The following is a 144,179-nucleotide window of genomic DNA, read 5'->3' as shown; positions in this document are numbered from 1 at the left end:
TTTGTGGTGACCTTTCTGTTCTCCCTGACAGTTGGAACCTTTCTTCATGATGATCTTCCATAGCCGGATATAAACGTTGATGACAATCTTGCCACTCAGTGAGAGGAATTAGCGGAATGTTCAAAGTAGAGCAGAAGTCCGTCAAGTCCAGCGGGTTCTTAAGAACTGCTGATTTCCCATCATGTGTGACCTGTAGCTGCAACGGGAAAACCCAGCGATATTTAATGGATCTCTTTCGAAGTTCCTCCGTAAGTGGCCTTAACATTCTCTGAAATTGTAATGTGTGCCATGAGAGGTCCTGGAACATGTGAATTTCTTGACCATTAAACTCCAGACCTTGAAGTCCCCTCAGTTTGCATACTATCTCCTCTTTCTGAGTAAAATAATGAAGGCTACAAATGACGTCTCTTGGCCGTGCCGATGGAGCTCCCTTGGGGCGAAAAGCCCTATGGAGCCCTATCAAATACAATTACGTTATCTGGTGTTAGTTCCAGGACATCATTGAACACTTTTGTCAGAGCGTCTATCAGACCCTTAGCAGGTACATCCTCTGGTAGGCCTCAAATTCATAAGTTATTCCGACGTCCCCGGTTGTCCAATTCATCCACCTTTTGCTGGAACCATTGTAGTGCCTTAGCCTGTTCAGCCACCATATTATCTAGGGCCATAAAGCGATCATCACCTTTTTCCTTATGTTCCTCAAGAGTTACCAAGCGATGACCAAGATGAGCAATATCAGCTTGCAATGAAGCTACTTCTTGGTGAACAATTTTTTTAGCTTAGCTTCTAGCGCCTCAAAATCCTTTCTGGAGGGTAGCTCTTGTTTGATTGGCAGGGATTTGAGCATTTGCAAAACTTTTGATAGGTCGAGCTGTTCGCTTGCCACAGATCCCTCCCGGCGCCGTCTGCCCTCATGATGTGAGTCAGGGGACGATGAGGTGGAAGCGGCCGGGGATGATGCCATGTATTAAAGTAATTCTATCGTTTTTCATTAAGCATTGTCTAAGCGATTTCTTGTGGTTCCAACGCACAAACAATTTATTTAGCAAAAGTTTTAGTAGTTCAATACATAATTATAATACAGTACAGCCGATACCAAATACATACATACCGCCGCGCTCGCTGCGCTCTGCTGGTACCAGCTACAGTACTTCAGCCCAGAAGACTGTGATCAGAGATGACTGAAGCTGGTCCCAGCAAAGCTGTATTATATACACTCAGTGTTACAGAGAAAACAATACAGATGATGTGGCTTGCTTCTATAGGTCCAGGCTTCTGGAGGGTCCAGTGTAATGCAGGTCAAAAGCCAGTTCAAACAACCCCCTTCAAGTGTGGGGGTCAACATTCCAGATGATTCTCCCGCCCAGAAACCAGTTTAAGCTAGTCTATTTACAATACACAGTCAGTAACATTTTAAACATTTATTCCCTAACATTGCTAACTAAAGTATGCAATGTGCGATCCCTTCGGTGAAGGAACCGGACAACTGCGGACACATAGGGGATTAAAATGATACTAAACATTACATGTTTCCTGTAACCTGAACCTTAAATATCACTAAAGTGTACATATAACCTTAATATTGTCACGGGCACTAGGAGTCTTTACCCAGGGATCACCAGGTGGTAAGCTTACCAGAGCAATGTAGATGGTAATAGTGTGCTCTGGTAGCAGGGTGATCACGGAACAGGCAATAGTAGATGATGAGATGCTCAGGAAAGTCTATGACTAGCCGCACTGGTAATATGGAGGTAATAATACACGAGGAACTGTATGGACAAGGGCAAGTGGAGGTAGTCAGTGGTCTGCGATAGCAAGTTGTACCACTGCTATAGTGAGGAGGAATGTCCAACAGAAACGAGGAAGTGATGAGAGTCAGCGGTCTGCGGATAGCAAGTGGTACCGCTGTCTGAGTGAAGGAATGGAATCCAAGTGGAGGTATCCGGGAAGTCAGTGGTCTGCGGTAGCAAGTTGTACCACTGCTATGTGAGAGGAATGGAACAGGTGATACCGGAACAGGAATCAGTGGTCTGCCTTCAGCAAGTTGTACCACTGAATATATATGTGAGGAGGTGTACGGGGAGAGACTGCAACACAGGATGTACACGGGCACATTAAACACGATCCACAGTAATATGCACAATATATATAAATGACTGAACAGGTCTGCAAATGTAGGAAGTCTCTGAAGTAATCCAGCACAAGGTAACACAGTCGATGATGGCAAAAGACTCAGCGGATTGCAGACTCCAGAGGAGAACCAACACAGTCCAGCAAGATATGCAATACACCAGCACAGTCAATGAGAAGTATGCATACCGTGGTTCAGAAGGCAGTCAGATAGGAGTGCAGTGATACCTGGGCGGCAGGAGGCCGACAGGATGAGAAGTCCCTGGATGTAAGAGGCAGGGGTCTAGTAGGTGCAGCGCACAGGTAAGTAGACCAACAGGGACACGAATCCACAGGAATCAGTAAAACATGGAACTGGACTCATGGAGGACCCAGGAGAATGGAGATGATCTAGCAGAGGAGTAGCTGATGAGATACGAATCCAATGCTGACAGGAGGGTAGAGACCAGCGGGAAACAGGAAGGCGTGGAGAGCGGATCAGCAGTAGATGGACGATAGCGCTGGCAGCGGCAGCAGGACTCTGCGGACCCACGGGAGAGATGAGATGAGGCTGACGTGCACAGGAGCAGCGGATAGGAATCAGCTAGCAGTCACGATGATGAACACAGGCGAGTTGCCAGCTGGAGGCTGTAGTGCACGGAGGCAGCGGATAGGAATCAGCTCACAGTCACGATGATGAACACAGGCGAGTTGCCAGCTGGAGGCTGTAGTGCACGGAGGCAGCGGATAGGAATCAGCTCACAGTCACGATGATGAACACAGGCGAGTTGCCAGCTGGAGGCTGTAGTGCACGGAGGCAGCGGATAGGAATCAGCTCACAGTCACGATGATGAACACAGGCGAGTTGCAAGCTGGAGACTGTAGTGCACGGAGGCAGCGGCTAGGAATCAGCTCACAGACTTGATGATGAACAGGTGAGTGGATAAGGAGAGAAGGCTGTAGTGCACGGAGGCAGCGGATAGGAATCAGCAAACAGTCACTATGAAATATAATAGCGTTGAAGTGGTATAGGAGACTGTAGTGCACGGAGGCAGCGGATAGGAATCAGCAAACAGTCACAATGGAATATAATAGCGTTGAAGTGGTATAGAAGACTGTAGTGCACGGAGGCAGCGGATAGGAATCAGCTCACAGTCACGATGATACAGTTGATGGTAGAAGTGGTATGGGAACCACAGTAGTAGAAGTGGTTTGGAAACCACAGAGGTAGAAGTGGTATGGGAACCACAGTAGTAGAAGTGGTTTGGACACCACAGGAATCAGCAGCGCTGAATGCACGAGGAAACACAGGAACACCTTCAGAGACTCATGGGGAATGAGACTCCAAGATCAGGCAACGTGGTGTTGACCACAGGTGCTTAATATAGGGAGTGTTGCCTGATCTGCCAATTGAGTTAAAGGGACATACACTGAAGTATAGGAAAGGGCTGCGCATGCGCAGACCCTCAGGATGGAGGACGGCCACGGTTCCTAAATGTCCGGGAAGAGGCACTCACGGTCCGGTGAGTGACAGTACCCCCCCTTTTAAAGGTGGGCACAGAACGCCTGGAACCGGGCTTGTCCGGATTTTTGGAATAAAACTTCTTCAAAAGGGCAGGAGCATTAAGATCTTCAGCTTTGATCCAAGAGCGCTCCTCAGGACCAAAGCCCTTCCAATGAACGAGGAAACGGAGTACTCCTCGCGAAATTTTTGCGTCTAGTACCTCAGTAATTTCGAAATCCTCCTCCTGATGAACTTGAACTGGCTGCGGAGCTGAGGGAGGTTTTGAAAAACGGTTGATAATAAGAGGCTTGAGTATGGACACATGGAAGGCATTAGAAATCCGAAGATTCTTAGGAAGAAGAAGTTTCACACATACTGGATTGATTACTTGAATGATCCTATATGGACCAATAAAACGAGGGGCGAATTTCATAGATGGGACCTTCAAACGAATGTTTTTAGTAGATAACCAGACACGATCTCCAATTTTTAGTGGTGGAATAGCCCGCCTCTTCTTATCTGCGAAAGATTTATATTTGATAGATGTTTTCTTCAAACAGGTTTTGACCTGAGACCAGATATTTTTAAAGGTCTGACAGGCAGTCTCCACCGCTGGAACTTGGGTGGGCGGGAGGGCAGGAAATTCCGGAAAAGACGGATGGTGACCGTAGACCACAAAAAATGGAGTTTTGGATGATGACTCATGGTACATGTTGTTATGGGCGAATTCGGCCCAAGGAAGCAACTCTACCCAGTTGTCTTGATTGGCTGAAGAGAACATCCTTATAAAAGTCTCAAGATCTTGATTGACACGCTCAGTCTGTCCGTTAGATTGCGGATGGTAAGAAGATGAGAGTGCTAATCGTATGCCCAAGCTTTTACAAAGGGCTCGCCAGAATCTGGAAACGAATTGTACTCCTCTATCTGACACAATCTCAGACGGACATCCATGGATGCGGAAGATCTCTTTAATGAAATGTTCAGCCAGGATAGACGAGGAAGGCAAACCAGACAGAGGGACGAAATGAGCCATCTTCGAAAATCTGTCCACCACCACCCAAATAGTGTTATGATTCTTACTAGGTGGTAAGTCAGTAACGAAATCCATACTAATATGGGTCCACGGCTTGGACGGAATGGGTAGTGGTCGCAGCAACCCTGCTGGAGTTCTGCGGGAAGATTTGAATTGGGAACATAATTCACAGGAAGCAATGAACTCTTTGACGTCTCTCCTCATTGAAGGCCACCAGTAATTTCGAGAGAGCATCTCAAAGGTCTTGTGTTCACCGGCGTGTCCAGAAAAACGAGAGGCATGGAACCACGAAAGGATTTTCCTCCTTAGAGTAGGAGGCACGAGAGTCTTCCCAAATGGTAGCGTTTTGGTGGATGAAGCAGCCAGTGAGATACATTTGGGGTCTAGAATGGTATGGTTGGAAACCTCTTCTATATCAGAGGACGTCACAAAAGCTCTAGATAAAGCGTCAGCTTTTTTGTTCTTGGCAGCTTGTTTGAAGGTTATTATTAATTCGAAACGGGAAAAGAAAAGAGACCATCTTGCTTGGCGAGGGTTCAAGCATTGAGCAGACTGAAGATATGACAAGTTCTTATGATCCGTGAAGATCGTCACTGGATGGCGAGCTCCTTCCAATAGGTATCTCCACTCCTCTAATGCAGCTTTGATAGCCAGTAACTCCTTGTCCCCGATAGTATAATTCTTCTCTGCGGGCAGAAGACCCCGAGAATAGAAGGCACAAGGATGGAATTTTTGCTGTTCAGAGCGTTGGGAGAGAATAGCTCCCAAGCCCACATTAGAGGCATCTACTTCTAGAAAGAAGGGGAGTGTCACATCAGGCTGTCGAAGGATTGGAGCCGAAGAGAAGGACTCTTTGAGTGTTTGAAAGGCTTGAAGAGCCTCAGGCGACCATTGCTTAGGATTAGCCCCTTTTCGAGTCAGGGCCACAATAGGAGATGCAATGGAAGAAAAGTCTTGAATGAAGCGTCTATAGTAATTGGCAAAACCTAAAAAACGCTGAATAGCACGAAGAGTAGTTGGCTGGGGCCAATGTAGTACAGCATTCACCTTGTCTGGATCCATCTTCAGGCCAACTCCGGAAACTATATACCCCAAGAATGGAATCTGGGGCAATTCGAATGAACATTTTTCTAATTTACAGAACAATGAATTTTTTCGTAGCCTGGAGAGGACTTCTGCCACGTGTTGGTGGTGAGAAGGCAGGTCCTGGGAAAAGATCAATATGTCGTCCAGGTAGACGACGACACATTCATATAATAAGTCCCGAAAGATCTCATTGATGAAGCCTTGAAAAACAGCGGGGGCATTACACAGCCCGAAAGGCATTACCAGATATTCGTAATGCCCGTCTCTGGTGTTAAACGCTGTCTTCCATTCGTCACCGGAACGGATTCTGATTAAATTGTAGGCACCACGAAGATCCAACTTAGTAAAAATACGGGCTCCCTTGATGCGATCGAATAGCTCAGTGATCAGCGGAATAGGATACCGATTCTTGATAGTAATGGCATTGAGTCCACGAAAATCTATACAAGGGCGTAATGATCCATCCTTCTTTTTGACGAAGAAGAACCCAGCTCCAGCGGGAGAGGTGGAAGGTCGAATAAACCCACGCTGGAGGTTCTCCTGTATATACTCAGATGTAGCTTGAGTCTCAGGTAACGAGAGTGGATAGACCCGGCCCCTGGGGGGAGTCTTGCCAGGTAGAAGGTCGATCGGACAATCCCAAGAACGATGAGGAGGAAGACGTTCAGACTGAGCTTTATCAAACACATCGGTAAATGAAGCATATTGAGGAGGGAGTCCCGGTGAGGTAGATGAGATGGAAGATTGCTGTACTTTGAGAGGAATAACTTGGGAAAGGCAACGATGGTGACATTCAGGCCCCCAAGACGTGACTTGAGGGGTGCGCCAGTCAATCTGGGGAGAGTGACACTGAAGCCATGGAAGGCCTAAGACAATCGGACTTGTCGTAACAGGAAGGATTAAAAACGATATTACTTCATGATGCAGGGCACCAATCTGAAGTGTTACTGGAGACGTACTCTGAGTGATGAGACCGTTGATGAGACGTGATCCATCTATAGCCGTCACAGTAATGGGTGTTTTTAAGGTAATCACTGGTAGAAACCATTGATTTACTAATGATTTGGAAATAAAATTTCCTGCTGCTCCGGAATCAATTAATGCCTGTGACTCAAAGGTTTTGGTAGCAGAGGAAATCGTAACATCAAAAGCGCAGACTTTAGATTTCATGGAAGATGGAGAGGACTCCAGGGACCCTAACTTCACCTCTCCGGAACTAGTTAGGGCCTGGCATTTCCCGATCTCTTAGGGCAGGAGCTGAGAATATGAGTGGAATCAGCACAATAGATACAGAGTCTATTCTTTACTCTTCGTTTTCTCTCCTCGGAAGATAATTTGGAACGTCCTATCTCCATGGGAATCACAGAGGGTGAAACTGGACGAAATTGAGGGTTAGAACGAAGAGGTGCTTTAGCAGAAGTTGTTTTCTCAGCCTCCCTTTCACGAAATCTCATATCAACACGATGGCATAGAGAGATCAAATCTTCAAGTGATGAAGGAAGCTCTTGAGTAGTCAGTGCATCTTTAATTTTATCGGAGAGCCCCTGCCAGAAGGTGGCAACTAGGGCTTCAGTGTTCCACTGAAGTTCAGAGGCTAAGATCCTAAATTGAATGACGTACTGGCCTACTGTATGAGGTCCTTGTCGTAGGCGGAGGATGCTGGAAGCAGCGGAGGTCACACGACCTGGTTCATCGAACACACTTCGAAATGTAGAAATGAATTTGACACTATCTTGCAATATAGGATCATTTCTCTCCCACAGAGGGGAGGCCCAAGCCAGGGCTTGTCCTGAAAACAAAGAGATAAGATAGGCCACTCTGGAACGATGGGTAGAAAAATTTTGAGGTTGGAGCTCAAAATGGACTGAACATTGGTTAAGGAAACCCCTACAAGTTTTGGGGTCTCCATCGTACTTTGACGGAGTAGGCAGGTGAAGCGTGGAAGCTGTAGACACCTGGGATGGCACTGGGGAAACGGAGGAAAGCACAGAAGCCTCAGGAGTAGCTGTCACAGTCTGTCCAGATGTTCCTTGGGAGGTTAATGACTGATAACACTGAAGTAACAGCTGTTGGCGGGCATCCTGTTGCTCCACACGGCTGACCAGATGCTACAGCATCTCTTTGGCGGTAGGTTCCGTATCTGGGTCTGTCATGGCCTGATCTTACTGTCACGGGCACTAGGAGTCTTTACCCAGGGATCACCAGGTGGTAAGCTTACCAGAGCAATGTAGATGGTAATAGTGTGCTCTGGTAGCAGGGTGATCACGGAACAGGCAATAGTAGATGATGAGATGCTCAGGAAAGTCTATGACTAGCAGCACTGGTAATATGGAGGTAATAATACACGAGGAACTGTATGGACAAGGGCAAGTGGAGGTAGTCAGTGGTCTGCGATAGCAAGTTGTACCACTGCTATAGTGAGGAGGAATGTCCAACAGAAACGAGGAAGTGATGAGAGTCAGCGGTCTGCGGATAGCAAGTGGTACCGCTGTCTGAGTGAAGGAATGGAATCCAAGTGGAGGTATCCGGGAAGTCAGTGGTCTGCGGTAGCAAGTTGTACCACTGCTATGTGAGAGGAATGGAACAGGTGATACCGGAACAGGAATCAGTGGTCTGCCTTCAGCAAGTTGTACCACTGAATATATATGTGAGGAGGTGTACGGGGAGAGACTGCAACACAGGATGTACATGGGCACATTAAACACGATCCACAGTAATATGCACAATATATATAAATGACTGAACAGGTCTGCAAATGTAGGAAGTCTCTGAAGTAATCCAGCACAAGGTAACACAGTCAATGATGGCAAAAGACTCAGCGGATTGCAGACTCCAGAGGAGAACCAACACAGTCCAGCAAGATATGCAATACACCAGCACAGTCAATGAGAAGTATGCATACCGTGGTTCAGAAGGCAGTCAGATAGGAGTGCAGTGATACCTGGGCGGCAGGAGGCCGACAGGATGAGAAGTCCCTGGATGTAAGAGGCAGGGGTCTAGTAGGTGCAGCGCACAGGTAAGTAGACCAACAGGGACACGAATCCACAGGAATCAGTAAAACATGGAACTGGACTCATGGAGGACCCAGGAGAATGGAGATGATCTAGCAGAGGAGTAGCTGATGAGATACGAATCCAATGCTGACAGGAGGGTAGAGACCAGCGGGAAACAGGAAGGCGTGGAGAGCGGATCAGCAGTAGATGGACGATAGCGCTGGCAGCGGCAGCAGGACTCTGCGGACCCACGGGAGAGATGAGATGAGGCTGACGTGCACAGGAGCAGCGGATAGGAATCAGCTAGCAGTCACGATGATGAACACAGGCGAGTTGCCAGCTGGAGGCTGTAGTGCACGGAGGCAGCGGATAGGAATCAGCTCACAGTCACGATGATGAACACAGGCGAGTTGCAAGCTGGAGACTGTAGTGCACGGAGGCAGCGGCTAGGAATCAGCTCACAGACTTGATGATGAACAGGTGAGTGGATAAGGAGAGAAGGCTGTAGTGCACGGAGGCAGCGGATAGGAATCAGCAAACAGTCACTATGAAATATAATAGCGTTGAAGTGGTATAGGAGACTGTAGTGCACGGAGGCAGCGGATAGGAATCAGCAAACAGTCACAATGGAATATAATAGCGTTGAAGTGGTATAGAAGACTGTAGTGCACGGAGGCAGCGGATAGGAATCAGCTCACAGTCACGATGATACAGTTGATGGTAGAAGTGGTATGGGAACCACAGTAGTAGAAGTGGTTTGGAAACCACAGAGGTAGAAGTGGTATGGGAACCACAGTAGTAGAAGTGGTTTGGACACCACAGGAATCAGCAGCGCTGAATGCACGAGGAAACACAGGAACACCTTCAGAGACTCATGGGGAATGAGACTCCAAGATCAGGCAACGTGGTGTTGACCACAGGTGCTTAATATAGGGAGTGTTGCCTGATCTGCCAATTGAGTTAAAGGGACATACACTGAAGTATAGGAAAGGGCTGCGCATGCGCAGACCCTCAGGATGGAGGACGGCCACGGTTCCTAAATGTCCGGGAAGAGGCACTCACGGTCCGGTGAGTGACAAATATATATATAACTATAAACTAAATACCATCTGCTCATAAATCACTGTGGAATGGAACCATTATCAATATGAAATATATAAATATATGAATGCAAAAGCGCGAGTGTATGTGTGCATATTTTATCGTGCAATCGCGCAGTGTCACATGTTACGTGGCATACTGATTGCAATCGCACAGTAAAACAATATTAACCAATATACTTTCGTCCATCCAACTATACGACCTCAACAGTTTCACCCTTTGATAGTACAATAAACTATCACCTCAAAGATTTTATATGCAGGATCTCAGTATCACGTTTCATTGCTCTGTAATGTAAGTCCCCCTTGGTGTATGACCACACTGTCTGTAGATCCCAGACAGGTTACTATAAAAGAGTGTCACAATCCCAGAAACAATTTTACTTTTACTATAGACCGTATACCTCTGGAGCTCGGAGACAACCCCCTGTATGCCCCTCAAGGGTGCAATAAAACATGTAATGCATTATTTGGAAGGGTACAGGGTACGATAGAACATGTATCAACAATACAGAATATTCTACTACAGTTCTTCATGTCTTTAAGCTCAGACAACATTTAAACACTGCATGTTCACCAATAACATCATCAACTTAAGTTAAAATATACATTCCAATAATATCAACATTTCCATTCTTCAACACTTGTGGAGCAGGCTATTTTCTGTTCGTTCTTCCCAATCTCCCAATACTCAAGTTTCTTTGTACGTGAAACAGGGATCGGCTTCCCAAATATTGGGAGACTCCAAACTAAGGGACCTAGCTCTCTTACCTTTCCCTTAGTGACCTCCCACCCCATAATTCGGGTACCTCAGGAATATTTAGTGGAAAGAGAACTAGGGCTGCTTGGTATAATCTCTGAGGCACTTGAGAGTATACCCAGCACTGTTTGATCTACAACCTTACCCACCCAAGAATGATAATCATTCTCAAGGATACCTGCTCAAGTCCGAATATTACTGGACTGGCATTGCTGGATGTACCTCTCTTCAACTAAGTCAACATACTTATGGACGTAATACTCCTCAAACAATAGCCCCTCGTACTTTCTCCAAGCTCCAAGGTTTCCAAATTTTCCTTTACCCCTGAATTGAATAGAGTAATTGGCTGGACCGATAGTGCTTCCAACTTCTCCTCCATCCCCAACTCTTCAATATCACTACCTGAACCAGCCTCTGTCACCTGTCTACTTTTGAAAGAATTGACTGTCCTGAAAAGAGAATGAGATGAGAGAAATACAGAACAGGAAAAACTACCACTTCATGCTGAACAACTGTTTTACAAGGTCCTTGGCTCAGGTGTTACTAACTGCAATCGGGGCCTCCCAAAACAGATTCACGAGTCTAATTGGAACCTTCTCTGGGTGTTGGCTCCTCTGCAGTGGATGTAATATGTACTAGTGTCTCGCTACTACCCCTAAAGACGTGATGCTGGTCGTCAACACTTGGTACCTGCCTGTCAAACAACCTGAGCATAGGAAATTACAGTTCCACAATTTACTCTCCCTGTCCAACATCCTGACAGTTAGTGTAACACCTCAGGAGACAGTGTTTTGAACGTTCTCAGTTGCTGTCTCACTATTTACTTTTCCTCTCGAGGTCTAGAACAGTCTTTCAGTTACAAACTCATCACAAGAAAAGTCAAAAACATTTCAAAAGACAACAGGTTAAGAGGCAGTTCAGGTGTAATCTTGATAGTTGGGAGGACTAGTGGCCAAAGCTACCAGCCACTTCAATCAAGTTTTCAACCCTCATTCTATTCAATTTGTTCTAGCTAGTACCGTTGCTTTATTTTCACACTGGTTTGTGGCTAATCAAAAAGTATGTAATTTGTTATCACTGCTCATACATTATACATTTATTATCAATACCATGAATACCCCTATCACCTTTTATAACTCTAGGGCTATCACATTGAATAACAAAAGCCCTGAGTATGACACAGTAATACATTAGAAACATTTCAATACACCTTTACCCAGATATATTTCATTGGTACACCAGTGCATACTTGAGGATCCTGCAAGGTGGTAATTGGATGACATGCATTTGTTTCACTTGGAGAAATTCTTAAGGTAACAGAAATAATCATATATTAACTAACGTGTGTGCATGCGTGTGTGTGTGTGTGTGTGCACAGTTTAAACCAATACAATGAAAAACAAAACAGATTTGTCAGCTGTCACATAAAACCCTGCTGTCTATTTGACAGCCATGTCCGCCCTGGTGTGACAGCCATGTACAGTCGTGTGTGTAAGTGTGGACTTTACTAGCAGCTACTTCAGTTGGTAACTGTGCCACTGTCTCAAGTCTTTCATGTAATGTCTTACTCATGTACTGCCATTGCTATAAAAAGTTCTTCAGTCGCCTCAACGTCGCCCACTAGACTAGAAAAATGCTGAAGACCAATGTATATCAATTGATTTTCCCTCTGCCAACTCACATGCCATTTACAATCCCACACGTTCAGCTACTTGGCTAAGTGAGAAGGGCAAAGGGGTCTATCTTTATAACACTTTCTTCAAATATAACAGTATCCAGTACATGTCTGTCTAACAGTGAAAAATATAAAACATGAAAATTTTACATTTTCTAGGGTTTCACATTCATGTGTTGTGGCAAAAATCCTGCTCCAATGTTCTACACAGAGATGGATATCTGTATGTCTAACCTCCAGTGTCAATCCCCCTTTGTGCATATATATATAAAGGCACACTTTGCACAGGAGAGAAAAAGGCAGATATGCAATCTACATGAATCATATTTCCACAACAAAAACCTTTCTGCTTAAAATCAGCAGCTTCTATACACATAAAAACAAACCCCTAGCTGCTTCTGAGACTTATGTCAATCTAGTGTGTGTATCCCTGACTCCGTCTGATGTCACAAATGTCTTAGCCCCATAAATGAGACCATGTGTAAGTGTTTTCGTATCTCTATACAAGAAAATAGTGAGATACTAACAGAGATGTAAAGAATGAAGAATAGGAGAGCAACGAATAATAAGAATACAAGGATTTGAAAACAGAAAAGCAGAAAAGGAGATTTTACAGCAAACTTGATAGCTGGATTGGACACTATGGGAAAATGGCTTAACTTATTGCTCTACTCCCCTGAGCTATTTGCTAAACTATGACCCTTCCCCATACTTAACTAGGGGGTCTAACGTCAATCGTGCAATCCAGTGTCGTCCGTCGTTAGCTCATATGTAACTCAGTATCACCATAACTATACACCTTTGTGACAGACTTCCTGGCTTATAATAGAGAAGTACAAAATGAATCCTTAGTGACTCATACTTAGTATCTCACATATGTTTCTATCTGAAATACATAAAACGACAGAGCAAAGTATGTACATACTTCAGTTTGAATAATGACTCTCAGCTGTCACGAGCCGCGGCGGTACTCACAGCCGCCGCAGCTCGCTTCTGGTGCCCTCTGGCGTTCCGGCCGTCACCTTGATGACCGGGACGTCATTTCCGGTTCCTGCCCAACCGTTGCCAAGCCATGGCCGGACGCTTCTGTAGCGCTGCGTCCCGGCGGTGCTAGTAGCCAGGCGCATGCGTGCAAAATAATACAGCCTGTGGGCTGATTAACCTAATCATTACAGGGGGCAGAGTAGGATTCAGAGCTAGGCTCTGATTGGTGGCCTTTTGTATTTAAGGCAGTGAGGTCTGCAGCCTCACTGCCGGTTATAGCTCTCTGTTACCAGTTCTGCTGACCTACTCTGCTCCTTGTTCCTGTCCTTTGGATATTCTGTTGGATTGCCTGTGTATGACCCCTTGCCTGGATTTGGACCCTGCCTGTGTTTCTTGTGACCTCGATCTCTGGCGTGTTTACTGACTTTCCTGTTTGCTCGTGACCCTTGACCTCGGCTTGTTTATTGGATTCGCTGTCTGCTGCCGGCCCTCGACCCTTGCCTGGACTCCACTTTGCTTTCCTGGGTTCTCCCCAGCCGGTACACACTTCACGCCCCTCTGCTAGTCTGCGGCCAAGTCTGTCCCCACCACTAGGGGCTCCAGTGAACACCAGACTGGCAGAGCAGACTCCGGGTTGTGTTGTACCGGCTAGAGGGGTTCCTAACATCAGCCAAACAAATTATAATGAGCCACTGCAGCCTAAAACAAAGAGTGTTACAATGATCCATTGTTAATTTGTCATCCCACCCCCTTAATCACTAAGGGCCTGATTCATTAAGGATCTCAAATGAAGAGGATTCTTATTTCAGTCTCCTGGACAAAACCATGTTACATTGCAAGGGGTGTAAATGAGTGTTCTCTTTTGCACATAAGTTAAATACAGCCTGTTTTTTCATGTAGCACACACATATCAACTTTAAATTTCAGTGTACAAATAAGCTATCATGTATTTGTGTGCTACATGAAAACAGGCAGTATTTAACTTATGTGCAAAGCAGAACACTCATTTGCAACCCTTGCAATGTAACAAGAGACTGAAATAAGAATCCTCTTCATTTAAGATCCTTAATGAATAAGGCCCTAAGTCTATATTTCTTTTGTTTGTCCTTATCTATGAAAAGAGAAGATAATATAGTTATTTTTAAACAACAAAGAAAACAAACATTTTCATTACTTACCATCGGCCAGCGAACAGGAAAGCAAACACAAGACAACATAAAACAAACAAGCACTAACAATAAAATATACTTTTAAATCAGTTTCTTTCTAACCTGCACACTGATACTTACCACAGATTAACATTTACGCCGCCTGGTTGTTGGACTACAAGTATAACCTGACCTCTAGAGTTGGCTATAGTTCTCCCCCAAGGCATTTACTGCTATGAGGTGTGCAGGCAATTGTTGAGAAACCTCTGAGACTTGTGTGCACCTTCTCTGTGGGTGTCTATGTGATTCCCCCTTAGGTGGCCCAAGTCTCTTTGCTTCCGCTCTTGTCATTGTACAGTCCCTTGCTTGGTGTCCTGTTTTAATGCATCTAAAACACTTCCTCAACTCATGTTGCTTCTTTTCCTTAAACCAGGTGTTATTATACTGTGGTTGTGTGTGCAGTCCCTCTAGTGCTTGGATACTTACCATAATGAACCTATCACTTAGTGTCTCTTTCTGTTTATTTATATTTCTATCATGTTCTATATCTGACTCCCTGAGAGCATCTACAGTGATCCCTCTCCTGTTCGGTAATGAAGTTTGCACCCTGCTTTTCAAATTTTCCCTGAGGCCATCCATTAAGACTGAAACAGCTTCCTTCCTATAGTGTACATCATCCTTTATGTCTGATAACCCAGTGTATTTGGCCATCGCTATCAGAGCTCTAGAAAAATAGTCTGCTGCATTTTCAATATCCTGTTGTTTGATAGTGAAAATTTCACTCCAGTCCACTACCACAGGAAATTATATGGCCAACTGAGAGATTATGCGTTTAATATTTTTCTGATTATCATCATCTGTTAAGGGCTTCTCTTCCTCCAACATACAATCCTCAATAAACTTTTGTATAGTAGTACCGGGAGGAAGACATGCCCTAAACACCACTCGCCAATCTTTATTAGTTGGCTCATGTGCATAACCTAAATCTCTAACAAATTTCTGACACTTGGCTACATCTTTCCTAGGATCTGGGAAATCAGACATAATTGAACGCAGTTCAGATCTAGTCCATGGACAATGCATTTCTACATGTCTTATGGGAACTACGCCATCTCTACATTATTCTCACCAATTTCAGCCGCTGCCCCTGCTGGTGGAACCGTTCCTTTTCCTTGTCCGTGTAATGCTTCCTGCATATTACTGGCATGGGCAAAGGCTGAAATCACGGTGGGAACATTTTCTTCTCTTGATACATTATCCTTAACATCACTTATTATAGGATACAAGTTACTGGTTACATTTTTAACATTTTTGGTATCGGCTGTACTTATCACCCCAACCGCATTTGACTGCGAGGGCGCGTGTGAGCTCAGCTCTCCACATTTTTCAACTCTCACATCCGCTGTGTGCGCGCTTTGCGCCAGGAAGGAGCCTCTGCCCATGCCAGTAATATGCAGGAAGCATTACACGCCACGCCTACTTCCGCTGAGCACGCGCTCCCTTGCCACGTGTACCCTTCTTGTTGCCACAATTTTAAACAGTCATCATGTTCAATTCTCGTCTTTGTTGGTTTAATCAACCGTACTTTATCTGTAACATTATTTAACACCTCTGAATTGAAACTACCGATCTTTGGAAAAGGTCTCTCACAATCCTTGGTCATCTTGACCCATTTGTCGCAATACGCCGTTGCGTACGCACCATATTTCTTAAACATAAGGAATCGCGCCGAACCAATCGGCCCTTCCTTAACCTTATCAACCATTTCTAACATTTGTTTAAAAACCTGTTTTCATCGTATACCTTGTATACTACTTATTCAAATCATATATTTCTTCAATACACCGTATACTACTCACAATATCGTATACTACTGAAAAACCACACCGTATACTACTCAAAATACCGTATACTACTAATAACCACACCGTATACTACTCAAAATACTGTATACTACTAATAATCACACCGTATACTACTAATAATACCGTATACTACTTAAAACCACACCATATACTACTAATAATATTAATTAATACTAATACTAATTAATATTAATAATTTCTTTCTTGTCCCTAAATTCAAGTTAGAGCTTCTTTAGATTATGCAACAACGGACATTCGGTTTCACAACACTGAATGAACAACAGGTTTTGAACACATTGCGTTCTTTCCTGTATGTGACGCGTCTGCCACCCGTTGTTGAGGAACCGAAATCCATATCCAAATACATATGCGTTGCGTATCATCCAGTAGCGTAACCACCAACTACGAGCCCCCAAATTTTTAAAGTAATTCTATCGTTTTTTCAATAAGCATTGCCTAAGCGATTTCTTGTGGCTCCAACGCACAAACAATTTATTTAGCACAAGCAAAAGTTTTAGTAGTTCAATACATAATTATAATACAGTACAGCCGATACCAAATGCATACATACTGCCACGCTCTGCTGGTACCAGATACAGTACTTCAGCCCAGAAGACTGTGGTCAGAGATGACTGAAGCTGGTCCCAGCAAAGCTGTATTATATACACTCAGTGTTACAGAGAAAACAATACAGATGATGTAGCTTGCTTCTATAGGTCCAGGCTTCAGGAGGGTCCAGTGTAATGCAGGTCATAGGCCAGATCAAGCAACCCCCTCCAAAGGTAGGGGTCAACATTCCAGATGATTCTCCAGCCCAGAAACCAGTTTAAGCTAGTCTATTTACAATACACAGTCAGTAACATTTTAAACATTTATTCCCTAACATTGCTAACTAAAGTATGCAATATGCGATCCCTTCGGCGAATGAACCGGACAACTGCGGACACATAGGTGATTAAAATGTTACTAAACATGACATGTTTCCTGTAACTTGAACCTTAAATATCACTAAAGTGTACATATAACCTTAATATATATATAACTATAAACTAAATACCATCTGCTCATAAATCACTGTGGAATGGAACCATTATCAATATGAAATATATAAATAAATGAATGTGAAAGCGCGAGTGTATGTGTGCGTATTTTATCGTGTTACGTGGCGTACTGATTGCAATCGCACATTAAAACAATATTAACCAATATACTTTCGTCCATCCAACTATACGACCTCAACAGTTTCACCCTTTGATAGTACAATAAACTATCACCTCAAAGATTTTATATGCAGGATCTCAGTATCACGTTTCATTGCTCTGTAATGTAAGTCCCCCTTGGTGTATGACCACACTGTCTGTAGATCCCAGACAGGTTACTATAAAAGAGTGTCACAATCCCAGAAACAATTTTACTTTTACTATAGACCGTATACCTCTGGAGCTCGGAGACAACCCCCTGTATGCCCCTCAAGGGTGCAATAAAACATGTAATGCATTATTTGTAACCTGAACCTTACATATCACTAAAGTGTACATATAACCTTAATATATATATATATATATATATATATATTAAACTATAAACTAATTACCATCTGCTCATAAATCACTGTGGAATGGAACCATTATCAATATGAAATATATAAATAAATGAATGTGAAAGTGCGAGTGTATGTGTGCATATTTTATTGTGCGACAGTGCCGTGCCACGTGTTACGTGGCGTACTGATAGCAATCGCACGGTAAAACAATATTAACCAATATACTTTTGTTCATCTAACTATACGACTTCGACACATGTTAGATTCTTCTGTGGCCGGGGGAGGTTTTAGATTTGTGCGAAGATCAGAGTGTTGTGGAGTTTCCAGAGGTCTTTTAGAGTCTTTCTTAGCAGAGCTCTTCTGGTTCCTGCCCATCAGGGCGATTAAAAGTCGTGTTCAGCAAGTTGTTGAAGAAGTGGTAGTCAACATTAGTGTTACATAGTGCAGAGGAGGAGTTGTTGCTGCTCTTGTCCCCTCATATTTGGTCTAGGCAGCCATCTCAGCGAACATAGACCAGGATCTACATAAGAAACTGTTACAGTGTGTCCCGTATGCCCCTGACCATGGGAATGGTCAGATTCAGAAAGACTAACTTGGGTATTTGTGCAATTGGAATGATAGATGTAATATTGTTTAACTACCACTAGATGTCAGTGGCGCTGCACAGAGAAAGGAGAGATTACATATCACAGGCAGTGTCTTGGCCAAAAACACTCACTAGATGGCAGTAGCTCAACAGACAGGTTGGATATAAACATAGAAAAAGGGATGATAAGAGCGCAAAAACTGTAAACCAATAGTTAAAATAATAACCAATTCAATTTATTGTATAAAATCACATATATTCATATATATTTTAAATAAACGATTGCACATAGTCAATAAGACATTAGCCAGTATAAAGTGTGTCGAAAAGCTGGCATTAATTCAATCCAACACTCTTGATGAGCAAAGCACATGGAAAATTTTCCTAGATGGATTCACAACAGGTATAGTAATTAATTGGTAAATTGATTCACATAGAGGTAAGACCTATAAATAAGCACAGCTATGTGTGCAGAATGGTAATCATAGTGTAAGGCTCAGTTCTGGAAGATGAATGTGTCAGAGCACACAGATGAAGACACGTATCTTCAAACCGCAGATATTGGAATCCGTTAGTTTAATGAGATAGCCCACACATAAATCAGAATGTTCATATAAGCACAGCTTCGTGCACAGATCTTCCATTTGTTCACAAAAACGCCCTCTCAGTGAGAGAAAGACTATAGCCTTAAAAATGTTAGGTACTTAGCGTTAGTCTCGAATGGATGATCAGATGTCACGAAAGTCCCACCTCCAAGCGGTAGTGAATAGAGGTTTCCACCATTAGAATCATGGAGACTTTCTTCAACCCCGGGGTACAATAATCAATCTGCTCTAACAATCGCCAACTGGAATCCAGCATAAACCTGACACGTTTCTCGCGCTCTGGCCGTTTCATCAGAGGTACGATTATCAGGACAAAACAGCCCACTATACATAGTCTGTGCTTGCGGTCACGTGGAGATGGTAAACCAATCCCTTGTCGGTAATCACGTGATACAGATGATCCAGTAAGAAAAGGTTCCCATTCATAAAAATACAAACAGCTTTACTCATCACTAGTAAACAAACTGTAGTAATTGTAATTACAGCTGGTGACTCCGCTGTTAGAATTCCATCATATATTGCAGCAATTCGTATTGGTGTTTACCATCAATGCACCTACAATTGCCTTAGTCACACATGGATGAATATTAAAATCGACAGCTGTAAATACTAGGAAAACAAAAAAGCTAAAAATATACAACTAAAATATCAATACAAGTAAAACAATACTAATAATAATAATTGGCTCAGAACTCTCAACTAAAGTAATATAAACCACATATTAATATGGACTCCTTACTCAGCATATTGAAGATTAGGTATAACTGCAGTATACTAAAATCAGATTGAAATTGATTAATCTAAACTGGCAAGATTGATGTAACAAAATATTATATATATAACATAAAAACCTATATCACAAGGATGGATATTCAACAAATATTATTTAGCTCTATGGTATCATTCAAACCTTGGGGTATCAGTGTTTTCAACTTAAAAATCCAGTAAGCTTCCTGCTTATGCAACAAATGAAACCTGTCCCCCCTCTCAGAGTTTTTGTAACTTGCTCAATCGCCCTAAATTTAAGACCTGACAAACCTCCCTCTTGGCATTGTAGGACATGTTTAGAAAGACGATGTGTTCTGATGTTTTTCAATATATTGCAATGGTGTTCCTGGAACCGTACACCAACCGATCTTGTGGTACGTCCTACGTACTGAATACCGCACTCGCAGTTGATCATATAAATCACAAATGTGGATTGTAAATCCAAAGATTTCTTAATTAGGAACTTCTCACTCGATACAAAGGAAGAGAAATCTGTACATTGATGGTCAACATATGCATATGAACCACATTTAAGTCTGCCACATATATAAAAATCTTCTTTCCTACTCAACCATTTTCCTGACTCACAAAGTGATGTGAGGGGCAGGCCAGAAGGTTGGATATAAGCAGTAAACCTGCACTACAAAGTATTGGGAGACTGTGGTTAAGTGGTGAGTATAATACCAAACTGCAAATAAGGCACGCAATAAAGGACCTCCAGGGCAATGGGGGCTTTCTAGTAGCCCAAATGCAATGTCACTTCTTAATCCCCTCCCCGTAATGACAGGTCGGCAGACAGTATAGCACAGACCTCCTGCATACACTATGCGTGCAGAGATCTCAAGGCACTCACCCTCTCAGGGCTCCACTGGGCTACTTTTCTACTGTGCAGGGCTAATTTGTCCACCGAAAGTGCGGCGGTAATCGCGGGACCTCAGCTCCAGCTCTTTTTCAGCTTCTAGAATTGGCCCACAAGTCCCAATGCCAGCGTCAGCAGCACTGGCCAAAGATTCTTCACGCTGGCCAGTGGCACTACCCTGTAGGAGAGTGTTTGGTGCGGGTGTCAGTAGCTGCAGGTCTCAGAGAGGAGGCCGCAAAGCTGGTGAGCTGGATCTCGCAGCTCCGCCCTAGTCTTGCGCCCGCCGGTACCCCCGCTCAAGGGTTCCTCAGGATATGCTCCCAGATGTCACGGAGCCGTGTATGCGGGTCCCGGGGTATTCCTTTAGCTTCAATTTCTGATTTTGGGATATGAACCATCGAGGTGATCCTGGAATTCTCCTGTAACAAGTGCAGTTCGATGTTGAACAAAAACTAAAGACACAACAACTCTTATAGTTTATTTTCTAATGATAATATCTAACATCTATCCATGGGGAGTTCCGAAGTGAATCTTGGTCACTTCACCACTAATAACCCGTAAAACATACATGAAGCTTATCCTATATTTTTAGAATAGGTTATGTGAACTGAAAGGTGATTAAAAGAATTCTGTTGCACGCAATACTCTACGTATTATTGTTAATAGTTATTTATTAACAGTTAATAATAATACTTACAATATTGTGTGCAACATAGTTCTTTCAATTACCTTCTTAATATATAAAGTTATAGGTATATACTATACAGTCAAGAAACATGAACCTAAAACTTGTACATAAAAATGCAGAATTCTCAGTTACACACATTAGTTCCTTGCTGGATAATCCCACCCTTTCAAGCATCTGCTATGAACCTATAAATTGATTGAGCAACTTCCACTTTTGTAATGAACCTAAAACTTGTGGATAATCAATAAGTGGCAGAAAATGTACAAAACATCCTAGTAATACTTGATGGTGACATAATACAGCAGATGAATGCTATACCAATGTACTGATAACTCGCCTCACCAAAACGGGTATTACACATTTACATATGATCAGCGGTCAAAGGGGACTGGTATAAGATGGTAAACCATACCACCACTTCTGCTACTGCTTTGATTGTAAAACTATCAAATTCCATTCACTTACATTTTGCACACCGTCATTTCGACCACTGCATATGATTACACAGTAACTGTATTTATTTCAGGTGCCTCTAGAGTCCCAACGTTGTGTTTTTATACAGTTCATTCAAGAGATAATGGTTTGAGTGCTAATTTGTAATCATCAAAACCATCATGGAGGGTCAGAGAAAGAAAGTCTGATTTCAAAAGCATAAGTATTTGAACTCTCTCAATTCACCCTGTGAGCCTCACGTTTCTGGCTCAGTTTATGCAAAATGTGTGATTAAATTCAACTATTCCTACCGTATGCTTGTGATATTAGGATGATGGGTTTTTAATGAATACAAAGGCGCTTGATGGATTTTAACTATTACCATTGAGTACATGAACCATTATCTCCTGAAAGTAATTATATATAATGGTGTACAAAATGATTGCAAATGTAGGAGCAGGTGTCTTCCCCCTGAGAGGTTATGTGCAGGGGCTGGCAGGCAAATTTTAGCTCAGGGAGCAGGACTCGACTCAGTAGCCTATTAGGAACATTTTAAAGGAAAAATAATCTTCTGGTGTAAAGATAATTCGAAAATCATCTTTACACCAGTTCACATCAATTGATTAATAGCAGGATCAAATTTTTTAAATGTATATTTGAATTTATTTTATTACAATACATGAAATAAGTAATTAAACATTAAACAGCAAATGATTCCCCTACTCAACATTAATATTTATAGAATTAACCATGTCAGTCAAATTGAGGTCCAGTGATGCACAGTAAAGCCCCTCCTTTATCTCCGGGCCCCGTAGCAGGCACACCCCCTGCAGTGGCGGTTGTTACACCACTGTACAGTGCCTCATTTACAGTAGAATGTAATTCATGTATTTAAGAACACTTTTTAGAAGTGCAGAAAGAATTTTCTTTTGCATCAGTCCTTAGTCTGTAGACAGTTAAGTTTTTAATTAAAAAATTTTTTCTCCCAAAACAGATCATAGAAATATTAAATCTCCTGCTGTAAAATATAAATAAATTATTATATAATTGATGCTGAGTTTCTGTGACCATTTAATTACACAAGGCTATGTTACGAGCCACGGCGGCTGCAAGCAGCGCCGCGACTCACTCCCTCCTGTCTCCTGCATTCCTGCCGTCTCTTTGACAACCAGGATGTCACTTCCTGGCCGACCTTTGCTAGGGCAATGGCCAGACACTGATCAATACAGAGCAGCCGGACGTGTGCGCATTATCAATATAGCCTGCGGGCTAATTAGCTTTAATAAGTTTAATTAAACAGTACTTGGGTGGCTAATCATGTGACCCTACTCCCTGTCCCTGATTGGCTGTATTTAGTACTTAAGGCACGGAGGGCTTAGCCCCCCTACCGGTTATAGCATTTACTCTCTGTAGACAAGCTGACATGCTGCATACTGAGTTGCTGACTCCTGATTGAATACCTGTTTGGACCTTGGCTTTGTTTTGGACCCGCTTGAACTCTGATTGCCCTGACTGCTGCTTGTTATTTTAATATCCCAGCTTGCTGTCAGCCCTGACCTGTTGGCCTGTCCTTGACTTCTCTGTTTGCTTTGGACTCCTGATCTCGGCTTTCGTCTGACCATCTGTTATCATCTGTATTTCCTCCTCCAGTCTTGCCGCTGTGGTTTTGTTAATAAACTTGCACTACAATAGAGTTAAGATCTGGGGTTCCCGTAGAGCACATCAAGTTCTACGAGAAAGGCGGCGGCTATAGGCGAAGACCTCTACCACTAGGGGCCTGATTCATTAAGGATCTTAACTTGAGAAACTTCTTATTTCAGACTCCTGGACAAAACCATGTTACAATGCAAGGGGTGCAAATTAGTATTCTGTTTTGCACATAAGTTAAATACTGCCTGTTTTTTCATGTAGCACACAAATATCAACTTTCAATTTCAGTGTACAAATAAGCTATCAAGTGCTACATGAAAAAAACAGAATACTAATTTGCACCCCTTGCATTGTAACGTGGTTTTGTCCAGGAGACTGAAATAAGAAGTTTCTCAAGTTAAGATCCTTAATGAATCAGGCCCCTAGATCTGTAAGTTTATTACGAGACCGTTCAGCCTAACAGGCTGGAGTACAATTGCTGCTACAAATAGTATGGAATTCTGAGGTGACTTACTTTATTTTAGAGCAGATGGTAGCATATTGTATAAGTTTCAATTTTAAACAAAACTTAAATATAGCTTATATGAGGTGATTTTAATATTCAGAACAGTTCTACCTTGACTGAATATTTTGTGTTCAATCATGAAAAACATTTCAAAATGAGTCACATGACATAAGTGACATTGGCATTCTCCTGACATATGTGATTAACAGATATAAGAACAAAATGCATGAATGGTGTGCATATGTGTAAGATATCCTTACAGTCAGGAGCAGGCGGCGCCGGTCCCATAGTGGGCCACCTTGGGTTGGGTCACTGGGCCACCTGCATTTTTTTTCCTTTAAAATGTTCCTAATAGGCTGCTGAGGGGAGTCTTGCCCCCCAGGTTAAAATTTGCTAGCCCTCCCCTGCTTACAGTAGTGACTCCCCAATTTCTCTAGTCATCAAAGATAATAATATCTTTCACTATGGTTGACTAGAATTAAAAAAATAAATGTTTTCATGTTTAATAATAAGACTACTTGTCATATGTTATAAGGAAAAATGAACCCTCTACTCTGAAATGACTAACAGAAGTGACCTTGTGAATTTACGTGACCATGGAACTCTTCTGTGACATCTAATATCCTTATATTTCACAGCAGGGGTATATTATCCAATATGTATTTTACAAATGCTTTACATACAGTATATTCATGGCACCCGTGTATTACAGCATAATATAGCCTCAGTAACTCTGCTTCCCTTCCTAGTCCCTGACTGAAAATCTTGTTCTGTTCATGCATGTCTTGCTCATCGGTGACATCGGTGTCTAGAGCAGATCACAGGTATGAATTTATACAGCAAACTACAAGATGCAAATTATTATGAGACCACTGAGTTGGAGGCTATGAAACTTGCTTAAAGAAAGGACGTTTAATGCAATTTAATTACATGCAATGTGATTCCCATTTCTTTTAATCACATGTAACTGGTTATAGTGCAAATATAAAATTGACATACAGCAGAGTTCATTATTACAAAAATGAGTTCCAGATAAGAATTAATTGAGCAATCACACACAAATGAGAGCCTAAACATGGCTTGTTTAGCTTAGTCTTCAGTCACATTATTCCTGCTCTGATTACAGTTAGACTAATAATACATGCTTATTGTGGGGTTTCCTACCTCCCACTTCCACGCTAACCATTAATATTCGCCAAGTAAAAAGGGTTTAAACATCAGTCAACAAGTAATGAACACTATAATAGCAGGATTCAATAATTAAGCCCATGGCTATTATGCATTATTTTTGTTTTAACTGTGATTTTCCTATATATTTGTATTGTAGCACAGCATGAGTTTTTACATACAGCACAAGCATTACCTTTCAGAATGCAGTATAGTTAGTTATGTAGCCATGAGGCGATTAATGTCTCCTCACAAATTATACATAGTACGTATTAGAGATGAAAACCATATCCCTTGTTTTGGTTTTAGCTTTGGTTCTAAAAACATTCTAGTGTTTTAGTTTTGGCAAAATCTGTCTGGTGTTTTGGTTTTCACCAAAGAAATGTAATTGATTATCTATTATCATCTATTCAACTCTAATCAGTATCATCAATCACCAGTTCACATCAATTGTGATGGTAATTAAAGTAATTAGCTCTGTATTAGCTCCTCTCTCCACCTTTTCTCACACTGCCTCAAGTACTCATATATTAATGACATCAATTGTTCAATAATGTGCTTTTTAGCTATATAAATTATATATACAAATTTATGATGTCACAAGGAAATTATATTTTGCCTAGGTTACAGGTCTGAGGAGCATGGACAATTCCGATCCAATGCCTTGTAATGTGAGCTATATATGCCCCCATGGGCTTTCAGCTATAAAACTGCTATTAACACGCTACTCTCAGCACTATATAACCACATGATTCATTAAAGAGATGAGACCAGAGTTAGTTAGTGATACAGTGGTGGAATAATTATTGGTCAGAGAACTTGAAGCAAATAAGGATAACAGAAAGAGGAAGAAGTGTCATAGTTGCCAACCTTTAAAAGTTGGCCATCGCAGTAGAGGTGGGTGTGAGGGGGCGGGGCTCCGCGAATCGCATCATTTTGGATCCGCTCACTGTGACGCAATGACACAAACGCGTCAATTTAACACTGGGGGCTGGCCAAAATTATGCGATTCCCGGAGAATCGCATCATGGAGGCTTGAAATCTGCCCACTTTACTAGGAAATCGGCAGATGCAGGAGATTTGCCAGCACTCCCGGGAGACCTACCCGGAATTCGGTAGTCTCCCGGGTTTTCCGTGAGAGTTGGCAAATATGAGAACTGTGGAGGAGAAATATTCAGTGAATATTCTGTAGACTTTTAGTTCTTCAGTTTTGATTTGGTTTTAGTGGTGCTGGTACAAAAGCACCTGGGAAGCAGGGAAATTGAAAATATCCATGTTCCAAGACCCTCAGAATAAATAGAATGTTACTGGTAATGATGCCCTATTAGACACCGGAACCCAGTGTAACCAACCTTTGTGTAACAATTTCTTTATAACAAACAATGAAAATAATGAAATTAGACCCAAGACTTAGCATTCATTTCTTTTTCAGATAACTGAAGCTTAACTAACGTATACCCTGACAACCAACTCCCTTTGCTAACTGTCGAAGTTGAATAATTGGATAAAGTTATTCTAAATGAATAAATATTGATTGTAACAGTGTTCCAACTCACATCATTTTATTAGTAAGACTAAAAGGTTATTTATACAAAGATACATTTGCATTAAAGGAATTTATGGTTCAGATCCTAAGAAATGTATGGTGTTTGATCTTATATTAATCCACAGTTTAACAGCAGGAATCTGGTATCATCAGCTAGGCGATTGCACATAGTGTTCGCTAGTTATGACTAGTAGAAGATTCATGCTAATAAACACTTTGTTAAAGGGTTATTTCAAACCAGAGTTTTGGCGGTTCTCTGAGGCAAGACACCTAAGCAATTGTTGGAGCAAGTTGCCCCCACCTTTGGAAGAGCTTTATTTGAACCAGCCTATGACCTGCATTGTATTGTACTATCTTAACCTCTGGAGCAATGAAGAAAGATCTTAGTGTTATCATTGTGTACATTGTGACATCATTACTGTTTTTTTTAACCTAAACTGTAGAAAATAAGGCCACTGGGCAGCAAAAACCTCTTTGCCAACACAGACGTCAGCTCTGATGACTGTTCCTGGATCCAGGGAGCAGTGCATGTCTATCGTTTATACTTTGTAACATTCTTATTGTATTTTACTGCATAGTGTTATTAAATCTCTTTTGTACATTCAAACCACTCTGATTGCATCGGACAATCTTTATTGGTGACAATAGAAACGGAGATAACAATTTGGCGGCTTGTGAGCAATGCCACACTACTCAAGAATTTGCAAAGCCTACGGATTTCGGGTTACCAGCAAAGGGTGGAGACGTGTCATAAACAAGTAAGAATGCAAATAGTTTTATCATCCAGTGTTGCTAAACCAAATATCCGCTTTGTGTAGTCTTATGGGTGCTGGTGTGAATCTAGGGACAAGAAAAAAAATTGTTTGCTTGGCATGTCATTTTGCAATTAATACGTGGTTTATTCGCATAGCATATGCATATATTTCCCTGTACTATATTGCCACATGTTTAAATGGTTATATTGACAAATATTGCTGTTGTATTTTATATTGAAAGAAATTGTTAAAACCTCTGAGAATTTATTACCTTACTTTGGAAAATATTTTTCTGTACAAAAAACAAATGTGTATGTGAATTGGGAATTGTGTGATTGTGAAAGTAAAGGTAAACCGTTGAGGAAACAGGATATAAAAATGTAGTATACGGTGAAATAAGGGTAGTATACAGTGAAAATAAAGGTAGTATACGGTGAAATAAAGGTACTATACAGTGAAAATAAAGGTAGTATAAAAGGTATACAGTGAAAACAGGTAGTCCCAATTGTAATCGTAGAGTGTACAGATAATTAGTACCTGTAAGGTGTGCGATTGGATTGCACGTGTTGCATACGCAACTGTGATTGTGCAATTGTGGATGGTGAGAGGAAATTCGCTGGAAAGGTTGGTATTCTTCAATATTTAATGCTCCCAGTTGTAAAGTATTTAGCAGGAACATCACTGGAAAGGCTGAGTATTGTTATGTGCTGCGAAGTGATGAGGGGTGCTCTTCCAAGTGGACACTAAATGTTGATATTCCTGTTCCCCCAGTTGAAAGTGACTGTGTTAGGGTTCTCGCTGTGTACGCTGGCAAACGTGTGAATTGTTAAGTGGTACACAGTGGAGTGTGTACCACTGTGTCCACTCAAGAAGTGAGTGGACATAGCTTATATAATTCGTCTACGGCCACCGAAACTCTCTAGCAGGTGTTTTTTTGCTACGAAGTGTTGAGAATTCCAATTCCAAATGGGCACTAAACAAAAGTGTGGGATAGCCAATGTAACCGAAGTACAGGTGAAGCTTGGACCTTTCACTGTCAAGAGGTGTATGGTAAGTATAAAATATGGTGTGTACACAACGGCGTACTGTCATAAATGGTTCAAAATTACCGTTGCATGTGTGAAACCTTTTTCGTAAAGTTGGAAATTCTGAACCAGAGCTATTGAGTACAGTTAAAGATAAACATGTTTGTGTAAATCACTAAAATATAGAATTAAACACATTGACTGTTTAAAACTATGGCAACAGGAAGGGAATATTTTGCACGAGAGAGCATGCGCAGCACTGCAAAACAAATAGAAGTGAGCATCAATGCAACCACTGCTATCATATGCAGATGGTGGGAGAAAGTATAACCAATACCAAAAAAATAAAATAAAAATAACAAATGTAAATTATAAATCATATTGAGTGATATAAAAAGATAACGTTTCAGAGGAAGATGATAAACTCACTTTTGTTTCAGCCATAGCCCTGTTGTTAATATACAGGAACTGCCACATAGGCAAGAGAAAAGAGAAGCACTCCCACCTGTAGGGATAGTGGCTGAAACCAGTGAGACTGGTAGATATTATTATTCCATTCAGTGTCGGACTGGGGCATGAAGGGCCCACCGGGGGACTGCAACGCTAGGGGTCCACCAGAGGGGGTGTGGCCAGCGATCATAGAGGTGAGACCAGACACTAGAGGAGGAGTGGTCAGACCACGAAGGACAGCTAGCACCATAGTGCTGTATATAAAGAATGCAGTGTGTATATAAAAAGAGTACACAGTCTTGACCTGCCCGTTAGATTGGGCGGAACAGTCACCAAAAATTGGGATTGTCCCACTAGAATTAGAACATTTGACAGACTGTCCTACCTGTTCTTGTCACTTTCACCACCAGTGGCTGCTGGTTTCTTTAGTTGCGGCTTGTCTGGATGCTGAAATGTTGGGGGCCCTATTTGGAAAAAAAATGGGTACATTTAGAAAATTACAACCAGGCCCAGTGTTAAATCAATAGGACCCACGATTAATACTTGTGCCTTCCCCCCTCTTCTTCATCACTCTGTGCCTTTCTGCCCCCCCTTCTTCATCACTCTGTGCCTTTTTGCCCCCCCTCTTCTTCATCACTCTGTGCCTTCTCCCCCCCTCTTATTCATCACTCTGTCTCCTTCTGCCCCCCCTCTTTTTCATCACTCTGTGCCTTTCTGCCCCCCCTTCTTCATCACTCTGTGCCTTTTTGCCCCCCTCTTCTTCATCACTCTGTGCCTTCTCCTCCCTTCTTCTTCATCACTCTGTGTCTCCCCCATCTATTTCATCACTCTGTGCCCCCCCTCTTCTTCATCACTCTGTCTCCTTCTGCCCCCCCTCTTTTTCATCACTCTGTGCCTTTCTGCCCCCCCCTTCTTCATCACTCTGTGCCTTTTTGCCCCCCTCTTCTTCATCACTCTGTGCCTTCTCCTCCCCTCTTCTTCATCACTCTGTGTCTCCCCCATCTATTTCATCACTCTGTGCCCCCCCTCTTCTTCATCATTCTGTGCCTTGCCCCCCTCTTCTTCTTCATCACTCTGTGCCTTCCTCAGCTCTTCTTCACTCTGTGCCTTCCCCCTCTTCTTCATCACTCTGTGTCCCCCTCTTCTTCATCACTCTGTGCCCCCCCTTCTTCTTCATCACACTGTCTCTTTCTGTTTCCCTCCCCTTGTCTCCATTCTTTTACTTACTTTCCTATTGGCTTCTTTCATCTCTTTTCTTCTCTTCTTCTTTTCTGTCTTCTTTCTTCCGTGCTGGGTCCTCTTTGCATCTCTCCTCACTCAGTGCCAGGCGTGACTTGATGACATCACCCCGACATTCAATGCGAACGGAGCAGAGAGGAGAGGCACCTGCGCTGCGACGTGATTTGTATATATATATTTTTTTTTTAAAAAAAATCGTTTAAAAAACCTGCTCCCCCCACCAACAAAGGGGGCAGAGTTTAAAGGGGTCGGGGCCTACCAGGGGATAGCCCGGCTTCCTGGCAGGCCAGTCCAACCATAATTCCATTCAATGGCAGACTAAACCTTTGAAATTAACATTTGCTGCATTGAATGGACACATAAGCAAACAGACTAAGGTCTGAAGTCTATTTGACTAATGATAAGAACCAAAAGTAAAAAATAAAAAAAGTGATTTATCTGGTATTAATTTTCTATTCTCTTCCTTAGACTAGGACGGCCAGAGATATATATATATATATATATATATATATATATATATATATATATATATATATATATTAGTTGTAGGGGTTACAGGAGAAGTGCACAATTTTTCCTTTAGGTCACCAGAATAAGGCTGAGATTTATTATTTAAAATAGGATGTGTAATATACTGTACGTCTGATGGTGTTTTTAGATATTCCAGGAATACATGCATGGGAGGTACAGAACATGTTTCACAAGGGTTAATTTTGCACTCCACTGTTTTAGATACAAATCCATCAATGATAGTAGAATTATTTTGAGCAAAGCTACCGGGTACCTTACGGACTAAAAGATGGAAAGGACACTGAATGGAGGGCTGATATAACTCCCTGTTATAATTAGGAGGAATGGGGCAGGGACTACATATTAGTTTAAGGGAAATTAATGAAATAGTTGAGAGCCAATTCCCCGTAGTGCCCAATCCAGCTGTCATCTTGATGTAAATCTCCTTTTCTGTTTTTCTGCAAATCATTTAAATATTATTATTCCTTGCTGTTTTATTCTCCGTTCTTATGTTCTTTTTCTGTCAAGTACCTCTTTTCTTTCTCTTATAAAGGGATACAATATACGTAGACAGCCTCATTTTTTTGGCACAAGCCTGGCGTGACTGATTTTAATCTGTCCAACCAAAACAATGGGTCGGTTCTAAATAGTAAGTAAATGTAGTATTGCTGTGTTCTGATTTGTTTATGTCATCATACAAAACACTTGTTACTTTATTTCTCGCAGACAGGATACAAGGTTGCAAAGGATAAATTACAGCCATGCCAAATAAGGGTTAAAATACTTGAGATACTGTCTCATCCAGGGGCTAAGACACTTGGCAATGGACAGGATCCAGGCTATATAGGCAGAGCCGGATTTAGACCTCATAGGGCCCTAGGCAGGATACTGGTTTGGTGCCCCCCTCCGTGAAAAAATATTAACTTTTAATACGTTCTAGAAAAGATAGTGCAGACAATGTTATACCAATAAATATTAACTTTTAATTAAATCCTTACATAAAACAGAGTGCAAATAATGTTGTATATAGCTTTAAATGCTAAGGATTCTTACCCAAACTTTTTTGTAACTATACACTTGATATAAAACATACTGCAAACAATCTTCTATTCAAATTTTTGTTGTTAAATAGAATATATTAACTTTTTAAACGTCTGATATCAGAGAAAATGTCAACTATGTCCTAAGAAAAAATCCCTAATCACTAGACACAGTTTTATTCAATAACTTTTAACAAATATAACATCCCTTTACATTTCTACAGTGCTATTCTGCGTGATTTTTTTTGGGCAAAATCATCCACTAGGTCATTGAAGTCCAGTTGTTTAACAAGACCTGATTCCACAGATAGCAAAGATAGTGCTGATAGACGATCTTGGCCCATGGTGGTTCTTCTTTCATTTTTAATTCTTTTTAGACATGAAAAAGACCTCTCTCCACTGGCATTGGCAATAGGCATACATAAAAAAATACGTAGCATGGTTTCTGTATTGGGGAATGTATCCATAAGATCACAGTCAATTATATACTGCCTCATTGCCAATGGGTTACTCTCCTCAGACAGCATTGAAGAAAATTGGATAAATTCTTCAGTAACAGAATCTTCTATGTTGTCTGGATAATTCTTCTGCAGATTATCTGCCAAACTTCGCAGCTCATTTATCGGTATTCCAGATGAATTTAGAATTGCAAATCGCCTATTGATGTTTTCATAGGACTTCTTTCGTTTATTCAGCTCCACAGTAAGACGATCAATTACTACATTGATGGTATTGAAAATGAAGTTTTCTCTTGCTGTAAAAGGTGGTTCAGTGCTGCTCTCTCCCTCATCATGAAAACTTTTCCGTTTCTTTGTGCGCTTTCCTTCACCTCGATAAAAATGGTTGGATGTCATTTGTTTAGCTTCAGTTTCAAAAGTGTCAAACAAATCTCTAATTTTTTGCACTTAATTCTCTAGTGAACTGTAGAGTTTCACTACTTCATCCATACAGACATTTGTTTTTTGCAAAGTCTTACTTGTTGCATCCAACCTTTCAAGAATGTTTCCCCATAAAACAAGCAAGATGGCAGTTTCAAATCTGTTAAGTTGCTCTTCCAGAGCTTTTGCTTCTGCTCGAGCATTCGCAGGTTGTTTTTCTGAATTCTTCAATTCATTGAGTGCATCACCAACATTTAATGCTTTTGTAGCATCAGCACGAGCTGACCATCTTGTGCTTGACAATCTCTTTATGGAAAGATGTCCAGATGCTTTGCTGAGATGAATAGTGAGTATTTCCCATCGATGAGTTGATGAAGAAAAAAAGGTGTAAAGGCACTCTAAGAAATTAAAGAACGACACAGCTGTTAGACAAGAATCAGCAGCACATGCTCCAACTAGATTGAGTGAGTGAGCAGAACAAGGTACATACAGTGCTAAATGATTTATTGCACAAATTCTTGCTTGCAAGCCATTGTATTTGTCAGACATATTGTTGGCATTGTCATAGCTTTGTCCTCGACAGTTGCAAATGTCAATATCTTTATCAGAAAGCACTGATAGTAATGTGCTTTCAAGGTGCTCTCCAGTATGGGAATGTATTGGCACAAATCCTAGAAATCGCTCCACTGGTCCATCCTTGTTCACATATCTCACAACTATTGCTAGTTGATCAACATGACTTAGATCTGGAGTGGAGTCCACAATAACCGAAAAATATTTAGCCTTTTTGAGTTCATGGACTATTGTTTATAAAACTTTAGCTCCCATAAGCTCAATAAATTCTTCAACTGTGGTGGAGGACATGTAATTGCTTACTCCACTTCCTGCTCTTCCATATTGCTTGATATGATTTTCAAGAAATGGATCAAATTGTGCGATCAGTTCTAGACATCCAAGGAAACATCCATTCTGTTGAGAACCAAATAACTCATTAGTCCCACAAAAGGGTAAACCACGTCCCCCTAGGAACTTGATAACGGCAACAACTCTCTTTAAAACTTCTCTCCAGTAATTTTGTTCTTTACCCATTTGTAAAGCAAGGGTGTTGTCTATTCGACAACCAAATTGGGCTCGTTGTGTAAATTTCATTACACAGCTGCGATGATCACTTGAGATTTCATGGTCCTTAAACCTTGCTCCAGCATTTTTCCAATCATTAAACCCGGATGTTACAAGGGCATGTGATATACTGCTGTATAGTTTACAAGGGATGCAAAATACAGTGCCTTTTGATTTAGAGTATATAAGCCAATCCCGATGAACAATTTCGCCATTAATTTTTTTTCTCCAAAAGAGATCTGGAGTAAAAAGGCTTGCGCAGTCAGAATAGATTCTCCTGGATGCTGAAAAATCTGTCACAGTATTTTTTAATGGATTGCGTGAAAAATACTCTCTAATGGATTCGGTTGTGTTATTACCCAGTACCCAGTCAGCGGGATCATGAGAATAACTTACAACAATATTATCCTCCATCATTTTTATGGATGTATCTTCTGATCTTGACAAGGGAGTAGACACTTTCTGAATGCTCTCAGTCTGAAGATCTGCAATTTCTTCACAGAAAGCAGAAGAGGTCTGTTGTACATTTGCTTCTTCTATGTCATGGGATGGTCCAGACATCAAGCTTGTGGTATTGGAGGTTTCCTCCAAGCTGTCAGGGAAAGTATCCTGCTGTTCACCTGTATCCATGTGTGCAGTCATACTGCCCTGCGAAGTTCCTGGACTATCAAAGTCTGGTTCAGGTTCCTCAGAAGACACTGTAGGAATCTTCTGGGTTAAGAAAAGCTGCATCAATTTTTGTTGTTTCAGTGCTTCCTTTTCCATCTCTCTCTTCTTCTTTCGTTTGGCAGACCCAGATGGTTGCTTATGCATGTTATCTTGTAGTTTTTCTACAGAATAAGTAAAGTTAATAGCAATTGTATTACCTATACTATACCTTACATTCTATTTTCCTGCTGAAAATGTCATCATTATATATTCAGCTATATCCAAACAAAACAGCAAAGTCAATAATCCTACACAATTGACCCCAAATAAAATTGCCATTGCAACAGTCATGCCTAAATATACAATAAATTACATAGTTGATTAGTGTTGTCCCAAAACCTTCAATATGTTAAACATATTTTAATTTCCAAAATCAGTTCTGTACCATCTGACTGCAGCTGTTGTCTAACTACAAGCCCCTAAAAAAGACCATTCACCCCCTTTAAACATAAAGACATTATTTGTTCTTTCGCATACAGATTTCCCTACCGATACAGAAATACATATAATCGTAAAAAAAGGACTATGAACCATATCCATATTGAAGGAAGCTCCGCCACATAGGTCTATTTATAACCTACTGCCTTTCCCATGCAGAAAAAGCAATAAGCATATGGACATTGAACCTCCCATTTGTGTTTGCATATTCTTGTAGTATCCATCATGTCACATGTCAATACTTTAATGTATGGTAGAATTTGATCACTTTATTTGCATGTGATATTTATACAAGATTTAACCCAGTAGGTGTAAAGTCTGTGATCATATAACATTCAGAGGTCAGCAGCCTTATACACACTTAACCAATTAATTTTCATGTGCATGTAAATATAATTTACTACTGTGTGTAACACACACTCCCAGAGAAGACATGCTCCCCCCATGATTTTGCACTATATAAAGACTTGTAGTGTAATCAGCGGAATAGGTACTATCTCCTGGGTGAGCAGCAGCAGTAAACCACACAAGTCCAGACGTTTCACCATAGCAACCACAGACAGTTTATTCACCAGCTTGTAAACAAAACAGAATATAATCAAAATCCTAGCCGTCTGGCTACTAGACAATACATTTAGCAAGACCCTTTTTCAGAACTACAACTTATTATTGCTCACTGCAGCAGAGTGTCTGAGGAGGCAGCTCATCTCCTCCCCAGGTCTAAGACACTGGATGCATATCCCAGCTGCCTTTTCACAGACACCTCCTATCTCTTGATCAGTCTGTTTTAAAGTACAACCGACAGGAACAGGTAGCTTCTGTCACAGACTGAAGAGTGCACATTTTTACAATAGAGATAATTACATTTTAATAATAGGATTTTTACAATAATCGTTTAGAATGATAACTTTTCATTACTCACATTTGCTGATGAAAAGAAAGGTTATTTCAGTCCCTGCAGGTTGATATTATTGGTCCAACTCTGCGCACTGTACCTTGATCCTCTGTATGATGTCACTTCAGTCCCTGCACGCCCAGTCCAAGCACACTGGGCCTGTGTAAGCTCTCACAGCTCCCTCCTACAAAAAATGTATTTGGGCAAATAAGTTGAAGTACAGAAGAGAAAAAAATGTCCCCTACTTCATCACTTTTGCTCCTCCTTCACACTTCCCCTTTAGTACACTGTACTCCCTTCATCATCACACTGTGCCCTCCATCATGCTTTTGCCCTTTAATCATCACACTGTGCACCCTTCACCATCACACTGTGCCCTTCATATTTTTGCTCCCCTTGTTTATTTACCCTCACACGGCCTGTTCCACATTTCTGTCATCATGCCCCTCTGCTACTAATTATTTCCATCATGCCCCTCATGCCCCTCTGCTACTTATTTTGCCATTATGCCCCTCTGCTACTTATTATTGCCATCATGCCCCCTCATTTATTTAATATTGCCATCATGCCCCCTCATATATTTAATATTGCCATCATGCCCCCTCATATATTTAATATTGCCATCATGCCCCCTCATATACTTAATATTGCCATCATGCCCCCTCATATATTTAATATTGCCATCATGCCCCCTCATATACTTAATATTGCCATCATGCCCCCTCATATATTTAATATTGCCATCATGCCCCCTCATATATTTAATATTGCCATCATGCCCCCTCATATATTTAATATTGCCATCATGCCCCCTCATATACTTAATATTGCCATCATGCTCCCTCATATATTTAATATTGCCATCATGCCCCCTCCCTTAATACCTGTTTCAAACTTCTCTGACATGGCCCCACAGTTAGTTAACTTACCTTCTATTGTTTACTTCTTTGTCCGATGTCGCGCTGCCGCTGCTCCTCCTCTCTGATCAGCCACTGCTCCTCGCCGACTTCTTGTTGACAACCACGTCGGGAGTGACGTCATCACGCCCAACGTCATTTTCATGAGGAGAGGAAACTGCCGGGTCCCGCCGGTCAGCTGACTTCTTTTTTTAAAAACTTTATTTTTGCCGTTATGCCGGCGGACAGAGGGGGATGGCAGGTGGAGGGGAGCGCACCTCTGCCTTGCCTACCCCACTCACCGTCGGCTCTGACAGGGCCCTCTAGGTCCCGCTGGGCCCTAGGCAGTTGCCTAGGGTGCGGGAAATCCGGCCCTGTATATAGGACATGACACTCAGGGATGTGGGGGTACTGTAGATCCTGGATCTCAGGTTTTTCTGATCTGACTTTACCATGGCAGGGGTTAGTCTCATCCTCAAGGCCTGAGCTTGTCCCACATACTGAAGAGTCAGAGCAAGCATTCTTTAATATTAAAGAGAGTCTGACTAAAACACCTGCTCTGGATATGCCTGATTATGAAAAACCTTTGAGTTGTACTGTACGGTAGCCGATGGTTGTGCAGCAAAAGTCTTGACATAGACACTGGCTTGATTCAACTATGTATACATCGCATGCGGTATCTGCCCTCCTAAATTCAGCCTCAATTACATATGTCTCCTAAGCAAGGTGTACAAAATGTGCCTCCAGATGCCCAAAGATTGAATGGAGAGGAGACTCTAGCTGAGGGTGAATTTGGTAGGAATACAGAGGCACATGATTGTATGGAATATTTAAATCAGACTTTTTACCGAAAGATCTGACATAAGTAACACCCCCTTAGAAAATGTGAATTTTTTTTGTGTATTTTATGTTTTATATTTCTCATAAACAGACAGACATGTACTGGTTATATTCGTAAATGACGAAAGCACTGTAGAAGCTGAACCCTCAATGTCGGCTCACTTAACCCAAGGAGCTAAATTTGTGAGATTGAGAAATGCATGTGAGTTAAAATGTACACTAACTTTACCTATGTTTTAAGATAGTGCGTGACCCTGGGGTTCTATGGTGACTTAGGAACTTTTATGACAGTTACAGGACATCAGTAGCACAGTCACAACACACAAAATGTCTTTTGACAGGGATAAAAATACTCATTATCAATGGGTAATAGCAGAGCGGACAGAGTTGCCAAGTGGGCAGCAGATTTATCTATGACAACTGACAAATTGATGGTTTTTGAAACGATAAACACACCAAAATTAATTGAAATGCAAGATTTATGTTCCCTACAGGAAAAAGCAGTCTGGAAGGTGAAGTGATGTGGTCAGGAGTCCTCTGGACTCTGAGGAGATGGACAAGGTAGGCTTGTGGCTCCTAAGGCATATCCCCCAAGCTCAGCTGAGCCAGCACATGGTCTGACTCATCTGGGTAAATAAGGTATGTGCAAGCTGGTAAGAACATACTGGTGTGCACCAGACATTTCTTCTCAAGCTAGTAGAAAGGCAATGTCCTGTCTTACTTGATTGAGAAAAAATGTCGGAAAGACAATACTGGTATTAAATGTACTATCAAGAACGAATTAATTGGAGTGATAGTTGAAACTAGATTGGAGTGGCCATAAGCTTTGCCACTAGTCCACCCGAGCATGGGAACCACTTCTAAACCACTTCTTAACCTGTCACCTTAGCAACCTTACTTAATGGTAGATTCCCAAAATGAGTTAAAATGTAATGATGTAGATACCGTTCAAAATCCTATAAAGAGAATCAGGTAGTTGAGACGCAGCAAAGGAAGTTCAAAATACTGTCTCCTGCTATGCTAGACACTAACAGTCATGGTGTTGGACTGGGAGAATATGTTATGAACTGTAATTTCTTACACTCAAGTTGTTTAACAGACAGGTGAGAAGGCCCGTTCCAAGTGTTGATGACCAGTACCACATCTCTAAAAGTAGCAGAAAGGGACACTTGGATTCGTTCCATCCACTGCAGAGAAGTCAACTGTCCGGAGAAGGTTCATAGCATAGCAGAGGCTGACACTCGTGAATCTATTACGGGAGACCTAAGATCGCAGTTAATAACACCTAAGCCAAGGACTTTGCAAAGACTGTTATTCCATCATGGAGCTGCATTTTTTTTCTTTTTCCAGTGTTTTTCTTATCCTTATTTTTTCTAGGACATTCTATTTTCGCAGTGGTAATCAGGTGATGGAGACTGGTTCAGGTAGTGATACTGATGATGTGGAGATGGAGTAGAAATTATTAATACAATCAGTCCAACCTATTACATTATTCAATTTGAGGGTAAAGAAAAGGTCTGATAACCTTGGAGCTCAGAGACACTGTGAGTGGCTATTATCTGAAGAATATTGTGTCTGTAATTGCTGTGACGCCATAGTTGAATAGAGATGCATCCAAGGTGTGATCTCACGTGACTCAGGGACAAAATAATGTAGTACTAGTACCATTCCCGCTGAACATCTCTGAAGTTCTCAAGTTAAGGGAGAGGAGAGACCAATAGAAGGGAGATATCATCATCATCATCATCATTTATTTATATAGCGCCACTAATTCCGCAGCGCTGTACAGAGAACACATTCACATCAGTCCCTGCCCCATTGGAGCTTACAGTCTAAATTCCCTAATATAGACACACACACACACACACACACACACACACACACACACTCACAGATAGATTGATAGACAGAGAGGGAGAGACGAGGGTCAATTTTTGATAGCAGCCAATTAACCTACTAGTATGTTTTTGAAGTGTGGGAGGAAATCGGAGCACCCGGTGGAAACCCATGCAAACACGGGGAAAACATACAAACCCCACACAGATAAGTCCATGGTCGGGAATTGAACTCATGACCCCAGTGCTGAAGTGCTAACCACTTAGCCACCATGCTACAATACATCTTTTTTCCATTGCTGCTTTTGAAATCCTCTGACAAGTATTTGCCATACAAAGATCATAATACTTGACAGTCTGATAACATACTGTTGACTAATGTAAAAGTTTGTTTTTAATTCTCCATGAGGTATTAGTTATCTACCTTCAGGGTCTTTGAAAATCATAGTTGTCTCAAAAGTGAGATGACTTACAATTAAGATAGCCACAACTTTTTTTATGGAGGTGTAACAGACATGGAATGAAAAGGGAAAGCATTTTGATTTAACATTTTGGTATCAAGAAGCTAAAAAATGTGTTTCTTGCAAGAGTACAGTGTATTCTTTCAGTTGGTTTAAAGTGATATGGAGCTTGGAAGTTTTTGGGGGCATTAATTTACATTAAGAGCTACAATTTTAATAGGCATTTACTTAGTATAAGTGGGATATATGACAAAAGTAAAAAAGAACAGTAAGGTGGGAAATTAAGAAGGGAAGGGGCAGTGTTGTAAGGAAGAAGAACTAGGTAGGCAATTGCCTTCTGATTAGCCCCTAAAAATGTGAAGGTGAATTTGCCATTATTGTCCTACACTGATCAAACTGACCTGAAGGGAAGGCATATGAGCAATACAGCAAAACTGTCGATGTCATAAAGTGGGGAGCACTCTGCCTGGACCCAAAGAGGCCACACTTTAAAGAAACTAGAAATTAGGAACATAGTTCTAAGGAGCAAAATGTCTAATAAATGAAGCGAACATTAACATGAATAATAATAACAACATAGCTAACAATATAATATTGTAGAATTCACTTTAAACATGTGAAGTTTGTGTTGTAAGCCTAATATGTATCAGATATTGAAAATTAGGCAAACATACAATATATAGCAATGGTTAAGATGGTGGGGAAACATATGAATGTATAAACAAAGGAAACGTAATTCTCCTAGTAATCAACTAGAATAATCTATGAGAAAGAAGATAATGTCTATGTTGCATAAAGTATTCTTCTTATAAGAGGTATGTCTAAAATATCAAGCTATTAAAGTTTACACAATCTGTCCTATAAGATGACCTGGGGAAATATTTACTATGTTTCTTTTTTGTTGCAGTTTTGAAAACACTACACATCGTTGCATATCATCGGCATTTTCACATCCAAGCCGCAAGATTTACTGTCAAACAGGTTTGGAGGTTGACAGCCCAAAGCCTGGTGATGTGTTGCAGTTTCAAAACCCCTAAATCGCATGTGACTTAGCCCAAACCTAAAGTTGTTTAGAGCACAGTTCCATGTGTAAATAATAAATAAGAGAGATGACAGAACACTGCTGTTTGGCTGCCTGTCTATTTAGTAGTCAAGTTTGCCAGACTATAATTCATTCTGCGACAGTAGCTCCTCAGGAGCAGTCCGCTTCATCTCTGTGGGTTTTTTCCCCTATGGATTACATTGGCTCAAGGAACAAAGAAGATTGTTGCTAAGTGTGTGGCAGCACAGTGCTTAGTGGTTAGCACTTCTGTCTCACAACACTGGGGTCATGAGTTTGACCCGGCTGCAGGAAAGCAGGGCCCACAACTCACTAGTTCCCCATGCAACGGGCCCCATTATTGACATGGGCCTTGGTGCACCGCACCTGCTGCACCAATGGTAGTTCAGCCACTGAATGATACTATTCTAAACATGTGAAATTATAAAAAGGATTACAACCATGACTACTTCTAAAGGCAATACAGCAAGTTTAACAAAACTGTCATCAGTCCAATGATCTGCCACCAATTAATACAGATCATTTTTCCAACTCACAGTAAAAGGTCTCTACAGTCATATGACTTTTGGCATGACTTCTCCAGTGCAGTTTCACTTAAAGGAAAATAATATCTAGCATCCCAGCTGCTAAGCACAGAAATTTTGAAACATTTTACAAAAATACATACTATGGTCAGAAATTAAAATATTAAAATATGCAAAATGTACCTAGCAGTGCAGCCAGACATCATTTTATTAATTAACTCTACAGTTCTGCTATGACTACATCCTCTGGATATCAGTGACACAATAGCAAAAAAAAAAGCTTTTATAAAATGTATCCTGGCAAGCCACTAAGCAACACAGTCAACAACCTGGCAGAAGTGGAAGAAAAGGCCACAGGAGAAGGAAAACACAGATGTCACGACACGTCGGGTACTGGACTCAGCCAACAGGCTGATGGATAAAGAAGACAACGAGAGTAACGTCATGTATGCAACCATAGCAAAAAACTGAAACGCTTGGATGCTGAAAACAGAGCCGAACGATTGCTTATGCAATTCCTATATAAATCTAACAGAGGGGAACTCACTCAGTACACGGGGTTGACAGATTTCCCACCGAGCCATGCATAAGACTTATAGGAAAGACCCTTCCTGTCTGTGGGACCTACACACCACACACCAAGCAGCAGTTTATGTATTTTTTTAAAGGTTTCAGTACTGTTTAATTATATATTTACCTATAATTATATGTGGTGGTCGGGTACTGATGGGAAATCCTTCCCTTACCTTGTCTCCCAGATACGAGTCAGGTTCTTTTCTCTTTTGGATATCCGGTGGTCAGGAGATAAATACTTCAATGAAAGGGACAAAGATTGGTCAAACAACTTGATTTTATTGAGAATGCGGTAAGGATAGTTTTGGTAAGCCACCGCGCCACTGACCCCTTCAGCTCAATAGTAATGACAAAATAATGCGTCTGATCAGCATAGAGCACAATAGCATTTAACATATACACCTGGTGAATATAAGGCAGAATAACGATAACATCTTCAATACACATTGTCTAATAAGGCACACTGGTAATCACAGTTACTACTTTCACGTTAACAATATCTGACTGGTGATGATGCAATAACCATCAATAATAACCCATCAAGACTCTTACGGTCACTACCGCGCCCACTAGAAGGCTACTTCTTATTCAGGTGTTTGGGGTACCGTGCTATTCCCTATGGGTCAGGCGCCCCACTTTTAGCATCTACTGCTGAGTTAACTTGAATTGCAGCGGTACCACTAACACTGAATGTCACACCTTCAATATTAATAAATCAATTCTTAGGTAAATCACATAACATTAACATCATCTAAAACATTTGGTGCACCAATATTATCCCCGGTAACGTTAACATATTTTCCACTCAGTCCTGGGCTGACCTGTGCACAGGAATTTGGGTAGTGTTCCAATGTCCTGCAGAGGTTTCCATCAAGGGTTAAGTATTATAGTAGAAAGCAGGGCTGTTGCTCATTTCAGCCACAAGATGGCGCTGTTCTCTCAACAGTCAATGAATCTCTATCAGCACATGTACTCTGCAGCAGGGTATAATGTCCAGATATCAGCACAAAAACAGGATATAGCTGAAACGACCGTCTTAATTGTTCCCTGCAGCCTGTGTAAGGGTATGATCTGGGGGAAAAGCTCTCACAATCCTTCCTTGTACAAGAATGCAATGTCAGTTTTGGATAGATTCTCTCATCACTCTTCCCTCCTTCCTGCACAACCTCTTCCTGTTACTCCCCCAGCCAATCAGGGCCTTCATCCTCCTCCTGTCAATCACTCCTGGGCACAAGTTTTCAGGAGCACAATTAACCTCTTGTAGCCCTGCATTTTAAAAGCGTTTATGCACTCCTCTGTGCTGTTCAACAGGGCTTTGTGGTACCACATATATATGTGTGTGTGTGTGTGTGTGGGTGTTTGTTTTCTTTTATATGGTAATAAGTGCAGTTTCTATGTTAATTAAAAAAAAAAAATCTGTGTATATTGTTGTACAAACTTTCAAATATTGTCCTGGGAGAACTTGTATTATGGACTCACAGGTATAATCAGACCCAGAGCTTGTAGTGAAATAGCTGTACTGTACTTGAGATCAGCCAGTGTTCTTCCAGTAGCCAAATATCTCGGGGTACCAACCAGTCTCTGTTCTGCAGATAAGGGTCTCCAGAAATATGTGGCCTCTTTTTGAGTGGGGTGACCAGTTGCAGCAGCTCCTCTAAAGTAGGGTCATCCATGCGCAGGAAATTACTGAAGTCATCATGATTATTCTCACGTATCTCATGTCACAGTGGCATATGTGAAAAGGACTCTCTCCTCAGCAACCAGGCCTTGCTCCAACAACTGCGATTTTTGCTTCTCCTTTTTCTCCTGTTTATTGTTTGAAGTGTTGTCCCCATGGCGACAAGCAGACAAGCACACAATTTTCTTTTGTAGGACAGGCTCATTATAACAATAAAACGTGCCCAGTGCACAATTCTTCAGGAGTAAACCAAACGTAAACTATACACAAAGCAATGAATGGCGATGATACTATTTCCTATTCCTGGATGTTTGTGTTTGTATCTGAAAATGCATCTTAAGTAAGATTGCAAAGGAATGTACCCAGCTTAAGCGAGGTAAATTTGGCAATCTAGGTCAAAGGATAAGTGAGAGGGAAAAACTGAAGCAAGCAGGCAGGGTCCGATGCACAGGTCAGCCAGGAACAAGAACCTGGAATATGACTATTGATCAAATTTGGCAACTTGAGTCATTGCTAATCAGTGATGTCACTGGGATTTTCCATATGTCGACAAAGTCTGACCTCAGTGGTTCATTGTTGGAGTTACAATGGAGAATTAATTCTAATAACTTCTGACTGATACATTGGGGTGCAAGCAATTGTTGACATATATACATGCATAAGTGTGTAGCAGGACAAACTGGGGGGGAGGGATCAGCACACTGCATTATAAGAGATTTCTGGGCATTCTTATGTGCATTCACCTCTAAGGCACATAAGAATAACCAGAATCACTGCCTATTATTGCCTACTTATGTAACATCTTGTGAGTGAAAGACAATATTGATTAGACTATTTTCGTATTTGAATATTTCTTAATCTGCTATTGCACATCTGCATGTAGTGAACACGGCAAATGCATTAGGAATATGTGGAAAAACTAGCTCTCTCCACTTCTAGACAGTATTGTAAAAATCCCTGTGCCATATTTAAGATCTGCGACTGAAAATAAATACATAGCTTGTTGCCTTATTTGGACCGTAATTCATGCAAAATTCAAATTTGTGCATTCAGTATACTCTATGTGTTATTTTATACAGCGTCAAATACAAAACAAACAATAATATATCATGACTCATGACTTTTCCTGGACTCCTGTTTGTCACTTACATTATTTGTCTTCTAATTTTAAGTAGAGCATTGGAAATAGATTTTGAGATATGAAATTTCGCTCTTAACCAAACGGATTTATGGAGGAAGGGTATGTTAAAAGTCTCTTTCACTTGTGATCAGAGGTGCAGGAAGGTGGTGAGGAGGGAACCGGGGTCCCTGGCCCTCTGCATCTACCATGGAGCAGGCCAGGGCCATCTTAACAACATTTTGTGTGTGTGTGTGTGTGTAAAAAAAAAAGTGATTATATGTATGTATATATATATATATGCTGTAACAGAAGAACAGGCAGGGCGCCTCTAAGTGGAATATCGAATATACAAGGTGGAAATGCGTAATAGTATGCGTACCGTAGGGTAAGCAGCAATAGGTCTCCGGGAGAGGGTGGAGTAGTCTCTGCTATACTTGTAATCCTCCAAATCTCCGCCAATCAGTAAAACAATATGGAAAGATCAAACATAGTAAAACACTGAGATGCAGTTGGTAAGGGCCGTTCACCAAATATCCCACAATCCTATGGAGTGTCTGAGATTGTTATCTCAGATTAGTATATACAGGACACCCAAATGAGTGCAACAAAGTGTGTAAAAAATATGCGTACCAGATATCATGAAGTATCTCACGTCTGATAGATGCTTATAACATATGCAACACCAATAACTTCATAGTCCCAGCCTCATTCAAGTGGCGAAATTGCATAAGATTGGAAAAAAGAAGATGATTTGGTATATGTACAAAAAATTGATAAAAAATGTAATAAAAGCACTCACATGAGGTAATGGAAATAACGCTGGATACAGCTCAACGCGTTTCGTCTTGTAACACCCAAGACTTCATCAGGAGCACAGAATATGATATATATATATATATATATATATATATATCACTTTTTTAAAAAAAATCCCCCTTAACTTACCTTTCAATCGCCTTGCTCTCCGAGTCTGATCCCCTTCTCTTCTTCGTTGCTGTCGCTGTTCTGCGCTCCTCCATGCTGCGCTCCTCCGTGCTGTGCTCACTGCGAATGCCGGGCGTGATGACATCATCACGCCCGACATCTACTGCGAGCACAACAAGGAAAAAGGGACCAGGGAGGGAGCCGGATTGCCATCTGACCTGACCACCTGACCGCAAAAGGTAAGTTTTATTAGTTGTTTTTTTTGTTGGGTTTTTTTTCAGCCTGTCTCAGGCCCCCTTGCCTGCTGGGCCCCCAGGGCACCTGCCTTTCGTGCTCAGTCGGAAAGACGGCCCTGCAGCAGGCCCCATTATCTCCATGGGCCCCGATGCACTGCACCTGCCGCACCAACAGTAGTTCCGCCACTGCTTGTCATATATCACAATAGTAACCATTTTACATCACTGTTTAGAATAAGCTTAAATAATAACTCCATGCAATCTGATTTAATTTTGTAGTTCATTTTATTGATTTATATTTGAGTAAGAAGTCCATGCACAGCAATATTTTAGTCTGTAGTTTTTACCTCCAAATATGTTACATTCATTTTGATAGTTTTGTCTTTTCTGAAAAACAAAAGGAAAAAAATGTACAACATGAAACTGAAATCATTCAATCTTTTTCCTTCGGAATTTACCATTTGTGTGCTTCTATTAATTTAACATACTTCCCAGTATTAAAGCAAAAACAAAAAAATTATATTATAACAAACTAAATCCTTCCTGTGATTCCCCAAACACTAGACCCTTTACCACACCTTCAATTGAGACCACAATTTTTTTTTCTCTAAATTTGACGTGATATTTGGTGTTGCTCAGTGGGAAAGAATTCTGATTATATCCATTTTTATGTCATGATGTAAGAAAATGTGTGTATATATATATATATATATATATATATGTATCTATATCTATCTAAATATATTTATATATATATAGGGTAAAAAAAGGACAAAGGCGCCACATAGTGTATTACCGCAATACAATATTATACAGAAAGTATGAACAGTGTGATGAAGTGAGGTCACACTGAGAACACAGTGTATTGTGAACAGAGATAAAGAGCATAACCAGTGTAATGATTGGAATAGACACTCATGTGCAACACTGCCTATGATCCCAGATGTAAACACCACTGAGAGTGATAATTCTGCGTACCAGATATAATAATAGTTCTCCATGAATCTCCACACCGATCCTATTTAAGTCGTACCACGATATCCGATAAGGAGATACAGTTCAGTCCTCATATATCCATATGGATATTTTCTACCTCCTGATGAAGTCCAGCTGTATATGGACGAAACGCGTTGAGGACTGAACTGTATCTCCTTATTGGATAGCGTGGTACGACTTGAATAGGATCAGTGTGGAGATTCATGGAGAACTGTGTATTTTATACACTCTAAATCTGACCACTTCCTAGATGAGACCCAAAGATACCTTTATATGCATTTTACAATTGGTTTTATGTAAGTTTGATGTCAGGATTTCCCAGGTATGACCACGGAGAGAGCGTAAGTGGTTAAAGGGGCTTTATTAAGAACACATAACAAACCACCACGGATTGTGGCACAGATATACTGAAATGGGAAGACAGAGCAACAGTTCAATGGGATCAACAATTTAACAGAACTTGGTAATGCAGACTGGAGAGGACAACTTGGTAATGCAGACTGGAGAGGACAACTTGGTAATGCAGACTGGAGAGGACAACTTGGTAATGCAGACTGGAACTGACAACTTGGTAATGCAGACTGGAACTGACAACTTAGTAATGCAGACTGGAGATGACAACTTAGTAATGCAGACTGGAACTGACCACTTGGTAATGCAGACTGGAACAAACACCTTGATAATGCAGACTGGAACAAAGCACATGGAAATGCAGACTGGAACAAACAACTTGATAATGCAGACTGGAACAAAGCACATGGAAATGCTCACAGGAGTGACCTGATGATCTGGCCCAAACTGTTTGAAGCAGGCAGGTATAAATAGGCCTCATGCAGCTGAAACCACTCCCAGTGATCAAGGAGAATAATCAAGTAGCACAGTGGCCCCTTTGGTGGGCAGTGGTACTACAAGTGGAAAGCATAACAAATCCAATAGAGTCACTGCAGACAGCAGCTGTAGAGTGCAAGTCGTGACAGTACCCCCTCCTTAAAGGGCGGATTCCAGACGCCCAAATACTAGAAATGGTCAGAAAAATCAGAGTCATAGTCCAGAATTGGGCATGTATTTGAGAAGTCTTCATGCAAGGACAGAAAGGGTATAGAAACCACGCCACAAGGGAGTTGAGATCCAGGAGAATCTCTCTTCTTCTTCCTCTTCTTCACTCTCTTTTTATGGTTTTTAGAGGGTTGCTGGAAATGGAGTGAAGAAAACGATAATCTCAAAGTGGGAGTAGCTGGAGATAGAACATGAGGCATAGATGAAGCACTGGGAGTGAGATTGGCAAGTGCTGGTGTAAATTCTTTGATCAAGGCCTCAGTAAAAAGCTGTAAATCAGACAGAATGGGATCTTGGGTTTCAATTAAGGGCTCTGCCCATTCCAGAGCTTCCCCTCTAAAGTTGGCTAACATGTAAAACACTGCCTTTCGTTGAGTATCAATGAGGTTGGATACAGAGGGAAAATAGGACATACAAAATTTAATAAGAGCCTGAAATTGCTGAATATCCCCATTGAAGGTAGGTGGTTGGAAGACTTGAACAGAGGATGAATTCAAATTAGCATGAGACTTGGCTAGCTCGGGTTGAACATACATCCCTGGGGACTCGGGTAGGACCCCTTTGGCAGAAGACAACCTGGACTGGGCAGATGACACTTGGAAGGGTGCCCGGATTGGGCGGCAGACTTGACAGGGACAGCACTGAGAGAAGCCTCGGAGGGTACAGCGCTGTGAGAAGCCTCGGAGGGGACAGCGCTGTGAGAAGCCTCGGAGCAGACAGCGCTGTGAGAAGCCTCGGAGCAGACAGCGCTGTGAGAAGCCTCGTGGTAACTCAGGCTGAACCGCATGGACAGGCAACTCGGGCTGAACCGCATGGACAGGCAACTCGGGCTGAACCGCATGGACAGGCAACTCGGGCTGAACCGCATGGACAGGCAACTCGGGCTGAACCGCATGGACAGGCAACTCGGGCTGAACCGCATGGACAGGCAACTCGGGCTGAACCGCATGGACAGGCAACTCGGGCTGAACCGCATGGACAGGCAACTCGGGCTGAACCGCATGGACAGGCAACTCGGGCTGAACCGCATGGACAGGCAACTCGGGCTGAACCGCATAGAGTGGCAACTCGGGCTGAACCGCATAGAGTGGCAACTCGGGCTGAACCGCATGGACAGGCAACTCGGGCTGAACCGCATGGACAGGCAACTCGGGCTGAACCGCATGGACAGGCAACTCGGGCTGAACCGCATAGAGTGGCAACTCGGGCTGAACCGCATAGAGTGGCAACTCGGGCTGAACCGCATAGAGTGGCAACTCCTCTTCGGTCAGGTGAGGGCGTGGAGCACCTGAAAACCTGGAATTTGTTACAGTAATATTGGGAGGTACTGTTTGCAGAGAGTCAAAGGCAGACAAATTTGGTAATGAAATGTTAGCAGCACAGTTAGACTCCTTACAGCAGGATGTATTAGTGGTGGAAACTGGAAGTTGCTTAAGCACTTGGTTCAGCAAGGAAGATACTTGCGCTATTTGAGTGCGAAGTTGAAGAATGTCCATTTGGAGCAACTGGAACAGGGAATTTTTGGAGGAAATAGCAGCCATGGTCTTAATGTTGAAAACGGAGTAGGTCACTTCCCTGGAAATCCTTTCCAAAAGAGATGAAAGCCATGCAGCAGCAGGCTTGGTTTTAAGGCCAGATCATACTGTCAGGATTTCCCAGGTATGACCACGGAGAGAGCGTAAGTGGTTAAAGTGGCTTTATTAGGAACACATAACAAACCACCACGGATTGTGGCACAGATATACTGAAATGGGAAGACAGAGCAACAGTTCAATGGGATCAACAATTTAACAGAACTTGGTATTGCAGACTGGAGAGGACAACTTGGTAATGCAGACTGGAGAGGACAACTTGGTAATGCAGACTGGAGAGGACAACTTGGTAATGCAGACTGGAGAGGACAACTTGGTAATGCAGACAGGAGAGGACAACTTGGTAATGCAGACAGGAGAGGACAACTTGGTAATGCAGACTGGAGAGGACAACTTGGTAATGCAGACTGGAGAGGACAACTTGGTAATGCAGACTGGAACTGACAACTTGGTAATGCAGACTGGAACAAAGCACATGGAAATACAGACTGGAACAAACAACTTGATAATGCAGACTGGAACAAAGCACATGGAAGTGCAGACTGGAACAAACAACTTGATAATGCAGACTGGAACAAAGCACATGGAAATGCTCACAGGAGTGACCTGATGATTTGGCCAAGACTGTTTGAAGCAGGCAGGTATAAATAGGCCTCATGCAGCTGAAACCACTCCCAGTGATTAAGGAGAATAATCAAGTAGCACAGTGGCCCCTTTGGTGGGCAGTAGTACTACAAGTGGAAAGCATAACAAATCCAATAGAGTCACTGCAGACAGCAGCTGTAGAGTGCAAGTCGTGACATTTGATACTTACCGTTTTATTAATAAATCTGTGATATACAGTATTACACTATCACCATCTTTATTTGTATGTGGATCTGAGGTTCCGGCTGTCTATTATGGATCCCCTATCTATGAAGAGTACTTTTGATTGAAGATTTCATTGTTGAAGATACCATCATCTGCGTGAATATATATTCCTTGATATTATATCTGGTACGCAGAATTATCACTCTCAGTGGTGTTTACATCTGGGATCATAGGCAGTGTTGCACATGAGTGTCTATTCCAAACATTACACTGGTTATGCTCTTTATCTTTGTTCACAATACACTGTGTTCTCAGTGTGACCTCACTTCATCACACTGTTCATACTTTCTGTATAATATTGTATTGTGGTAATACACTATGTGGCGCCTTTGTCCTTTTTTTACCCTATAGATATTCCGGACTCACCCTCTGTTTCTTAGGATTGGCTGCCGTCTGCAAATTGGACTTTTTGTGTATACTAGAAAAAATGTATAATTTGTTTATTGTACACAGAAGTGGGTTGAGCGCCCCATTCTTTGGTATTTGTTGTGCGTATATTTTTATATATATATATATATATATATATATATATATATATATATATATATATCTATGTCTATATTGAAACAAAAAAACTGGGGAAGAAGTGAATGACAGGTATGTAAGTCCTAGATTCCTATCACTTGTTGTTTTTTTTAAACCACCAGCGAGTTTGTTTAGATGTGTGGGAAAAGCTTCCCAGTGCAGGTTTCACAGCACACTAATTAGGAGTTGCACCTGTGTGCTGCCTGTAAAAGGCTACAGCTTTGAACATTCTCTCAGATGGCCCCTAAGAGAAACTGCAACTTTGACCTGTGAGTTCTGCTGGTTGGTTTAAGTGAGGGACACTAGGCCTTTCACTCTAGAGAGGGAATTCCTCTGTATTATTTAGTAGCCAAACGGTTAGGATTTTGTTTGTATTTTGTCCTGTTTGCAAGCTGGTGAATAAAACTAGCTGAGGCTATTGAACCTAAAACACTGGATTTGTGTGATTTATCTAGCTGAAACACACACAGTGACACTCACACACACACACACACACACACACACACACACACTTTCTTACTGTTTTGAAACACTGGGCCTGATTCATTAAGGACAGTTAAGCAAAAAACTGAGTAAGTTTTCTGGAAAAAAACATTACAATGCAAGGGGTGCAACAGAGTTTATTATTTTGCCCATAAGGAAATTACTTGCAGTTTTTTCTTGTAGCGCACACACATTCTTGATAGCTTATTTGTACCCTGAAATTTAAAGTTGATCTAGTACATGCCCTACCCCAAATATAAATCTGCCATCACATTTTAAATTTACCTCCCCCTCCAATGCAACATGATTTTGCCTTACTTGCTTACTTTTTGCTTAACTTTCCTTAATGAATCAGGCCCACTATTCTATATGAGATACGCTGACCCCCCTCCTGTAAATTGTTAGGTCATAAAGAGACACAAATTGATTTTTGTGATTATACAAATTCACAGGACTGAAAGCCAAGTGCTTTTATAGAAGTAACAGAATCTGTGCTGACTTCTAATATCGGTAATATTTTATGGTAGGGGTGTGTTTTTTTCATTATAATACACATGTTTTCTTAATAAAAAAAAAAGTGATGACATCGGGACATAAGAATTATAAGCAGTGACATCAGAACTCGCCATTTATACAGACATTCATAGATAGGGTTCATAGATATATTTGTATCTCTTTTGAATTGTATAATCTTAATGGCAAAAGTCATTAGAGCTGTGATCTTTTCATTTAGAAAATACTAAGAACAAGTGCATAACTTCGTAATCATGACCTCCATATTTATGATAAACCTCATTATGAAATTAGATCCTACATTGCCGAAGACATTTAATAATGCTTCATGTGTACGGGATGCAGAATGTGAATGCAAGGGAAAGTACTGTGTCTAACTTACTTATGCAAACTCTCTGCTTCTTCAATGGTTTCTGGAAGAGCCCTTCCTTTGGTTTCAGGTAGAAACAGCACAAGTACCCCAGAGAGTATTCCAATCACAGCTATGTACATAAAATAGACCAAAAAAAAAGGATGAAATCAACATTGCACTATGTGGATCACATAAGTATTTACTGTATCCTGAAACATACTGTACAATGTTAATTAGCTCAAATATTTTATAACTTTAAAGCACTAAAATGAATAATGGAAGAAACTTCTAAAAATGCACTGTGACATAAGAACCCTAATACCAGAAGCAGAATTTCAGTTGAAGCTCTCCATTTGTGCCAAAGATGCCCTGGCTGTACACAATAGACATGATATGTTTCATTCAATCTAGTGCTTATACTACTTCACTCTATGTGCAATGTCCCCCTCCAGAGTGAGTATTGTGAGGCCTGATGGTGATGTGAGCTAGTCTGAAACACCTATGTGATATGTAGGAGAGTGTCACAGGTGCTGGACATTGCCAAAGTCTCATAGGTGGAGCTGCCCATTGTGACCCAAATCCTTGTAAGGACTTGCAATTCCTGCACGGAGACCCCTGAGCCATGTGTGGTAGCCGTACAATGTTGTTCTATATGTAGTAGTGGGGGCCTATAGCACATATAGAGCACAGGGCCCAGATCATCTTAATATACCACTGCTCATTACAATAAAATATGAATTAACAAATACATTTTTCTATTTTTGTGCTACCTTTTTACATATAGCTTATTTGTAAGTTTAAAGATAATATAATTATTTGCATATATCTAATGTTATTTTATGTCTCTCTTACCAAATACTATAAGTGGAAGCTCTTTCCAGACATTTGCCAATCGGTAAACAATGAATGGCGTTATGGTTCCACCAATATCACACATTGATGAGCAGACCATTATGCCGAGGTTCCTGGAAAAGGCATAAGCATAGATAAGGTAGGAAAATAGTTTGAATAATACCCACTAGCAAATACAATTGTAGATTCAGTGGCTAATTTTCTTACTTGTCCCCCCATCGCCACCCTTAATGTTAGAAGGAAATCATGGGGATACTGTGTATGCACATATTATATATTCTGTCAGGGCTACCACCAGAGACTTGAGAGTCTAATGAACTTATAGCTCCACTCTCCTAACGCTAATGCTCAGCAACAATAATGTTATAGTCTTGTGGGTTTGCTTGACCAACAAATCCATACATTTAGACCCTTGCTCTCCATCCTTGCCTCCCTGTATTTTTTTATCTCTTTTTGCGAGCTGTGAAAGAAACAGAATGGGGGGTGGGGGACGGTGAGAATTGAGAAACGGAAATGTTGCTAAAGCTATCACTCTCTGTTACGCTGACAGTCAGTACACAAACTCACAGAACTAGTTGGCGGTGGTCTTCACCTTTAGCAGCCGCCTTTCCCATAGAACTTTATACGCTCACCGGTACTCAGATGCCCCCAGGACTTATCTCTAGATGTAGTGTGAGTTTGTGATACTAAATCGTAGCGGCAGGACAGGAGGCAGCGTAGATGGCAGCGGATGGTCAAACAAAATCCAAGGTCAGGGGTCACTTGAAAGCAGGAATAGTCGGGAAACACACCAAATCTCAGGGTCACGAGCAATATAGGGGGGTCCAAGGCACAGGCAAGATGAGTCAGGGTCACAGGCAAAGAGGCAAATCCAAGGTACAGGCAGGGGTCATACACGGCAAAGATAATCCAAAAGGGTTTACACCAACAGCACAGCAGCAGGTAGCAGGCAGAAAACTGGAAGCTATAACCGGAAGGGAGGCTAAGCACTCCCTGCATTAAATACTAAATGTGACCAATCAGAGCCTAGCTCTGAAATTGCCCCCAGCCTATGCCTAATTGATTAATTCATTCATAATTAGCCCACAGGCTAGTTCATGAGCTGCGCACGCGCCCGGCTGTTCTCCTTTGCCGGGATGCGGCGCTATCTCCTTCAGCGTCCCGACCGTTGCCTAGGCAACAGCTGGGACAAGCACGGAAGTGACATCCTGGTCGTCATAGCGACGGCTGGGACGCTTGTGAGAGAGTCGCGGCGGCTGGGCACCGCCGCGGCTCATAACACTCTCATACCTTACAGTGTAGCAATCAGTAGTGGAACTACCATTGTGTAGCAGGTGCCATGCACTGGGGCCAATGGAGATAATGGGGCCCGCTACATGGCAAATGCAGAGGGTCAGGGGCCCCAGTTCCCCATTCTTCACCACCATGTACCGGGGCCCACAGCTCACTAGTTCCACCTCTGGTAGTAATGCATACTGAATGCAACCTGGATCTCAGACAGACAAACGGAAGAGACTGACCCTGAATCCAGATCAGCTGATCTTAAGCTGGCTATACACATAGTGATATTGCCCATTTGTTATTATTATCTTTAATTTAATTTTAAGCATCGAGGAGACAATGACACAGACAAGTAACATACAATGACATTAAAGAGAAGGTAAAGATGGCCCTGTTCAAAGAAATTTACAATATAAGAGATGTGGGAAAGAGATATAGCGGAATAACAATTGTGGTTGCTGATGGGGAAAGTGTTAGGCAACAACATTATCAGTCTTGAATAATAAAGCGGTCATTGGAGACTGTAAGTTCTCTGCAACTACCAGTGGTGGAGTTCAGTTGGAACGCGGAAAGATAGTGGAAGGCAGAGCCACAAAACATGACCCAGTCACTGTAGAAATCCTGAAACATTAAGCTGCTGCCAACCAACCGTAACCATTTATTTTAACTAAGCATCCTTCCTCTGCAGTTTCTAGAGGAGGTTATGCCTTTGTGCTGCACGGGGCACTCTTGTTGTTATCTGTTAGTTTGGAATAACTATGTGTGCTGGGTGTTTTTCTTTGTGACGTGGTCACTGCTGTAAAATGAGCCAAGACAGTTGTTTCCCATGTTCGGCAGAAGCTGATGTCACCTGTCACTCACCGGACTGTTAGTGCCTCTAGGTTGGGACATGGGTCTCTCTCGCTCCTGCCGGCGCCTCTCCTGAGCCGCGGCCGTCCGCCATCTTGACTAAGATTGCGCATGTGCAGAAACCCTGAACTGTTAACACCTCGCCTCTAGTCTCATTGGTTAATTAATCACCTCTCAGTACTTAAGGCACTTGTTGCCCTATTACCTTTGCCTGTTCTTGGTTCTCATTCCTTGAGACTCTGAGGTGTTTCCTGTTTCTGCTCGTGTTATCCGTTTGCTCTGGACAAGTCTCCTCTCCACATCGGTAGTAGAACTTACCCGCTGCAGACTACTCTCGCTACCTCTGTTACCTGCCTGCTCCTGGACAAGTCTTCTCTCCACATCGGTAGTAGAACTTACCCGCTGCAGACTACTTTCGCTACCTCCGTTACCTGCCTGCTCCTGGACAAGTTTTCTCTCCACATCGGTAGTAGAACTTACCCGCTGCAGACTACTCTCGCTACCTCCGTTACCTGCCTGCTTCTGGACAAGTCTTCTCTCCACATCGGTAGTAGAACTTGCCCACTGCAGACTACTCTCGCTACCTCCATTACCTGCCTGCTTCTGGACAAGTCTCCTCTCCACATCGGTAGTAGAACTTACCCGCTGCAGACTACTCTCGCTACCTCCGTTACCTGCTTGCTCCTGGACAAGTCTCCTCTATACATCAGTGGTACAACTTGCCTATTGCAGACCACTCACGTTGCTCTGTTACATGCCTGCACCTGGACAAGTCTTCGCTTCACATCAGTGGTACAACTTGCCTATTGCAGACCACTCACATTACTCCATTCCACACCTACACCTGGACAAGTCTTCCCTTCACATCAGTGGTACAACTTGCCTATTGCAGACCACTCACGTTACTCCGTTCCACGCCTGCACCTGGACAAGTCTTCCATTCACATCAGTGGTAAAACTTGCCTATTGCGGACCACTCACGTTACTCCGTTCCATGCCTGCGCCTGGACAAGTCTTCCCGTTACATCAGTGGTACAACTTGCCAATTTCAGACCACTCACGCTATTCTGTTACACACCTGCGCTGGACAAGTCTTCTCTACATATCCGTGGTGAAACTTACCAGCTGTAGACCATTCATGTTTCCTTGTGATATAGCTACTACTCTGTATGGTACCTATTCAGAGCCGGATTTAGACCTCATAGGGCCCTAGGCAGGATACTGTTTTTGGGCCCCCTCCCTGAAACAATCCATAGCACTATATTTTTGCAGCCTACCATATACCCCTATAGTTACGTAGAAGTGAAAGCATGTGCCACCGCATGCCTACCATATACCCCTATAGTTAAGAAGATGTGAAAGCATGTGCCGCCAAAGGAGGTGGGGGTGTGGCTTGCCTCTTTGGGGGTGTACCTAACATGTGAAAAGAGCAAGGCCACCCTGCTGCAGAAAAAGGCACCCCTAAATAATTACCAAGCAGTCCCGTTTTTTTAAGTAGTTGGGTCAAAACAACCTAATAAGTATTTAAGTCAGGACAGAAATATTAAATATTAATATTAAATTAAGTTGTTTGCAAAAATAATACGCATAAATCCAAGGATGTGCCCTTGTCACTTTTGTCCCTCAATCATCACACTATGCCCATTTATTGCCACTTTTGTCCCTTCAAAATATCACCTTTGTGCCCTCTCACTGTCACCTCTGTGCCCTCTCACTGTCACCTCTGTGCCCCCTCACTGTGTCACCTCTGTGCCCTCTCACTGTGTCACCTCTGTGCCCCTTCACTGTGTCACCTCTGTGCCCTCTCACTGTGTCACCTCTGTGCCCCTTCACTGTGTCATCTCTGTGTCCCTTCACTGTGTCACCTCTGTGCCCCTTCACTGTGTCACCTTTGTGCCCCTTCACTGTGTCACCTCTGTGCCCCTTCATTATCACCTCACACTATGTGCCTTCGTTTTACTTACCTGTCTTTTTCTCTTTTGTATTCCACTTTTCTGTCTTCTGGTCTTCTTGTCTTCCTGTCTTCTTTTTTCTCCACCACGCAGCTCCTCGGTTAGTCCTCACACAGTGGCCGGAAACAGACTTTAAAAAAAAAAAAAAAACAGTCACGTGATCGCATGACAGGTCCCAGCAGTCTCTCCTCCTCTCTGTTTCCCCTGAATGAGGAGGAGAGACTGCCAGGACCTATCATGCGATCACGTGACTGTTTTTTTTTTTTTTAAGTCTGTTTCCGTCCGCAGTCTCTTTTACTATGTCGGCGGACAGAGAGGGATGGCAGGCGGAGGGGAGCACTTCTTGCCTATCCCGCTCACCACCAGTGCTGACTGGGCCCTCTGGGGACCGCTAGGCCCTAGGCAGTTGCCTAGGTTGCCTAGCGGGAAATCCGGCCCTGTACCTATTAGCTGGACTAAAGTCTACAAGTGCCTCTGTATTGTAGCTGCAAGTCGCTGACTCTTCTACTATATTGTTGATTGGTCTTTGCCTAACGTTACCCAGTTATCAAGTATTGGCCTGCTATATGCTACCTGCGTGCTAAGGCACTTGGACTCTTTCCTCATTTTATCCTGTTTACTAAACTGCTGTACCATCACAGTTCCACGGTGCCAAGACTCAACATTTATACTATTGACATTCCTTTCCTCTATTCTACTGTATGGTTCCACTGATTCACCACACTACCGAGAGGTCCGCACTTGTGGTAAGTGTAGCTAAAACTGGTGAATTCTGGGTAAAACTCCTAGTGCCCGTGACATCACCAAGGAAGTAGCTGAGATCATCAAAGCAGGAATAGAGATGCCAACAGCAATGACAGTAGACTGCAGTGACTGCTAAACTTACTGGGTCCGGAATTCAGATGGTATTCAGTAGATCCTCCAAATAACCGTGTCCTTGGTGTGATGACACTCCTTGACACCATAATGTAATTTCCCAGTGCCTTCACAAATTTTTGTAGGAAGTTAAGCATAGATCTAAAGCATTTATTCTGTTATTGCAACATGTGTGGCCATAAAGCAAGTTCTGACTAGAGATGTTCACTGACCCCCGTGTTTTGGTTTTGGTTTTGGATCTGTATTTTTTAGAAAAATAGCAAAATATGCTAAAATCACATAATTTTGCTTGTTCTTTGTTCCTACATTATTATTAACCTCAATAACACTAATTTCAATTCATTTGCAGTCAATTTTGACCACCTCACAGGTCACAATATTATTTTCATACACTTTCAAACAAAGACTGCAGCAGTTCTTGCCAGTGATAAGAAGGCCATTGTCATGCCTGTGCATAAGACCAAAAATCCACCTCTTATGTGTGGAATTATTTTTACCCAAATCCTGACAACAGTTGTCTAGCCATTTGTAGCATTGTAAAGCTACAGTCAGTAGAGGTAGGGACTTTAATCATCTAGGATCCTCATTCATGTTACTCCATTTGAAGCGAGTTCAAGGAAAGCTCTTGGGAAAATCAGAAACTTATGCTACAAAAATAACAACAAGCAGTCCAGCATCAGCTACCTCCCTTCTCTCATCTAGATCCCAGCACCTGCAATCTACACCCCTAACACCTTCATCATCAATATCCTCACAAGTGATCGGAGTTAGTCCTGCATTTAAGTTGCTAAGGTGAGATGACTCCTCCCCATCCAGGACTCCTCAGAAGAATCCTTGTGTGTTAGGCCCACTGCTGCTGCTCCTGCTGCTGGAGGGGTGGATCTTCAACCCAGAAGCAGACAAAGAAGAAAACTACTAGTAGTTTACAACAATTGACTCTTAAACAATCCTTAGAAAGTATGAAAGCTGTCACCCAGTCGCAAAGCGGATCACGGACGCCATGGCGACTATGCTAGTATTAGATATGCGTTCAATATCCACTATTAATGCAGCCGGTTTTAGACAATTACTTGAGGTCTTGTGTCCCTATTACCAAATTCCATCCCGACACCATTTTACTAGAAAAGCTATTCCTCACCTCTACCAGAAGGTTCGTAAAAATGTAATTATTGGGCTACAAAATGCCATTCTACCCACTGTACACTTAACCACAGATATGTGGAGAAGTGTAACTGGGCAAACTAAAGATTATTTGACTGTGACAGTCTACTGGGTTGGTGATTCGCCTTCACCAGCAGGAACAGCAACAGCATGTACCCAAGTACGTCACCTTTTTCAGAGGCAGGCTACTCTGTGTATCTTCTGCTTCACTAAAAGGCATATTATTATTATTATTATTATTATTATTATTATCGTAGATTTGTAAGGCACCACAGTGCTCCACAGCACCATAGAGTAGGGAAGACAAGGACATCCATAAAACAAGACATACGTAAAACAATAACAGACAAGACAGACAAAATGAATGGAGACATGAAAACAAAGGGTATGGAGGACCCTGTTCATTAGAGAGCATACATTCTAAAGGGAAGAGGGCACAGCTGAAACAAGAGGAGCGAGTGTGGCTCAGAGTGGAGATTGGGATAGTTGTGAGGGTGCATTAGTGTGAATAATGTTATCAATAATAAGGTCACCTCTAAAACACAAATGGCTCTCCTCTTTGTTTGTAACCTATATAACATCGTACGCTTTGACTGCAAATTCAGAAGACCAAGCCTGCCAGCCCTAGTATTTGTATTTCAGCAATGACAATTAGCAATGGAGCTCTCCCCTTTTGTGTTACCTATATAACACAGTGCAATGTGACTGCAGATTTACACGAAGCCTGCCGGCCCCTAGTGTTTCTATTTCAGCAATGCCAATTAGCAGTGGAGCAATGGAGCTCTCCTTTTTGTGTGTTACCTATATAACACTGTGCATTATGTGACTGCAGATTTAGCCTGCCAAACCTATTAATTCTATTTCAGCAATCACAATTAGCATTAGAGCAATGGAGGTCTCCTGAATGTCACTGGTGGCTTTGAAGAACACTGGTACCCCTCTATTCTACCTATGACACTGCCCAACTGCTCTACAGACTGCTAAGAACTGTGCTACCCCTTCTGTGTCCCTCTGTGAAATGGCGCTGGATCACCGTGGAGGGCGGTACTTACAGAATCCAAAACTTGCGAGATCCGCCGATGTAACAATGATGTTTTGCCTCACTTTCAATTCCGAGGGCGTGCAAAAGTATGGCTCGGCTCGGTACTCTGATCTGCTAGGTTCTGAGCATCTCTAGTTCTGACAAATAATAATAAGACTAAAATTATCACATTATTATCAGGCATGCACTGATTTTCAGCTGGAAAACATCCACCGAACTCTAGCTTGTGTCTGCATTTATTTTATGACCATATTAAGAGGCAATCATATGGTCCTGAAGTCATCAGGCTACTATACCTTGACAAAGATTTCTGTTGTGGAATCGAAATGCGTTGGACGGCTGGAGCCATAGTACCTGCTATTTTTGGGACTTTATCACATCTATCATTGGGAGGAACTTGGACCTGGGTAACCCACCTTGCCCCCTTGTTATCTGCTATTAACCCTATTACTCTTGGTACGTAGATAGGAGGACACCAGTTCCTGCCTTTATTGATTTTATACACTTTTAGTGTTATCTATTAAATGGTATTATGCTATGTATGTTTCACCTATTTATTCATGTGATGATCGCTGGAGATTTCTGGAAGATAGTGACATACACTCATGAGTTAGTGTGATTTGATGCGTTGTGTCTATGAGGAATCTTGTAAGCGGATCCCCTGAGGGATCCCTTCACGTGGTTTAGATTCTGTAAAAGGCCATATGGATAGGATGCACCTGGAGGAGGGTCCATTCTCACTGGACACTATATAAACTATCTTCTATATCACTGTCATTGTTACAGTACTACTCTATGTATATTTACTGTTTTGTTCTAGTATTCCCCCTGGATTATTGTTTTCAATATGAAGGACCTTGTTTGTGCCTGATCCACTTAGCGCCGTAGGGTATACTCATTTATTGTGTGCTATATCTGAGCGTCAAACAGTCGACAAAATTGTGGCCTAAGTGAGAAAGTGAACCCAGGCCTCGTACTGGCCGCCATAAGCGGCACATGTGTAGCCAGCTTTAGACAGTTTCCACAGCTGTCTACACTCTCAGTTTGATTTACTAAATGTGAAAGTTTGTTTACAATAGCAGTTTAAGGAATTTAATAGATTTTTCTTCCAGCAATACACATCTTTTTTATTAATTTGCTCAAAATCTAATTGTGCAGATGCATGCAATCCTGCAATTTCCTCCATGCTGTTGCAGAATGCCGAAAATGACCTGAAATATTTCGGGACACAGACAGCATCTCCTACAATATTGGTGGTGTTATCAGAAATCACATATCCTCTGGAAAGTCCAAGTGGGATAAGCCATGCTGCAATGACATCCCTTAGTTTTTCAAACAAGTTGTCAGCGGTATGCCTCTTAGTGAAGCTGGTGATACACATATTAGCCTGCTTCTGAAAGATCTGGCATTGTTTGTTAGATGCTGCTGCCCTCCCTGCTACTGAAGGCCATTCACCATACGAGTGGGCTGTCACAGTCATATAATCTTTAGTTTGGCCAGTTCCGCTAGTCCATATATCTGTGGTTAAGTGTACAGTAGAATGCCATTTTGTAGCCCAATAATTTTCTTTTTTTAACCACCTGGTACAGGTGAGGAATTGCTTGTCTAGTAAAATGGTGTAGAGATGGAATTTGGTAATGGGGACACAGGACCTCAATTAACTGTCTAAAAACTGCTGCATTAATGGTGGTTATTGGACGCAGATCTAATACTTACATAGTCCCCATGGCGTCTTTGATATGCTGTGAGACTGGGTGACAACTGTCATATTTGCTATCTCTTGTAAAGGATTAGCAGTCAATTGTTGCTTTAAACTACTAGTAGTCTTCTTCTTGGTCTGCTTCTGGGATGAAGATCCACCCCCAGCAGCAGGAGCAGCAATAGCAGCGGGCCTACCGCTCAAGGATTCTTCTGAGGAATCCTGGATAGGGGAGAAGTCAACTAACCTTAACAACCAGGACTAACTTCAGTCACTAGTGAGGATATTAATGATGAAGGATTTGGCGGTGTAGATTGCAGGTGCTGGCATCTAGCTGAGAGAAGGACGCTAGCTGATGCTGGACTGTTTGTTGTTATTTTTTAACATAAGTTTCTGATTTTCCAAAAGCATGAACTCGCTTCAAATGGCATAACATGTAAAAGGTTCAAGTTGCCTACCTCTACTGACTGTGGCTTTACAAACACTACAAATGGCTAGACAACTGTTGTTTTGTGTGGAATTATTTGTATCCAATTCCTGACAAGTGTAATTTTTGGTCTTATGCCCAGGCATGACAATGGCCTTCTTCTTATCACTGGGAAGAACTGCTTCGTCTGGTGCATGACTTGAAACTGTAGAGTTTATTTACAGTACTGTTGGGCTTAAGGCAGCTAAGCTATTGGTAGCTTGTTTTGTTGGGGCCCAAAAAGACCAAGCACTTCAGCCACAAAAGTGGCACTACTTGTCACTGAAGTGCTTGGTTTGTTAAACTGTACATTTCTTTTTTTAACATATGGGTGGGAGTGTGGGCTCAAGGACAATTTCATCTTACAATGTTTTACATTTTGGCCTTGGTCTAACAGTCGATAACTCAGGTGTCAACAGTGTTATTAGATCGCTAATTCACATAGTGGACAGTATGATTAGGTAGACTATTCAAATGTGGACAGTCTTATTATAGGGCTAGGGATATGATTAAGGACAGGGATAGGGACAGGTCTAGAGGAAGGGACAGGTCTATGGATAGGGACAGGATCAGGGTTAGAGTTAGGGATAATACTGTCTACATTTGAATTGTCAATCTAATTAATACTGCCAACTGTGACGCTTCAAAGTAAATCACAGCTATGGAGTCCGGGATGTGATGAAGCATAACGGTGTTTATTGCTTAGAAAATACAAATAAATAGTACAAACCAAATATAGTTGAAACTGCACAGAGATTTCTGATGAGGCTGAATTCTGGTTTCAAGGAATACTGCAGGTACAAGTAGCAAGGTAAGTGGAAAGAGAGCAGGAAAAGTGGTGTTAGCAGCAAAATGTGAGAGTCTGAAAGCACAGGAGAACCAAACCATAGGGAGGGCAAGAAAACAACAATGCCCAGCACAGGGAATAGAGGGAGGCAGGTATAAGTAGGGAATCACCAGGTGTTGTTAGGGCTCATGACCACCAAGATGAGCTTTTAGAACGATAGTGTTGAGGTCTTCACCTTTAGCAGCCGCATTTCCCGTAGAACTTTATATGCTCACAGGTACTTGGATGCCCCCAGGTCTTAAGCTCAGTGTGGTAAAAGCTCATCTATGATGCCGTAGCGCAGGTGGAACCGGATGCGCTAACTCAGACTGGAGCAGATGGTCAGAGGCATGCCAAGGTCAGGGGTCCGTAGCAGATAGGCAAATCGGTATCCGAGCATGGGTCAGGATCAAGTGAAACAGCGAAGTCCAGTATTCAAGCCAAAAGGTCAGGGCAACAGGCAAACAGACAAAGTCCCAGGTACAGGCAAGGATCACAACAGAAGATCAGGCAAAAAGGAGTCCACCAGGAGTCCAACAGTAGGTCAGCAACAGCACAGGACTGCAAACGCTATAACCGGCAGGGAGGCTGCCTTAAATGCTCAGAGCAGCCAATAGGAGATGAGGAGCACAGACTACCATAATCAGCCCCAGGAGGCTGATAATGAATTAATCATACTACGCATGAGCCCAGCTAATTCACCCGCCGGGACGCGGCTTTTTGACAGGACGGTGTCTGGCCGCTGGTCCGGAAGCCGTAAGTGGCATCCCGGTGGGAAGGAGACGGCCGGGACGCAGCGGGCAGCTGAGAGTGAGCTATGGACAACGCCGCGGCTCATAACAGTACCCCCCCCCTTGAGGAGGGACTAAAAAACCTGACACCCTGGCTTCCTGGGAAATTGTTTAAAGAACTCTCTCATAAGTCTATCAATATGAAGACGCCTCCACAGACCCCAGGCACGCTCCTCCAGGCCACGGCCCTTCCACTGGACCTGAAAGTGAATCTGCCCACCAGATTAACTTGCTTAATGATGGAAAAGGGGCCAATGAATCTAGGTCCCTGTTTTCCACAGGGTTGTCTGAGCCTAATATTACGGGTGAAGAGCCAGACCTTCTGACCTACTTTTAAGGAGCAGACTCTACGGTGTTTATCCGCAAACCTTTTGGACTGAAACGAGACTCGCCTTAAGGCAGACTGAACTTTCTTCCAGATATTTTTCAGTCTGGAAGCCATAAAACGTATGCCGGGAGACCAGATGGGTTAAGGGAAGCCAAAGAGTTAGATCAAGGGTGGAAACCAAGATTGCAATGAAACGGAGAGGTACAAGTGGAAGAATGGCAGTTGTTGTATGCAAACTCCACCCATGGCAACAGGCTGACCAGTTGTTGTGGAATTCAGACATATACAGGTGTAAAAATTGCTCCAAGTATTGATTAACCCTTTCAGTTTGTCTAATAGACTATGGATGGTATGCTGAAGAAAGGCTGATGTTATGTCAGTGCACAAAAGGACTTCCAGATGTTAGGAACTCCCAAGTCAGTACAGTGAAACACGGGAACTACTCAGAAGGCCAGGTGTTCGCTGGAGCCCCTAGTGGTGGGGATAGACTGGGCTGCGGGCCGACCGAGGGTGGAGTAACGTATACTGACTTAAAGGAGATCCCAGGAGGGGAGTAATTGGTGGACTGTAGTATAAGAAGAATCCTAGGTCAAAAGGTCACAGGCACAGATGCAATATCCAAGGGCAAGCGAAGGGTCAAACTCACAGGCAGAGAAGCAAAATCCGATTTCCAGGCAAAAGGTCAAGGTCAGAAGAGAAGGGTCACAGGTCCAATAACAAGCAGGGGTCAAACACGGTTGATCAAATCTAAGGTAGCAGGAACCAAAATGGATAGCACAAGCAGGCAGCAGAACTGAGGACAGAACGCTATAACCGGCAATGAGGCAGCAGGCCTCATTGCCCTAAATACTGAAGCAGACCTAGCTCTCTAATTGCCCACAAGCTGTTCTAATTAGCCTTCAGGCTTGCCCCGCTGTTGCGCACGCGCCGGGCTGATCTGTAATGCCGGGACGCGGCGCTGGACGAGAGAGCTTCTTACCGTTGCCATGGCAACGTCTGACAAACCCCCGGAAGTGACGTCCCGGTCGCCATAGCGACGGCCGGGACAGAGACAGGGGAGTCGCGGCGGCTGGGCACCGCTGCGGCTCGTAACACCAGAATTGGGAAACAAACTGAGAGCCACGGTCATAGACAATGTCTAAAGGTAAGCCCTGGAGCCGAAAATGTGCTGGACAAAAAGTGACGCTAAGTGCACTAAGAAGTCTGGTTAAAGGAATGAAGTGAGACATTTTACTAAAGTGGTCACTCACTACCAAAATAGTATTATGCCCTGCTGAACATGGGAGATCCACAATGAAATCCATAGATAAGTGTGTCCAAGGTCTTGTAGGGATGGATAATGGCACAAGCTGACCTGAAGGGCGGTTCCTAGATGATTTGTTTTTAGCACAAATTTCACAGGACATAACAAAGTCTCAAACATCTGAAGACATGGTAGGCCACCAAATAGAGCGTGAGAGATTTTCTGTGGTTTTAAAGATCCTGGGATGTCCGAGGGTCTTATTTTCGTGGGCTTCAGTGAGGACAGCCTTTCGAAGGTGAAGTGGCACAAATAAGCAGTTTGCAGCTGTCTCTAAGGGAGCTGTAATGGATTAAGTGGATTCTGGACTATTCTTGATCAGCACTGGCTTACCTGAGGTGCGGAGTCTAATGAACTCCCCGGTGTTCACCAAGAACCGCCGCAAGGTGGGATGGGTTTAGCTGACGGGAGACGCAGGTTGCGGTCCTCAGGCTCACCTCAAGAAGTAGTGTAGCGGCAGGAGCAGCGGGAGGATGCAGCGAGGAGGTGGTAGAGGCAGCAGACAATCCGGATCAGGGGCACAGGAAAACAGCGTAGTCAGCAAGCCGGGTCAGGACACAGATATGGCAGATATGCGAGTAGAGAGAGAGGCATAAAACAATCCGGGTCAGGGGCACAGGCAAACAGCGTAGTCAGCAAGCTGGGTCGGTACACAGATATTGCAGATCCAGAAAGGTCAGCAAGCTGGGTCGGTACACAGGAGGTCAAATACACTGAGAGAAGGCACTAGGAGGAACAGGAATCAGGAGCCAGGAACAGGTAAGTTGCTCTGACACTTACCAAGTGTCAGAGCGATATTTTTATAGTAAGCCCTGTTTGAAATCCCCGCCCAGGTCTAGCGGTCATGGGATCGCCGAACCCGGAAGTGCGGCTTCCGGGTCCAACAGAGCGGCGGGGGAACGCGGAGGGGTAAGTATTTGTTACAGGAGCCAACTTTTGAAGTCTGCGAAGGATTATACCCAAGTCCTGGGCCAAACCTACGTGATTAACTGAAGATGGTATAATAGGCAGTGGTTTTAAAAGTGGTGCATAATGGGAAACAAAGCTTCTGGATAATGCATGCACCTTGATATTCTTGGATCCTGGTCTATAAGTGATAAAGAACAATGACCAGCGAGCTTGCCTAGGATTCAGCCGTTTTGCAGACTCATTGTACTGGTGGTTCTTATGGTCAGTGATGACCGAGATGACATGGATGGCTCCTTCCAGCCAGTGACCCATGCTTCAAAAGCCCATTTGATGGCGAAGAGCTCCTGATTGCCAAAATCATAGTTGGCCTCTGCAGCAGAGAACTTGCGGGAGAAAAATACGCAAGGAAGCAGTCTGTGATTGCCAGGATGTTTCTGAGATAAGACAGCGCCAGCCCCAATATCGGAGGCATCAACAACCAAAACGAAGAGTAACTCTGGGTTAGGATCTCAAGACGGCAGCGGAAATTAATGCTTTTTTAAGATCTTTAAAGGAATTGACAGCCTTTGAGCACCAATTACCAGGATCTGCCCCTTTCCGGGTAAGTGCAACAATGGGAGCCACCAAATCAGAAAAGTTATGGTTAAATCTTCTGTAATAATTGGCGAAACACAGAAACCTTTGGACAGCTTTCAGATTAATGGGCCGCACCCAATACATAATAGCCTGAACTTTACTTGGATCCATAGATAATCCGGTAGAGGATATTATATATCCCAGGAATGATACTTTCCAAACCTCAGACTCGCACTTTTCCAGTTTGGCAAAAAGATTATGGTTCAATAATTTATGGAGAACCTGCTGGACATGGAGTCGGAGTTGAGAGAAGGAGTGGGAGTATATTAATATGTCATCCAAGTAAACGACCATGAATTGATCGAGGAACTCTAGAAAATAATCCTTAATGAGGTCTTGAAAGACAGCTGGTGTGTTACAAAGACCAAACGGCATAGCCAAATACTTGTAGTGGCTGGAATGGGTATTGAAAGCCATCTTCCACTCATTACCTTCTCTGATGCGGATGAGATAGTATGCCCGTGGAGATCAATTTTGGCGACAGTTGATCAAACAGGACCGAGATGAGAGGAAGTGGATATGTGTTTTTTTTAGTAATTTTGTTAAGAGCTTTGAAGTCGATGCAAGGACTTAGCCCACCATCCTTCTTGGAGACAATGAAACACAGAGCTCCCACTGGAGATTTCAAAGGCCTAATAAAACCTTTTTGTAAATTTTCCTTGACATATTCTTGCATAGCTTTAGTTTCAGGGCCAGAGAGCGAATACAATCTAACTAAATGGCACAATCGAAATCCCGGTGTGGAGGTAGGAGTGTCAGCCGCTTTTTTAGAGAATACATCCCAGAATTCACGGTACTGAGGAGGAAGTAGTTCGGAAACAGGTTGCAGAATCCGAAGGGGCAAGCTCAAACAAGTCTAAGAACACGAGGAACTCCATTGGGTAATTTTCCCTTGTGCCCAATCTATTACAGGGTTATGGAGGCGAGGCCAGGGATGACCCAGTATTAATGGTACAGATGGGCAATTGATGAGGTAGAAGGACAGAGTTTCTGAGTGGAGGGTTCCCACTGTCAACTGTAGCGGGGGTGTTTCACACAAGACCTTGGCACCTGGGAGTGGCCCTCCATCTAAGCCATATACAGTAATAGCAGTACTGATACTCTTGAACGGAATCCCGAAAGTCTTGGCAAATCTAATGTCCAAAACATTACCAGCGACACTTATGGTGCTCAAAGAAATGAGCATCATAAGTGATATTTGATGATGATGATGATGATGATGATGATATGTGCAGGGACCAAAACTGCATTTTTGGAGGAAATGATCTGCAGACCTAGGTGAAGGTCCTCCTCCTTGATCCCTAGGCCAACTCATTTCCTGACTTATTTAGGCAGGACAGAGAAAAATTACTTTTGATTCCACAGTAGAGACAAAGACCTTGGGTCCGTCTTCTGGTTTTCTCCTCTGCAGAAAGACGGTAGGCTCCTAATTGCATAGGCTCCTCAGTGTCCATTGATGCAGGAACAAAGGCAGATTGTGAACAGGAAGGTACCTTCTTTTCCACCTTCCTCTCCTTTATCCGTCTAACAACTTTGATGGCGAGCTGCATCAGACTTTCCAGAGATGTTGGAGAAGGATACTGTACAAAGCGTCTTTGATCTGCTCCGACAAACCTAAGCAAAATTTACTGCACAATGCAGGGTTGTTCCATTCGCTGTCAGTAGACCATCACCTAAATACGGCACAGTATTCCTCAGCAGAGCGCCAACCTTGTTTCAAGACCCTAAGAAGAGCTTCAGTTGAGGCAACCCGATCCGGATCATCTTAAAGGAGGCACAAGGCATTAAAAAATGCATCAATGGACTGTAACAAAGGACTCGCAGGAGCAAGACTGAACGCCCAGGACTGAGGGTCACCTTGGAGGAGGGATATTATAATACCGACCCTTTGCTGCTCTGAACCCGAACAACGGGGTTTTAGTCGAAAATAGAGCTTACAACTTTCTGCAAAATTGCGGAATAAGGCTCTCTGTCCAGAGAATCGGTTTTGGCAGATTCAACTTGGGCTCCACAGTAGGTGCCAGAGGAGCTTGCTAGGCTTGCAAAGACCTAGAGGCTTCCACTTGCACTGATAAGTGATGCAAGAGTCCCTGGACCGTCTGTGACAAGGTTTGGATCTGTCCTGCTAAAGTTTGGGCTGGAGAGGTATTCGTCCCATTGTCATCCATGAATAATCCTCTCCAGTAGTTCACGGATGGTTATAATGTTAGGGCTCACGACCACCAAGATGAGCTTTTAGAATGATAGTGTTGATGTCTTTCCTGTAGAGCTTTATATGCTCACAGGTACTTGGATGCCCCCAGGTCTTAAGCTCTGTGTAGTAGAAGCTCATCTATGATGGCCGTAGCGGAGGTGGAACTGGAAGCCCTAGCTCAGACTGGAGCGGATGGTCAGAGGCAGGCCGAGGTCAGGGGTCCGTAGCAGATAGTCAAATCAGTATCCAAGCAGGGATCAGGGGTCCGTAGCAGATAGGCAAATTGGTATCTGAGCAGGGGTCACAAGTGAAACAGCGGAGTCCAGTATTCAAGCCAAAAGGTCAGGGTAACAGGCAAACAGACAAAGTCCAATGTACAGGCAAGGGTCACAACAGAAGATCAGGCAAACAGGAGTCCACTAGGAGTCCAATAGCAGGTCAGCAACAGCACAGGACTGCAAACACTATAACCGACAGGGAGGCTCAGTCCTCCCTGCCTTAAATATCCAGAGCAGCCAATAGGAGACGAGGAGCACAGGCTACCCTAATCAGCCCCAGGATTAATCATACTGTGCACGCACCCGGCTAATTATCCTGCTGGGACATGGCTTTTTGACAGGACGGCGTCCGGCGGTTGCCCTAGCAACGGTGGGCCGGAAGTGACGCCTCGGTCGTCAAGGAGATGGCCGGGACATAGGGGGCATAGCCGCCGCGGCTCGTAACAGATGTAAGGAATGATTAGTCCAACAGGTTAACCCCTAATAGTGAAAAGGATAAAACACAATAGCAGCAACTCTAGTGAATTAGAGGTACTGCTACAATATACAATGAATACAATAATAAAGTCTAATTGTCCTGGAGGCAGGAGCTGTCAATAAAAAGCAGCAAGCTGCAGGCAGATGGAGACAGTACCGCCTCCTTTAAAGGTGGAGTCTAGATGCCGTAATCAGCATAAATGGTTAAAAAAGTCTGAATCATTGTCCAGAGTCGGGTCCTAGTAGAAAAGTCTTTGTCAAAGGGCGGAAAGGAGATGGAAATAATACCAGAGAGGAGTTGAGGCACTACAGACCCTCCTCTCTTCTTTTGCCATTTCATTTTTTGAGACTTCCTTGGAATGGGAGTCTGAACCAATTGGAAGGAGCACAGTGGTAATTTTTGGACCGAGGTGATAGGAGATATTATCGAATGCACTGATGACCCACAAGTTGACACTGCGAGGAATGGCGCAAACTTCCCGATCACTGTTTCAGTAAAAAGTTGTAAATCAGAAAGGATTGGATGCTTAGTCTAGATAAAGGGATTGCTCCATTCCAAGGCTTCTCCTCAAAAATTTGATAACAGAAATATTACCTGCCTTTTTGGGTTGTTGTCTAGGCTAGGAACAGAGGGAGAATGTGAAGCACAAAACCTCAGTAGGGCACTAAGTTGAGAAAGGTTACCATCAAAAGTAGGAGACAGCTGGGACTGGAGACCCTCAGCAAGAGACGACTTGGATTGGAGACCCTCGGCAAGAGACGGCCCAGACCGGAGACCCCAGGCAAGAGACGGCCCGGACTAGAGACCCTTGGACCAGACAGTCCGAACAGGAATACCTTGGACCGGACAGCCCAGATTGGGCAATCTTTGGACCAGACAGTCCGGACTGGGCACCCTTGGACCGGATAGCCAGCACTTGGCACCCTTGGACCAGACAGCCCGCACTGGGCACATTGTACCGGACAGCCCGCACTGGGCACATTGTACCGGACAGCCCGGACTGGGCACACTTGGACCAGACAGTCCGGACTGGGCGCACTTGGACCAGACAGTCCGGACTGGGCGCACTTGGACCGGACAGTCCGGACTGGGCGCACTTGGACCGGACAGTCCGGACTGGGCGCACTTGGACCGGACAGCCCGTACTGAGCACACTTGGCCCTGACAGCCCGCATTGAGCACACTTGGACCAGACAGCCCGGGCTGGGCACACTTGGACTGGACAGCACTGGGAGAAGCCTCAGATCGGACAGCAATGGGAGTAGCATCGGAACGGACAGCACTGGGAGAAGCCTCAGATCGGACAGCACTGGGAGAAGCCTCAGACCGGACAGCACCAAGTAATAACTCAGGCTGAACGATTTCAAGTGGCATCTCGGGCTGAATGGTGTCATGTGGTGACTCAGGCTGTACCGCCCTAAATTGTGACTCGGGCTGTAACATATTGTCTGGCAACTCAGGCTGGACCGTAACAAGTGGAAACGTCTCTGGAGCAGACTGGAGGGACAGGGCCCTCTCTGGAGCGGACTGGAGGGACAGGACCCTCTCTGGAGCGGACTGGAGGGACAGGGCCCTCTCTGGAGCGGACTGGAGGGACAGGACCCTCTCTGCAGCAGATTCTAAGGGCTGTGCCCTCGGGGAAGCAGACTGTGAGGGCAGCACCGTCTGGAAAGCAGCCAATGTCTCAGAACAGAGACAGAAGCCGACAACTCTGGACTGGAGGCAAACGCCGGAGAATCGTAACTGGATTTAAAGACCGACAACTCAGAGCTGGAGGCAGAGGATGACACCTCGGAGCCTTGGCAACGGTCGGGGCCGAGAAACCGGACATGACGCCCCGGTTGTCATGGAGACGGCCGGGACGTCGAGGAGAAGCAGAGAGTGCCCGCGGCCACTGCGGCTCCTAACACATTATGGCTCTGCAGGGACTTTAAGGTCACCATAAATAAAGAATTGAAGATATATTTGTGAATCTGGCAGGAGTACAAAAGTTTAGTTAGATTGACCTAGCTGATGTGTACCAGCAGATAGAGATAGAATATGATATGAAAGTGTTCCTTACCATTAATACACACAACAGACTTTACAGGTACAATTGTTTGGTGTTTGGTATTGCTTCTGCCCCTGCCTTTTGCCAGTGACCCATGGACCAAGTATTACAAGGGGTTCCTGGTGCACAATGCTATCTGCATGACATTTTTGTGACATTCTCGTCTGACACAGAACGCCTTTAAAATCTGAAGCTGGTGTTACAGCGGCTTGAACAATATAGGCTCAGAGTCAAAAGAGATAATTGTGAGTTCTTCACAGGCTCTGTCCACTACTGTGGGCACACTATTAATGCCAATGGACCGCACAAATTTCAGGAAATAGTGGAAGCCGCCTAAAGACGTGTCCCAGATTCGCTCCTTCTTGGGGTTCATTAATTACTATTATAGATTATTGCCTAACTTAGCTACAGTTCTGCACCTACTACATCAGTTGCTCCAGTGGGGTCAGAAATGACTATGGTCAAGGGACTGTAAGCATGCTTTTACACAGGCAAAGAAATTGATTACGTCGGACATTGTATTAAACCACTATGACTTCCAGGCCCGTGATGCCTCAGCTTACTACATTGGAGCGGTTATGTTACATTCTATGCCGGATGGACAAGAACGTCTAATTGCCTTTGCATCCAGGGCGTTATCCAAGGCAGAACTTAACTATGCACAGATTGACAGGCAAGCCTTAAGGCTGGTTTGAGAACTGAAAGGGTATTCCTGTCACTGCGGGTGCAAGGATGCAGTGCTGAGCACTGCCCTTAGTTTGAAATTGCTATACTATAGAATTTAAGCAGACTGCACACCATGTTAATGCAGATGGATTTTTGTGATTGTCTTTACAGACTGCCCCATTGACACAGAAAAACGCGGATTCTTGGAATGTTTTCACAATGACGCAAGTGAAATGCCTTTCCATAACCGCCTTTTTGATCAAACGCAAGACTGTCCGAGACCCCATCTTGGCTCACTTTGCCGACAGCTGGCTCCTTACTTGCATCACAGGCTTAAGTAGACAAATGATTGCGGCTGCCGCCTCTAGGGGGTGCAGATCATCATGAATGTCAAACTGCAAGCGAGAACCCTGGAGGAACTCCATTTGGTTAAAATGAAGGCACCGACCAGGAGTTTTGTATGGTCACCAGGGTTGGATCAGCAGTTGGAGGATGTGACCAGAGAATGTTCGGGGTGGCAATTTGTCCAAAATATGCCCGCACCAGCATCGTTGCACCCATAGGAGTGGCCATCTACTCCATGGCAGCGGATTCATGTGGACTTTGTTTCTGGTGGAGGTGGATGCCTGTTCCAAATGGGCCGAAGTTTTTATAGTCATCTCTACTACAGCTGTACATACGGTATAAGTGTTAAAAAGTCTTTTTGCCAGAACAGGAGTTCCAGAGCAGTTGGTCATTGATAATGGGCCTCAGTTTACAGCTGAAGAATTTCAGACCTTCATGAAGAGAAATGGATTTTGTCACATGTTCTTCACCCAGGGCTGGATTAACCCGAGGTCTAACTGGGAAGAAGCCCAGGGGCCTCGGGCATCTAGGGGTCTGCCGGCATTCATCAGGTCGGGGGCGTCACTGTCAGCTGGTCAAGGAGAATGGCAGGCAGCTAGCAGCAATGTTATGCTGTTAGCTGCCTGCTGTCACTGTAGTGCTTCCGCGGCACACAGTAATCTCCTTACTGAGGAGATCTGGTGAGACGGAGACTATGAGTCATAGTCTCTCTCTCTCACGAGATCTTCTCAGTAGGGAGCTTACTGCGTGCTGTGAAGGCAATACAGGGTGTGACGGAAAAACAGAATGCACACAGACAAGGGTGCTTTACAACACAAGCTTGCCAATTTCTTGTTTGCTTGCAGGAATGCGGTTTATGCCATGACCAATCAAACCCCAGCTATGTTGTTCCTGGGTAGGAAGCTAGAGGATTGTTTGGATGACTTGTCCGAAGTAACTAAATTGTTTTAACCCAATTATGATGCTGAGTGAACTCAGATATGGTGTAGTCCACAGACACTGTAATTGCTCCTGCTCAAGTTCACCGGTCATACATTAGGACCGTCATTACCATCATTACAGATACAAATTGCTGTTCATGCCTGCAATACCATGTTTCACCACTGTCCTATTTTACAGTGCTGTTTTATAGCTTTCTATTTCTAAACCATCCAGTATGATGATCAGTGATAAAATTATGTAAGTGAACAAGAAATAGTCAAAGTTCACCAAAATAAAAATATAACTAGATTAACTGACAAAGTAAATGTTATCTACTTGTACCCCACAGTGTATGGTATAGGAGTTATCCCACAATGTCACAGCACAGCAGGAGCATGGAAACATCAAGCATGAAATGCTAAATGTGGAAAGTGTAGATAGGGGTACAGACATAGAGTTGCCTGTTTTTAATTTTGTAAGTTCACAGGTTTATATGGTCAAATGTTTCTTTTAATATTGCAAGTCATATTTTCCATTTTCTATGTTTTATATTTATATATTTCATTTTTGCATCTATGGCTTTTATTAGCAAGAAAAGTAGATTACAATGACAGACTATTCCACCCCTCCTTCAAAGAATGGGTTTAACTTGTTTTGGCTTTTTGGGGCATATTTAAGAAGGAGTGTTAGCAAAGTTACACACACTTACCGTAACTCCGACGCAGTTTGGAGTGTTTCACATATTTATGATTGTTGCATCGCAGCAGATATCGTGGATATCTGCTGTTTTGCATTTTGTATTGCTTGTGGAAGCAGTCACCATTCAATAGTATGGTGACTGCTCCCTCTCGCAATCTAACAAGTTCCAAAAAATTTTTTTTCAATAACTTGTTATGAAGCTGGTATACAAGGAGGAGATCCGGAGACAGCGCATTACGAAGAGGCGTGTTTATCGAAACTGCTGTTTCTGTGTTGCGTTCTTCATAAATTTGAGAAATAGTTCAATCCTTATCAATGCGATAAGATTTGAAAACTATTTTTCACTTTTTGATAACATTGATAAATATGCCCCATTGTGAGAAGTGGTTGGCATGGTTTTGGAATTCACAGTTGGTTATTTTCAATTTCAGAGCCGGCATATCAAAGACCTGTTAAACAAAGTACACTCTCCCAAGTTAAAGTAAGGAAAAGGAAAAATGTGGGTGATCAAGAGTGACCAGTTGTTGGAAGATGGGAAAGTTTTAACTTTTGCTGCAAGAAAAATTAACCCTATCCCTAGCTGATTTTTAGTTATAACTGCAGGCTAGACATTTCCTCCTGAATAAAAACATTACATCTAACGTGTGAAGGGCCCTGACATCTTACAAGGTCATGTGTTGTGCTCCGCAGGATCCTTAACATAATATCTCTGTTATTTCTGAAATGTTAATGGGAATTCTTTATAACTCTCTTCCTAGATGTGCCCAATTGTGAGATTCAGATTTAGACCTGATCTCGCCCAAGATCTTTCAATATACCCAGGTGAGTTTTTCAAACATATCACTACTGGAAACACAGTTCAAGGTCATCTCTAGATGGTATGAATGCCCTTCTGAACTGTCTAAGATACATCCTGGGGTCTTGAGGTTTTACCAGAGGTGTGGTTCAGGGTTGAAACTTTTTTTTCACATTTGGAGGAACTACTAGACTAGCTTCCTTCTGACTCAAGGTAAATGAGCTTTCAGCAAAAACTCTAGGCTGTCCTGTTCCTCCTTAACCAAGTTTCAGGCTATTGAACCTTGCGAGTATGTCAATCTTTCATTATAAGAAATTGCTTACTAGACATTTAAATAATGCTGCCAAGTTGTAATTTCTGATCATTGGAGGTCTCCTTCTCCCCTACCCTGGGGGAGTAACTAGTCAGAATAGATTTTTACATAGCCATGGATGGTTCAGACCATTTTACAGATTTTACAGCAATTTGGTGAAAGGGTTTAGGGCTGTCGCTGCTCACTACTATAAATGTGTTAATAATTCTGCAGGTACACAGATTTTCTCTGTACAAAACCCTGAGGACATTACTCCTTTCCTCCCTTCCCTATCCTTCAACCCCCTTTGTCATATATACTCAACTGTTTAAGTTCTGTGAACATTATGCTTTTGTTTTTTTGTTATCATTGGTTACAGTGTTTGTACACATAATATCTGTAACTCAATAAAAAAGGAATAATACAAAAAATATATAAAATAAAAATAGGTGCTTGCATTGACAGTCTTATTGCTCATCCTTCTTGCTTATTTAGGTACATTAATCTGCTAGCACTAACAGAGCTATCTGCAAATCACAAGCACAAACTGCGTTCATTAAAAAAGATGCAATTGTGGGTTTATGCAAAGCTGACACTATAATAAGATAGAAGCATGGTGTATGCTCCTGCTTTACACCAGGCATATGACACATACACTTATGACATGGTTATAACCATTTGATTTGTTTCAAAATACATTTCGCTATCAGTGAAACTATTGTTTTTGCAGTTGTGCAAACTCAGCGAACGTTAGAACGTTACTTTCTCCCCGTGTCCTGTCTCACTAAGCCAAAGTGTGTACTGTTCTGGGCATGGGCAGAATGATGTCATAAAAGCTATGCTACACAAACTGCCATAGTGCTCACTCTGCATCAGCCCCTGAACCTTGAAAAGTGTATTTTTTCATAATTTTGACTATTTTTCCCTATACAACAGACAACAAAAACTGATGCCTTGAGAAATTAAAACTGGACTGGTCATCAACACAGAAAACCCCCCAGTCATTAGTTAACTTAATATCAGAGAAAAATACAGTTTTTTAACAAAACATCCTCTCTTTACAACTAACAAATAAACTGATTTGTAACCATGTTCTAATAACCCCAACTTCCATTCATTAAAGTTTGCAAAAAATATATATTTAACAGTAAACATCATCATAATTATTAACAGTATATTAATACAAACAGAGAAGTGGAACACAAAGCAAATTTACAGACATAATTTGGGTTCTGCTGAAAAAGATCTCAATTCCATTATATTGTAAATTATAACATTTTCCATGTAACATATATATTGGGATCGAAAGTCAGCTGCAATCACTGCAATGTGTCTACCTTTAGCAATTTATGGTGACGATTGGGAAAATAATGTTGCATTTATTATTCCTTTTATATAAAATTACATTGTGAATGATTTATTGCAAAATGATATTAGTAAAACACTGTATCTTAATGTGTACCTGATAAAAGTTGGATACAGCTCAGCATTCACCAAACAAATAATTTCATAAGAAAGTGTAATACCCATTCTGCTCACACATCCCAGTGTTACTCTAAGCCAATGTAATCCTGCACATTATAAACATAAGATTGTTGTTACCAAAATCATCCGTGTTCAGTGCTCAAGTTGGTTTTCATGTAACAATGCAAGGGGTGCAAATTAGATTTATATTTTGCACATATATTAAATACTGGCTGTTTTTTCATCTAGCTCACAAATACTTCATAGCTTTATTTTGACACTGAAATTTAAAGTTGATCTAGGACATGCTCTATCCCAACTATAAAACAAATCCCCACATTTTAATTTTACCTCCCCCTCCAATGCAACATGGTTTTGCCCAGGTGCAAAGGTACTCCTTTTTATGCTTTGCTCTCCTTAATGACTTAGGCCCTATGTCTGCATCAGATCTAAGCTGAAAAGAACACTTGAAAAGCATATATTATCTGAGTGAGGGTATTCAAAGGAGTGGATAATATACAACAGTCAAAATCCTAACCTGTTATTTGGTATAATAATTTTAATGCTATGTCATAACCACTCTATGCTGGTATTTGACTCAATCAAATAAAACTAGTTATCCTACAAACTTTTATGTCTACTTGAATCCAAAATAAAGTACATATTGCAACCTTATGTCTACTGTTTGTATTCTCCATGACCCTGCACATATTCCCCTTTGTTTATGCTCCATGTCTGCTACTATTGGATTAACAGTAGCAGAATTCAACTCACACTTTATACACTAGCCCTGAAAGACAAGAAACGACACCTCCACCTAGGAGCAAGCATCTATCTATTAATAATTATCATCATCATTTGAAAATACAAAAGTGTATAATGTCTTACACTACAAGATAATTATTTTATGTACTGAATTATTAGGAATGTATATACAGTATATTCCAGGTTGGGTGTAACTAGTTTGTCAGTAAATATATGCCTTCTGCACTTTGATCAATAGGTGTCACTGTGTCTTTTTATAATTGAATGGTTCATAGACTACAAAGTATGTTATTCATATGAACTTGAAACATGACAAGTGAATTTTTGTACTTGCATTTCTTGGACCTATTATCTTGATGCAGAGTTGGTTGCAAAATGGGAGTAACTTACTCTTGAAAAAGAAAATGGAAAGAAATATATTTCCACTTGTGTCAAACTCTGCATCCAGAGCATATGAGCCTGGTATATGATAAGTCATCATCATCAGCGAGTATTTGCACCTGTCCTATAGCAGGTGCAAGAGATATGCCTCATAACAAGCATTTTTATGTGCATGTGCTGCATTTGCACAAATGCGCCTTTACTGTACCCTGCTAAGTTAGAATACCCTTGTCATACCGATCCATTTGCAAGTAGTGTAAGTATCAAAATCGCAGCAAAGCTGTACATACGCACATGCATGTGCCCACGTCCTGGGCTTGCACAGAGCAATTTCATGCATGATATGTTACACAAATTGGCATAGTACTCACTCGGCATCGGCCCCATGGCATGTATGCTACACTAACACTGAGACTAATATTCTAAATATCTTTAAATATAGTATTATTTAATGTGCTTTTCTTTTGTATGTTACAGCCTCAAAACACAACTAATCTCAATTCAAATATTTTCAATGGGATAATTATAATCATAACTGGACCTACACTTGCTGCAGTAGTCAGCTATGCTGGTATGTTATCATACATGGGCTACAGACACCAAAAAAGGGAAGACTCTTATGAGCTCAATCATCAAAATGCAAAAGCATTTTACTTTAATTTGTGTAACTGAGCTGGATCCTTTATCAAAACATTAGTATGGTTTTGCTTACCTTCGGGGATGAAAGCAGTAACAAAGCATGTTATCCCTGTTATTATACATCCTACTGCCCATGGATACCGACGGCCTATACGATCCACTGTAACTATTATAATAAAGGCAGCAGGGATTTCAACCATAGCAGAAATGAAAAAGTCAAGGTAAATGTCACTACTGGATGTTCCCATGTGCATAATCAGTCCCTGATAAATAACAGCACATGCAAACCTGAAAACATAGGAAACAAATAAAACAAACATGATCAGAGTTTAAATTGCTTAGCCATGTCCGGTTCTCATCTCTTGTAGCTGGAGTGCTAGACATTCACATTTACAATTGAGCAAACTTAAACACTTATCTTGATAACAGATGTAGAGAAGAACATATTATCGTGTACAATAGCTAACACCTAGCCCTCTACAGTAAACAGAAAAGAGCATTAAAACATTTATTTTATTTATTGCCCTTAAACATGCTGGGCCTAATTAACCTTCGGACGTAAGTCTTGCTGCGTGCCATTTTGCGTGAAATTGCTCTGCACATGCTCAGGAACTGACTTTATGCCTGTGAACACAAGTGCATGCAATTCAAATTCAAATGCAAATCACAGATCCAACTGTCTATGATTAGAAGGGCAGAACAGGACACGTAAGTGGCGGACGCACCTAAGCAATGTACAGTAAGGGCGTGCTGAGGTCAAACGCGCACACATTCATCTGATTCAAGCTCAGGGCATCTCTGAGGTGCGTGATTTTTAGCCGTAATACGTGCACTAGCTACAGGGCATGCATAAGTGCCGATTGAATTTACAGACAAGCTGTATAAATGCATTTGATGTACTGTAGGCATTAAGAACATCCTGATATATGTATTTCATGAAAAAAAAAAAAAAAAAAATGAAATGTATTTCTTAGAAATGATTATAGTATTGAGAGGTGTTAATGTATTTGAAAAAATATTCCATACGTTCTGATGGGACTTTTTATTGCACATATGCATTGTCCATATACTGCAGTGTGTTCTGTCTGCATACGGCAAGTACCAGAGCGTACTTGTATACATATTCAAACGGAAACGTTTCTTGTACTTGAATATGGGCATACTTGTGTGCAATTTCGGCCGATATTATAAAACTGAAATTGCGCACACTTTGCGTTCCTTGAATAATCGGGTCCACTATGTTTGGAGCTCATCAAAAATTCTTGCATTCCCACTGCAAAAAGTTACAAAGGGAGACCTCTGGCCCTGAGATATGTCTGTTCACATAGTAATACTAATCCGAATATACCCTTTTTGTGAAAATCAGAATCTTGTGTGTGAACTGGTATGGAAAACTACCAGAGCATTTGAATAAGACTTCTTCTTGCATCTGATATCCATGTTAACTGAAGCAACAGGGGATTGTTTTTCTTTCTCCTCCAACTACTGGTGGTCATAGGCGTAGAGTGTCTAATTAGACATGTGCCCTCTAGCACTGTTCTCACATCATGTTCTTCACATCAACAATTACAAGGTGTTTAGTACAGTAAATGAATCTAGACACAAAAGGCATAATTTACTGTGAGATGTAATTTCAGCTAAAGGATGCACATTGTACCTGGACAAACCACATCAGAAAGCAAGGGGTGCAAATGCCGTTTTTTGGGAGATTCATGCATGCAGGGGAAATACTACTGTTTTTACACATAGTATGCAACAGCTGGGTAGCTTTACTTTAACTCTAAATGAGACCCTGTATTCAGTTTAGTATCAATATAACTTAAAATAGGATTCTTACCAGGTGTACATCAGAATGAAAGTGTGTTTCCTAATTTGAGGTGTTTTGACAAGATATGTGAAAGATGGAATTTGCTTATCACCAGTTTCCTCCATTGCAGTCAGATTCTGTAGTTAAAAAAACAGTATATCAACAGTAACATAAGAACAGTAAGTAAATAAGCCACTTGGTTTTTGGAGCAATGACTTGTGGGTATGCCATTGAAATGGCTGCCTTAATCAGTTAATTCTGAAAGAGACCAGTCATTGACTGTTTCACTTTTGTTGTAGCTCATTAATGTAAGATAAAATTTCCCATTTATCAGCTTCATAAAAATAATTGAAACAGGCAGAGAGATTTTAAAACAACTCCCAAGGATAATATGGAAAGAAGTCACTTTATTGTCAGGATACTGAGTGGTTTATTTGAGTGCTTATTTATCCTTATGGAGTTGCTGAAAAGTCTTCCTAAAAAGTCTCACTAGCCTTATTAATGCTTCATAAAACCAGTAAAACTGGTAAATATTAAAGGGTAACTCTTGAAACTTGAATTAGTTTTCCCCAATGAATTTAATATGACATACAAGTAAATTAATTATTAAGAGTATAAGAGTATAAATTAAGAGGCATCACCAAACTGGGCACAGACCGTCTAGAGGCAAAGTGCTCACTCTACATGGATAACATCACTGTCTTCTGCGGTGATAACACTCGTCCAGACCTACTAGAACTTCGGCCGAGCTCTAGGGGCAAATGTAAACTACAGGAAGTCAGAAGCCATGTTCTTCAGGCAGTGGCATCTGTCATTCTGCACTGCATTCCCCTTCACAAATAAAGTCAGACTTTAGCAAACATCTTGGAGTTTGGATTGCTGGAAAGGAGGTGGCCCTGAAGCAATGGGAAGAAAGAGACCTGACCATCGAAGGGAAAGCACAGGTGCTGCGCAATGAGATCCTTCCCGTTCTGCAGTACACAGCCCAAGTTTGGCCACCTCTTGCTCTTGTCTACAAGACCATAATGAGGACAGTCTTACACTTCATTTGGGGCTTCAAAATTGACAGAGTGAAGCGGTCGGTTCTGTACAAGTAGCCCCTCAAAGGTGGGAAAGAGATACCTGTTATCCCCACCATGCTGCAAGCCTTCTTTGTTTGCAACTGTATCCGCAGGACTCTTATTGAAAAGAACACTTGCTCTGCTGGAAAGTACATGTCTCACTTTTTCCTACTGCCTCTTTGGAGGGTTCTGGGCTGGGACAAGTGGGACAGCTCCTTTCCTTACAACTGGACTACACCTTGGTTTTACCTGGATGTTGGACAATTTGTGAAAGAGCACCTTCTGGAGGGACTTAATCCAGACTTGTGGAAGCTAAAAACTATCCACAAGCTCATCAGAGCTAAGGCGTTGTGGAGTCTTTTTCACGGCTCCTTGCTGCTACAGCTAAACATGTGTGGGTGAATGTGGACCTCTGAGAGACTGACTAATAGACATAAAGACATTGCATGGTTGACTGTCCATGGATATTTGCCTCTCAGGACATTCATGGACTCCTAGAACCTGTGTCAATTTATTTTCTGCCCACTTTGTATCACCAGACGGGAAACATGACAGCCTATTTTTTGGGACTGCCAAACTGCACAGGCACTGTTGGATGCCTTGGAACACAAACTAAAGGACAGTGTGCCCAGGACTTGCCTTTCATACCATTCGGCATTTTATGGATTATTTCTTGGGAACCACACTATTGGGGCAACCCTGGAGGCCTGGCGCCTTATGAACTGGTTTAAGGATGCTTTATGGCTTGCCAGGAATCGCCTCATTTTTAAGGAGAAGATGACTCTCTAGGACTGTCGCAGGCTGATCCACAGCCTGCTCCTCACAACCATTGCTTATTTGAAACTGTTTTGCTGTTTAAGTGACGCATGGTTAGTGCAGTACTTGATGTATAGTGTAGGATGTCATACCTTGTATCTTGCATCATGTATTATACTAAAAAGTATGAATGATTATGCTTGATGATTTATTGTGCTTACAGCTGCGCTGCGACTTAGTACACTTGATTGTAATGTATCTTTTTTTTATACTTAATACAAAAAAAGATACTTTTTCCATAAAAAACAAGTAAATAAAGTATGTATGGATGACTGTATTTTTTAAATAAAAACAAAGAAGAAAAACAAATTACTTTTACAGTTCTCTATGCAGCTTCTAAATATACTTATGTATAAAGGTCTATTTCCAATTAAACATCGCCATGCTGAAAGTTAGGACTAAGGAAATCGCAGCGTCCATGTTTTGCATGTATGCAGGGCCGGATTAACCATAGGGCTAACTGGGCTACAGCCCAGGGGCCTATGGCATCCAGGGGGGCCTTGAAAGTGCTCAGCAGCAATATTGCTCGGTCGGGGGCGGGGGCGCCCCCGGCGCGATCAGTGCTGCTGAGCACTTTCACTGCGCGGTCCTTCCCCGGCGAGCTGTAGTCTCCTTACTGAGGAGATCATGTGAGTCTCACTCTCATGAGATCTCCTCAGTAAAGAGCGTACAGCGCGCCGGAGAAGGAGGTAAGTGCCGGGGGGGGGGGGCGGGCATCCAAAACAAAATGTGGTTTAGCCTGATTATCCAATAGGCCAGTGTTGGCTAACCTGTGACACTCCAGGTGTTGTGAAACTACAAGTCCCAGCATACCCTTCCAGCAATAAGCTGCAATATATTGGCAAAGCATGCTGGGACTTGTAGTTTCACAACACCTGGAGTGTCACAGGTTAGCCAACACTGCAATAGGCTGACTAGGTTGCTGCCTGGGGGTGCAAAATTGTGCCAGGGCGAGATATGAATTGAAATTAATTTTAAAACATAAGAGAAAAGTTGTTTTTCAAAGTAAAAAGAAATCATAGTATACAGGAAAATAATCTGCACCAGTATATATTTAAGTTTCCACTGGTAGTATATCCCAAATCTTTATTCTATTGGGGTGTTCTCCTAGAACGAATTATAGTACTTCAAAAAAGAAAAGAAAAAAGGGTTCTTGCACAGTTTAAAATAATGTGCCTCCAACACAAGAACTTTTTTCTTGTCTTTTTGATGTAAAAAGAAAACATGAGAGAAAAATGTAAGATTTTAATCTTGACATATTCCCATGGTAAAGGCTGAAGACAATGAGTCATCCTTGAGTGGGCCCTTGAGGATAAGTGAGTAGGATAGATAAGTATGGTGACAGGTGCATGCGTGATAACCAAATTCCACTTCACCCTGAGTAGTGGTAGTCCATGCCTCCGTTCTGCTATACAGTTCATGATAGTGAAATGAGTGACAAAGATTACTGTGATTCTTTTAAAAAGTGAAGTGAAGCTGAGTTTTGAAAACATGAGAAAATACATTTTGGTGGAGGGTTTGAAGGAAGCTAGATTTTAAATTAAAGGAGGAGTTTGTTTTTGCCTATTTGTAATTTAAACCTTTAACTGGGTTTAGCAAACACAGTTATAGGTGGTTATTATTACCTAGGTGCCTATAAAGAGAATGATTTGAGTTGAAGTTAATATACGCAAATATGCATCTATACACTTATGTTTACACATCTGTATTTTGAGTTAAACACATCTTAACTTTAGTGAAACTTTAAATATAGCATTGAAATATGCCTAGGGCAAATATGGGCCAATCAACATCATCAACTGCATCTGTCATATGTGCAGTGCATCAAATTTTTACATCACACAAATGTATTTGTGTCCAATTCTAAATCACCCCCATAAGACATCAGATGCTCCTCTTCTAAGATGAAGTTTAAATTAGATGTGTTATTGAGGCTATTCTGTATGCTTAACAGAATAGAAGAAGGGGGGGGAGAGGGGGGTTAAGGATGATGTAGGAAAGTTTGGGAGAATCAGAAACATTTGTCCTACACTGAGTCGGAGAGGTCTGTCTGATGAGGTGATTCAGGGATATAGACTAAACTGTAGGGTAATTGTTCAGTTGTGCTCAGTTATGCTTAGGTCAAAATGATTTATAGCCTCTTACAGCAAGATATTATGCAGTCCAAAGGCAAATAAAACAATCATGCATCTATGATGTAAACTATCATTTATTTTCAAGAAGATCCTTTCAGTGTCATCGACATTAATCAAGCAACCTTTTCAAGACTGCTCAACCTAGTGCTGAAAGGTCTAAAGGTTGGACTGAACCTACTTCATCAAAGAGATGAGAACTTTCAAAATCATTACCATTATTGCTACATCAATGTGTCATTTTCATTTATTTATTTATTTATATAGCGCCACTAATTCTGCAGCGCTGTACAGAGAACTCACTCACATCAGTCCTTGCCCCACTGGAGCTTACAGTCTAAGTTCCCTAACATACACACAGACCGAGAGAGACTAGGGTCAATTTAATAGCAACCAACTAGTATGTTTTTGGATTGTGGGAAGAAACCGGAGCGCTCAAAAGAATCCAACGCAAACACACGGAGAACTTACAAACTCCTCACAGAAAAGACTATGGTCGGGAATCAAACTCATGAGGTGTGTTCGATTCCCAGTGGTGTGAAGCAGAAGTGCTGACCACTAAGCCACCGTGCTGCCCATGATCTCAATTTATAATGTCTCAAATCAATTGTTTTTGAATATGGCATTTAACTCATGTGTCTGATCCCAATACTCCAGAAGACCTTGGATAAAATGAAAAACATCTGTGCATCTTTGGCCTCTTAAAAGTTCATTTCATGTGCTTTAATTGATCAAGTGGTGTACTGCTCTATACTCCTGATTAAGTGTCAAGTTTTTGATGTGGACAGAGAGGCTATTGAGACACATTTACCTGCTTGAGAGGTCAGTATAGATGGTGGGAGGCTAGTATAGCAAGTAAAAGATAAACAAACAAGTAGGTTGAAATAAAAATATACATGCAATAACGTAACAAAAAAATGGAGAAAAAAATTAAGAGAGTGTATCCTGCATAGCAACCTTTCTTTTGCTGTCTCTTTATCCACCGCTTATTCTACTACTACATCTGTGTGGACTTAAAGCAGCTATGGATGCTACTTTTTTAGCTGTGAAAGATGAAGCAGATGAGACATCTCTGACCTGGATAGTTGTAAGCAACTTTATCATTGCTTGGTAGTCAGCTCCTGAACAGTTCTAGTGAAGCACATTAGAGATTCATTAAATTTGTTCAAGTATACAATTGTGTGGACACTAGAACGGGTGTAAACAAGTTTGTCTGACTTGAAAAGGCCACAGATGTCTCTCTGTATTGGGGTCCTGCCTCTTTCCCCAGGTAGTGAGAGAGCAGATAGCAGATTAACACATGCTTTTATTTTCACCTTGCAGCGTTATTCAGCCTGCTGTCTGGCTGAGAGGCCAAAAGACAAAAACTGTCAAAACAAGGTACTCCTCTTCAAAATAAAAAATTAGAGTGACCTATTTACCTGTAATGTATGTGGCACTGCTTTCTTATTCTTCTTGGCAATATCCTGGATAATTTCATTAGCTTCTTTTTTGCGATTTTGGGATAAGAGCCATCGAGGTGATTCTGGAACACACCTGTAACAAGTAAAGATGTAACACATCTATACTTTCTTTTCTAAATAATAAGATCAGGTAACTTTTAAAACATTAATAATATGAGAAATCACATCACATAATTGACATGTTTAAACTATGTATTACAGCCATATGTAGGTATTCTTATTAGCTATAACCTTTCATTTATTCATAATGTGAGTCAGCATATCCTGTTAAAAAAACAGCTGACGTTAAATACATATCATTTATCGTTAACTAAATGTGTGCCCCTTTATTGGCTTTTCCTGAACAGCAGATTCCACAATTCAACCATTCCACACAAGCTGCTTTCATATCTCTCAGATTTATGATTCACATTATGACTTAACTTACCAATTCATATATAGGGGCTAATAACTCGAATCTCTCGCAACCTCGCTAATCCGAAAAATGTATTCACTGTACTGGGACTGGCAGCGGGAGATTTGAAAATAGTTTTGAATCATAGTGATTCAAATTGTAAGCTACTGTAACTAATCAATGCAGCAGTGGAGCAGCTTGGATCAGTGCAATGAGCACATTATGAACAATTAAGATATCAATAATGTCTACTGTACATAAAATACTTTTTACAGTTGCAAATATATGTTCTAGCATGCATATGCGACTGTCATCACTATCACTCGGCACTAACACCTGAGGTGTGGCAGGTGCAAGAGAAATTATGGAAAAACCTGTACCTTAGAGCTACTCAAAGCTTGAGTTAGAAGCTGCTGCGTGCGCTCCAGGTTGGCACGCCCTTACTGTACTTAACTACGTGCATACCCCTCTTCCCCTACACGTTCCACCCATGAAATCATAGGTGTTACGGTTCTCAGGAGTTTTCTATCAGTCAGTGTTAGCGCTGGCCTACCTAAGGTGCAGAGTCAACGAACCTCCCCCCCCCTGGCCTTCACCAAGAACCGCCTCAAGGCGGGATGGATTTTGCTGCTGGAGGTCCGCAGGTTGCGGCCCTTAGGTTAGCCCTTTTATGTGATAGTTGACAAACGGTTGGTAAGGAGAACAGACTCTGTAGAGGTAGTGTAGTATAGCACAGAGGAGCAGGATCAGTTAGTTGAAGAAACACAGCACATACAGAAGAATTCAAGCCGTATACAGTGGAACTCCAGGTCAGATACACTGAGGACACACCACACACAGGAGAGTCTCCGGGTTAGATGCACAGGTGTACAGGCAGCAGAGTATACGATAAGGATAGCCGGGTCGGATACACAGGTATACAGGCAGCAGCGGATCCAGAAGCAGAGGTTAAACAGGCCAAAGGTCATACACAGGGAAACACCATAAACAGCACAGGATACACAGGGAGAGCCAAACACAAAGTGGTAACTTGTTGCTCTAACAAGGTTGCAGTGTCCAGGTGAGCTTATATTTAGTCTGCAGATTGTATTTGCCTTCTCCTAACCGCAATCATGTGGCCACCCAACCAGGAAGTGCTGAGCTGTACAGAGAGGCAGCACAGGAGCAAGTAAGTTTGTGACAGTACCCGCTCGCTTAAATATGGACACCCTAAAATGTTTGTGTGGAAATTTTTTTAAAAGATTTGAAGCATGAAGATCTTTATCAGGAATCCAGGAACGTTCCTCGGGTCCGTAACCTTTCCAGTTAACTAGAAATTTAAGAGAGCCCCTGGAAATACAAGAGTCTAAGACTTCATCAACCTTATACTCTTAGTCTTGTACAGAAACAGCCACAAGAGGCTTTTTAGAGGAAGAAAATTTGATAATAACAAGTGGCTTTGGAAGGGAGACATGAAACACATTAGGTATCCTCCTGGTGGGAGGTAATTCCAATCTAAACACCACAGGGTTGATGACCTCCAAGATCTTAAATGGACCAATGAAGCGGGGAGCAAATTTCCTGGAAGGAACCTGGAGGCGAGGGGTTTAGAATGTATAACCACAATTTATCACCTTCTGGAAGGATGGGAGCAGGCAGTCGCTTCTTATCAAAACACTTCTTGCTTAGAGTAGAAGTTTGAAACAGTTTATGATTTTGGGCCCACGGAGAAGAAAAATTCTGCCAAAGAGAATCTACGACAGGAACTCCGAAGTGTAGTAGATCCGAGAATAGAGAAAGTTTGGGTTGGAATCCTTGAAAAGCAAATAAAGGAGAGACTGGAGTTGAGCTGTGACAATGGTTATTATGGGCGAATTCTGCCAAAGGTAATAGGTCGACCCAGTTATCGTGCTTGGCAGAGATATAGCATCTGAGGAATTTATCCAGCTCTTGATTGGTTCTTTCAGTCAGACCGTTGGTTGGGGGATGGTAAGCGGATGAGAAATTTTACTTCATCCCATATACATGACAGAAAGCTCTCCAAAGTTTTGCCACAAACTAATTCCCACGGTCAGAGACTCCCACGTCCAGACAACTGTGGAGACGAAAGATCTCTTTTATGAATAACTGAGCAAGGGTGGAGGCCAAGGGTAAACCTTGCAATGGAACAAAATGAGCTGTACGAGAAAAGCGGTCAGTGACAACCCACACCACAGAGTACCCTTTGGAACAGGGCAAATCCATTATTAAATCCATAGAGAGATGATTCCAAAGAAGATCAGGAATGGGAAGTGGATGCACAAATCCATAAGGAGATTGTTGAGGGAATTTGTTCTGTGCACAGATGGTACATGAAGAGACAAAATCTTCAATGTCAGAGTGTAAGGAAGGCCACCAGTAACTTCAGGAAATTAGTTCCTTAGTGTTCTATAATGGCTGGCACAGCGTGAAGCATGAGCCCATCTGAGGAGTTTAGGAGGCAGATGGGGAGGAACCAGGGTTTTTTCACAGGGAATTTTTAGATGAGTAGGAGCAGTAGCCACGATGCATTCTGGATCAATATTAGGTCTTCTACAATCCAGGTCTTCGGAATCAGCAGAATCGAAAGATTGAGAGACAGCATCTGCTTTTTGCTTTTAGAACCAGGCCTGAATGCGATTATCATATCAAAGCGGGAAAAGAATAGGGACCACATGGCCTGTCGAGGATTCAGACAGGATGCATATTGAAGATATAAGAGATTCTTATGATCCGAATAGATAGTTACAGAAAATAGGGCCCCCTCTAGATGATGTCTCCACTCTTCTAGGGCTAATTTAATTGCAAGAAGGTCCCTATCTCCGATGCCATAATTCCTCTCAGCTGAAAATAATTTCTGAGAAAAGAAGCCACATGGATAAAGTTTTCCCGAGGGGTTTTTCTGAGATAGTATGGTTCCAACACAGATGGAAGAAATGTCTACTTTGAGAAAGAAAGAAAGAAAGAGTGGAATCAGGTTGGCGTAATATAGGTGCCGAAGTGAATTCTTTTTTGAGTACCTTAAAGGCCTCTAAAGCTTCAGGAGGCTAGTGTTTGAAATTGGCAGATTTTTTGGTTATTACGGTAATGGGTGCAACCAGGGAGGAGAACCCTCTGATGAATTCCCGATAATAATTAGCAAAAACTGTTGAACTGCCTTGAGCCCTACTGGTTGGGGCCAATTTAATATTGCATTGAGCTCCTCAGGGTCCATTTGAAGACCAAAGCCTGATACCACATAACCCAAAAAGGGAAGCTGTTCTTTCTCAAAGACACGTTTCTCCAGTTTGCAGTATAGTCGGTGTTGCCGAAGGCGATCAAAGACGAAGGATACATGTTCTCAATGGTAAATGATATCAGGAGAGAATATGAGAATGTTATCCAAATATATAACCACAAATTGATGAAGAATGTCTCGGAAAATTTAATTAATTAAAACTACGGAAGCATTGTATAGACCAAATGGCATAACTAAATACTCAAAATGACTGTCATGAGTATTGAAGGTCTTCTACTCGTCTCCTTGCTATATTCGGATTAAATTGTATGCTCCTCTGAGATCCAACTTGGAAAACACAAAAGCTTCTCTGATTCTTTCAAATAACTCAGAGGTAACGGGTATTTATTCTTTACCTTGATAACGTTAAGCCCTCGGTAGTCGACACATGGGCAAAGACTGCCGTCTTTCTTTTTAACAAAAAAGAACCCGGCACCAGCCGAAGAGGAAGACTTCCTGATGAGGCCTCGTGCCAAATTATACTCAATATAGGCTGACATAGCCTGGAATTCAGGCAGAGATAACGAGTAGACTCGACTGCGGGGTGGTGTCTTGTCTGGCAAAAGTTCAGTGCTGCAATCCCAAGTCCTGTGTGGTGGTAACTTGGAGGCCTCTTGTTCGCAGAAAACATCAGAAGCAGAGCTATATTGAGAAGGAATACTGGAACACACCTTAGAAGTGGAAGAGGTTTTCTTCTGGGGTAAAACTACTCTTTGAAGGCATCGAAAGTGACAGGTAGGCCCCCAAGATAGTATTTGGGACTTGTGCCAGCCCAAACTTGGAGAGTGAAGCCTAAGCCAGGGAAGGTCCAGCACCAGTGGATTTATAGCCTCAGGGATTACCAAAAAAGATATAGTCTCTCTATGTAGAGCCCCAATCTGGAGTGAAAGATCAGTCGTGCATCTCTTAATAGATCCCCCTGCAATCCTACTACCATCAATGGCAGTAATGGCGATGGGATGGTCCAGGGGAAATGTGGGTAAGGACAAGTTCACAATCGTGGCGCAACTTATGAAGTTTCCAGCTGCCCCAGAATCAATGAGGGTGTCACGAGCCGCGGCGGCTCTGGGCACCGCCGCGACTCGCTCCCCTCTGTCTCCCAGCGTCCCAGCCGTCGTCATGACAACCGGGACGTCACTTCTTGCCTACCCCGGCCGTTGGCAACGGTTGGGACGCTAGTAAGCTGCAGCGCCGCGTCCCGGCATTCAGGGGAGCCGGGCGCGTGCGCTAATCAAACCTTAGCCAGGTGGCTAAATACAGGACCTACCTCCAGTCTCCGCTCATTGGCCAGCTTGCATTTATAAGGTAGGGAGGGACAATCCTCCCCTGCCGCTTATAGTTCCTGCTTTGCTGCATACTAGCCTGCTGTATCCCTTGCTCTCTGTTATCCATTGGATTTTAATTATTGTTGCCGACCCTTGCCTGGATATCTGACTACGTTTGATTGCCTGTGCACCTTGATCTTTTGCCTGGACTCTTACGCTGCTGTTTTGCCTGTGACCTCTGACCTCAGCTTGTTTGTTGGATACGCTGTCTGCTGCCAGCCCTCGACCCTTGCTTGGACTTCACTCTGCTTTCCGGGGTTCTCCCCAGCCGGTACACATTTCACAACCCTCGTTAGTCTGCGGCCAAGTCTGTCCCCACCACTAGGGGCAACAGTGAACACCGGACTTTCAGAGCAAACTCCGGGTTTTGCTGTACTGGTTGATGGGGTTCCTAACAGAGGGCAGGTAAATAAAGCTGTTTGTCCGCATATTGAAGAAGGGTCTTGATGGAGAAAATAGAATTAGATGGAGAAGGCGCGGATACACCTAACCTAGATTCTCCAGAACTGGTTAGGCCTTGCCGTTTCCCGGATGTTTTAGGGCAGTTACCAAGCATATGACCAGGCTCTCCGCAGTACAGGCGTAAGTGGTTCTTGAATCGTCTCTCTTTTTCATCCGGAGAGAGATGTGCTCTCCCCAATTGCATAGTTTTCACTAAAGGTGGGAACTGACTCTGGAACTGAGGAGCCAAGCGAAATCCAGATCGACGGAACAGTTCCTTTTCCTGACTACGTTCCCAGAAACATATGTCAATCTGATTACATCGAGAAATTAACCTGTCCAATGAGGAAGGGAGTTCACGACCAGCTAATTCATCTTTGATCCGGTCCAAAATGTGGCCACCAGAGCTTTGTGGTTCCACCAAAGTTCAGGTGCCAAAGTACGGACTGGACAGCGTATTGACCTAGAGATTGTGTGCCTTGATGAAGGTGCAAAATACTGGATGCCGCGCTGGAAACCCGTCCAGGTTCATCAAAAATACGCCTGAAGGTTTCCAGGAATGTGGTAAAGTTATGTGACAAGGGATCATCGCACTCCCACAAGGAGGATGGCCAAGCTAGAGCTTGCCCAGATAATAAGGAAAATATATATTCCACCTTAGTTTTCTCAGTAAGAAAATTCAAATTGGATGGCACATTGATTTAAAAACCCATGGCAAACATTTGGATCTCTGTCAAACTTAGGAGGATTTGGAATCTGAAGCTGAGAGATAGTCTGTGCAGCAGCCACGGGCACTTGTGCCGGAAAAGAGGGGGCTGGATTCAGTGTGTCCAGACAAGTGAAAAAGCCCTGCAGGAACTGCAGTATCTGGGTCTGGTTCCTTTCTTGTTCCAGGTACAAATTACTGGGGCCTGGCATGCCTGGGGGGCCCCGCAGTCAGGTAATAATTATTTTTCAAAATGATTCTAAGAAAAAAAAAACTCTCCAGCGGGTGCACCCGCAAGTTATGGGCGGAGGAAGCGAGCTGATAGATGGCAGCAGCTCCCAGTCCCTGGACAGTGTTTAACATCAACACATACTGTCCCAGCAGCCAACAGAGCAAGGAGGAGGAGCTCCATCACTACCCCAACACAGTTTAAATGAATATGCTGTGTCGGGGGGGGATTATGCTGTGTCTGGGGGGAATTATGCTGAGACCGGAGGAGGGAATTATGTTGAGTCTGGGGGGATTAATTTATGCTTTGTTTGGGGGGTTATGATGTGTTTGGAGGGGCTAAAAATGAAGAGGCACCCAAAACCTTTAAATATACATATGTATATATATGTGTATATATATATATATATATATATATATATATATATGTTTGGTTTTTGTTTTACTTTCTGTCCTCCTTTATTTACATTTTTATTCCAGATCGACATACTGGAGATTAATTTATTTGTATTTGTATTTTATTTGTATGAATAACATGTGTTTGCATTAAATTATGTAGGTGGGTTTTAAATATAACTAGGAGTTTTTAGAGTACAATAATTTCCTAATATTGCCAAACTATGTTAATTGTATATTGTCACTGCCAAAATGACGTAGTTCATATGCCTAGAGGTTGGACTCCAGGTTAATGGAGTATCTGTTTACTTCGATTGATGAATATCGAGTGATCTGAGGTATACAAATTTCTGTATTTCTATATACATATATTCTTAAATTTTAATGTGGAGTTTTCTCTCTTATATGATGCACATGATTGATTTGATACTTTCATCTGCAGTGTCCGAGAACCAGGTGTGACATCAGCAGAAGTGATGCAGAGTAAGAGCGGAAATGTATACCAGATTGACGCTGGTTTTTGATATGCTAATTATATCAATTTTATGAATGGATCTTGGGACTATTTAAACCCCTTTTGAAAAGCTGCAGTGATGTGAACCTCTTGATAACGTCTTCAGGACGATATGCGTTGAGGAAAGAAGATTTCTGCAGGACCTCCATATCAAATTGGATCTTCCTGGCCAAGAGTTTTACATCTTGGAGGACTACAGATAAGCTTGAGTTTTTTATTCTAATGTATGGCATTTGATTTCTACTTTGTATTAAAGGAATATTTTTTATCTGCAACTGGATTATGATATGTTATTTATCAAGAATTAATATGGTACATTTGCACTTTGGTGATACAAGTGCTTATTAAGACACACTGCACCATGATGTGTTGACCACGTGTTGAAATTAAAACTATTCAACTTTCAAGATATCCGGAAGGGATTGCTTTCACCAGATAAGCAGTTATTGTTATATCACTTGGTACGGGGCTGCACTATTTGAGTTTTAAAAAAACTTGATGGTTTTATTTTTGGTACACTATGTGTGATGCTTCTTTTCTCTCTTTTATATATATATATATATATATATATATATATATATATATATATATATATATATATATAGTCTGTGTATGTGTATATAGACACTATATGGACAAAAATATTTGGACACTTGACCATTACACCAACAGGGAGTGTAATTACATTGTATTCAAATATAGAGTTGGCCCCCTTTTTGCAGCGGTAGCAGCTTCTACTCTTCTTGGAAGGCTTTCCACAAGATGTTAGAGTGTTTCTGTGGGAATTTGTGCACATTCATTCTGTGGAGCATTAACGAGGTCAGGCACTGATGTTGGACAAGAAGGCCTGGCTTGCAATCTCTATTCCAGTTCATCCCAAAGGTGTTCGATGGGGTTGAAGTCAGGGCTCTTCTGTCCAGGCCAGTCAAGTTCTTCCACACTGAACTCATCAAACCATGTCTTTGTCCCCTTGCTGGGGCACAGTCATGTTGGAATAGAAAAGAGTCATTACCAAACTGTTGCCACAAAGTTGGAAGCATAATGTTGCCCAAAATGACTTGGTATGCTGAAGCATTAAGATTGCCATTTACTGGAGATAGGGGGCCTAGCCCAAACCCTGAAAAACAGTCCCATACCATTATCCCACCTCCACCAAACTACACAGTTGGCATAATGTCAGGCAGTTAACGTTCTCCTGGCACTCGCCAAACCCAGACTCGCCCGTCTGACTGCCAAACCGAGAAGCGTGATTCGTCACTCCACAGAAGACGTTTCCACTGCTCCACAGTCCAGTGTCGGTGTGCTTTACACTACTCCATTCGTCGCTTGGCATTCGTCTTGGTGATGTGAGGCTTGCATGCAGATGCTCGGCAATGGAAACCCAATCCATTAAACTCCTGCCGTACAGTTTTTGTGCTTACATTAATGCCAGTGGAAGTTCAGAACTCTTCAGCTATGAAATCAGCAGAGCATTGGCGACTTTTACGCACCATGTGTCTTAGCAGTCATTCATCCTGCTCTGTGATTTTACATGGTCTTCTGCTGCATGACTAAGTTGCTGTTGTTCCTAAACGCTTCCACTTTCTAATAATATCACTTACAGTTGACTATGGAATATCCAGCAGGGATGAAATCACATGACGTCACTGAGCTCCTTAGAACGACCCATTTTGTATTGTATTGCATTGCTTGCAAATGAGTACTGCATAGCTAGATGCTTGATTTTATACACCTCTGGCAATGGGTATGATTGAAACACCTCAATTCAATAATAAACAGGTGTGGCCAAATACTTTTGTCCATATAATGGATATATATATATATATATATATATATATATATATATATATATATATATATATATATATATTGTGGCAAGAGCCCGCTACTGCAGAAGCACACGCGTACGACTTCTTCCTTTTTATGGTTCTTTATTGTCAGGATGGTAATAATGTTTTGACACCATATACTTGCACAGCAATTATGGAGACCCTCAACGCTTACTATACATAGTCCAGCTCTCTGTCCAGATCAGCCAGCTAGCCCAGCGTTGATCTCCCTGAACAATGAAACAAGCAGGGTTTTATACCTGGCACTCCTCCCACAGGCCTAGCTTGATGGACAGGTGACACACCCACCTTCTCTTTAAAAGGAAACGCCCATCCCTGGCTCTGTTTAGACTATCAGACCCACCCTGTCTGTTTGCTGAGAGGAAGCAGCTTTTAAATCATGTAAGTAAACCAATTTTAAACTACACATATGTTTTTACCTGGTTTAATCTCCACCTAGGTACATAACTGTGCCAATGTTTTACTCTACTTCCCTGCTTTCTCTGCATATTGCCAGCTAAATGCCTCCTTTTGTTACAATATATATATATATATATATATATATATATATATATAGGTGGAGGACAAAATAACAGTATAAAGTCTGATTTTACTTACAGGGTTTGGAAGTGTATTTCCCCACAGCAGGCTGACAGGGTGTGTCTGAAGTCAGAGCAAACAGAGCAACTAATGAGTGCTCCTTTTTTAAAAGGGAAGATGGGAGTGTCACCCGCCAAAAAACCTCTTTGTTTCACTGTACAGGTTGACCGATGCTAGAGAAGCTGGTTGCTGGCTAGAGAGCTGGTCTCTGTATATTTAGTGTTTAGGGTCACAAGAAAAGGTGTAGAAGCTTTATGGTGTCAAATACTTTCCCATCCTGACATTAATATAAAGTAAACAGCAAGAAGTTGCTCTCCTGTGTTTCACCAGAAGTGTGGTCTTACCACAAGTGGTGTCAGAAGTGCGGATGCACAGAGAAGCTACTAAACCCACATAGATATTAACATGGAAGAAGGTTTGAGAGTACTTGTGAATGTGGCTGCTGTGCAGCAAATGCAGCAGGCCCAGTTGCTACGAGTTGCAGAAGCACAGAAGGAAAACACCAGGCTCTTAAGGGAAGAGTTAGTCCAGGTGAAGCATGACAGAAATGTACCACCTGGTCCGGTTCTGCAGAAAATGTCACCAGCTGATGACATAGAAGCATATCTGGTGTCCTTTGAGAGCTGCAAAAAGGACAAAATAGCCTCCTGAAGTTTGGTCTGTGAGGCTGGCGCCATATCTGACTAGCGAAGGTCAGCAAGCTTATATGGATCTGGATGAGGACCAGGCCTCTGATTGTTGGCATCTAAAGTCTGAGATATTGGACTACATTGGGGTTTCAGGGGCCAGGCCGAGCCCAGCGCTATCGCTATGGTGCTATGATAAAGTCAAATGTTTAAATAATGGCCGCAGCCTGAGAAGCATTCACCTACCTGGATTATTGAAGTTCTGGCAATAGATCACTGCATCCGGGAGATATACCGTGCTCTACAAAGGTGGTTGCTGCAATCAGACCCACAAACTTATGAAGAGTTTGCCACAGTGGTAGAGAGGTTTTGTGCACTACAGCAAATGACCAAAGGACCTGCGTTTGTGCCAAAGCCAATGCCACTTCAAAAGCCAGGCTTGACAATCTTTGCTACAGGGCCCAATGGAAAAACTGCTACGGAGAGAGGGCCGGTTACAAAGGTGTCTAATCCAAAGTGCTTCGAATTTGGTGAGCCAGGCCACTTTAGGGCCGAGTGTCCTAAACTACCAGAAGTCTTGGATTGTTCTGTTGCACATGTTGGACCTGCTTTACACAAACTGTGGAAACATGAGTCTCTCATCAGAAATCCTTGTTTGTTTTGGGTGATGGTGCTTATCAACCAAAACCTTGTCTTGGCATTGGTTGACTCTAGGGGTGAACTTACATAGCAACATAGACAGCAGATAAGAACTGCTTGGCCCATCTAGTATGGCCAATTTTTAACCTATAGTAACCTCAAACTCTATTTGGTGCTTTATTCTTTGTAAGTATATCCTTATGTCTATCACAAGCAGCTATTAATTGCTCTACTGTATTAGCCTCAACCATTTCTGATGGGAGGCTATCCCACTTATCCACTACCCTTTGTGTGAAGTAGTAATTTTTTCTGAACCTACTTTCCTCCAGTTTCTGGGCATGTCCTAGTGTTAAAATACTTCTCTTCTTTTGAAGAATGTTTCCCTCCCGTACTTTGTTAAAACCCTGATATATTTGAAAGTTTCTATCATATCCCCTCGTTCCCTTCTCTGCTCCAAACTATACACATTGAGATCTTTTAGTCATTCCGGGAAAGTTTCGTGCTATAGGCCATGCACCATTTTAGTTGCCCTTCTTTGTACAATCTCAAATGTATTTATAGCCTTCTAGAGATATGGCCTACGCTGGTTTCCAGCTCTGCCTTTGGTCGAAACCGTAACTACTTGGTCGCCCAAGGTGAAGGTCCAGTATGTACATGGGATGACTGAAGATTATGAGAGAACACTTCTGCCAGTCACACATAAAACCAAACAGTTATGGTGGTGGGTGCCATAATGCCTAAATTCCTGTATACATTCATTAGGGGCAAGACTTTCCACTGTTTAAAGAGGTTCTCAGTGAGCGGGTCCAGCCAGACATGCAGGCAACTGATGCAACGGTCAGAAGCCGGTCTTAAAGGACCCATCTAAGAATCCACAACATCTGTCCTCGATCTTTTGGAACCGCCAAACTGGAATGCTATCCTGGAGGTCATAGCAATAGTTCAATAAAAGCAACCACGTGGAAGCACGGATGAGCCCATCCTGCCTATCAGTGAGCATACGGACTGGTTCGCAATAAAATTTTGTTTCCTCTGCAGGGTTGGCTTGTGACCAACTAAATTATGCAACTTGACTGAGGTGAATGGTATAGCGAAATTCGGCCAGGCTGCAGAAGGTATTCCATATTTTATTGTCAAAAATACCTTATTACATAGAGTTGCTGTTGTACATGAGGAAAAAGTAGAACAGTTCATGGATCCTCAGGTATATGTACTGATAGTGTTAAAAGCAGCACATACACATGTCTGTGGGGGACACTTGGGGGAGGATAAAACACGGGAATGAGTTCTGCTCAGGTTTTACTGGCCAGGTGTATACATGGCAGTGAAAAGATATTGTCAGCCCTGTCCCATTTGTCAGGTAACCTGTCCCAAACCTATGTAAAGGACACCTCTCATCCCAATACTAATACTTCCTCAGCCAGCATTTTCCACCCCTGATGGTCTCTTCCAATATAAAGTCCTATCCTGACACCTTTCAAAGGGCCATGAATAAAGTTGTTACAACCCCATACAGATTATGTAGCTGTATCTTTAGATGATGCAGTGATTTATACATCTCATGTACTGTGTTATATAGGTAACATACAAAGAGGAGAGCTCCATTGCTCAATTGCTAATTGTCATTGCTGAAATAGAAATAATAGGTCTGGCAGGCTTGGTCTTCTAAATCTGCAGTCACATTGTACTGTGTTATATAGGTAAAAACACAAAGAGGAGAGCTCCATTGCTAATTGTCATTGCTGAAATAGAAATAATAGGGCTGGCAGTGTTGTTCTTAATCTGCAGTCCCATTGTACTGTGTTATCAAAATGGATTCACAGCAGTACACACAAGGAGCACCAAGCAGCTGCTGACACCAATCATGATGATAGTAATCCCTCTACGGCATCTGTTAAAGCCTATGTTAAAGTGCATAGTGTTTTTAAGTCAGGGAAACAAAAATGTAAAAAACACCTTTTACCTTGGTCAAGAAAAAAAGACCTGTAATCCAGGCAAAGTTATCTGCAGAAAAAAAATAAAATAAAATTGCCAACATGCCATTCTACACATGCAGGCCTTCACCTTTCTCTATGAGTGCTAGTTCTGCAACTGTCACTGAGGCCCCTTCTGGTAAGGTCAGTCATTACCAAGCAAGACCTTGTCATTCAGACTCCAAGGGGTAAATGTTTCAAGCTGAGAGTTTTCCGGCGGGTTTGAAAAGTGGAGATGTTGCCTATAACAACAAATGAGATTCTAGCTATCATTTTGTAGAATGTACTAAACAAATGATAGCTAGAATCTGATTGGTTTTTCAAACCCGCCGGAAAACTCTCAGCTTGATACATTTACCCCCAAAAGTGGTGTCCAAATACTTTTACGAGTAAAAGCCAAGCTAGAAGAAAACAGTAAGGCAATGTATGTTCAGATTCAGAAAGGACACAAATCCCTGAGAGTCTATCCACGAGTGCTATGTGTAATCCTGACCTGTCTGATAGTGTACCCATAAAGAAGGCCTCTTTCAGCATTTCTGCAGATGTGTGCATGAACAGCCCAAGTTGAGACTTTGCAACTGCAACAGGATGAGGGGGATATTTGTGTAGCTGATGAGGGCGCTTATGATGTTGATGAGGATGATGTTGTTTGTGTAAGTCCTGCTCCAGTGGAAGCAGTTCTTGCACGTGATCAGAAGAAGATCATTGTCATGCCTGGGCATAAGACCAAAAAATCCACCTCTTATGTGTGGAATTATTTTTACCCAAAATCCTGACAACAGTTGTCTAGCCATTTGAACCATTTGTAAAGCCACAGTAATGTGAGCATGGATGTCTAAATAGACGTGTATATGTATTACCTTCCACTTTGCTGCTGTTTCATCAGTATTGCACAAAGTGTTTGTAATCTGCACTTTACTTCAAAAGTACCTAACTATATTCTAATTTTTTGGGAATTGGGGCTGATTTATGAACTTAGTTATGAACTTGATTTTTGTTGTGAATTACAATGGCTCTTTTAAGTGCATTGTCTGGCACCCTGGATTGGTCTGGGTCTGATAAAAGCACGCATCCCAGGGGGATTAGCGCTAGTCGCCATGTATTAGCTGTAGAATTACCACAGTTATCCAAGGAATGGGTGGATCGATCAAATGAACCGTAAAATCATCCAAGGACAATTCCATATTGCACCACTTTTCTTTTCTGCCACTGATGTGCGCAGGGCCAGACTGGCCATCTGGCACTTCTGGCAAATGCCAGAAGAGCCAATGGTCAGATGGGCCGGTCCAGGGCAGTCAGTGCACTGTTTGTGCACTGACACTGACAGCCTGGTTGGCTGGCTCCTCCCCAAGAACCAGCCACCAGATCACATAACGGCTCCTGCTGCAAGCTGTCAGAGGAGCGGAGAGTAGAAGAAGGCAAAAGACAGAAACAAGAAGAGAAAAGAGCTGAGAAGGTAAGTACACCAAAACGGGTGGGGGGAGAGAATGGATACCACACAGACAAATGGGGGGGGGGGGGAGGGAGAGAAAGGATGCCACACAGACAAACAGGGGGGAAGGGAGAGAAAGTATGCCACACAGAAAAGACAGGGGGGGGGAGAAAGGATGCCACACAGAGAAACGGGGGGGGGGGAGGGAAGAGAAAGGATGCCACACAGATAAAACAGAGGGGAGGGGAAAGGATGCCACACAGAAAAAAGGGGGGGGAGAGAGAGAGAATGTCACACAGAATAATGGGGAGGGGGGTGGAAGAGAAAGGGTGCCACACAGAAAAACTGGGGGGGGGGATGCTGTATAGTCCATAATTATTCCTAATGAATATTTATATAAACTCACAGTTTATACAAATATAATTTAGCAGTGTTAATATGTTTTCACTCTGTGGCATAATATGATTTGGGTGCACTATTGTGGCATAATATTAAATGGGGCACTGCTGTACGGTATAATTTGATTTTGGGGCACTACGATATGGTATAATATGATTTGGGGGCACTATTGTGGCATAATATCAACTGGGGGCAGCATTGTGGTATAATATGATTTGCGGGCACTATTGTATGAACTGGGGCACTATTTTGGCATAATATGTTTTGGGGGCACTATTGTGGCATAATATGAACTGGGGCACTATTGTGGCATAATATGATTTGGGGGCACAACTGTATTGCATAATATGATTTGTGGGCTCTATGGTGGATTAATATCAATTGGGGGGACATACTCAGGCATGAGGGAAGGGGAAGAGTGTTATATAATGTGGGAGGTAGACTATTACTTTAATGCTGGAGTTTAGGTGGGGGCTAATTATTTAATTGGTGCTATTTTATTTGTGGGGGGATGTGGGTCACTTTAATTTAATATTGGGGCATAGCAATTTAAGAAGGAATGATTGGACTTTAAATTTAATGCTGGGGTGGTTTGGGGGCTATTAATTGAAAGTGGGGCTGTTTGGGAAAAAATTAACATCTATTTATTAAATGGGAATATGAATTATTTAACGGCGGTGAAGGTTGCGGGAAATAGGTATATTTCTTAATTTCGTAAATGCTATTTAATTTAATTCTGGGGTTGTTTGATGGCAGGGAAATAGATTTATTTATTAAATGTGAATACTAGTATTTTAATGTTGAGGCAAGAGGGAGGCCTTATTATAAAACATGGGTTGTATTGGTTAAACACCAGGGCTGGTTGGAATTTTTTAAATTACATGTACCCATTTTTTTTTCAAATAGGGCCTCCAACATTCCAGGATCCAGACAAGCAGCTACTAAAGACACCAGCAGCCACAGGTGGTGAAAGTGACAAGAACAGGTAGGAGAGAGCAGGACTGTCTGCCATCTATCCCGAATTTTGGTGACTGTCTCGTTTAGTGAGATTTCTTCTGACTACAAGGACAGTTGGGAGGTATGTCCCACTTCACACTGTACTGCTTGTGAAGGCAGAGCTGCGTGTAACTAACAGTATTGCACACAGTATTGCCTGTGTATTTGTCTAAAATGATAACCATGTTACATAATACGGGCCCCCTGTCTTAAATACCCCAGGCCTCCTGAGAGTTAATCCAGCTCTGGTTAGCAGAAGGGAGCGGATAGCTGCTCCCAGTCACTGGATAGTATACAACCTGCAGAGCAAGCCGAGGAGCTCTAAGTCTTACAAGATTTGGTAAGCTCGTGAGACTAAGGGCTAGATTTACTAAGCTGCGGGTTGGAAAAAGTAGGGATGTTGCCTATAGCAACCAATCAGATTCTAGCTGTCATTTTGTAGAAGGTACTAAATAAATGAAAGCTAGAATCGGATTGGTTGCTATAGGCAACATCCCCACTTTTTCAAACCCGCAGCTTAGTAAATCTAGCCCTAAGTGTTTTCGCTGCTCACTCTACAGGAAGTTCCCACCCTTATGGATGTCAGCAGCACCAGAAGCATAGATAAGTACAGTGGGCTGGGGATGCCATAATGTGCCTGGGGGGATGGTGTGATGTGGCTGGGAGGGCGTGATAAATGTAATATTTTGTTATAATGTATGTGTCACATGCCGGTCCTATAGTCAGGGCCCGGCTCTGTGACTTTCCCTTTAAGAACCATGATTCTGCTTGCTTCTCTTTCAGAGACATTACTTTCACAGGTGTTCCTAGCTACTGTGATCTGGACCACGCCCTAATCCTCATTGGTCCTGGAGCACTATATGAACCTCCCAAGGTTATGGGCTCATTGCCTGATCTTTGTGTTACTCAGTCTACCTTGGTCTAGGCTGAATCTCCTACTGCTGTTACCTGTGTGCTGGACTTCTACATCTACCACCACCATACCTGGTACTTGTAGTTCCACACTGCTTACTGAATCTCCTACTGCTGTTACCTGTGTGCTGGACTTCTACATCTACAACCACCATACCTGGGACTTGTAGTTCCACACTGCTTACTGAATCTGCTACTGCTGTTACCTGTGTGCTGGACTTCTACATCTACAACCGCCATACCTGGTACTTGTAGTTCCACACTGCTTACTGAATCTCCTATGGCTGTTACCTGTGTATTGGACTTCTACATTTGCACACTGAACTGTCTCGTGAGTTGCCTATTACATCTGCACTCTTATTGATTGGCTCAACTACCTCTCTGCTCGGCTGCCTGTATTCTTTACTGAACTACAATCAAGTTACCTTGTCATCTTTGATTCTATGTTTGGCACAGCTATTATTATTACTCTGCTGATTATTAGTTGCTGGACTGTTATTAAGAATATATTGCCAAGCTAGTAGCCAGTTCCGTTATTCAAGTTGTGTGCATTCAATCTTCATGCTGTTGCTATTGGTTACCAACTGAACTTCTTTTGTGATTTCATTGTATTTTGTGAACTGTCGTGTGCTCAGCTTGCTGAGTTGTACATATCTTTCACTGTTGCTGTTCTACCATCTACCAATATACTATATTGCAACGCTACTATCATCTTCTGTGTTTTGTTCAACCGCCACCATCCACTGCTAATAACATCCAAGTAGTGGCAAAAGGGATCCATAAAATATCCTTAGCCGTGACAGTATGTATCAATGCCCCATGTTGGCCACACCCACAACACAATGTGGTCACGCCCTTTTCAGCGCCGACACTGCATGGCGGCACACGGTTTCTTTCATGCTGAAATTAAAGTGGGCCTGTGTTCTTTAAATGCCAAGGCTGATTTTTAATTCCAGTCCGGCCCTGGCTGTGTGGCAATATATCCTAGATGTGCTATGAACTGCTGTGTGTTTGAGTCATTGCTCTGTCGTTTAGGATCCAGCCAGGTCGCTGCAGTCTTTGTTTGAAAGTGTATGAAATTAATATTGTGACCTGTGAAATGGTCAAAATTGATTGCAAATGACTTGAAATTAGTGTTATTGAGGTTGATAATAATGTAGGGGGGGTGGGGGGAAAGCAAATTTACATGATTTTACAAAAATAGGGATTTTAGAAAAAAAAAATAGGGATCCAAAAACAAAACACGCAAGGGTGGTTTTACCAAGACGTGAAGTTAATCCAGATCCAAAACCAGAACCCTGGGCCCCTTGCAGTGCATAGTGCTTTGCCTGGCAGCTCCTGCCTTTTTAGACTTTATTATTGTGGCAGTACCTCCATTTACCAGAGGTGCTGCTATTGTGCCTTATTGTTTGCATTAGAAGTTAACTGCTCACCAATTATCCCTTGCACCTGGGTGTGTTCTCATTTATACCTGTCACTCCGAGCATACATTGCTGGCTATTGTTGTCACATCCTGTTGTTCCTGCCTTCTGCTGTGCTTGTGGTTTTCATGCTGCTTGGGATCTCTCCTTATCACCACTTGCCTGCATCAGCCATCTACCTGGTATTTAGTCCTGCATTTTAGTGTATACTCAGTATTGCACTATCAGATTGTAATTCCAGCAATAAACATTGTGTGTTTTCCCCTTATTCCTGGCTCCTGAGCTGTACTTTGTATTTGAACCGTGACACTACCCTTACAATTATATCCCATTCATTAGACAGCTAAATTAGAGTGTTTATATTTATATTCGAGTGATTATAATTAGAGTGTGACTTGTGGTTTTTATATTCTAATATATTCAGGTTCGTTGCAGGGTGAGTGAACTTACCAATAATATGTTAAAAACCCAAAGTTTGGCAAAGTGACCACCAGCTGCAGCCATCTCCAGTTGGTAAGGATGTAAGCTAGTCCTGCAAGCACTAGAAGTCCAATCGTGAAAGCAGCTTGGTAAACAATTCCAACTGTTTTTCTATGCTCCAAGCCAACAAACTCTGCAACTAAAAATGGCCAGAAAAATTAGAAAAGTATCTTCAAATGCTATTATCTCTTAAATGTACATTTATATTGATTTTATTGTAATATGTGACTCAACATAAAACATGCAACATAATACTCTGAATAAAGAATACATTAAGATCAAACACTCCTGTTTGATATTAATATTTTTATCAAGCTGTCAAAATCAGATTTTTCTTTTTTGCTGTTAACAGATAAAACATTGATAAGAGTGCAATATGTTACACCTGAGGGTAAGTAACCATTTTCTTTGGCAGAGGCTTACAGCACATGAAAGACCATGGGGTAAATGTATCATGCCCTGGTTTATTTCAAATCGCAGGGAATCAGTGAGTTGACAGCTAAAATTCAAAGCGGCGCTGGCTTGTAAAGACAAGCGCTGCCTTTACAAGCCAGCGCTGCTTTAAATTTTAGCTGTCAACTTGCCGATTCCTGGCGAGTTGAAAAAAACTGGGGGTATGATACATTTACCCCCCCATATCTGTGTAGTCTGGCTCATGTGTGGCCAAACTCTCAACAGATCTGGTTAAATGACCCTATTGTATGTGAGCACAACCACAGAAATGTACATAGTATTCCTAATACCTTAACTGTCTTTACATAGACACCTCTTAACCATGTTCTATGTCTCATCCCTTTGCAGAAACCATAAATTGCAACATGCTAAGGATGGTGGTTTTCTATCTTTCATCATTCAGAAAAACAATGCAATGCAAGGAGATTAGCATTAGACATGGTGTAAAGGAGCAACCTTAGTAGCAGACATCCAGCTGTGAGCTTCATCATGTTCAAGCAATTGCTCATGATCCAAAGGTCTGAGACCAATTATTGTCTGAGCCAGTGGGATGTAAATTTAGCTGTTTTTATGACGATTGGAAAACCACCACAGATGTCACAGTTAAACTAAACAGTATAATTAACCTCCATGCTTCAAATATAAACTTTTGGGTTTAATTATAAATGTACAGTTGACAAATTAAACAGTGTAACTAAACATATTCCGACATTTTAAATAACGAAAGATGGGCACTTAAGGTTTACTGTACAGCGGCGGTTCCCAAAGTGTGTGCCGCGGCTCCCAGGGGTGCTGTGGCGCTGTCACTGGGGTGCCGCGAGCCAGACATAAAAAAAAGAGAAGACAGAAACTTGCCAATCAGTGCGGTGCCAGGACCCAGCAGCCTCCTCTCTCCCGCAGCAGCTGTCACTGACGTCTATATTCAGTGACAGCTGCCGAAGAGAGGAGGCTGCTGGGTCCCAATGCTACGCTGATTGGTAAGTTTCTGTCTTCTCTTTTTTTTTTATGTCTGGCTTGGGGCAGAGTGAAAAGGAGGGTGGCAGCGGAGGGGGACAGTGTGGCAGCGGAGGGGGACAGTGTGGCAGCGGAGGGGGACAGTGTGGCAGCGGGCTGCAGAGGAGGGGGACAGCGTGAGAGAGGGCAGAGGAAGGGACAGCGTGACAGAGTGCCTGGATGCAGAGGGGGCAGAGTCTCTGGATACACATATACACACTTGCATACTTTCAATAAAGTATAACAAAGCATAGCCTAAATCAATAAATATAGAACTAACATAGAATAAACAGAAAACCTTTCAGAACACTAAAGCACATCGTATTGCATAATTTAGGAGTCAGTCAGACAGTATGGTAAGCAGTTTATACATACAGATTTATGTCAAACCAAAAAAAGGTATAGGAGAAGGAAAGAGGGACATGAAGAGAAAAACATTATATTTGTAAAAATAATGTACTGAGTTTTGGTACTTCCTTGGGGTCATCAGTAGTTTGTTATGGCACTAAAAAGCTTATTATTATTAATCTTTATTTATAGGGCGCCACATGAGGTCTGCAGCGCCGTACAGAAGTAAAACAACAAGACAGTACATGGTATAACAGTACAATACAGCAAACAAATAATATTACAATTCTCAGCACAGCTACTGGGTTGCAAGATATAGATTCAGCACAACAAAAATTTCTTCTAACGCTAAATATGGCTATAGGCACTGCTTGGGAACTGCAAGAGGTCTGCCACCTCCAAATAAAATAGAAAGAAAGATATATGCGTCTGTGACTACAAAAGGCCGTACACAAAAATATAATTAATATTGATTTTATTATATATAAATCATTAACATTCTTCTAGAAACATAAAATCTATCATGTAATTGTACACATGTGAGACAAATGAAACTACATGCACATACACAAATTCAAACAACACTCCAATAAAAAAGGAATGTAGTAGACTGGATTCTAGGTTCTTTATAACCTCACAAAATATAAAGAAGAATCAATTGCTATATAGCAGTATTTGGATTCCAAGAAGCAGCATAGTTAGTCCAACTGTACGCACTGAAGATGTAACTTAACAAATCACAAAGTGTCAATATATAGCACCAAAGATGAACCTTGAAACGTTATCAGATCTTAAACAGTCACAGTAGCAATGGCACTTCGGGAAAGAAGCAAAAGTTCATCACGTGTTGCAGGTAAAAAAGTATGACGCGTTTGATCGCTAAATTGTGATTTCCTCAGAATGTTATTTGTTATCTCTGTCGGGCTAAGTGACTTTGGTGACCATTGGATCACAGCTGTTTGCTATACTGAAAGAGCCACTTATACCCGAAAAGACCACTATATATAGTGTGTCTGTTTGGAAAATTGGATTTATTTCTTTACTTAAGTGCCATTGCTACTGTGACTGTTTAAGATCTGAGAACGTTTCAAGGTTTATCTTTGGTGACATATATCAACACTTGTTTCATTTGTCTCATATGTGTACAATTACATGATAGATTTTATATTTATAGAAGAATTTTAATGATTTATATATAATAAAATCAGTATTATTTATATTTTGGTGTACGGCCTTTTGTGGTCACAGACTAACAGTTGCATATATCTTTCTTTTGTATATTCAGCACCATCTGCAGCCAGTGCCCATTAGCATGGGTGCAACTAACAAGTTTAGAGCCACCAAAAGAGGTGCAAAGACAATGAAGGAGTGGAGTCAATGGACAGAGAGCCAGAGGAGGAGGTGCGCAGTGTATCTGGTGAGCAAAAGCTACAAGTAATGAGAACATGAGGGAAGAGGACCTGTTTACTAGAGCTTACTATCTAGAGAAAGGGGAAGACAAATGGTTGACACTTTGCGGTGAACCAATATAAGCGGATCTGGGGGCAAGAAACAAGAGTGGGAGAGATCGAGGATGAAAGAGGGTGTGTTATACTACATGGTGAAATGGTTAAGTGGAAGACTGATATGCTTTTCTAAACAGGTGAGTTATCAATGACCATCTGAAGCTATACAGGCTAGCAGATAGTCTGATAGAACGAGGGAGATCGTTCCAGTGTTGGGGGGGCAGCACAGGAGAAATCTTGGTTAAGGGAGAGAAATGTGGTTACCAGAGGAAAGGCGACAATCATTTTCCAACCTGTGGGATGGAGTATGTATGGAGATGTAGGGAGCAGTGGAGTTGCAGAGGGCCTTGTACATAAGGGTGAGGAGTTTGAAAAGGATTCTGTAGGGAAGGTGAGCCAGTGTAAGGTTTAGCAGAGAGTTGAGGCAGATGTGGAGTGGTGAGAGATAACTCTAGCTGCAGCATTATTTATAGATCATCATCATGACCAGTTATTTATATAGCGTTACTAATTCCGCAGCACTGTACAGAGAACTCATTCACATCAGTCCCTGCCCCATTGGAACTTACAGTCTAAATTCCCCAACATACACAGACAGAGAGAGAGAGACTAAGGTCAATTTGAGAGCAGCCAATTAACCTACTAGTATGTTTTTGGAATGTGGGAGGATACCGGAGGAAACCCAAGCAAACACGGGGAGAACATACAAACTCCACACGGATAAGTCCATGGTCTGGAATTTAACTCATGACCCCAAAGAGTAGCAAGATGGGATCGGAGGAGGCCAGTAAGGAGAAGGTTGCAGTGATCAAGATTAGAAATGATCAGTGAGTGGATAAGAGTTTAAGCTGCATCCTGGGAGAGAAAGAATCTGATACAGGTGATGTTGTGAAGCTGAAAGCGACATTGGGCAAGAGACTGAATGCAAGGTGAAGGAGAAAGAGGAGTCAAGAATGACACCCAGGCAGTGGAGTTGGGGAACAGAGTAGATAGTAGTGTTGTCCACAGTGAAAGAGAGGTCGTGGGGCGGAGACTCATGATGGAGGAAGACAATGAGCTCAGTTTGGCCATAATAATTTTGGGAAAGCTTACGGGCATCCAGGAGGAAATAGCAGAAAGACAACTGAACACCCAAGATCCGACAAGAGGGTAGAAGAATCTACTAATCTCTTCCTCCTCTGCTTCATCTGCAGGTAAATATCTGAACCAGCCATTGCACCAGTTATCTGTAAAGAATCAAATGTGTAAAATTGTCTATTAGCTATATGGTATGCTTACCCTCGTTTTGTTTGTTTTAGACTTTTATTTCTTTCTTTATAGCAAGTGTGAGTAGTGGGGGTTAATTTAAGAAAGTGATCACATGGCTCTGTGACCCTATTTAATTAGCAGTCATGGGCTGTGTTAGCTAGTGAGGATTTCTTCTAAGTGAGGATTTTTTATTAAAATTTAGAAAGCATAGTAAGAGTTACACAAGAGTTGAGCAAAAGGAGAATATTCTATCTGGAAACATTGCTGCATGAGGAAAACATTCAACAATCATCTGTGAGCTCAAATACACCACCACCTGCATTGTACACTGCCTGCACACACCCTGTTTATCTGTTTCTCAACCTTAATTCTTGCATTTGCAGTTTGATTATGACTTGTTGGTTTCACGTATGCTGTTGCTTGTATTCCTACTTTCAAAACACACTTGTTGCTCCACTTACCCAGATTTTCTAAGTGGTGCCCCTGCTCCCCCTTGCACACTGTTCATACTCAGCTACCTCAGTGCACCTTCCACTCTGGCTAATGTTTTATAATCTCTCTTCACTCCTGCCCTATTTCCCTGTTTTGTCTAACTGTTTCTCGTTCATTCATCCCTTATCTCTACTGTCCTAAGTACTTCCCATTCCCCTGCTGATCCTTTTACATCTTTTCTTCCTCTTTACTCTCCTACTACTTCTACAGTGCCTCACTTTACTTACTTGTCCTGGTGTCTTTCCTCACCTCACTTGTAACCTGTCTCAGTCCTCACCTTCTGCCATACTTTCATTTGTCATTTCCATGCAATATTTCTCTCCTATTTCATGACTCTGCAAGGTCTCAGTTACTACATCTCCTGTACCTTATTGCTCTCCATTCAGCACTTCCACCCATTCCCCCTCATGGCTCCCCACATCACTACTCCATACTACAGACCCAAGCCTATTCCCTCTATCCCCTGTCGCTCCTCTCTCCACCACATATCACCCTGTCTCCCCCGAAAATCCAATCCCGCCAACCTCATTCCCATCACTCCTCTTGCTCACCTTCCCCTGTCCGGTGCACTCTGGAATGCAAGATCTGTGTGCAACAAACTCACTCCCATTCATGACCTCTTCCTCTCCCATTCCTTTTGGTCTCCTGGCTCTTACAGAATCGTGGATCTCCCCCTCTGATACAGCTTGCCCTGCTGCACTCTCCCATGGGGGGCTTTCCTTCTCCCACAGTCCCTGTCCTGGGGACCGCCAAGGAGGTGGAATAGGTGTATAATGGTCTCCTGGCTACACCTTCAGTGTTATTCCTCCTGAACCCTCCCTCTCCTTCTCCTCCTTTGAAGTTCACTCCATCTGCCTCTTCTCTCCTCTCCACTTTTGTGCTGTGGTTATCCATCTTCCTCCTGGCCCATCCTCTCAATTTCTTGATAACTGTGTCGCCTGGCTTTCCCATTTCCTCTCTCCTGATCTTCCCACTATTATTATTGGGGATTTTAACATCCCTGCCGACTCTCCTATTATTACTGCTGCCTCTAAATTCCTCACTCTCACTTCCTCCCATGGCCTCTCCCAATGGACAACTTCTGCCACCCACCGTGATGGTCACTCCCTGGACCTAGTGTTCTATCTCTGTGACATCTTCAACTTCTCCAATTCTGTCTTCCCCTCTCTGCTGTCTCTCACCACCCATCCCTTTAGAATTTAAGCCCTCGCAGGCAGGGTCCTCTTTACCTATTGTCCCACCTCTGTCTCCTGTCCCTTGTATGTCCTGTCACATTTTTTTCTGCACCCTGTGTGAGTCCCCATAGCATTACTCACACTTATCTGTGCTGCTGACATGTATTACCTCATCTATTTGTTACTTGCATGTGTATCCGGAGCTAAGGAATCTGTGGCGCTTTATAAATAAATAATAACAATAATGAGAGGTAGTGTTGAGTGTCATCTGCATAGACGTGGTATTGGAGGCCAAAGGAACTGATGCATTCACCCAGGGAAGTGGTGTTAATACTTGTATAAACAGCCATTCAAGACATCCTTACTCTTGTAATTCACTGACTTCACTTGTCATTAAAGATAGTAATATCTTTCCTTATGGTGATTATTGTAGGATATACCTCATCCTTGTCAGAGAGTGACAAAGATATAATACCTCATACACTTTGTTTTAACAGTAATTACAGCTTCTCTGCTCCAATCATATCAACCTAAATCAAATGTACCTCTAAGCTAGACCTTTCCTCTAAACCAGACCTTCTCACACATGTAACAACTTTAAACAATGCATTTATATTAGATGAGATTTTACAACTACACGTGTAGAACCAAAAAAATATTTTAATGGAAAGATCTTATTTGTAAAAATCTTTCAGAAATATGATAATCTACAAGTTGGCCTAGTACTTGAAAACAATGTTATATTCGTTTCAGTACTACCAATAAACATTGTCCAATGCGATTATTGTGGTTCCAACAAACAAAGAGATTTAATTGCAAAACATAGCAGGATTTGCAGCAAGCCATTATGATGCATGACATTTATTATAATAAACAGGAAAGCATAAACCGAATACATTACAGTTTTGCAAGCGTGTCCTGGGCCCAGGTCCATTGTTCAGCTTCAGTCTGTTGTCAGGAGGATAGAGGATTTACAATGGCCCAGGAGCTTGCTTATATGCAGTCTTAGTTAACAAAAAACACTGATGATGTCACTATGTACACAGATAACGTTAAGGGTTAACGATGTTCTAGTTGTCTGCTGGTCATAGATCAGTTTATTTGATCTTCAACAAAGGATGGGGGGCAACTTCCCCCAACTGTTGTCTACATGTCTTTCCAGGTCAGTTCAAACTGACCCACAAACAATGTACTTTTGAGTATTAATCTCATATTGCTTATAACTTGCGACCGCTAGATGTGATCGCTACTCTGTTAAACCAGGTTAATGCTGGTGAAATAAGCTTTAAAATGAGATCAAACTATTTACCTTTTAGAGAACCTGAACCATAAATACCCTAACTATAGTGTTATCCAGTGCTTTTTTTTGTAAGAAAAAAGGTCCCGGAACTCACATCACGTAGTCACTCACAGTACACACACCAACACACGTCAGTTGTGTAACGAAACATAATGGTCGCCGCCAGCAGAAAGCACTCAGCACACGACCAATCACAAGCTGAGCAGTGCCACAAGGCGAGCAGTGCCATCACAACCAGCGTGGACGAAGTACGCATGTATGGGACTCGACACACAAGTAGCCCACATTCACCGTTTTAATTATATTGGCACCGACCTGCTATGCTCGACAGGGCGATTCAAGTCCACATGGACTACACATCAATTGTTGAAAAGTTACTTTAAAAACTTGGAAAATCCATCGAAAAAAGTACCGGTGAGTTCTATGACAAAAAAAGCACTGGTTTTATCTATGTATAAATAAACTCTAATACATTTTACTAATAAATGTGGATTGGAACCTTAATAAATATGTATTATTTACAACTATAAGTGCGAATGTAAATGTGTGTGTTATTAATCTGTGTGATTACGTCATTACATGTGGATTACTAAACGCAATTGCACGGAAAAACAATATTAATTTAGTTTAGTTCACCAATTATTTGACTTCCACAACAATAATATTGTGTGTGTGGGCAGCCTGTACAATCATAAGTAATTCCTTTTCTGTTCATGCTCTTTGTATCAAGCTTATCAGAGTTAGACCATTCTAAAAAAATAAAGTATACCAAAATATGATACAATACAAAAGTAATTAAAATATTCTCATTCTTCTGTCACAAAACTATTACTCATATTTTAGAAGGAAAAATGCACCCTCTACTCAGAAATACAAGAACAGAAGTTACCTTGGGATTGTATATTGTTTTGGAACTCCACTGTGATGTCTAATACCTTTATATTACACAGTATTCACTGTGAATGTACTTACCTTCATGTTCTACAACAGTCAACACACCTGAGAAAACATATCCTTACTAGTGTCACAGGATGCAGCGCTGCTCGGGACAGTATGCCCGTTTTCTTGCGTCCCGGTACATCACTTCGGACCCAAGTGTCTCGGTCATTGCCAGGGCAACCGGAACTCTCCCTCGCCACTGTCACCACACCCGGCTAGCTGTCAAACAGCTGGGCGCGCGTGTGAAGTTAGATTAATTAATCAACCTCTGGGGCTAATCTGTGCAGGGATCAGCCCTGCTTCTGATTGGGTAGGTGTACTATTTAAGGCAGGGAGGACTTAGCCTCCCTGCTGGTTACAGCTTCAGTTTACACTTTTGCAGACCAGCCTGTGTGTTTATTACTCTAATTGACTGCCCACCATTGTGACCTCTGCCTGTTTACTGGATCTCACCTGTTTTGTCAGTGGCCCTGACCACCACTGGATTGCCGGACCGTGGCCATCAGCTGGAGTCTATTCTGTCTCCTTAACAACCTCCTACAACCCATGCTACGGTTGCCAAATATAAGCTCCTACTAGTTGGAGTTAAGACTTGGGGACATCCGAGTATCTGTGAACAAAACTCGCTCTACGGGAAAGGCGGCTGCTATAGGTGAAGACCTCTACTGCTTGTTCTAGGAGCTTATAGTTTGGATGCTAGCCGTAACAACTAGAGCCACTATATATTGTACTGTGCTCTTCCAAATCATGTAAATGGTCCATTTATTCAAATGGCTAATTTGTTTCATTGAAATGATTAAACTATTTACATGAATGTAGCACCACAGTATTGTTAGTTTGTTGTTTCCCACAATAATGGAAGTTCAATTACTCTCACACTGACGTGTTCAAAACAGGCAACTTCAGTTCACAGTCATCTTGCAACAAGGCTACTAGTGGATCACTTTGTGCTGTCTATCATAGTTTTTTTTATGTCCCAAAAAGAAGACTCCCCTTGGATTAAAATTTAAAAAGACCCTAAACGGATTACGATAAGAAGAATGTCCCTGTAATATAAATTAAGATTTTTCTAAGAATAACATTTAAGAAGATCTTGCTGGAATTACAAATTTACAACATTTCCTGTGGATTACAATCAAAGAACATTTCTTGTGGATTACAAATTAAAATGTTCCTTTGGTTTAGAAAAGGTACATCCCACTGGATTACAAGAAAAAGATCCCATAGTTTTAAAAATACAAAAATGTTCCTTAGATTATAAGTAAAAAGGTTTTCCATGGAAAAGACTCTCTTACATTATAAATAAAGAATATCCAATTACAAGAAAAGGAGATTCCAATAGAATAAAAATAAATATTATTTTATAAAATTAATATATTGTAAATGAGGGGTTTAAAAGAGTTTCTATTTTCATAAATGTTGATTTAACCATTGAGTGTGTGTTTAATTTTCTACTATCATGCTATCATGGAGGGGTTTTTTACAAACCCCTGAGGGGGCAAAGTTGCCCATCCAGAGTTCCCAATATTCCTCATTAGCTTGGTCCTAACAGCCTATGTGGGATTGGAAGACTCTGAAAGGAGGTGATCCTTGCATTTTTTTTTCTGCAGCCTCATAGAGTCTTCAGCCCCACACGATACCCATCTGGGTCGTTTCCTATATAACAGGGGGACTCCGTGCGGTGGTCATCCTGTTTAATAATGGGAACCAGGCTAGGCTGTCTGGGTTGAAGTTTTTGTGGGGTCTTTGCTGCCTGTTTCTCTTTATGTACAGAGCTTTTTCTCTACATTTCAATACCGGATTGATATTGATAGGGTTACAACTTGTAGAATATTCTGGGAACCCCTTTGAAATGAATAGGCAATTGAAATGAATGGGAATAGCTCTGTACCGCTTGCAAAAATGTCCAATAAATCGACCTCATGGGAACCTCATATAGTACCAAATACAAGCATAAATGTCAATCAATGCTTAAGAGCCCTTAAAGATCCTCTGATTGTATACCCCTATGCCTCTCTGTGTGTCTCATGAATTGGATGAATGTTGTAAATGTATACCTTTTAGTTACAAAACTGCAATTTGACTATTCCAAACCCATCATAATGACACCACTATAACCATATCACTCAACAGTAAGATGATAGCAGAGGCAGTAATACTCTGTGGTAGAATAATAATTGGTTGGAGAATTTGAAGCAAATAGGTAAAATAGAAAAAGAGCAAGAAAGGTGAAGGAAAAATATCAATTAAATATTTTAACTGAGGAAATGCAAATCACCAGCACAGTGGAATGTGAGGCAAAAAAGACTAGTTCTCATGTTCCACCAATTTCATAATTTTCATAGCAGTTTCAGAACGGAAACACTTAGAGTCTACAGGGTTAGTTCTGTAACAAGTCAAGTAAGGTTTTGTATTGGGGCTCTTTATTTTGATATACAGTATACTTTATTACTCATAGGAAGTGGCAGGTGAAAAATAGATGTTGCATGACCATTTCTATCACTGCAGAAAAAAAGCTCTGCTCAGTCATCTGTGTATACAGAGCTTGTGTACATGTTAGTAAAAGACAAAAGAAGAATTCCACAAATCATTATAAAGTAACACATAAACGTCATTTACTCTAAACCAGTATTTTTTAATTTACTTTTACAATTTTTGGGTTGATGCTGTCACATGCACTCTTATGTTGTTTACATGTACTGCACTATTCATTATGTTTTTAAGAGAACCTATTATAAAAGCACTATATATTTTTGTTATAAAAGTGGAATGTGAAAACTCTAAAATAAAATAATAAAAATTATATTTTGCACAAACAATGAAAATAATTAAGTTGAACCCAACGCTTAGCATTAACTCCTATTTAGATGACTGAAACTTACCTAGAGTATATCCTGACAACCAACTGCCTTTGCTAACCAATCCCTGAATGAAGCGGAAGGTAACTAGCCATGGATACGTTGGCGCAAAAGCCACAAGGATTCCAGAAACAGCAGTGATGAAGAGAGTAGTTAATAGACACAGCTTGCGTCCAAATCTGGAGAAACAGATGATAGTATATTAACAGGGTTATTTCTCTAGAATATAAAATAAAATGTGATTTATATCACAGTTATACTAATATTAAACTTTAGAAATAACATAACACCTACACAAATATCTGAAAAGATAGCATACATAAATACATATTTTTATTTGTTCTATTTGAATAGTTTATTCAATATTTACAGTTAACAATCACCTTCATATAGATGTGTAAAGAGAAAATCTTCTTTGATTCCAGAAAATGCTAGACCCATGAACCATGCTAGACCCTAAATTATGTCAGTGTTCTCTCTGTACTGCAGGCACCCAATCTACTCGTAGATTGTGGCACCTATTCTCCTCTATGCTAGGAGTATTGGTTCCTGCAACTTTTAATTGCCTTTTCTTTGTTTCTGCCACGTAACCAGAAAGAGTTGCCTATTTTAGCATAATAGTATGGGTAATTAATGTTAGAGTTCATAGCCTCCCACATAATGAAACCAATCTATTTGCATGTGTCTTGTTTTTTTACACTGTGTCAGTCTGCAGGGGGAATAGGGAATATGGATGCTTATGCTTGAGTCACACAAACATATGAGAAATGTGATTTTGCTAAGCTGACGCCATCTTGTTGCCTTATAGCCATTTTGGTCTCTTATAGATTAAAGACAGATTAGATACAGCTAGTTTGTAGGAGTTATTCATTGTTTGCAGGAATCTGTGCCCATGACCTTGAATGTAGCAGAAAGAGGAGATAAACCAACTCCCCCCTGGGGAGTATTCCTGTGTGAAAATGGTAGAATGTAGCAACATCTGTGTGAAGGGAACATGAGTGGTTAAAACCTTTTGGGGCGTAGTTTTCTGTAATACGTGATTTTTGCTTTATAGATTTGGACTTGTAACTAATAAAGCAGAGCTAATTGTACAAGCAAACCAAGCAGTGTATTTAATTCTCTCCAGCTGTTGAGCTCATAACTGATAAACTGACACTTACAGGTGAACAATCTGATTTAGATTCAACAGCATTGGAGGTCGACACTTCTGCCCTGAGGACAGAAAAGTGGAGGTCGTCCTGGACACAGGACTCTGACTATAACCCGGGTGAGTAGAGTTTTCTACTCATCAGGCTCCTCTGTTTAGAGCTTCCTCATGTCCGTCTAAGGTATCAGGCACGCAGATCTGTAAGTCTCAGAATTATACAGTAATTACTAACTCAATTTGTTTATTGTAATTGTATTGGTAATTAGATTTCTGAAAGATGAGTGAATTTTGAGTGCATGTGTGATACACCATCCCCAGAACTTTGTCAAGAAGTTTAGAAAGAGTTTTCAGACCTTCGTCCCAGATGCTGTCGGGCTATTTTGCAAAAGGGGCAAGGAGCCCACAGAACCAGACATCCAGTGTAAGGAGTCCAAAAGGGGCATCCAGTGTATGGAACCCAAAAGGGGCATCTAGCGCACAGAGCCCACAGAACCAGACATCCAGTGTAAGGAGTCCAAAAGGAGCATCCAATGTTTGGAGCCCACAGAATCGGACATCCACCCCAAGGTGTCCACAGAACGGGATGTCCACTATTGGGACAACCCACAGAAATTAGAACAGAGTCTCTATTGGGACTCAAAAGTTCTGTCAATATAGGGGAATATAGATAGTAAGTGTTAGGAACCCCTCCAACCGGTGCAGCAAAACCTGGAGTCTACTCCGAATGTGCACCGGCTGGGGGAAACCCAGGAAAGCGGAGTGAAGTCCAGGCAAGGGTCGAACAGGTCACAGGCAAGACGGCAGCATCAGAGTCCAGGCAATAGACCAAGGGTCACTAGCAAACAATCATGGTCAGTATCCAGGCCAGGGGTCAAAGGTCACAGGCAATAAATCGAAGTCAGAAATCCAGGCAATAGGTCGGCAACAATAATCAGGATCTAGGAGGTATACAGATAACATGACTAAGCAGGGTAGTGTGCTGGGAAGCAGGGACTATAACCGGGAGGGAGGGCTTGCCCCTTCCTGCCTTAAATATTCATGTGCCCAAAAGAAAACTGCCCTAGAAGCAGGGGGAGTGAAACAGCAGCTGGGCAATAATGAATCTACTTTGCGCGCACGCCCGGCTGCCCTAGATGCAGGGACGCGGCGCTAGCAACCAGAAAGCGTCCCGACCGGTGCCTCGGCAACGGTCGGGACAAGGCGGAAGTGACGTCCCGGTCGTTAGAGTACCCCCCCTTAAGGAGGGGTCAGGGAACCCCGACAACCTGGTTTCCACGGTAATTTTTTAAAGAATTCAAAAAGTAGCTTGTCAGAATAAGGATTCCTTTGTGGCACCCAGGACTGCTCTTCAGGGCCATACCCCTTCCAATGAACAAGAAAACGAGTTTGACCTTGGACTTTTTTTTGAATCCAAGATTTTCTCGACTTCAAATTCTTGATGTCCATCGATGGATAGGGGCTGAGGTTTAGAAGGTCGTTGTTGTCTGAACTTCTTGGAGGAGAGAACGGGTTTCAACAAGGAGCAGTGGAACGTGTTGGTTGTCTTTAATGATTCTGGAAGCTTCAGCCTGAAAGACACTGGGTTAATTTGTTTCAGGATGGGAAAAGAACCAATAAACTTGGGCCCTAATTTTTTGCACGGTTGGCGGAGTTTGATGTTCCGGGTCGACAACCACACGAAATCTCCAACCTTAAAGGAACAGGCAGAATGGCAAAGACCTTGGACTTAAAAGAGGCTTGGAGTAAGGATTGATGTACCGTCTTCCAGATTGTTCTAAGCCGGGTGGCCGTTTGACTGCGGATGGTAGGCAGATGACAGACTAAGAATAATACCCAGCAGGGGGCAAAATGACCTCCAGAAGACTGCTACGAACTGAGCGCCTCGATCCGATACTATATTTTCAGGGAGGCCATGGATTCGGAATACGTGTTTAATGAATAATGAAGCTAGGGTGCGTGCTTAAGGTAGTTTAGTCAACGGAATGAAGTGAGACATTTTACTGAACCTATCTACAGTAACCCATATGGTGTTGCACCCGGAGGAAGGAGGTAAGTCGACAATAAAATCCATGGACAAGTGGGTCCAAGGTCTGACTGGGACTGGCAAGGGTAACAATAGCCCGGTAGGTGATCTCCGAGGAACCTTGTTTTTTGAGCACAGATCACAAAATAATATGTATTCTTTGATATCCGCAGACATAGACGGCCCCCATACAACTCAGGATATGATTTCAGTGGTCTTGGCAATACCAGGATGTCCAGAAGACTGTTTGTCATGACATTCTGATAGAACTGCTTTCCTGAGGTGGATAGGCACAAACAGTTTGTCTGTCGTGGTTTCAGGAGGTGCTTGTGGTTGAGCTTGTAGAAGAATTTTTCCCAAATCTTGAGTGAAGGCAATCAATACAGATGAGGCCGGGACAATAGGACATGGCTCAGTGGTAATAGTCTGACACGAGATGAAACTACGGGATAAGGCATTTACCCTAAGGTTCTTCAAGCCAGGCCGGACAGTTATAATAAAACGGAACCGGGAGAAGAAGTGGGACCCTCGTGCTTGTCTGGAGTTTAACCTTTTGGCTGAATGGATGTAAGATAGGTTCTTATGATCGGTGTAAATGGTGATGACATGTTTTGCTCCTTCAAGCCAGTGGCGCCATTCTTCCAATGCCCATTTAATGGCCAGTAGCTCTCGATTGCCCACATCATAATGCTCTTCAGCGGAAGAAAACCTTAGAGATAAGTAGGCACAGGGATGAAAGCGATGATCTTCTAGGTCTTTTTGTGAAAGCACGGCTCTTACTCCTACCTCTGAGGCATCAACTTCTACAATAAATGGAAGGTCTAGGTTAGGATGTCTCAACACAGGGGCAGATACGAAAGCCCGTTTCAAAGCTTTGAAAGCAGATACTGCGGCAGGTGGCCAGATTTTTGGATCAGCACCCTTGCGAGTCAGAGCAGTGATGGGTGCAACGAGAATAGAAAAGGAACTGATGAATTTCCTATAATAATTCGCAAATCCTAGGAATCTTTGGATGGCCTTAAGATTTGAGGGTTGTACCCAGTCTAGGATTGCTTGTACTTTCGTTGGATCCATAACGAAGCCTTCTGGAGAAATCACATATCCCAGGAAAGTGACTTTAGTAACTTCAAACTCACATTTCTCTAACTTAGCGTATAGATGATGATGACGAAGTTTCAGAAGAACTTGTCGAACATGATCTCGATGCTGTTTTAATGAGCGGGAGTAAATTAATATGTCATCCAAATAGACCACTACGAAGGAGCCCAAGAATTTACGAAGGACATCATTAATCAAATCTTGAAAGACAGCGGGAGCATTGCTGAGGCCGAAGGGCATTATGAGGTATTCATAATGGCCTTTTTCCCAAGGTACGCCTTTGGGTACGTTCCTCAGATGACAGTCGATACGCTCCCAGTTGCATAGGTTCAACTTGATCAATGGGGGCAACTTGAGGAAGCATAGGAGAATAAGAGGAAGAATTTTCCTTCTCAGCTTTCCTTTACCTATGTCTCCTGTTAATCCGGATAGCTAACTTCATGAGTTCCTCAAGGGATTCCGCAGTGGGGTACTGGACTAGGGGGTCTTTCATTTGTTCAGAGAGACCCAAGCGGAATTGACTGCAAAGAGCTGGGTCATTCCATGCACAATCTGAGGACCAAAGCCTGAAGTTGGAACAGTACTCTTCAGCGGAACGTCGTCCCTGCATTAACGAATAAAGCTGTGCTTCAGCAGAAGCCACTCGGTCCGGGTCATCATAAATCAAACCAAGCGCTTCGAAAAAGGCGTCTACAGACTGCAACTGAGGACAGTTGGGATCTAGGCTAAACGCCCAAGATTGAGGATCCCCTTGAAGAAGAGAAATAATTATCCCCACCCTTTGCTGTGGAGACCCAGACGACAGTGGTCTCAACTTAAAGTAAAGTTTACAACTTTCACGGAAGTTACGAAAGTACCTGCGATCTCCTGAAAAACAGTATGGAAGATGCATCTTGGGTTCCACAACAGAAGGCTGAGCAGCTTGTAAGGCTCTGGACGCCTGTTCCTGGGCAGCCTGTCGCTGGGACAACTCCTGGACCATTTGAGACAGGGTCTGGATCTGTCCTGCAAACACTTGAGCCGGACTTGGTTCCATAGGACCGAGTGTCAGACAATTCACTCACTCCTAGTGTTATGGCTGGTTATAATGTTAGGAACTCCTCCAACCGATGCAGCAAAACCCGGAGTCTACTCCGAAAGTCAAGGGTGTTGCAAGTGGTAATGTGACAAGAACAAAGGGGTATTGAGCCCAGACACCAAGAGATAGTTTGAGGTGGCAAAGGAAAGTTAAGAGAACTGGAAAGTCGCAATATATGTCGATAGGCTAAATGTATCATAAGCTAAATGATATAATAACTAAAATAATGAATCCAGTAGGTTGTGTACTAAAAATATATGTTTGATGCTGAAAGTTTTTATCTCTTCAGTGGGGTTCAGGAGTGGTGGCTTTGTGCCACTGGCCTCTTAGGTTGGTGACCTAACTTGTCCTATCCTACTTTATCCTCACTATGTTTTTTCCCTTTTGCTGTCCTTAGCCTGCCCCACTAATCTTCCTCTCGTTGTGCCATCTAAAGGTAAATTCAGAGATTACCCCTCGTGTACATATTCCCCCTATTGCATCTTCCTTTTCTACTTATTATTAATGATCCACTTACTATCCTATTCCTCTGCTTACTTTCTGTAATCTCTTTCCCTTCCTTCACTGAATCATCTCCTTGTATTTATCCCCTTAATACTGATTTGCTAGCACTCTATATCTCTCTCTTATTCTAGTGCTTAACATCCTTTCTTTGCTATTATAATTCTTACCTTTTGTTTTATTCTGAAACTGCTGTCCTGTTGTTGTTGTTATTATTATGATTATCATCTCTGTACTTCTCTAGTGGCTGCTCTAATTTCTTTTTGTTTTATGTTAATTTTCCAAAGTTATACATGGGTTAAAATTGCACATGTGTTTTTTACTGTTTGGCACAATCCTGTTAGAAAATAGGATTAGGTAACTAATGAAGTTAATTGATTTTCAGAGTTCTTTACAATATAATGTAACCAATAGTACAGTACCTGTCTGCAATGTATCCAATAAACACTGACCCAATAAAGAATCCAAGATTGACAATTGACTGAAACAGATCCAGCTTCCATGCGTCATCACACACAAGGTTAAACTGAAAAAGGGTGTAAATCAGAATTATTAAAATTATTAGAGGCAATAATAACAATAATACTACAAAACACTTGCAGAAAAAGATCACTGCTAGTCCATATGACAATACTGTAGGGGCAACTATACAGAAGCATTTGACTTTTTCAAGATTGCAAATTATGTAATTAAAATGTGTATGGGATCCTTTAGGATAAACAACTCATTTAATTGGTCTTATTTTGTACAGTGTGGGTCTGATTCAAGTCGGAACACGGAATTTTCCTGTTTAAAAAGGATATGCACACAGCAGTTTTTAGGATATAACAGATTAGTGTAAATTTTGTTAACTGTGCAAAGTATTTCAATCCATGTTTTGGAAAACATATTGCATTCTGATACTAAAAATAACTCAGACATGTTCGGGCCAGGGTGGAGCAGGGGGCGGCGTTACCCCTGCTGACATATGTGTCAGAATGTGTATAAAAAGAGCACTGGTTTGTACTGAAATCTGAAATCATACCATCTGTACTTCTGGAAAGACCACTAGTACGACAGACTGGCGTTTAACTGTCCTTATTAGGACTACTTGAGCTAATAAAACATCCTTCCTTCAAGAACCTGCTTTGACGTCTACTTACCCTGCTGTAATTCCTGTGACCTGCAGATTAGACGCAAATCTAATCCGTTCTTCAGCTGGACCCAGCATTCCAGTACAAATACTTTGCCTGCTACCTGCAGCTCTGGCCAGTGTGGGGAGCCATCCACAGCAACCCTGATCTGAAGGCAAGAGGTCAGGTATACCAGCCAGGGGGTACCCTAGCAGTGTCAGTTACCCAGAAGGAAGCGGTTCTAGGTGTGGGTGTAGGAGCCTAGTGGTGGCAGCATTGTAAGCCCCTCCTACTGCGGTTAGAGGTCGCACTTTGGGATAATGAATAGGGGACAGCGGCAAGGCAAGCCCAGCAAGTCCCCAGCAACGCAACAGACAGGGTGGCATAGGCGGTCCATCCTAATGTGTGTTTTTCCCTTAATGTTTTTTTGTGGAATTTGTCATTTATTATTGCTTATTCTGTTAAATTCTGAAAAATTCATAAATATAGACTACATCTAGAACATAGAAAAAGTTCAACTCCACTGTCACTCTATACATTTTACAATAAATTCTACAAAAAATCTTATTGTATCTGTCCATCTGATGAAGTTTACCAGAATGTGCTTTATACAGAGGTTTTGCTGAGGCAGAAAAACCAAAGTTTATACAAATATATGTGCTATAAAAGAGTTTAAAACTAAATACTGTATATGTCACAATGATCTGCACCCCTCTACATCACATTGTTGTATTAGGAGGAAGGTGTTTAACTAACACAGAAGACAGAGTGAATGGCAGACATGTAAGGCTAGATTTACTTAACTGCGGGTTTGGAAAAGTGGAGATGTTGCCTATAGCAACCAATCAGATTCTAGCTTTCATTTATTTTAGTGCATTCTTCAAAATAACAGCTAAGGGTAAATGTATGAATGTCCGATTTTTTCAACTCGCCGGAAATCGGCGACTTTGTAGGGAAAACTTAAAGCGGCGATGGCTTGTGAAGGCAAACTTGCCTTTACAAGCCATCACCGTTTTACATTTTACCTGCAAACTCGCAGATTTCCGGCGAGTTGAAAAAATCGGACATTCATACATTTACCACCTAGAATCTGATTGATTGCTATAGACAACATCTCCACTTTCTCAAACCCGCAGTTTAGTAAATATACCCCTTAGTTTTGCTCTGCACAAATGTACTGTGAGTATTAGTTTATTCAAAAATAGGGGCTGTCCAGTGATGTTACTGCAGCTCATATGACTGTGACAGGTGCCATTAGGACACTTTCAGACATATTGTGAAAAGTGACTTTGGCTCTCTGTAGAGGATTAGGAGATAATATTTTGCTTTTCATCTTAGTTTTTTAACAGGGTTTCAATCGAATGTCAATTTAATATTGATAAATGTATGTTATCTTCATCTTCAAATTTTTTGGTTTAGTGATCCTTTAAAAGACATGTCCACCTTTTATAGTATGTTTTTTTACATTTCATAGTTAGATATAATATACCCAATAGTGGTTATTTGGCTAGTAAATGTCCGTAACCAACTTGCATTGTCGGGTAGAACAGCCTAGGGTGACTAAGAAGATGGTTTGTGAATTTTATAAGCTTGCCTAAAGAGTTTTTCAGGGAACGCTTGAACATTTGGATGCTAGGGGAATCCCTCCATACCGACAAATTAATGTGTTTGATTCCTTATACGTATTCAGTATATCATTTGCATTCTGCTGGGAAGCTTATGGGCCCAATCTATTGACTGATTGATTTGTTTCTTTATTATTGATCAACTTTAACTTCCAGAGCAGTTTTATATAACAATGATATATACTTATATTTATGAGGTTATATTAACTATTATATTTAGCAGTCTATGCTATACCTTCAGTTTACAGTGGGCCCTGTTATAACATGATTGCTGTGTTTGTGAGTACTTTTTGACAAAAGTTTTCACATTGTGGCAATAAGCCTCTATGCTTGTGTATATATTGTGAAGGCTGCAGGCTACATGGGGCAAAATTGTAGCGTTTTCATACCTTAGAATTTGGGATCCGTCCCAGCACGGGAGGAAGATTGCATTGCCTGGACCCATAGCAAAATTTGGATAGGGTCCCAGCGATGCTGTTCTCGCCTCCCAGTCCTCCCGCTCTGCTCTCATTAAAGAGCAGAGTGGGAACCTCAGATTGGAGCAGGGTCGTTAGATGAGGACCCTGTATGGGATTGCCGGGGTCCCATTATCTCCAGGCCACAATCCTGTAGCTCCGACCCTCTGTGTGAACATTTGCAGCTCGGTTCTGGGGATAGCACCAGGTTTAGAGGATTTGCCTGTTGAAATGTCTGAGCAATTGAGATACTATATACATACTATCTAATATATAAATGCTTAGTGGTGTCTGTGTGTGGAAAAAAAAAAAAAAAAGTTGCAGCGCCACCTGCTGGGCAGAGTTATACACTGACCTACTAAATTCTTAGTGTGTGTGGGGAAAAAAATTCAAAAAGGGCTGAAATTTGGTAGGGCTCAAACTCATTTTCGTGAGGTAATTTTACCTCATGAACACACATGTGTAGAGGCGTGCGTTAGTGTGTGTGTGTGTGTGTGTGTGTGTGTGTGTGTGTGTGTGTGTGTGTGTGTGTGTGTGTGGAAAAAACTATTTTCTCAGAAAGGGCTCATCCAATTGACCTGAAATTTGGTATACTGACATTATTTGACAAAAAATTAGAATAGTCAAGTCAGTTAACTTCCATCATCCCCCCTTCCCCCCGTGGGAGGGGTAGTAAAGGCTAAATTTACGAGTTGAGGGGTCAAACTCATTTTCGTGAGGTAATTTTACCTCATGAACACACATTAAAAAGGCCGCTTGCATCGGGAACTAACGCTCTTCCCCTGAGGAGGCCTGGGCTAGGTCCAAATGCATGACAAGAACCTTTTTAAGACCTTAAGTAGCTTGATTTGACTAGAATGCATGAGTATCATGCACGGGTTAACTTGTGTATATATATATATATATATATATATATATATATATATATATATATTATTTTTTTTGTTAGTAGTTATGTTAGAGTCCCCAGTATTGTTATGTTAGAATTCCCAATATGAAGACAACAGAGAGTTTGTTGAAAATGAAACAGTCTTTATATAGGACAAAGATCACACATGTAATACTAGAGGCAGGTAATGGTAAATTCAGTAGCACAAGTCCATATGCAAAACAGGAACAGGTTACCAGAATTAGTGAGGTACTGGATACCAGGCACAACAGGATGACTGCAGGTACAGGTTCAGACAGGAGGAATTTCAAGCAAGCCAGAGTCAGATGCCAGTACATCCACAAACAATAGAAGGAAGAAGAGAGGAGCAAGGTCATATATAGCCAGGGTCTAGGTCACAAGAAACGGTGCATGACGATGGAACAACCAGAAGTCAGATAGTCAGATAGAAAGAAACAAACAGGACCAGAACACAGTTTCTCAGAGACCAGCAGTAGAGACAAATGAACTGGCACATACTGTTGGAACACACAGTCTTATAAAGGCCAGACACAGGTGATTAACAGGGGAGTGAGATTAACGCCTGCAGGTGAGGAGAAAAAGGACAGAGTCCTATACTATATTATATATATATATATATATATATATATATATATAAATAATGCTTGTGGAAAAGCATTCCCTTCATCACAATATATATATATATATATATATATATATATATATATATATATATATATATATATGATGAAGGGAATGCTTTTCCACAAGCATTTTATATATATATATATATATATATATATATATATATATATATATATATATATATATAAAACCAGTTATTCAGCTGACAGTTTGTAGGTAAAGGCTGCGGACCGGGTTACACACAGGTATAGCAGTGCACCTAGGTTCAGAGATATACAGGTGTAAGACATGTATGACAAAGTGAAAGTATAAAATGTGATTTAACCTACATGCTTTGAAAGTGTTTTTTCCACAGCCACAGCAGAGCTGACAGGGTATACCTGTAGTGAAGAGGAATTACAGAGCACCTGAGGAGAATGAGACTTCCTTCTAAAGGCAAGGTGGGAGTGTCGCCTGTCCATCAATCTAAGGCTGTGGGAGGTGTCTCAAGTATAAAAACCTGTTGTTTGTTACTATGTATGGTGACCAACACCAGCTAGTAGCAGGTGACCAGTGAGGGAAAATGGGGCTAGCCAGAGTTAGGTTGCCAAGTGTCATCCTGACAAAGTGTATGTTGTCTTATTGTAAATGAACAATTAAAGCACTACTTTGAGCAAAAATTTGTTCATATGTGAATTACCTAAGGGTGCCCGTGCCACAAGTCGTGTCAGAAGCGGAATCTCAAAGGAGAGCCAAAGCACAGCTCTTCACCCAGCTTCCAGATGCAATGGTGGTGAGTGAAATGTATTGAATGCCACCATCACACACCAAACTATTAAAGCTGTCAGTTGCAGTGGGGATATTGCTGTATTGCAGAGAAAGCAAATATTTTGTCTGTGGAGAGACAGATAGGAGCAATATAACTGTGAACTGTTCAGTCTGAGCTGTCTTCCAGCACTGTTCAGCCCAAGCTGTCTCCCAAGCACTGTTCAGCCCGAGCTGTCTCCTAGTGCTGCCTGGTTAGAGATGCTTGATAGCTACCACTAGTCGAAAGTCCAGCTGTATGGGTGCCTTGCCAAAGGTATTTCAAGTGCGGAGAGCTTGGACACTATAAAATCAAGTGCACTAAACCCTAAACACCCAAGGATGGTTCACTTGCCCAAACTGCGCCAATCTTTTTTAAATTGCTGTTCCAGGTGTTTCGCAATCAGTGGACCAGCTTAAACAAACGAGACTGAACGAGTTAACAACAAGGTTGACAGGCAGTCCTGGAGTTTGGAAGTAAACTTACACTGGTCTCCAGCTCTGTCTTGGCTGGATTCAAGGTCCTGCGGTTGCACAGATTTAAGGTGCACTGCTCACATGGGGTACCAAGAGCTTAAAAAGGACTCTATTGAAAACTAGACATAAAGGCCAAACCGTGAAGGTAGTGGCTGCCATAGCTCCTAAGCTGCTATATCAATTTATCCTGGGGTGAGATTTTCCACTCTTTAAAGAGGTCCTTTATGAGCATGTTGACAACTGAATCAATGGTCAGAAGCCCGGTCTTAAAGGACCTGCCTAAGAAGTCCCAGTGTCTTGACCTTGATATTTGGATACTGCCAACCCAGAATGCTACAGTGGGGATCACGGCAGGACTGCCACAAAAGCGCTACTGTTCACAAAAGTTTAGACCGTCGGAATCAGTGTTGGCTGGTGATGACGCGGATGTGTTCGTAAAGGTATAGAGTGGTCTGACTATCCTGAACTGTTGCGTGTACCAAACTTTGCACGTGACCAGAGAGAAGAAGTGACTTTTTAAAACATGTCTTTAATTTGACTAATAATGTTGGAAGTATTGCAAGATCTGTCAACTTAGCAGACTGTATGCCATCATATGTGGTCAACAAAAATGTATTGTTTGAAGTTGTTCCTATGAAGGGGGGGAAGGTAGAACAATTGGTAGTTCCATATCCCCTTAGTGCTAGAAGCTGCACAAACTTAGGTGGATGGCAGACATTAAGGGGAAGGTAAAATGAGGGAACAATTTCTAAGCAGGTTTTACTGACCCAGAGTCTATATAGTCGTACAAAGGTTATGGTGGGCTTGTCCTGGATGCCAGAAAACCTATCCCACTGCCACAGTACAGCCAAAGTTAAAAAGGGCTCATAAGCATCCTTTTATAAAAATTAGGGGCTATGAGTGGAGAGAGAGGACTGGATGTTTCAGAACAGGGTTCCCAGGTGATGTGAAGATAAGGTCCCTAATAGTGCACTAGTAGGCGTGATTGTAAGGGCATTTAAAAAAGCAATAGACCCTTCCTTATCTGGAGCCCTAAAAAGTAAGGTGTACAAAACGATCACAGAGGATCTCTTTCACAGAGATGCGCATCTCGCGAAGTCTGTGCCACCATACTTGATGACACTAGGAGAAGGGATATGTGACAAAGCAAATAGTTTTCCACAGGCCTCTAAGAGAGGAATCAGCTATGCAGCCAACAGTCTGCAGGTAAAGGCCCCAGACCGGGTTACAGGTATAGCAGTGCACCTAGGTTCAGAGATATACAGGTGTAATACATGTGTGACAAATTAAAAGTCTAAAATGTGATTTAACCTACATGCTTTAAAAAGTGTCTTTTCCACAACCACAGTAGAGCTGACAGGGTGTGTCTGTAGTGAAGAGGAATTACAGAGCACCTGAGGAGACTTCCTATTAAAGGCAAGGTGGGAGTCCATCAAGTTAAGGCTGTGTAAGGAGTCTCAAGTATAAAAACCCGTTGTGTGCTACTATATATGGCAACCAACGCCAGCTATTGGCCAGTAACCAGAGAGATAAACTGGGACTAGCCAGAGTTAGGTTGCCTGGTATGCTGTCTAACTGTGAAGGAACAATTAAAGCACTGTTTTGAGCATGAAGTTGTTCGTGCGTGAATCACTGAAGGGTGCCCATGCCACTATAATATATATATATATATATATATATATATATATATATATATATATATATATATATATATATATAATGCAATTATCACTATCAATTTTTTTGTTAGTTGAAATTTGTATGTTAATATTTACTGCGGATAAGCAAGTGAAATGGAAAAAATTACTTGTTTATTGGAAGATTTTACAACAAAACTTTTTGCTTTGAAAGAATCATAAAAACCTCCAGTTTTCTTCTAATCTAAATGTAAATTGATGGGGCTTCCTGCTATACTTGTTGTTTTCTACTCAGAGCTAGAAATAAAGAAATGGTTTCTAAGCTGCCATAAAATTACCGGGTGATGCAGTAAAGAACAATTGTTTAACAAACACAAACTGCTTCATTCAATTAATCTATTTTTCAAACTAAATAAATTGGTAATGTTGTATGTAGAGCTACTTAGACTGTTGGAAATTTTCAGGTTCGGCCAGTTTCATGGATGATTTATACCCATTTGATCAAATTTGTCACATCAGAAATTGCAATCAAATGAAATTTTAACTACTTCTTTCCCGTTATGCTGGGAACGCGTCCATTTATAGAAGTATTGTCGCATATGTTAAGTGTAGATGCCGGTAAGCGAAAATTACGGCCACTTAAAGAACAGTTAAACATAATACTAAATTAATAATAACTAATAATAACAAAGACATTGTTCTGAGAAATGAAAACATGATTAGCAGATGATAACATTGTTATTCTCCATTATAGCTGTTGACTGTGACACATTTAAAGGAGTGGTAATTTTTTTTATCATTCATTTATGCAGTAACACAAACATTTTGAGGAATTATGGTTGCATAAATTCTGCTCAGCTCTATTTTTTTAATAATACAGCCAATTGTATGATGCACTTTTTTTTTTTATAACAATTTTTGTATATGTCTTAGATCATTCAAAATAAATGTGCACAAATTTCATCATCCAATGAACAAATAACAAAATCTTACCTCGGTCACTATGGATGATCCTGTAGTATTAAAAATCCAACCATCTGTACAGCTAGTAACGGGTAAGCTGTTGTTGCTAGATGTTGTGATATTCCTTAATGGATCTGTGCAACTGAGAGATGTACTATTCCAGTCTATATCATACTGGAGACACTGACTCATGTACAAGGCATCTGTGGAATCATCCAGTTGAGGAACAGTGTAGTTAATTTCATTCTCAACACTCCATCCACAGTTACTCATCAAAACCTCAATTGCTGAATTATTGCACCTGAAGTCAGGAACAAATCCTAGAAAAACAATTCCCACATATATTGGGCTGTATACAGCAGAAATCAGGCACATAATAAAAAACAACTGCTTCTGAAACAAACCAAATTGTCCAATGTCCTCCAGAATGTCATCAAAAGATGTCATTTTCAGAATATATCACAGGATATCTATGTTTAATGGTGAGTTCAGACTTGTGCAGAGTATATTGATAAAATAACTGCTTGTAAAAAAGTAATTATAGTCCTCCAAAATGTTTTCAAGAAGTGTTCATTTTAGGGAAAATTATCTGTTTTTGATGGTGAGATTAGCCTTTTTGCACAGTGAACTTTGTATTACATGCTAAACCAGTTTAACTAGCTATAAGATTCTTGGCCAAGTTAGTGAATTTGTTTTTATAAGTCACTAAATGGAATTAAACTAAAATAGCTGAATATATCATTAAAAAATAAGAAATCTTCTGTAAATCTACACAGGCAAATTGATTTTTAAAAGGAATGTATAAATAATGTAACCGATTGTAACAGGATTGCGCAGCGTGGTGCTGTGTAAAAAGAGGCTTTTCGCAGTGTCTTCTGAATGGGTCAAGCCAATCATACAGATATAATCTGTTTCTGTGGCTTCAGCGTTGAAGGTCCAAATCTGTAAACACTTTGCCAACACATGTAGGTCAAAAATGTCCAAATTGGCATACTAAATGTATAAATGAGGGCCAGCTTTTCACACAGGAATTCTGCTGTGCAGAGAAAAATAGAATCTCCACCCACAATCACAGCTTTATGTCAAATATCTTCAGTTCTGAAAAGCTGTCTAAATTTTGCATATACGTTAGTTATCCAAATCTTGTTGGTTAGCATTTTATTATAAGGTAGCTTGTAGTTTAGGTTTAGTTAAGGTCTTTTAATTTCCCCCAAAGCCAATTTGATGTATGTGATATATGGTGTAATAAGTGACTAAATGTACCCGAATAATCCTCCATTTAGCACATTGTCTAAACATTTTTTCACAATTGCTGTGTTGTTCTTGACTGTTTACATTTATGTATATATTATTTTGCTGTGACTTCTTATACTAGTTAGTGAGCATTTGAACTACCTTGTAACACATTTAGTAGCTATTACACTACACACTTTTTTATTTCTATTTTGTTTAAAGTCCACATTGCTAGTGAAATTCTCCCTCTAGCATTTCTCAAGTAAGAAAGTTGTAATTGATCTGAGATAATAAATTGGTTTTTCTCCCAAAAAAGAAAACTTTATATGCAAAAGAAATTGTACATTATTTTCAAATCTCACAATTGAGATTAAACATGGTTTAGTTATTACCTTAGGCTTTTCTGTTCATGTACAGTACCCACTAAAAGAGTAACAGAAGATTAAAATATAAAGCTTACAGAAAACGTGAACACTCCTTTTCCAGTCTAGGTTTCAAGATGTTCTTGTACATACTTTACATTTTAGCTAAATTATGTTTGGCAAGTTTCACAGAATCCTTGAAGTACTGTAAATTGCGAAGTGGGGCCTCCATGGCTTAGACTTGTTTTTCCAGCTGTCAAAGTTGAATAATTGGATGAAATAAACTATATTGATTGATATTGTTATGACGCAATCGCACGATAAATAACGCACACATACACTTACACATTCACTTGCAAATAGTACACCTTAAAATAGTTCCAACACACAGTTGTTTATAATCAAATGTAATAGAGTTTACAGTTAAATATAATAATGTTAATAGCACTTTAAAAGTATCTAAGGCTCAGGATTTAGGAAATGTATCATGTTTAGTGTCATTTTGATCTGCACATTACCATCTCTCATCCTATAATTTTGGCTTTGCGATCGCTTCCTGCAATCAATAGTTGTGGAAGATAAAAGATTGAATGATTAAAATGGCATTGTGTTTTAAATTGTTTAGACTGGTTTGGGTCAGTTTCCTTGATGTTTTCAGCTGTTGGGGGAAGGTGATCACCTCTTACCAGAGAAATCCTTTGAACTGACCTATGACCTGCATTACACTGGACTGTCCTGAATCCTGAACCAATGGAAACATGCCATGACATCATCAGTAGTTTTTTTTCTATACTGAAACTGGATACTATCAAGCTGTTTTATCAGCCAAAGCTCTCTCTCTCTCTCTGAACCTGGCTACATGTGAGCATGGCTGTGTTCCATGGACCTCGGTGAAGCTCTATAAGGAAAATGTAATGTATTCAGTGTTTTATACTTTCCTGCTTTATTTTAAACATCTTTAATGTGTAACAATGGCTTGCTGTAAAATCCTGCTATATTTTGCAATTAAATACGTTGTGCGTTGGAACCACACAAATCGCATTGGACAATGCTTTATTGGTAAGCGATAAAATTGCTTTAATACAGCACATCCCATAGATGCTCGATCAGATTGAGGTCTGGGGAATTTGGATGCCAAGTCAATACCTTGAACTCTTTGTCATGTTCCTAAAAACCATTCCTGAACAATTTTTGCAGTGTGGCAGGGTGCATTATCCTACTGAAAGAGTTCACTGCCATCAGGGAATAACGTTGCCATGAAGAGGTGTAATAGGTCTTCAACAATGTTTAGGTAGGTGGTACGTGTCAAAGTAACATCCACATGAATGCCAGGACACAAGGTTTCCCAGCATCACACTACCTCTGCAGGCCTACTTTCTTCCCATAGTGCACCCTGGTTTCATCCTGGTGTAAAAGAAAACGTGATTCATCAGACCAAGCCACCTTCTTCCATTGCTTCATGATCCATATGTGGAGCTCACGTGTTCCTGCCGAGTTCCTTCAAAAACTGTGTGCAAGTGTACCTAGAAGAATTGATGGCAAAGGGTGGTCACACCAAATATTTTTTTTATTTAGATTTTTCTTCTGTTCATTCACTTTGCATTTTGTTAAATGTTAAATATAAACTATTTTGAAAGCATTCTTACTATGCAGCATTTTTTCCACAGCGGCCTAAAACTTTTGCACAGTATTGTGTATATATATAACACAATGTTTAAAATATCAACCGCTGCCTCTGAGGCACATGGCTTGTTATCATGTGTTTAATGTAGCCTGACCCTATGACCTCTTCATATTATATTCTTGTGTGTGTATACTGCAATCTACTGGCAAAAGACATAATTGTTTTGTTTATTTTAATTTATTCATGAGGTGTAAAAGAAACAGTCAGAGCTATTATATAGCACTTAACGACTGGGAGCTAAAGTCTTTGTGACAGGATGGACTGCCTATGTCACCCTGTCTGTTGTTGCTGGGAACCAGCTGGACTTACTTTGCCACCGTTCCCTTTCGTTATTTTGAATATGCCCCTCCTGCCGCAGAGGGAGGGGCCTGCTGCCACCACTGAGCTCCTTCTATGGCGCTCAGAACCACGTTCCTTCTGGGTCACTGACGCTGCTAGCGCGTCCCCTTGCTGGTGTACCTGGACTGGTGACCTCTTACTATGGATCAGGGACGGATCCCCCCTGGCCTATCACACTGACCAGGGCTGCAGGTAGCAGGCAGGGCGATGGTACTGGGAATGCTTGGGTCCAAACCGCAGACACAGCCGGAGAACGGATTAGATTTTAGGGTCTAATCTGTAGATCACAGGAAACAGCAATATTGAAGATGTTTTCAAGTAGGGGTGTGCACCGGGCACTTTTAGTGTTTTTGGTTTTAGGTTCTGATTAGCTTGAGGTTTTGGGTTCTGATTTGTTTTGCCAAAACACCTGACGAAAGGTTTTGGTTCTGATTTAGGGTTTTGGGTTCTGATTTATTTTTAAGAAAGCATAAAAAGCGCTAAAATACATTATTTTGTTTTTTTTACGCTATTATTAACCTCAATAACATTCAATAACAATCATTTCCACTAATTTCCAGTCTATTCTGAACACCTGACACCTCACAATATTCTTTTTAGTCCAAAACGTTGCACCGCGGTAGCTTTCTGGACTGCGTAGTGGAGTGGCCCCGGTACCCAATTTGGTACCGGGGCCACAATACCTCCTCCAACTGGTCTCAATTCCACTGCACATATGGCTGCTCCTCCATCCTCTGCAGCATATTGAGGGTGGAGTTCTAGCGTGTCAATACCTCTTGTTTTCGATCATGACAGTGCATTTTAATTATTTTTGGATTTGTCCCCAACACTGAATGTAGGTTAATATCTGATACGCATCTATATGGACTGCGTAGTGGAGTGGCCCCGGTACCCAATTTGGTAGCGGGGACACAATATATCACCCTCAACAGGTCTGAATTCCACTGCACATATGGCTGCTCCTCCATCCTCTGCAGCATATAGAGGGTGGAGTTCTAGCGTGTCAATACCTCTTGTTTTCGATCATGACAGTGCATTTTAATTATTTTTGGATTTGCCCCCAACACTGAATGTAGTTAAATATCTGATACGCATCTATCTGGACTGCGTAGTGGAGTGGCCCCGGTACCCAATTTGGTATTAATAGAATCTGCAGTTACTCCTTTTTGGAACTATAAAAACAAAGAATGTAGTAATAGAAATGGCAGTTCCTCTTTTTTGGAACTTAACAAGAATTATATAATTTTGTTTATTCAGAAATGATGAGTCTCTCTATTAGAGTGTAATGCCCCTTAAAACTCCTTTAAATAAAATAGTATGTATTCTAGGAGACCCTGTTTATATATTTAACTTGGTTCTGCAAAAATATGCATGATGATCACTGGACAGAGATCTGTAATAGAGCAGCGATTAAAGTGGCCTGATTAAAGTCCAGTGGTGCTTTTGTCCTGTGCTCTGTCCTGCTGAGTCCAGTGGTGCTTTTGTCCTGTGCTCTGTCCTACTGAGTCCAGTGGTGCTTTGGCCAGTGTCTGTCCTGCTGAGTCCAGTGGTGCTTTAGTCCTGTGCTTTGTTGTGCTAAGTCCATACAAATTTTATAATTACTAAAATCTCTTAAAAATTACTAAAAAAAATGTATTTTAAAAATTATACAAAATTAATAAAAAAATAAATATTTAAAGAATAGGTACTGCAATCTATATTACATTTACTACGTTCATGTTACCCCCCTTGCCACCCCCACCCTTAGGAGTGCTAGGGGTGTCTTGTCCCCACAATATTTGTTGTCAGACTGTAAGTCATATGTGTACCAGGTTTGGTGAAAATTGTTCCAGACATTCCAGAGTTATGGTCGTTTTGGATGATTTTTAGGTGTTACCCCCCCTCGCCACCCCCACCCCGTAATGAATTTCAATTTTAAATTTTTTTAATTGCCTCCGTCATGTTTTAATGCACTCGTATGCAAAATTTCATGATCTTCGCTTGAAAAATGTGGATTTGTATAGAGAGACAGACAGAAGGACAAAATGGACAAATTTTCTCTTTTATATATTAGATTTACTACGTTCATTCTTTAAGCAGTTCCAGAGAATAAGTACTGCAATCTATATTACATTTACTACATTCATTCTTTAAGCAGTTCCAGAGAATAGGTACTGCAATCTATATAACATTTAATACGTTCAATTTTTAAGCAGTTCCAGATAATAGGTACTGCAATCTATATTACATTTAATACGTTGATTTTTTAAGCAGTTCCAGAATATAGGTACTGCAATCTATATTACATTTAATACGTTAAATTTTTAAGCAGTTCCAGAGAATAGGTACTGCAATCTATATTACATTTAATACGTTCAATTTTTAAGCAGTTCCAGAGAATAGGTACTACAATCTATAATACATTTACTACGTTCATTCTTTAAGCAGTTCCAGAGAATAGGTACTGCAATCTATATTACATTTACTACGTTCATTCTTTAAGCAGTTCCAGAGAATAGGTACTGCAATCCATATTACATTTACTACGTTGATTTTTTATTTTTTTTTATAAACGTTTTATTTTTGCAAGGTCATGAGAACAGCATAGGACAAATGACAAAGTGCATACTGATAGCATAAGTATACAGGAGGAAACCATATCAGCCATCAGCATGAAACATAAGAGGATACTAAGTCAACCAGTCTAACAATTTTAGTAATGACAGATGACCTAAGGTTTTATAGAAATAGGAAGAAAGAGAGAGAATACATAGAGGAGAAAAGGAGAGAGAAATGAAAGAGAAGAGGAGAGAAGGGAAGGAGTGAGTGACTAGATCCATTGTTAGTTGGAAAAAGATCCAAGAAGAAGAATGAGGTTTTAAAGCGGAGTTAAATAAAGGGTGGGCATGCCTGGAAGAAGGATAACCATGGGTCCCAAACCCTGGAGAAGGCTCCGGAGGAGTTTCGGATAATACTGGTCATGTATTCCATCCGTTCAATCTGCCAAATTCTGTTGATTATGGACTGCATGGAAGGAGGGGATTGCGAACGCCAGTCTGCCGCTATTTGGCAGGTAGCTGCGGAAACAATATGTCTAATCAATTTGTTCTCATGTCGGGATGCCGAGGGAGCCCCCATAGGGAGAAGAAAATTTTTTGGCTCCAGGGGAATATCCACCAGGAGAATTGAATTAATCAGGCCTCCAGAAGCCTGTCAATTTTGGGCACGACCACCATATGTGGAGAAATGTGCCTTCATGGGAGCACCCTCGCCAGCACCGATCAGATGAATCAGGATGGATTTTGCAAAGACGCGAGGGCACATAGTACCACCGATAAAGCATCTTATAAACATTCTCTTTAATTCGTACGCAGATGGAACTAGAGGCGGCGTTCTCCTAAATTTCAGACCATTCCTCTTCCAGTAGCTCTTCTCCAAGGTCCCGTTCCCAGGTTAGTTCATGGGGGGTCTAAGAGAAGAAGAAGGGGAAGCAAGTTCGTGGTAAAGCATTGATATCAGACCTTTGGTTGAAGATTGGCGTAGACAGAGGGCTTCGAAGGTGGAGAGAGGTCGGGCTAGCAGGCGATCTTTAGCAACACTATGGAAATGGCGAAGTTGCAAGAACTGATAAAAGTGCTTTGAGGGAATGTGGATCTGTGATTGAATTTCAGAAAACTGAGGAAAAGTTACTGAGGTGGATAAATGATTGCGGTAGATGACTCCCCGCGAATACCATGGCTGGAATGAGTTATGATGTAGTCCGGGAGGAAATTCCGGAGAGTTGAATAGCGGAACAACCGGAGAGGGATGGGGAGATAAGGCGAATTTTTGGGATGATGAGTCCCAGATGGATAATGTGTGTGAGACTATTGGGTGAGATAACAGACGTTTGGGGCGACGAGGCCTCGGGACCCATAGGAGAGAGGATAAGGAAAGCAGTCCCAGACCCTCTGCCTCAATTTTAGACCAAACTCTGGCTTCCGTCCGACCAGACCATAGGACACACTGAGCAAGTTGGGCGGAGAGGAAGTATCTTTGATAATCAGGAATCCATAGACCTCCCCCCCACGGGGACCTCTGAAGAACCTTAAGTCGGACCCGGGGTCGTCTGCCCGACCAGACAAATCTGGAGACATGGAATTGTAGGAATTTAAAAACATATGGCGGTATGCGGATGGGGAGAGTCTGAAAGAAGTAGAGCAGCCTAGGGAGGATATTCATTTTGACGGCATTAATGCGTCCAAGCCAGGAGATATAGAGCTGTGACCACGATGTAAGGTCTATTTTGATTTGATCGAGTAGGTGAGGGAAATTGGCTTGAAATAGATGTCGATAGTGCTTTGTGATGGAAACACCCAAGTATTTAATTTTGCGGCGACCCCAGTGAAAAGGGAAGGAGCGTTCTAATAATAACTTGTCTGTAGTTGATATATTAAAGTCTAGAACCTCCGTCTTATCTGGATTGATCTTGTAGCCCGAGAAATAGCCATAGAGATCTAGTTCCTCTAGGAGGGGGGGTACCGAAGTTTTGGGATTAGTGATAGTGAGCAGAACATCGTCTGCATATAGGGCAATCTTATGGGTAGAGGGGCCCACCTGTATGCCAGATATCTCATGATTGTTACGAATTCTGGCGGGCAATGGCTCGATGACTAGAGCAAATATCAGTGGGGAGAGGGGGCATCCTTGACGAGTGCCGTTCGTGATCAAAAAGGGCATCGAGGTCAGACCATTAGCGGAAACAGTAGCTGACGGAGATCGGTAGAGGGCCAAAATACCTGTCAGGAATTTGTCTGTGAATCCCACTGCTCGAAGCACACCCTCCATAAATGACCAGGAGATGCGATCGAACGCCTTTTCGGCATGACAAGAGAGGATAGATTATCATTGTTTATCATGTGGATTAGATCAATAATCCTTCTGCTATTATCGGGGGCTTGGCGCCCTGGAATAAAGCCCACCTGGTCAGGATGGATGAGGGCTGGAAGGAGTGGATTCAACCTAGAGGCCAAGATTTTTGCAAATAATTTTAGGTCAACATTTAGTAACGAGATGGGCCTGTAACTAGCGCAGAGAGAGGGGTCTTTTCCCGGTTTGGGAATTACAATTATATTAGCCCTGGTGGTGGCGGAGTCGAAGGGAGCCCCCCCTAGCACTTCATTGAAAAATTTTGTCAGGTGAGGACCGAGAACCGAGGCAAACTTTTTATAGTACTGGGGGGTGAGGCCGTCCAGGGCGGGAGCTGAGGAGGATTTCAGGGACTTAACTGCTGCCAATACCTCCGATAGAGTAATGTCTTCATTCAAGACAGATTGTTGTGTGGTAGTAATTTTAGGGATGGGTGTAGATAAAAGGTAATCGGACAGGGTGGGAGGCTGGGGGTCCCGACGAGGGGAGGGAGCATCGAGGTTATAGAGGGAAGAATAGAAGTCCCTGAATTCTCTAACTATCCCTGTTGGGTCATAAGTTACATCTCCAGAAGGAGACTGTCGAATTTTATCAATATGTTGCAAGGCTATTTTTTTCCGGAGCTTTCTAGCTAATAAGGAATCAGCTTTATCCGCCTTATCATAATACCGTTGTTGGAGCTTCTGCATCGTGACAGCTGCTCTACGGGAGAGGAGGGTATTTAGTTGGCCCTTCATTGACGCAATCTTGGGAAGTAGGGTCGGGTCGTGGTGAGTTTGATGCTGAGTAAGGAGTGAAGCTAACCCACTTTCCAGGGATAAGATTTCCTCAGCTGCTTTCTTTCTAGCTGCAGCTGATTGACTAATTAATTGGCCTCGGATGGTAGCCTTGTGAGCCTCCCAAACAATTCCGGGGGCAACATCAGGGGTTGAATTTTCCTGAAAGTAATTAGTAATGGAGGTCTTAATGTCTAGGCAGATAGATCTATTAAGTAAAAGTGCGTCGTCTAGGCGCCATCTACTGCGCTGGGGGGGGCGGTTTGAGGAGATCTAGTACGAGGGAAACACCAGAATGGTCTGTCCAAGAGAGGGGGGGTAATGTCAGCCCGCGTCACATGATGAGTGAGTGAGTGTGAGATGTGTAACATATCTATGCGCATGTATAGTTGATGTGGGGCTGAGAAGTGAGTATAATCCTTGGCGTCTGAGTTACATAGTCTCCAGGAGTCATATAAATGATGGTGTATAAGGAGTGTGGACAAGGTGGCGGATTCAGAGGAGGAGGAAATACCCCGCCGAGGAGAGAAGGGGGGAGACCTATCGAGAGCCGGGTCGAGAGTAACGTTAAAGTCACCTCCCATGATAACATGGCCCTGCGCCAACCGCTCAATTTGCTTAAAGAGCTTTGTAAAGAAAGGCTTTTGCCTCTGATTCGGGGCATAAACTGAGACCAGAGTGACGGGAGTAGACCGGAGAGTGCCGCTCACCAAAAGAAACGGCCTTCTGGGTCAGCATGGGTCTTGGAGTGAAGAAAGGGGACTTTACTATGGATTAAAACAGCAACGCCCCATTTCTTGCAGTCTGCAGAGGCAAAGAAGGTCTGGGAAAATTGCTTACCCTGGAGCCGAGTATGGACACCTGTGAGATGAGTCTCCTGAAGAAGAACAATGTCTGCGTTTTCTCTCCTACAGGCACCCAAGAGAATCGTACATTTATGAGGAGAGTTGAGGCCATTCACGTTGACGGAAAAAATCTTCAAAGCCATGGCAGTCGCGAGGAGCCAAAGTCTGGAAATAGGTCTAAACAGTTAGATAGGGAACAAAACCTGTTAGTTTGTGGGTGGAACAGAAGTTTGAAGAGCCAATTAGAGAGTGGATCAAAGTCACAAGAAGAAGAGAAAAGAGATAGAAAAAGAAGAAGCCCAATTGGGCGAAAACCCTGAGTAAAAGGAATCCTAAGCGGATTCAAAGACATTATTATAAGCTAGAGCGCAGTAAAATTAACAATGTCAAAGGGTGCACGGGGGGGTGGTCCTTAGGCTCGCACGGCATCGACAGCCGCCAGAGCCTCGGGAGACCCACAAATAGAGTACATTAATTGAAAAATTCAAAATCAAACCATGGAACGGTGTGCAAGGTAAATAAAACTTGTACAGTAAATATTTATAACAGTTTAAGGAAGAAAAAAAAAAGGGGGGGGGGGTAGGGAAGTGGAGGGGGGAGGGAAGGGAGGGTAGGAAAGAGGGGAGAGGGAGGAGGAAGGGACACGGGAAAGGCAAGCTGCTCCCTCTTCCAACAGCAGGGAAAAGGCCACATTACAAACAGCCATAATATTACATAATGAAAAGAAGCATGAGGGGTCTGGAGGCCAGCAATAGAACTATTGGTAGAAACAAGAAAAAGAGCAACCACCAAAACAAAAAGCAATAAAACATATTATGTAAACTACTTGAGAGTGTAGGGTAGTAACCGCTAAAAACTGACGATGAAAGTCCCCCTAAAAACAAGGGAGAGTTAAAACAGGAAGAAAACAAAAACAGACACAGATAGGACCATTAGTGCAACAATAAACAAATCAGAGAGGATCTGCATCCCGCGGACGTCGTCTCGAAGACCGGGACCAATCAGGCTGAGGAAGCGCCGGGCGCTGGGTCTGGGAAGGAGTAGCCTGAGGGGCTGACGGCTCGGGAAGAATGCCCAGCTTATCCAAGAGGCTCTGACCCTGTTCCAGCGATTTGACAAAGTGGGAGGAGTTGTCAGCAAATACTTGAAGCTGGAAAGGGAAGCACCAGCGGTAGCGGAGGTTGTGTTGTCGAAGAATCCTAGTGACTGGCTGAAGATCCCTCTGCTTTTGTATCGTGGAAGGAGCCAAGTCCTGGAATAGCTGGATGTCCATGTCCCGAAATGTAATTACTGGTTGGTCCCTGGTAGCGGAAAGAATACGATCTTTGGTCCGGAAATAATGTAGACGGACAATGATATCCCGAGAAGGTTGGCTGTTTGGGGGTTTGGCTCTCAGGGCACGGTGAGCCCGATCCAAAAGACAGTCAGTCTCAGAGATGTCCGGGAGGAGGTGAAGAAAGAGGGCCATGAGGAAAGCTTGAAGGTCTGCGTTACCGATTTCCTCAGGCACATTTCTGATGCGGACATTATTACGGCAAGATCGGTTCTCAGAATCCTCTTGCTTCTCTTTCAAGATTTCAACTTCGTCACGGAGGCGGGAGAGTTCCTTATCAGTTGCAGAGTTGGATCGGCAAATGTCGTCAGTTTTTGATTCTAGGGCGTCTGTCCTGTTTCCCAGCGCGTTCAACTCTGTTCTGAGCTCGCTGACCACTTTTGTCATTTCCTGATAGAAAGTAGTTTTCACCCCCTCCAAGAGACTGGTCATTACCGCTTGAATCTGAGGGTCAAGTTCAACTTCAGACGATGAAGATCCCGACGCCCCCTGGCGATCAGCTTGTGGAGAGGGGGGCTTCGCTTTTGATCCAAAGAAATTTGCAGAGGTTCCTGCTGTCACTTTCTTTGGTTTGGAAGCCATGGTGCCCTCAGGCGAGCCGATCTGGCCGTTGGATGGGATAACAAGGCCAAGGTCAGGTAAAGAGAGGGAGAGGGAAAGGAGGGTGCACACCGAACTCGGTTCAGTTGAGAGGGGTCCTACCCGGGATCGGGCAGCATAGTAAAGTTCACATACTAGCCGTGGGTGTAATGATGTACAGACGAATCAAGGCACTTGAAAGGCTGGTTTCGAATAATAATCAACCGGTCATGGGCAATAATAATGGTAGAGAGCGTTTTGCTCGTATGGGGTTTGACTCCAAGAGGGCACTCAGAGGATACGACTGGTCACCGCATCCGTCAGGATTAGATCTCACAAGGACAGTCAATATATTTGGGTGCACGTAGAAACTGTAGTCTCCAATGGGGGAGGTTGATTTTATGTTACAGGTGTAGTGGCACAGAAACGACACAATGGGGCAGCAGTTGACCCCTCAGGCTCCGAGACCAGATGAGGGTTTACATCGGATTTCTGACTGCTGAGATGTAGCAGCAATACTTAGCACACCAGCATGTAACTGTTATTAATAATACAGTTGAAAATATATTAGGATATAAGGACGGTGTAGTTTGCTTGAACGGCCACAGGGTGGCAGTAGTTTCCCACACTGGAAGTTTGTATTCGATCTAGTCTGTGCAATCAGGTTGTTGACTCACAGCTCACTGCACGGAACAGCCAGAATTTCACGCAGGAGGGAGTCCCAGCCCAGTCAAGACGGGGATCTACTGAAGGGAGCCAGCAGTGAAACGTCGGGCGGTTCTGCCGGACACCGACTGACAAATCAGGTGAGTTGTTGCTGGTGGTGACCGTGTCTTAAGCGCTGCTGTCAGTGAGCTGCCTGAATGTCCCCCTGGTGTCAGCGCTAGCACAGGGCTGCTGGTGAGGGTCTCAGTTGCATCTCAGCTGCGGGGGTAAGAGCGGGAGAGGGGGGGGTGGTGGTGGTGGTGCCGCTCACGGAGGGCCCTCGGTCAGTGAGTGGGGGATAAGAGCACTTAGCGGGCACTACTGTACTCCAGCCCCAGCTGGTGTATCAAAGGGGAAACATTGCTGGCACTGTGTGTGTGTTCCGTGGGCCGTTACAGCCGCACCGCCATTGCGAGCTGCAGGGTCAATGAGAGTTGCGCGGTTTGCGCCAAAAGCAGCGGTGAGTTAAGTGCGGGCAGCGGGACTAGTGTGGTGTCCCGATAAAGGTGTCGGGCAGAAGCCCTTGGTGTCCCAAGACCGGATGAGCGGCTTTTGGTCAGATTAGCTTTGTCAGAGACAAAATTTTAGCGCTTTCCTTCTTGTTGTGGCAGGAGACGTTAGGAAGTGTGACCGTCCATTTTGGCTGCCAGGCCACGCCCCCCCTACTACGTTGATTTTTTAAGCAGTTCCAGAGA

At 42.1% G+C, this 144,179-nt stretch overlaps 1 protein-coding gene and 1 long non-coding RNA gene across 2 annotated transcripts; both read right to left on the bottom strand.

Moving 5' to 3' along the window:
- Positions 1 to 35,690: 35,690 nt before the first annotated feature.
- On the bottom strand, positions 35,691 to 36,678 carry LOC142142958 (uncharacterized). Its single transcript, XR_012689422.1, has 2 exons — positions 36,593 to 36,678; positions 35,691 to 35,847 (listed from the first exon to the last, which is right to left on the bottom strand). It is a non-coding gene; the product is annotated as an uncharacterized LOC142142958 (long non-coding RNA).
- A 9,422-nt stretch (positions 36,679 to 46,100) lies between these two features.
- LOC142142957 (solute carrier family 22 member 2-like) lies at positions 46,101 to 131,204 on the bottom strand. The gene is made up of 11 exons (XM_075200707.1): positions 130,772 to 131,204; positions 122,578 to 122,681; positions 116,333 to 116,487; positions 104,968 to 105,136; positions 86,371 to 86,485; positions 80,971 to 81,077; positions 79,207 to 79,421; positions 77,347 to 77,455; positions 53,050 to 53,162; positions 52,228 to 52,327; positions 46,101 to 46,197 (listed from the first exon to the last, which is right to left on the bottom strand). The coding sequence occupies exons 1-11, from the start codon at positions 131,186 to 131,188 to the stop codon at positions 46,140 to 46,142; spliced, it is 1,662 nt and encodes a 553-aa protein (XP_075056808.1). The 5' UTR covers positions 131,189 to 131,204; the 3' UTR covers positions 46,101 to 46,139.
- Positions 131,205 to 144,179: the final 12,975 nt, after the last annotated feature.

The sequence above is a fragment of the Mixophyes fleayi genome, chromosome 3, assembly GCF_038048845.1.
Source record: "Mixophyes fleayi isolate aMixFle1 chromosome 3, aMixFle1.hap1, whole genome shotgun sequence".
Taxonomy (NCBI): Eukaryota; Metazoa; Chordata; class Amphibia; order Anura; family Limnodynastidae; genus Mixophyes; species Mixophyes fleayi.
This window is presented reverse-complemented; position numbering and strand designations above follow the sequence as displayed.

What these genes read in the sequence shown, in the direction of transcription:
- LOC142142957 (XM_075200707.1), bottom strand. Translation starts at nt 131,188, where the DNA reads ATGACATCTTTTGATGACATTCTGGAGGACATTGGACAATTTGGTTTG. An exon ending in GGGTTTTTAACATATTATTG is followed by an intron (nt 86,486 to 104,967) that starts GTAAGTTCACTC and finishes TACTTGTTACAG; the next exon opens with GTGTGTTCCAGAATCACCTC. An exon ending in CAGTGCCACATACATTACAG is followed by an intron (nt 81,078 to 86,370) that starts GTAAATAGGTCA and finishes TTTTAACTACAG; the next exon opens with AATCTGACTGCAATGGAGGA.